Source organism: Enoplosus armatus, chromosome 3, assembly GCF_043641665.1.
Source record: "Enoplosus armatus isolate fEnoArm2 chromosome 3, fEnoArm2.hap1, whole genome shotgun sequence".
In the NCBI taxonomy this organism is placed as follows: domain Eukaryota; kingdom Metazoa; phylum Chordata; class Actinopteri; order Centrarchiformes; family Enoplosidae; genus Enoplosus; species Enoplosus armatus.
The window spans coordinates 17,941,114-18,047,121 of NC_092182.1; the positions used below are offsets into that span (position 1 = coordinate 17,941,114).

General features: G+C 40.8%; 3 protein-coding genes across 6 annotated transcripts; 1 reads left to right on the plus strand and 2 right to left on the minus strand.

The window, feature by feature from the left end:
* The first annotated feature begins 20,139 nt into the window (after nt 1–20,139).
* col2a1b (collagen, type II, alpha 1b) lies at nt 20,140–63,945 on the plus strand. Of its 2 annotated transcripts, XM_070902715.1 has the most exons (54): nt 20,140–20,233; nt 23,367–23,576; nt 25,107–25,123; nt 25,585–25,617; nt 26,790–26,822; nt 27,052–27,105; nt 28,461–28,562; nt 29,373–29,450; nt 31,671–31,715; nt 33,017–33,070; nt 34,680–34,733; nt 35,531–35,584; nt 36,131–36,184; nt 36,288–36,341; nt 36,616–36,660; nt 36,753–36,806; nt 37,119–37,163; nt 37,340–37,393; nt 40,309–40,407; nt 40,549–40,593; nt 40,836–40,934; nt 41,106–41,159; nt 41,538–41,645; nt 42,012–42,065; nt 43,760–43,858; nt 44,672–44,725; nt 45,805–45,903; nt 46,229–46,282; nt 46,701–46,754; nt 47,123–47,176; nt 47,372–47,425; nt 48,006–48,050; nt 48,137–48,235; nt 50,549–50,656; nt 50,764–50,817; nt 51,060–51,113; nt 51,217–51,270; nt 51,438–51,491; nt 52,607–52,714; nt 53,160–53,213; nt 53,322–53,375; nt 53,908–54,069; nt 56,332–56,439; nt 58,474–58,581; nt 58,874–58,927; nt 59,474–59,581; nt 59,877–59,930; nt 60,055–60,162; nt 60,520–60,573; nt 60,705–60,812; nt 61,453–61,741; nt 62,043–62,230; nt 62,558–62,800; nt 63,043–63,945. In XM_070902715.1, exons 1-54 carry the CDS (start codon nt 20,140–20,142, stop codon nt 63,187–63,189), a joined length of 4,476 nt encoding a protein of 1,491 aa, XP_070758816.1. In that variant the 3' UTR covers nt 63,190–63,945. The 2 variants fall into 2 exon arrangements, with proteins under 2 accessions (XP_070758816.1, XP_070758817.1); XM_070902716.1 differs by lacking the exon at nt 23,367–23,576.
* Nucleotides 63,946–68,054: 4,109 nt separating this feature from the next.
* On the minus strand, nt 68,055–68,912 carry LOC139283301 (leucine-rich repeat-containing protein 3-like). The gene has a single exon (XM_070903298.1). It carries the CDS (start codon nt 68,910–68,912, stop codon nt 68,055–68,057), a length of 858 nt encoding a protein of 285 aa, XP_070759399.1.
* A 5,720-nt stretch (nt 68,913–74,632) lies between these two features.
* myg1 (myg1 exonuclease) lies at nt 74,633–94,950 on the minus strand. Of its 3 annotated transcripts, none has more exons than XM_070902743.1 (8): nt 94,900–94,950; nt 94,621–94,775; nt 93,588–93,700; nt 88,178–88,337; nt 86,950–87,099; nt 84,593–84,715; nt 83,608–83,789; nt 74,633–75,184 (listed from the first exon to the last, which is right to left on the minus strand). In XM_070902743.1, the coding sequence occupies exons 2-8, from the start codon at nt 94,747–94,749 to the stop codon at nt 74,995–74,997; spliced, it is 1,047 nt and encodes a 348-aa protein (XP_070758844.1). In that variant the 5' UTR covers nt 94,750–94,775; nt 94,900–94,950; the 3' UTR covers nt 74,633–74,994. The 3 variants fall into 3 exon arrangements, with proteins under 3 accessions (XP_070758844.1, XP_070758843.1, XP_070758842.1); XM_070902742.1 differs by having other exon boundaries at nt 74,633–74,863; nt 74,992–75,184; nt 94,621–94,945; XM_070902741.1 differs by having other exon boundaries at nt 94,621–94,945.
* Between the last annotated feature and the right edge of the window lie 11,058 nt (nt 94,951–106,008).

The window sequence follows — 106,008 nt, forward strand, 5'->3', positions numbered from 1 at the left end:
AAAGCAGTAATGACCAACCAGGTCAATGTATGCTCTAATATATTTTAATGTGAAATTTGTCTACGTAGTAAAAGATTCCACCTTCTTTTATTACATCTGCAAAATGGAAACCATTTATATCCTCCACCAACTGATTTTTGAAACAGATTTTGAATATTTTACTTTTGTGTAATTTTTCTGCATGATCCAACACTGAATTGTAAATTTGGATTACACAAAACTGGACTACCAGTATTGACCTTACCTATCAGAAACTTTTAAATAGCCTTATTTCATGACATGTACGTATGTCAATGATGTGACTAACTTCATGAGTTGCCCAGTATTTCCATGTGTGAACTGGATAACATATAAAACCAATAATTACCCCTGGAATATCAGAATTACATTTAATGTAGCTATCATTTTGTTCTGTATCATTTCATAAGTCACATTTTTTGCTGGCTGTTATTTTTCACAGACCGAAACTTACCCCACAGTCAGAGTGGGCTCAAAAAACACCTTTAAACAGCCAACTGCAAAGTCCCAGTCTCCTTTTAGACCCCTGGAGCCTGCTCAGTGTGGGGGAGTCTGTAAACAAATCTGCCATCACCTCTCTCTCTCTCTCTCTCTCTCTCTCTCTCTCTCTCTCTCTCTCTCTCTGAGTCGCTCTCTGTCTCTCTCTCCACCTTCACATACCTGACCTTCTGTCTCCTCATCATCCTTCCTTCACCCATTACTTCCCCCGATTCCATATTTCCTCCCTTGCTTATCACCCTTACTCACTCCTGTAGTAATACAGCTCCTCCTTCTTTAATTTCACCAAAGACATCACACGTTATAGTTACCTCCTACATCTTGTTTCTCTCGCTTATCTGTCCCTCATCCACCTTCAGTTCTCGATGTGATCTCTTCCTTCAACCCTCTATTTCTTCATCTTAATCTGCGTCTTCCTCCTTTGCCCGGTATCCAGCTCTTATCCATTTGTTCCTGTGTCCTTTAGCTAAATATCTATTCTTACATGTCTTGCAGGTGGAGCTTTTCCTTGCAGAGGTATTAAGGTATCTTTTGGCAGGAACTAAAGGTAACAATACCACAATGTACAAATACTTCATTACAAGCAGAATGCCAGCAGAATGGCCCCTGTCAGTGTTATATGATTGTATGAAGTTGCATAGAATGGAAATTAGTGAAGTAATATACAAGTACCTAAAAACTATACTTAAGTACAGTAAGAAAATGTTCTTAGTTATACTTCTTGTTACCTCCTTTTCCTGTCTCTCTTCCTCCTCCATACCTCCCATTTCTAACCCTTTCACTCACCACCCACTGCTTGACTGACCCATCCCTACTTTTCCTTCTTCACTTCTCTTCTCAACCCCCTCCTCTTCTCCAGTCCTCCTCTTCTTATCCTCCCAAGATCTCAAACCACACTCTCCACCACTTTCTGTCTCCCTCTCTATCCTATTTGTCTTTGCTTAAGACCTCATGCATCATGTCTGCGTGAATATGCTTCCTGCCTTAACCTAAACCAACATCCATCTGTTGCTTATAATTTACAATATAACAACACAACTCTATTTCAAGCCATTCAAAGCATATAAATTATGGTTGACTCTTCGCATATTTGTGCCAGTGAGTATCAACAAACATGGCCATGACAGTCCTGGATGGTTCCATAGAAAAGCTTAGGGAATGATAAACCAACCAGCTAGTCTTCATCTTTCATCCAAGTTTTTCCTCTTGTAAAACTAAAAAATACTGTTTGAAAACACTTCCAAATAATCATAAATATGACCTTTCAGTCGCTTGTCCAAGTTTTCGAGTGTGGTGTCTTCTTCGCCTCATTATGAAGTTTGAGGGGCTCATTGCTGCCCCCTGAGGCTGGAGAGCGGAAACACAATATTACAGGGTTATTGCACATATCATCATCATCCAATTTCAGTTATTTGTATAGTTTAGAGGACTGATGGTCATCCTCAAACTTCCGAAACATTTTCAAAATTAAAAAATGTTTTTTTTCTTTGTCTACCAGGAAGTTTCTGCCTGTTAGGATGAAGTAAACTGATCTGCCTCCCCCTGCCTCTCTTCTTATTCTTCAAATCAATTCAATTAATCTCTCAAGTAGCAATTTGAGGTATGCCGATTTGCAAACACAAAAACAGTTCATTCACACACGTAAAAACTGTAAATTAAATTAAAAGAAAGACAAAAAGTTGACAGACACAAAGGTTAATGGCTGTGGCCAATCCACAGCTAATCAGCAGCACAAAGGCACATTATGTTCTTCTTCTTTCGTCTTCATTGTCATGTCTCTATATTCCCTATCCATTACCCATACCCAACTCTTCCTCCCTCTCCCCCCAAAACCCCCTCTTCCCTTCTCTTCTCCAAAGCCCTGCCATCTCTCAGCATTCCTCAGGTCCGCCACACAGAGTCCCATTGTGTCAGTGGGTTAGGGAGGGAGCACACAGTCCAACCCCTCACCATGTGCTGCCGCTGGACTCACCTTAGGAGACCACAAACTACTGTACAGCCCCTTCACACACACACACACACCGACACACACACCTTTCTGTCTCCATTTCCTCCCTCGTTCCATCATTCGCCTCATCTCCAATTCCACCATTCGTTCCCTTTTTCTTCCGCTCACACTTCCACTGCTTTTGGAAATTAGCCACCATCAACAGGCTTCACCCTCCTTTTTTTGAAACCAGTGTTTAGAACCAAACAGCCCTCCTCAAAAAGGCTATTGATGAGACTCTGAGGTTTCAAAGCAAGAGAGTGAGCAGACCCTGAGGAGGAGGAGGGATGGAAGGAAGGAGGGATGAAGGGGAGGTATAATTTTAGGGGGCCATGTTCTGCTGTATAAAACACTTGAGGTCCTAGAGTGAAGACCTCCACCCTGTCCTGCCACTCAACCCGGGTCGGTGGTTCTTTAAACAGCACAGAGGCGAAAATAGCCAAAAGAAGGAGGTTGATCCAGTTAAAGGCTGTATTGTAGAGAACCACAGTGGCCTGGCCCGCCACTCACCAACAAGGTTTCATTCAGTAACTTTGATGTGAAAATAGCAGTAGCTCTATCGTCATTTGTAAACCTTTCGAAATATCACATCTAATCCAGACTTCCGACATAGTTTAACTTGGACTAAAAGATATTTGTGTGCCTCTAAAAGTCCATTCATGCCTGTTGTTAAAAAATGACGGTAAAAAGCAGCTTTTTTTTGGCCACTTGGGGGCAGCAGAGAGAAGCTGTAAACACAACACTGACACACTATCACCTTCTAAAGTCGATAAGGTGAACTTATTAGCAAACAGTGGACACACATGTTTCTGACCACCTGATGAATCAAAGTCCAATATTAACTTTCTTTTTAGTCCCGTTTTGGTCTCCACCAACTCCTGAGGGAAATATCTGACTATTGTGCTGCTAAATGCTAAACTAAATTTCTTATATACACATTTAAATATAAATTAAAATTAAATATAGATTGTGGTGGTGATGATGGTAAGAAGATGATGACATTAATAAACATGGCATGACTAGGACAATGTAATTTTGAGCTGCGGCTGCATAAATACCAAAATAATAAGGAATATTTTAAAAAGAGAGGCACGATGGAGAGGAAGCCAAACAAAGGCTAAAATGCGAAAGGATAGCGGAATCAAAAGGGTGAATTTATGTTTTATGTGCAATATAGTGCAATATAGAGCGGAAGTTATGTTTAATCATTACTTTCTGACCCTTTCATCATTTTACTTACAGAATATCAGGCATATTCAAATCCCCTTAGAGTGACTACAAGGGAAAGTCTGTGCAAACTTTTTGTGGTGCAAGAATTGACCCATTTCACCAGCCTCAAGGTTAATGAGTTCAATTGGACCCATTTGAGAGATTATCACGTGTGACTCAGAAACATAATTCTGTAAGACTCTGAGGGTCCAGAAGGGCCAACAGTCTGAACAACAATGTTGTTTTCTTGCTACTAAAAAGCTTTATATGTGATATACATGGAGCCACTTGTTTCTGCGTAGATTTAAAGAGCATAGAGTTAGGCCTATGTTACTGCACTGCACTGCATTTCAGTCTCCAATTCAATGAAAAGGGCTATAATCTACAACATACTGTATGTAATCATAATGAATAGCTCCTGAACATCATATACGCAAAGACAAATGCCACCGACACACACACAAGTCGAGGCACAACGTCTAACTTCACACACATGCACACTTTGCGCACTCAGTCCGAGTCTGAGAGTTCAGCATTCCTGAGAGGCTTAGATGCCGGCTGAAAAGAATGAGCAGCCACACAGAGGGATCTCCTCACGAGATAGAGAGCCATGTGGCCTGCTTTCAGCCAGATTATAGAGTCGGCCAGAGCACTCACCGTGACTTGAGGAATGGTAGGACAGAGAGGAGAGAGAAATACACTAGTATCACTTTTCAAAACAGGATGATAAGTGTGTGCCGTTACAGTATGTTGTTATCATCATTTACTCCTGCAGTGTAACGCTTACTGTATTTTGTGCTGATTGTTTGAGATAAAGGGGAAAGTAGGAAAACACATTCTTATGAAGCACTTGCATGGTGTTTCGTTTTAGGCTCATGTCCCCACTAAGTATCTTCTTTTATTATCAATTGTAGTTCTCAAAAAACAAAATCAATAACTATTAACACTTCGCATAACAGACAGGGCTTCAGATTTCTGAAATTCTCCTTCTTTAACCCTTTAAAAAATTAAAACTTGCTCTCTCAGGACTCATTCATCACCCTCATAATGAGGTGGCTGGTTGTTTTCTGAGTATTGATATGTATGTAAAGAGATTAGTACCAGCGGAGAGGGTATTTGTATTAGCTGTAATTTTTAATGCTCATATTGAACCATTGATTTGAAAGTATCTTTGTTGCATGAATGATATTACATTGAATTTTCTAAGGTGCGATTTATCCACTGAAATAGTTGATGGCAGCTGATACCCAACATGTTTACAACAGACAGTTTAAACTTGATTTTCAGCTCAGTCGCCATCGGTGTGTGAATGTGTGAGTGAATGGGTGAATGAGACTTAGCTGTAAAGCGCTTTGGGAACCGAGAAGGTTGAAAAGCGCTACATAAGTGAGATCATTTACCATTTACCATTTATTTAGATGAAAAAGTGGTAACCATGACAACTGACTCTGATTGGTTGACACACCTATAAATCAAGGAAGCACACTGCAAAACATATTTATTTTCTTTGTGGAATAAAACAGCCACCAAGACAAAAATGACCACCAAAACACATATTAGAAGAAGTAAAAGTAGCTACTGAGATGCTGTAGAGGGAAGTTGTCCAATGACTTCATCAGTCTTTTCTTAGAGTCACCACGGGAGTGACCATCAGAGGAACTGCAGATTACTGTGATGTGCTTCTGCAGCCATGGTGGTTGCTTCTTGGACCACACATGGCAGCTTTAACATGTCCTTTGTCCCTACAGTGCAACCTGGGAGGCTGAATCTGCAATAATACCTATAAATTTGAAATAGTTATGAAAATATCATATCATGCTCTACTTTCAATAACTATATCCATTGCTTTCAAATTCAGCAATTCATTTCAAATTGTGCCACATTGAATGAATGTGTGTAAGCAAACAATTGTTCCATGTTGCAAGCACTTTATATGACATACAGTATATACCCCATTTACACCTGGCATTAAAATGCGTTCTGTATCAGGATATGGAAAAATGCATAAAGTATCTTTATGGCTTGCTGCCTCTTGCACCTATTTGCTGCCAAGTTCAATTGCACTTTTACAGGGAGAGCAGGAAAAAAGAAATACTGTTTCCATAAATTAGAAATTATTTCACTGTAAAACTTAACTTAACAATAACCCTGCTGGTGAATCCAGGGTTTAAGGTCTTTCAGTTAGCTAAGTTTGTTCATTAGCAGCATTATGCTAAATGTGTGCATGTCCTGTATGTGGGACCATGACTGTGCATTTTTCAGTGTTTCTTTGTACAGGCATCTGTCTTTGTATTTATATTTACATTTTTGTCAGTGTCACTGCAGGAAGTTTAGCATTTGACCCTGTGGTGACTCAGGGTCATTTTTACAGCCACCTCCTCTGTTCAGGTCTGAGTGATGACTATTGGTCGCCTGTCACTGCAAGCAATTAGTAACCATGGACGATGTGCTACAACGAGAGATAAAACAACCCAATCAACTGATGCACCGGGGGGATCCTTATTGGTTTAAGGCAACTATTTCAAATATCATTTTCAAAATACAGAATAATCTATGTTATAGTGAAAGAGATGGGAAACCTTTTTAGTGCTAAAATCTTAAATACGTCTATTAATCTTATTTTTAGCATATAAATCCATTTGAGACATAACATCAGAGGAAGAATTAAAAGTCAAAGTTAGAAATCTAGTGTTTGGTTCTTTAAAAGTGCTGGAGCCAAACATCCATCAATAGGGTTGACAGCATGATGTCAGCACTTCTCTGCAGAAACATAAAGTGTATAAGAGGACTGCACGGCTGGACTCACGTAACAAGAGTCCTTGTCCAAGAGGGCACGAAGCCGAGGAAAGAGCAGAGGATCTCATTCGAGTGTGAGGAATGTACATATTTGGGAACGGTCTGGTGTCTTGTATGTGTGAGTGTGTGTCTTTGTCTGTGTGCCACTACCTTCCTGTATGACTAAGCGTATGTTTGTGTATGTCTGTGTTTGTGAACGTGCACATGGATGCATGTGAGTGGGTGGGGGTCAGTAGCGTAGCATTGTCACAGTGCTGGCTCTTATTGATTCAGCTGGGGGCGAGAGAGTTGCAAATGTCAGACCTGCAACAGGCCAGTGTCCAAAAGGACTTCCACTTCAAAATTTACTGCAAGACTCCATCCTGCACAAACACCCTCTGTGGCACAGCTGGCAATGATGCCTGGTGATATTCTGTATGTGGTTAGTGTCTGTATATTGTCTTATATTGGTATCACAAGCTGCTTCATTAGAATTGCATATATGAGTATTGAGAACAACTACACATTGAAACTACACACAGGCATGTATCATACTGTAGTGATTGTATGTACAAGTGTATAGTAAACAGGTAAGTGTACTACAGAGGTCTGCAGTAACATTTTTTCAGTCCATGTTTAACACCTGAACTGATCTACAAACTGTTATAGCTTTGAGGATTTTTTTTTGCCATTTTTTTACTCATTGATCCCTTTTCCTTTGTCATGTCTCTTCAGACCTGCAGGGGCACAGCAGCTGAGCTGACAGCAGCAGACTGTTTGGTGCTTGAGCCGGAGTTTATTATTAAGAGAGTGATTCCAGATGGAAGCCAGGACGAGCTGAGGTGGGGAGATCCTTCACAGATTTTCAAGGGGCATGACAGCTCAGACTTGGAGAGCTGTGAAGCTCTGCTGCCCAGTAAGTTTTGGGTGGGTGTTAAGAAAGTGTGCAAGAAGGAAAGAAAAAAGGAGAGAAACAAATAGAAAGACGGGCAGAGACAAAGACTGAAAGAAAGAAGTGCCTGGAGAATAAACTAGAATTTGTTTACTGATCACAAAACCCTTTTGTCCCACAATAGGACAGAGAAACCACAACTCTTCTGTTTTTCATTAACACTCAAGGTTACCTTTTTTCTGTCTCTCTAACACAGTCCAGCTTGAGGCACCGGGAATCGGTTCATCTTTCCAGCACACAGGCACAGCGCTCAATGTGTCTTTGTTTTCCAGAGGAGTACTGTCCTCCTTCTTCTTGAAATGGGGGTCTGTTTCTTTTGGACAAACTCCCCATCAAATCCACCTCAAAGCTGTCATAGATGTAACTGCGCCAAGAATTTATCTATTGTCCACAACACCTTAAACAGGGAGGAGAAATATCCACTATTTACCCCCCCCCCCCCTCTCTCTCTTTCCTCCTGGATGTATGTCGATCCAATCATTCATGGTTTTTGGCCTGAAGCTGCAACCGTGGAGTTATATGTGGAACATTCCTCTTACAGCAGCAGACACTATTTGTCCTTTGATTATACAACCCAATTGTACGCCACAACACAGCTGAGGGTTAAAATAATTAAAATTCATCATTTTCAACAGCATTTCTATTGAATTTATATTGTTTTTTAGAGAAACTTTTACAAACATGCTATGGGTAGACTTTTCATATACTGTATTTAAAGGAATAATTAGTAGTTAGTTTGGGAAATACAGTTACTTGCATTCTTGCCAAGAGTTAGATGAGAAGATTGATACCACATCACGTCATGTCTGTGTGATAGATATCAAGCTATAGCCAGAAGCTGGTTAATATAGCTTAGCATAAAAACCAGAAACAGCTAATCTGGCTCTCTTCAAAGATAATAAAATCCACCAACCACCTATAAAGATCACAAATTCACAGGTTACTGTCACTGTGAGGTTGCCAGGCAACCAAGGGAGACCCCAGAAAGTTACTGTCCGGGTCACATAACTCCCTGTACATAACTGGCACGTAACTCCTGTGAAACCACCATTTGTGGTTTTTACTGGTTTTGTAAGTATTGAACAAACTAGATGTAACGTGTACATTTGTGACCTTTATAGGTGCTGGTAAGCAGATCTTTTTTTTACCTTTGGAAAGAGCCAGGCTAGCTGTTTCCCCCTGTTTCAAGTCTTATTGCTAAGCTAAGCTAACTGGCTGCTGGTGGTAGCTTCCTATTTATTGTACAAACGTGAGAAAGCAAATAAGTGGTTTCCCCAAAATGTCAAACTATCCCTTTAATGCCCACATTTTGCAGTCTCTGTTTTAGCTTTTTCTTCACTCGACTCAAATTCCTCGACTCAGTTCCTTTTCTTGCCAAAACTTAGTTTTTCATGTAAAACTGGCATGTACATGATTGCACCTTGAGCCAGAGACAAAGTTGTCACCACAACCGGCCCATTTAACAGGCCACTGAATGACTGGCATCGACTGAACACACACCCCCTGAAACGTAACTTCAAGGCTAAAAAGACAGGCGCCCTTTGACTTAATGGCATGTTTTCAGTCAAATGTCTGACATCTGAAGTGCTGGCATGCTTTAACCCCACTATTACCCCCACTAAAAAGGAGGCTCTGTGATTGGTGGATTACCCGACCTACTATAGGCTCTGCCGCATGACCCTATTATCAAAATATACAAGAATACTTGTCTCATTCAAAGGCTGGTGTACCAGTGGCTGTGGAGCTTTTTATAGACCCCTTGTTCAAATAAAGTTTGGTGAACACTGAAAAGAAAGTAGCCGTTTATATGTATATATATATGTGTGTGTGTATATGAGCTTGCATATGGGTGTGTGTGTGAGACAGAAAGAGAGGCAGATGAAGAGAGAGGGTGGGAGGACTGTCTGAATCTGTATGCTCTACTGTATGTTCACTGCAACTTGACACCAATTAATCTGACTGACAGCCTTATAATTATTACCAAATGTAGGTGTGGTAAGTTAAAGCTCGGGTCGCTGTGACTTCCTGTCATTTGATGGGTAGCTTTCTGGAGGTCTCACTTTGATATTTTTCTTTTTCATCACCGTAATTGAGAGCTTCAGAAAGATGCACAGCACTGAGATTTATCGAGAGTCCGGGGGTAAAATGTGACGCAGAAGAAGGATCCATACAGAAGATTACTCTGAGAGATTACTCCTTGATCCTGAGCGTCTTTGAATGACCCTGTCAAAATCACTGCAACCTGTCAAAGGTGTGGAGGTCCACCATCGGTCAGGGGAGCCCAGCTTGCTCAGGTCTGCTTGTGCAGCTGTTGCTCTGAAAAGGAGGGGAGGGACCAGGCCTGGTTTCTCCGGGGGTTCCTGAGGGCAAGAATGTGGACGGGAGAAAGGGAGCATGATCATAATGCTGAGTTCAGCACAAGACTGCAGCTGCTGTCTTTTCTGTGTCTACCTGGACACCGAACTTCAGACAAAAGAGCCGTAATGCTTAAAACCAAGCATCTGAAACAACAGAATCGAGGGTGTTGGTGGTGTCTGATCGTTTTTGTATTTTTGCATTTGGCCAGGTGTGCAGAGGTGTGAAAGTAGGCCAGGTTTGAACTTTTCTCTCAAGGTCTCCATTTTCAGTCTTCACACAACTACTTGCGTCTCTTTTCATGTGTACAACCGAGTGCAACACCAGGCATGCTAAAGACATGTAGTACGACCTAGTTCATTTCAAGCATACTCAACCACTAAAGTCACAGTGAAACAGAAATTATCTTTATCATTTGTAATGTGACGTATTTATGAGTGAAACCAAATATGTGGCAGGGTATAATTACAAGAGGGATTTAAATCAGATCCTTCAGTTTTGATTGGGTCGCTCAAAATAGCGAATACTGCTTGATACAGAGCTGTAGACATGGAGCTAAATCAGCAAAAATGATCAGGGAGAAGAAATCAAAAGATTAAAACGCAACCGCACTATTTTGGAAATGTAATCAACGTTTTTGCAACTGAGATCCAAACACACATTATTGTTCTGCTAGCAGATGCGACCCACAAGCAAACGGTCAAGGGGTTAGCTGTCACGCCAAGTCACATTTGATTGGATAATTGTATGTATGCATTCAAGTTCAAGAGGAGTAATGTTTTACAGGAAGATAAACTATGTAAATTTCATATGAAAACACTCAAAAGTGTAATAAGATTTGGCACACACAAGATAACTCAACAATTAAAACAGGGGCTCATATATCCGGTGTTATTTCTCTGTGTTAAAGAAGTAATGATCTCTGAGTTTAGTTTTTTCTGCAGTATTGCATTTTTGGTTGTATTGTATGATATTTAGCGTGCATTGATGTCTGTCTGTGTCTTTTCTGAAACCCCTAGGAGTCGCCAAAGTCCGAAATGCTCAAATCCTACATATAGGGGCTGACATAATAATAATAATCAACTCCCAGAGTGTTATCACATTATCCTTAAAAATCCTTCTGTACAAAGAACAACACAAACTACTTCTACTCAAAGTCAAATCTTTCTTCTCACCACCTTCAAGATTTCACCACCTGGTTTCATCCACAGGACCACTCAGCTCCCATAAATAGGGCTATTCATGTGCCTAACCTACACTGATCTACTGCAGGAAATGAGCTCCATACGTACAGGGCACAGAGAGCCCACAATACAGTGCCCCCTCACAAATATGGCCTCCAGTGTTTTCACTGTGTCATAACCATCAATTATGAGATGCATATCAAGCTGGACATGTTTTTGAAGTGTTAAACTGTGTTTCTTGTTAGACTGCCATAGTAAAATATCATCTGAACAATGCATAATAGGGGTAGAAGGCTGGATTCACTTGTGGACATGTTCTTTTTTGTATTTATGTTACTTTAATATAATTTTACAATCTAATTTTAGCTGGTAGTAAGACAACACTTGAGGACTTCATTCATTCAGTTAGTGGGTTTCTCAGAGAACAACATTCATGAATGTGTGATGTGTGATTCTTAGTACTGGATGGAAACAAAACTTATGTTGTTTGGACAGCAGGTTTGCATCTGACTCTGAGAACCTTTTCTAAAGTCTTATGATGACACAGTAACGGTATTTACGTGACTAAGGTTTTTCTCATCGAAGGGTGAAAAGCAGCGGTTCCCCCAAAGAAAAAACATCCATGAGGACAATAAATACGCTGCCAGCTTCTCTTTAAATCAGAGCGAGTGAATCACTCCCAGATGGATCTACATAGTTCACAACGAGGCAGTTTGTCACTCGCTCCTCCTTGTCTGTCTTTGCTCTGATTGTTTGTTTGGCCTTTTATATTGGGAGTTACACATCTTACTACAGCTGTCATTGATTAGCCTCTATATGTTCACAGCACAGTCATGCTCAAAGAGCTCCAGTGAGAGGTGACATTTGGATCTGCATGAAGGTCATTTGTAACTTTCCTGTCACTGTCCAAGCTATCACTGTCCAATAAAGGCAAAAATGCCCCAGAAAATATTAAAATAAATAAAATGTGCATGAACAAGCGTTGCCATCCACTACTGTTATATTATTATTAATATTAGGAGTTGGGCACAGATTAACAGCTGGTGGCACCAATTCTTGGTCAAACAAGTTGTTTGATAAACTGTATTTAAAGTCAAATTTATTTTACATCCAGGACGAAGGACAAGCAGAAGGAGAAAGGTAGCAGGCGGTTTACAGTTCAGCTAAGTGCCAGCTCGTGAGATGGATGCTGTTGGAAATCTCAAGAGGCCATGAAGACAGAGCAACTGTCAAGTAGTCTTTCAGCAACAAGTAACTTTGATACCATTCACCACAATGGTTCCTAAACACAGCATCCCACAAAAGATGTAGTAACCCCTTCAATCTGAAAAACCAGTGCAACTTCAGGACGATGCATCATTTTACTGTAGCCTTCATTATTTTCAATGCAAAATCCAAAATAAACCAATAGAGATCATTCAAGTGAGAAATTCTCATTAACATATAATTTTCCTTCCTAGCACATCAGTTATCTTTGGTCCATGGTATCACTTTTGCAGCAGGATACAATGTTCAGAGAACTTGCCGATGAAAAATAGAAAAATTTTGGATGTGTTTGAAATATTGAAAACAGCTAGCAGGAAACCTGACAGCCTTGCAGAAAGAAAAACCTTCCCAAATCCCAAAGCTGGGCCCGTTAGAGAGGTGGGAACACTGATCACACTGATAGACAAACCAGGCATACTCAGGGAAAGGGAGAAAGAGAGCAAGGAGAAAGGAAAAAAACGAGTGGAGCTGAAGAGAAATACACTCTGAGAAAAGAAAAATGAATCAAAGCTTCATGTTTCTCCTTCTGTTGAAAAGTATTTTTCTCATACCTGAGGTGTTTCCAATGTCTGCAAATCCAGACATAAGTAATGCTGCAAGTGCTTTTGTTCATGAGAATACTCATCTCGTTGCTCTTGGTTTCAGTATCTGACAGGATATCCTACTCTTTAATACTTCAAAAAATACTTTCTTTAAGAAATATGTGAAGCAGTTCAGTAATGTGTACGTCAGCATTCACAAATGCTCATGAAGTTTTTCCACCACCACCACCACCCCCTCCCTTCTCCCTCATCATCATCGCTCCTCTTAAACTCTCTCTCTCTCTCTCTCTCTCTCTCTCTCTCTCTCTCTCTCAAAAACACATGCCCGGACCACTGAAACCAAGCTCTTCCAGAGATTTGGACTATTTCAGAGCGCTCCCCACCCCCGACTCCTTGAAGAGATTTCCACAGATGCTGCCACATTCTAGTGCTTTCCTCTATTTTCCTCTCTTTTTCTGTCTTTCTAACTCATCTGCACTGATCATGTGGTCAAATCAATCTTTTTAAATTACATTTCCTCTCACTGTATTGGTTGTGTCTTATCAAAGCTTATACTTTAAATGAAGTAAAAGAAGATTTCCATGTTTTTTTTAAACTTGTGTTCACACTTTGGTGTTAATTCAAATAGTGAGGGCTTTGTGCGAGACGGTCATTGACTTATGCAAACATAAATTGGGCTGCGTTGTTGACTGATGTGCTCCAGGCCACACAGAGGGGTGTCTCTCAGTCTGAATCATCAGGTACACAGAGGTGGCCACTCAAACACACACATGTACATATGTCTGCATTCACACTCAATCAGGCACACACACACAAATAATATGATGAAACAGGAATGACATCTTGCCCCTCAACTCTCTATTGACACGTCTTTCTACCACCACATCTCAAACTGTTGGTTTGCTGTATAATTTCCTGTGTATTATGAGCGTCAGAGTCAGTAGTGCACTGTTGTGATAGTAGAGCACTTGTTCCTCTGTTGAAGAAAATTTAGACCTCCTTGACGTCTATAGGAGACATGATATTTAAGTCCTGTGATTTCTTGATCTGGGGAGAATATAACATTTTCAGCTACACACTAACATTCATATCAAAGCAGAAGAGAGATTTGAACATCCTGTGCAAAACAGAAAAACACTAAGAACACAGAGCAAAAGCACCACTGCTTACAAACACAATCAACCCATTTGCTTTTAAGTCCATAAGTCCATAAGTCTCATGGCGATGTTCGAAATCAATAAACCACAGTTTGTTTAATGGATACAGTTTATTTAGCCAAGATGGAAAACCATAAGACTGCTAGTTCCCAGCCCGTTTTTTATGCTTCATCAATAAACATCTAAGTTCATATGACAAGACTAGATTTTATTGCTGCTAATTGAGGGCTTCTAGCTGATTTAGACATGATGCAATTTGTGGTGCAACAACCAAAAGGTCTTAAGAAGTCATTGTAAGTCCAAAATGAGTGAGTTGAGGATAAGTGTGGTGATATGATTGTTATTGTCCACAAATCCCATAAAAAGACTAAAACCAGTGAATTGATCCTATCCTATCCTAAGTACTGTCTGTGTAGCTGAAGCTGATCTGTCCTATTCCTCTGTGCTGTAGAGCTCCCTTGTTGTTGAAAGGCTAGTTCAGTGAGCCACAGTGTTGCACTGGGTAATATGTCCCTTCATTATGATGAACACTGTAGTGTAACTTGAGTCAATCATACATACACCGTCCTCCTGCTGCTTTAACTACTCACTAGCGCCACAAATCTGCAGCTGAGAATAGTCCCAACAAATGCACCATTTACTCCTGTTGGAGAGTCTTTGCTAAAGACTACAGTTGCCAGCTATTTAAAAAAAATGAAACTAGCACTGCACTGCAAGTATTGCTATTATCGATTAATCTGCCAATAATTTTCTCGATTTACTATTAATCATTAGGACTATAACGGTCAGAAAATAGTGAAAAACATCATAATTGTTGTGTCACAATTTCCCAGATGTCCAGGAGTCCATATATATATAAGAATATAAGAAAACCAGCTTATATTTATGTGTGAGAGGCTGGAAGCAGTGAATTTAAATAAAGTTGCAGAATGAATAAAACCATACATTTGTGACAGATAAATAAAGATTTATGTCTGTAGTAGGACTGAGTGGGTTTGCCGCTGAGTACCACAGAAAGGTTAAGGAAGTTTCAAAGTATTTGTTGGTTTTGCTCTTGCCATGAGATTTGTTGACAATTAGTGTGTAGAATATTTCCAGCCTTAACATTTAACTAGACTACCATTGTTGAATTTTGGAGACTACTGAATGAAAACTAACAATGTGAGTAGTGTGAGGAGTAAAATCTGGCTATCCTCATTTAGCCCCAAAGGAGAAACCAGGCTACTGGAAGTAATGTTATTATGGCTATAGGTTGTCTGACAGTGCGTTCTTTCACATCCAGCCCAGCTGGTGATGTCATGGCTTTTGTTATTTCAGTGGCGATCTCACATGGCCTCAGTTAAAGCTCTTGATGCTGTGTGCACCTCTCTCTCTCCCTCTCTCTCTCTCTCTCTTCATCATCAATCTCCTTCCCACTTTAAGTGTCCCTCCCTCTCCTCCTTTTTCAGCTGTTTCCTCCCTCTCTCCTGCATTCCATCTCTCCCTCCCACCCACCTTACCTCTCTCTCCCTCATTTTCTATTTTTCTGCAACTTGCTCTGTCTACCCCCCCCCCCCCCCTTTCTTTTTTTCCCATACTCTCTGATTATCTTTCCAGACACATTTCATTCCTAAACAACTTCAGACCTATATTCGCAGACTCTTCCCATCATTTCTGCCTCTTCAGGGGGAATTGTAAGAGGCGCAGCAGGTTGAACTTCCTGCAGTTGTAATTTGTCAACGCATCATAAATAATACCAGCAATTGCAAATTATTGGAAGACGATCAGTGTTTATTAAAAGAAAACTTCTGAATATGGGGGGGGGGGGGGGGGGGGGGGATAAAACAATGACTTTTCCTGTCCTCATGTTGGCAGGAAAAAGTCCTTATCTCTGGGGTGCTTGCATGACACACATTTGATACGTCGCCTGCCAGTGTTTATTTTCTCATCCTCTCTGAAGCATCGGGGACTCTGTCACCCTTAACCCCTCACCCTGCTGGAGGGGGACACGTCTGTCAGTTCAGCACAGAGAAGCTTTGAAGAAGTATATGAAGATCCAGCTACAGGACGCTGCAGCACATCTCTTTTCCAGACATAATTGAGGTTTGCAGGTCTGAAACAAAGCAAAGTCTTGTCTTGACTCAGTGACAGCGAATCTTAATACTTAAACCATGCGTGCACTCTCACAGACATGGAGAGGAGAAATATCAAAACTCATAGACACAGGGTGTCATTTCTGAGGGAGTCGCCTTCAAAGAGTTCTCTTCAAAGACATTTGTGGGCTGCTTACTGGAAAGAGATCATACACACATACTGTAGGGCACAACACCTCTGCTCAACACACACCTCACAATATCTCCATACACCATGAAGTAGCAGATGCACTCATGTCAAGCAACACTGTTTCATTAGTTTCGCAACTTTTTCAGTCCACAAAGCACTGGCCGATGCAGCCAGACTGCCGGTTACTACCAGCAATAACAAAAAAAGAAACTACAGCTGATTTTAGGACTCCAGCCTATGAATAGATAATTGGTGGTTCATTGATCCAAAGTGTTTGATCCCTGGGTTGTGCAGGGTTTATGGGCACGCCACAAGATCACAAAATGAAAACAATTATAATATGCTTGCAACTTTACTTTACATGGTCGCGCTTTGTGCATAAAATGTCTGAAACTATGCAAAATTACAAGTCACACAATTGTCATGTCAGCTTGTAGAGGAGGCATTACATGAAAAATAAAACTTTGAGGCACAATGATGTAAATCAAACACATTTGCATGGTTTTAATAAGTGAATGAAAAGTAAAAGACCACAATTTAGTTTGACTCAGCTTCACTTTTGACCACATTTGACCCACATAGCTGAACTACAAGTGTATTCAAGGCCAAAATAAATCTATTCCACCACTTATTTTGTTTTGCTGAAACACGCAGACGTCTATTGGCAAGTGTCTGTGATTTACATGTTCGCAGGTGTTTACAACACGGTATTCCACTGATTAGCGATCAGTCATTACTCAACTTGAACCTGGACTCAATAAATGACCCCCACAAACAAACTAACATGCAGTATGATTCTCGGACCCACTAGACAACCACAGTTCTTCTTAGTCGGCTGAGCCGGTAGAGAATAGCACTAATGCTGCACACTCAGGACGCACCAGCTGCTCCTGTCTCCAATAAAGTGTGAGGGGATCAAAGGTCAAAGCTCACAGGGCACAACCTGCAGAAGGGTGAGGACCCTGCATAAATGATGCAACCAAACTGTCTCTTGCCATTTATATATAGCAAGAGTTGTAGCTACAGAGTGCGAGTGGCTCTTCATGGCATCTCCATGAGCACTCAGTTAGCTGCTGTGATTTATAACCTCAGCTACATGTGACAGGGTGAGAGCGGGGACAAGAGTGTCATTCCTGCACAAACTGTGGGCTCAGTCCAGAGGTCTGATGGGAAGATCAAGGCTGTTTGGTTTGGCCATGTGTTCCCTCCATGAACAAGACTGGTCCTGGAGAATTTCATATTAAAGAGAAAAGGGTGTTGCTGCTGCGGTCGAGTTTAATGATCAGTGGTGGAAAGTAACTAAGTACATTTACTCAAGTGTTGTACTTGAACCTGAAATTATTGATTTTTGGTCACTTGGGGGCAGCGGAGACAAGTTGTAATCACAACATTTCATCAACTTTTAAGTTGATATGGCGAACAGCTGCTCATTTACACATCCAGCAGATGTGGAGCAACATTATCATTTATTTGGAGTCGTGTTTCTGCCCACATGGTGAATGTAAATTCAATATTCACGCTCTTTTAGCTCTGTTTTTACTTTACGTGTTTGTACTTAACTTGTACTACCCTTTTTGACAGCTGTTACAAGCTACTTGCAGATTATGATTTTACAAGCAAAAACATATGAGCTTGTAAAATAAATAATGCATTGCATTAAACCAGTGATATCAATCCACTGAAACTGTAACACTTCTAACCAGTGAGCATCAATCACTCTCTCAGCACATCATGTTTTGCAGTGAACATGCAAACCCACTCCAAAGCTGATCTATCGTGTGATAGGCCATTGCACACATCAATTACAGCCAAGGTTTGTCAGCCAGTATTTGGACCAACAATATATAAGTTATATATAGAGTATTTACTCTGGCTTCACCAGCTGTATATATATCAAGTTTCATGAAGCCATCACTGTCAATGCATTATAGAAAGTTTTGTGTCCTGCTGGTCTTCAGCTGTCGCCATTCAAAATTGACACAGTAGTATTTAAAATGAGTATGAAACTGACAATTTAATAAAATAAAGTCCTTCTAATAAAAATCCCTGCCTCTAATTTTGCACAGTACCAATGAATGTATCACTGGATTAATAAACACACCCAACAACAATAAACCACATATAACCTCTTTTAGGGCTTGTTTGATTTTGATGACTGGATTATTAAATGCAGTGGGTGAGTGACCTTGACCTAAAGTCAAAAGCAGAGAACAACTCATTAAACAACCTATATCTGTCTTTTACCCCAGTTTGTTTAAACCTTTTCCTTCTCTCCCATTTTCAGCCAGTGAGACACAGAAATGTACAAAGTAGCAGCTACAAGGAGGAAGTTTCACGTCACTGTTGGAATCATTTGTCTGATCGAAAATCAGTGAGTGAGTAGGTGAGCGAGCTGCAGACAGTTTGAGAAACTTTCAATTCTGAAAGGCATATCCGATCTGACACCAGAGCCACAACAGAAGCCAGTTTCCACGGTAACGGAAGAAATACAGACAGCAGGACACACAGAAGGCATCTCTTCTGAAAAGAAGATGATACTGAGAGAAAACAGTTGCCCCCTCAACATTACTCCAGATGTTCGTCTCACCATGTCTTATCTTATCTATAAATCAGTGTTGCAAATGCAAAATGAACATAGGAACACAAATCATGGTTATTTAATGGATTCACCCCCATAAACAACTCCATTATGGCTGCAACTAACGTTTATTTTCATAACGATGTATCTGCAGATTATTTAATTGATTCACTGATGAATGGTTTAGTCTACAAAACGTCAAAAAGCAGTCAAAAATGTCCAAAACCAAAAGATATTTCATTGACTACTTTGACTAAACAAGCAGGAAATTCTCACATTTGAGAAGTTGGAAGCAGCAAATTTAATGGCTCAAACATTAAATTGATCGATTAATCGATTGAACGACGAATCGCTGCAGGATTTCATGAACTCTTGTGGCTCGTGGCTCAAAATGAGCAGATGAGCAAATAGAAGTTTGCTTACAAATGAACTGTTTCATATTGAGAGGCATTGATCACAGGTGTAGGAAGCATATCTTAGCTGTTTCACACCTTGACCACATGTTAATAAACTTACAGTAACTCTACATAAACTTTTATAAATGAATGGACAACTAAGTATGTAGTAATCACATAAACTAAAAATGTATTCAGATTATTATGGAGCTTCGAAACACATTTTGCATTATATCATGCAGCAAACCACTATGAGTAGTGAATGAACTGTTTGTTACAGTATTTAAACATACATTTAGATGCTTTTAAAACAGCTTTATTTTTTTTATTCTCTGTCTTATCCTTTTAGTGACTGTATGTATGTTGTAAAATACTGCAGTCTGGTGTTTTTCAGACCAACCCACAGAACTAGTCAGAATATAGTCAGAATATAAAACTACACAGGTCACGGGCTGATATGACCAAATAAAGAAGAGCCTTCAATTAACGTAACGAAGTGACTCTGACATCGCACTGCTTTCGATGAACAAGGCGGGGGAGAAAGGGGGAGGGCACCTAAGTTAGGGGGGAAAGTTTCAGTTTTTTTGGGTCAGTAGCAGCACGTGTGGAAAGGAGTGGTCTGGGACTGGAATAATGGAACCTGGGAGACAGAATGGGAGGGAAACGGGGCTCACATTTCAGCCTGACAGGGGGTAAGGGGCCGGACTGATATTTGGGAATATACGAAGATTCATTGAAGGCAACGGGGACATAAAACTACAGCGTCTGGCCCGAAGCGCTCGGTGCTGAGTTTCTGCTGCAGGTCCGGGTCCTGCCGCTGGATTCCCCCATCGGTTTTTTTGGGAAGAGTGAATTTCGAATGGTTTGGCTTTTGTAACCGGGGACACACACACTAAATACTGAGAGAAGCCTCCGCTCCCTTCTTTCTGCCATAAGGGCCCTGCATGTCTAATATTTAGACATGTTCAGCTTTATGGATTCCAGGACTGTACTGCTACTTGTAGCAACCCAAGTCTGTCTATTAGCCGTGGTGAGATGTCAGGAGGAGGACGACCGTAAGTGACCGGTTTTATTTCTCTAACAGAGTTGTGCATATAGAGAGCAGGTGTTCTTCCAAGTTTAGGTTCATCTTTAAGCACAGCAGCTGAACCTTGAGTAGTTTAGTGCTAGTTTTGGTGCTTGGAGTGATTTGGTTATTCCCTCGCACCTTTTACGCACAGAAAGTTCATGATTGTTTGGATACTCGCACGAGAAGTCGTCTGATTGATGATAGCTGTGGACCTTCTGTCTACTAAGAGAGCTGATCTTAGTGGATCTGCCAGGTGTGATAAAACTCACTACATCAGAGTTGTGGACGTGCGTAAAAGTGGTGCAATAGATGGAGAGATGTGGAAAGTTCACTCAAAATAACGCGCACGGAGCAGGAGCTGGTTGTTTTCTTGCTTCTGTGGAGTTACTACTTTAACTTCATTTCATGATTTTGTGTGTATCCATTGTCGTTGAAATTTACATTCTCAGATATAGTTTGGAAAGCAGAAATCATTACCCTACCTTACCCTACCTCCCCCATCTTTCTTAGGTTAAGCTGCCGGACACCTGTGGGTGCTTTAGGGGCCTTGACAGGCTCTCTTTTTAGCTGCAGATTCACTTAATATAGAGGGTGAAGGGGGGGGGGCAAAAAGTGAAAGGTGGTCTGGCTCAAGGGCCTGTGGTGAAAAGTGTTCACATTCCATTGCTGTCAGAGGGCATCCAGGCGAATCCTGGCTTGTTCAGGCGGAAAGGTGGACTAATACCCAAAAATTTGAAAAAGTGATTATTTTAATATTCACTCCGTTAAGAATCAAATGTCCCTTATGTTATTCTTCATACCTGCAGACTTTCTAGTGTCTCTGCAGTTTTTTTTTTTAAATACAATTGGAGTGGGATAGTTCCTCATCATTACTGATTTTAGTATCCACAAGAGACATTTGAGAGTGAAGGTACGCCAACAGATTGGGGCCAGAAATAATGTTCCATATGATTTCAGGGTTTCCATCTGCTTAAAAGATTACCCATAAGCTGTGACAGTCAGCCCAGAGAGAGACAGAGCCAAGGTGCAAGAGAGAGGTGATTGGAAAAATATAAGACAGGGGGACTTCATAATTTTAATTCTAAGAAGTGCAGTGTTCTCAGGATACATTAAGTCAAGCTCACCGAGCTTTTAAAGCAAAGAAAAGGTGTATTTTCTGAGAAGAAAGAGAAAAAAAGGGGAAAAACGCTCAACAGCCAAAGCAATTGGAAGTCTCAGGTTACATTTCAGAGAAATAGGCCCCTGGACATAATGCGAGCCCTTCTTTCCTCAGCATTTCTCTGGGAGACGCTGAAGTGGTAAAGAGGTCTGATTGTGACCTCAAGTCACTCAGAGGGGACGGGGATCGGTTCTTCAACTCTCAATCCAGAGGCCACCGGCTGACGAGGAGGCCATGACGCTAATCATAAGGGTGTAGAAGAGGGATTGAGGTCTGAAAGTTACTAAATACAGTGAACACAGAGTTGACTCCACAGTCCTCCAAGTACACCTGGGTTCACTTTACTATTTTCATTGTTCATTTTACTCCCCTGGAAAACAGTATGGCTGCCAGCACATGGGAGAGGAGACTTACAAATTATCCTCAGTGACGAAAAGCCAGCTTTCTATCAGCTCTCCACTGTACACAGGAGCCCTTGTCCCACAATGTCCCATATCAGGAGAATCTTTCATATTTGAGCCAATGAAAGGACAGGTGCATTACGTCCAGGCCTGTAAAACTAGAATGTCAAAACCGCAAGGTATGTGCATGAAAGCTGACCATTTTCTTTTCTCTGATGTGTTTGAATTGGCATCTGACACAGCCATGGCTTCCAGATGGGGTTTAAAATGTGCCCCATGTTTATACAAGGCGATAGTTTGTGAATTGCCCACTCTGTCCCGTTCCAGAAAGACCTCATTCATTGCTGCTGAGGTCCGTCAGGTTACCTAGACTTAAGCAGTGCTCAAAGGTAAATATAGCTACTGTACTTTCACACTCTCGGCAGTTCGTACCCTGTGGCCTCTTTGGTGCGTACACCTCTTTCACCTCCTCAGCGCAGGTTCAGTGGCTCTAATCAAGAGCATTTCTTTGGGCAACTGTTTGGCCAGGAATATGGCTGATTACTAAGTTCATTGTTACATTTTCTTGAGTGGGGTAATTTAGAGCAAGTACAGTACCTGTATTGAAACATGCCCCACCTCCATCACGTTCAGCTATGCTCTCTTTGCAAAGCTGTGGTCTGAAAAAGCATTTTTCATTTAGTGAATGCAAAGTCTGTCTGTAAATGAGGGTGTCTCCCGCAATGTAAACTGGCCCTATATTTAACTTGTTGAGGAATTTAGGCACATGATCTCCAGCTCCTGTGAAGTTCTTGGAGGTTTCCCTGCAGGTGCTGCTCAGCTTCACTGTGATTCTGTGATGTTACACTGCCACCCTGTGGCTACTGGAGAGGTTGCATGCTGTTGTGTTAAATCTGTAACTGGACTGGAAGTGTTGGTTATTGATGAATAGAGAGATGGCACAAGACTTTTTGTGTTTTTTAAGATTACTTTTGGGACATTTCCGCCTTTATTTGATAGCATGTAGTCGAGAGGCAGACAGAAAATGTGGGGGAAGAGAGGCGGGTGACTTGAGTTTACGTAGACTGTAGCTGCAGCGATGAGTCAGTTAATCGATTAGTCAATCGACAAAAGCTTGATTGATTAATCAAGAAAATAATGAAGCCCTAACATAGACGCTCCTAAGATTTTTTTATTTGTAGAAATGGTTTTGATGAGGAGAAATCTACATTAATTGGTTTGTCATCCACTAGAAAGAGGTCAATGACAACAGTTCAAGTCCCTCCCTTGCGATCTGCCCTGCTGAGCAAGACAGTTAATCCTAACCAGCTCAATGAAATATCAAATTCAGTTCTTATTAAGAGGAACATGTTTTGGGGTTATTTGTTTAGTTTAGGTCTAACACTTTGGAGTACCTGTTAATGCACTGCACGTGTGTTTTCCCACCTCAACAAAACATGATTTAGTTTGCTTTATATCTCAACACATTGCAGTGACTGCTTTTCATACCTGATGCATAATCTCCTTTTTCCTCCCACCATCTACCTGCCCCGGGTCTCTTGTGTGTCCCTGACACACAGAGGAGGATGTTTTTAGCTGTGTACAAGATGGACAGCGCTATAGCGACAAGGACGTATGGAAACCAGAGCCTTGTCGCATCTGTGTGTGTGACACTGGAACCGTCCTGTGTGATGAAATTGTCTGCGAGGAGCTAAAAGACTGCCCCAAACCTGAAATCCCATTCGGAGAGTGTTGCCCCATCTGCGCAGCTGACCAGGCTCCACCCATTGGTCGTAATTTATTTATCTCACACCTCTCATAAATAAATTACTCTACAACATCATGTTGTTTATTTTGGGGAGAAAATGACTTGATTTTGGTATAAATCAAAGGTTGGCCAGGTGCAGTTTAACCTCTCTCTCTTTAATGTATTAAATCAGGACTGCACTATATGTCGACATTTGATTTGAATACAGTTTTCTGTCCCCAAAGCAAACAAATGATAAGAAATAATCGGCAACAGTGACACATCTGACCAGATTTCAGCTAAATGCTACCTCAACGTCATTTTTCCATAGCTGGCTCACCTTGGCCCCATCTTGTTTGAATACTCTCTCCTTCCCTGAGTATCATGAAAACATGTGGGAGTCATTAAGGAAATACCTCAGTCAAGCAGACACGGCCTCGCATTTCTACTCTATATCCCTCTCTGAGGATTTCTGCAGATCTGATGGCAAGAAAAACTGTGACGCTCTATTGAGACTTTCTGAAGGAGCAATTCACCACGTTTGAAACTGCCAGTGCCTCCTGATAAACAAGGACCTTGTTGGTCAGCTTTGGAAATATAAACAAAGTCAGTTGAGGAGCATGAGTGAAATCAGAAGTGTCACTGTTTGCAATGCATGCTTGTGGATTAAAATGCTTTGTAAAAATACTGATCTTCCATTCACAGCAAAATTAAGTGCTTATAAGACATATGTAACATGTACAGCACCATTTTAAGTCATCAACCACCTACAAATAGGGTTGGCTATCAAACCTCAATAATTTGTCATACTGACTGAAATATGTCCAGACCACCGACTATCAAGTACTAATCTTGCTTACTTACTTTTTTGATCCGATAGTTCCTGATTTAAATCAAAATTCTGATGATTTTAGACTATTTTATGGAGGCAAATGTCTTGTGCAGCTATTTGTATTTTGACAACATTTAACGTTTGAGAAGTTTGGCTTCTTTTTTAAAATGAAAATAGTGTTTTGTAGAAAAACATTGTTTTAATCTCTATGAGAAAGGTATCAATAAATGTACTGTTTTGGTATCAGTATTTAAAAGTAGGTGTATCTACACTAGCATTGAATTTGACTTCTCTACAATATCCAGCCCTACCTAAAGAAATATGCAAACTCATCATTAATCAATAATGCAACTTAACAATGCTTATTAGAAATGCTTTGAAATATAAAAATGGCACACATCAGATTTAATGTTCTGAGAGATTTACACAGGCTATTCCAGTCCTTTTGCTTTCCATCACTCCCTTTTACCTGCAGCTTCTTTGCTTCTGCTTTGAGCTTTTAAGATGGTGATTCAACCAACACTTTTTCAATCCTGATGGGCTCTTTGGGTACCACGAATATTATTTGGTGGTGGTCTTCAGAGTAGTTTAATTTAGGAAACTTCAATTGGCCATCAGCGTGTGCAGTATAGACTCTGGGTTTCTGTGAAATACTGTATAACCCTCATGGACTGTTTGTGTGGAATCTATTCGCTAACTGTGATCTGTTTCTCTCCTCTCATCCGCTTGACCACATAACAGGTGTACCTGGTGCTAAGGTGAGACAATGTAGGATATTAAGATGCTTTGAGTGTGTGTGGATATGTCTGCTGTATGTGATCATGGTGCTGTGTGTGTGTGTGTGTGTGTGTGTGTGAAATTAAGCTCTCCAGGACCTGCAATTAAATGTGTATCTATCCCAGACTGGTATCAGTGCTGCAGGACCTGTACTTTATGGATTTAGATGAAACTTTGATGTGAAAAATCTTTGCCAGGTGGATGGTAGTTATTTCCTCCTCGACACTGTGAGCCATATTTATGTGCCTAATGATAACTGAAGGGGATACTTATTGACAACATTTTGCTGTTGACCAATTTCCTCAAAAGTGCTTTCAGATGGTCTGTTAGGGGCAGGATGATAAAATGTTAGTGAGAAAAGACAAATAACTGAAAACATATTTATAATCTTTTTGTTGTTCTAATCCCAATGCTTTTTTATGTTTTATCTTTTCAACATCAGGGTCAGAAAGGTGAACCCGGAGACATTACCGATGTAAGTTGACACCACACTGCAAAAAAAGTTTCCTTTGAAAATGTTCATTTGTAAAATATTTTGAAACACTTACAACCCCTTATTGGTAGCCAGTGGTGCAGGAAATATTCAGATACTTTACTTAAGTAAAGCAATATTAGCAATACTGTACACCATTACAAGTAAAAGTCCTGCATTGAAAATTACACTTAAGTAAAAGTATTATTAGCAAAATGTACTTAAAGTATCAAAAGCAAAAGTACTTATTCCAAACAATGGACCCTGTGTCATTCTATTAAATATATAATTAGATTATTACTACTGATGCATTAATGTGTAAGTAGCATGTTACTGTTAATTTGAACTATTTTAAATACTGTTACACACACCAGCACATCATATTTTATAAGCTCATCATATGTTCTGTATGTAAAATCTCAAGCTGCAAAGTACCCAGTAACGAAAGCTGTCAAATAAATGTAGTGGAGTAGAAGTGTCAAGTAGTACTGATGTACAATACTTAGTTAGTAAATTAGTAAATGTACTTAGTTACTTTCCACCATTGTTGGTAGAATATTATCTCTGGCTGTGGACGTGTGCAATAATAGTTTTTAATAATTAGAGAAATAAGTCAAATAACTTAAATGTAACCTCCAGGCTAAGAGAGAAAGAAGGAGTGAGTCAGAGAGAGAGGAGGGAGGTCTGTTAGCCCACTCATCAGGGAGACAGCCGAGCACAATAAGGCCTCCATACAATCCTCCATAAAGATCCTCAGAGAGAAACAGAGAGAGAGTAAACTCCCTCCTCCTGCTGCTGCTGCTGCTGCAGTGCTGCACCTGGAAATGCTTTACCCCTCCGAGGGAATACAAGTTCATGGCAGGAAATAAGAAGGCATTGTTTATTGTTTATTCTCATAATGCTTTGCCCGAAGAGATTAGCAATTAACAAGCCAGCTTTGATGGGAGAATGATAATGCCCCCCGAGTGCAAGGAGACCTAAACCTCACGTGTGCAAATACATCTGGTAAATGTAAGCTTTAGTAGTGGGCCTGTAAATAAAGAGTATTCACTTTGTGCACTCCAACATGCCTTCATGTGCTACATTTACATAACTATTAAATGTTAAAGGTGACATCATATAAAAGATAACTGACATCTTATCTTTGCTCCATTTTCTTCCCTTCGCTTGCCCAGGTTGTAGGACCAAGAGGACCAAGTGGCCCAATGGTATGCACCAATTTCTGCATTTCCTTTGTTCTTTGAGAGCCTTTACAAATTGATTTATGTACAGAGAATTCCAGAAAGAAAGAGACTGCATTCAGAGTAACTACATAGGTATTAAATTTGATTGCCAGTTGCAGTGACAGGAAATGGAAACTGATCTGACATAACAGTAGCAGAGCTCCCAAGCTGTTTCCTGAAGTTACTGACTACTTCTCTGTCTCCCGTTCACCAGGGCCCATCAGGAGAGCAAGGACCCCGTGGAGCAAGAGGAGATAAAGGAGAGAAGGTCAGTTTGAGAAAAAAATATTTTCATTTTCACGCCAAAAACTAGAACACACCACGCAGTATGTCCTATTGAACCTGATAGCTTTAGGTCTTTGGGGTGGGGGTAAGGTGGGTGGATGGGGTCTCTGCTATAGCTTGCAGGTTTGCAGAATGGTAGCCTTTCATTGAGCCGCTCAGTCTAAGCCGTCATGTGTCGTTTCCATTAGGCCGTGTGGTCTGCTAAGGTCTGGGTTGTTTAACAGATGTGGGCCTGTCAGAGACTCGTAGTGTGAACCTCTGCTTCTCTCTGAGGCCTCAGTCAGTCAGTGTGGGAAATCAGTGTCGCCGCATGGGCCAGGCTTTGATCACTGCATTAATGGAACAACACTTGGATGTGATAATGGCTGCAGGCGAGGAGTTTATGTCGTGTAGACATCTTGTTTATGCAGATTTAAGCACAAGGTGGATTTAGTTTTGGCTAGCAGAGGTTACGCAGCCTGTTAGCTGTTCAACACATTCTTTGTTCAGGATCCCCTTCAGGGTAATTTGTCACTACATGCACAGAGGTATGCCAGGTAACCTGATTTAGTCTGATAAATCATCAGCATGCTCTGCAACCTCTAAGATCTGTATTGTGTTTTGAATTGCATATTTGGCAAAGGTGTAAGTATTAAAGCTCTTCTTTTAACCTTTAAACAGTTTGGTTCAGTTCAACAAGCCAAAAACCAGCCGGTCAGGTGCAGTCGAGTTCCCTCATGTAGACTGTCAGTGCAGTTTGGAGAAGGCTCAACTGAGCATTAGGCTTCTGTCAACAGTATCTGACAAATGTAGTCCAGCGGCGCATCGTCTGCCAGCAGCTGTGTAATGATTTATCCAAAGTACCACCGAGCTCAAATATTGGCACAAAGGCCTGAAATTAATCATTGGTGACTTGTAACGATTATTATCTAACACTTTCCTGTACACATATATGCTTAGAAAGCCCATAGCATTTGACTTGATGTGTTCATAGTTAATTAAAACATTAAAACAGATGATTTTCACTGATAAATGTCATATATGTGGATATGTAACCTGCATTCACATTTCATATAAAATCGGTGTTCTTAGTTGTCAAAAAGCACATTGCAGATAGAAAAATATAATAAATATATCGTTTTTTGTACTATTTTCTCACATTTTATGGAGCAAATGATATACAGATCAGAGTTATTCTTAAGAGGTTGCATCATTTGGTCATTTCAGTTTACAAATAAGAATCAGAACATTTGGTATGAGCCACTGCAAATGACAAGTACACACTACGACCTAACTTCAGGTCACATTCTTCTCCTTTTAATAGCTTTTATTTATTTTAATATTTTCTATCTATTCCAGGGAAGCACTGGTCCCCGCGGCAGAGATGGTGAGCCTGGCACCCCCGGAAACCCCGGCCCCCCTGGACCTCCAGGACCTAATGGACCCCCTGGCCTTGGTGGAGTAAGTATCCCATGACAAGTAGGGGGTTAGCATTCACTGCAGACACAGGAAGCTGACAGGTTGAACACTGATGCAAGGCCAAGAATGGCTTCACTCTGACTGGGTGGAATAAGCAGAGAGAATGGTCAAAAGGAGGAAGGAAAGAATCCAAGAGCACAAAAGATGTGGGAAATTGCTGGCGCTGGGGGGAGGCAGAGAGACAACAGCAAGTAGATATAGAGAGAGAGAATAGATCAAATGCCTCTCATTCTTTGTAGGAGAAAAGGGAGGGAGGAGGTGGATTGAGGGGAGGGGAGGTGGAAGGGCAGGAGGCAGTATGATAGACTTGGAGAGGGGAAGGGAAGGAGCTTTTTTAGGGGGTTGGGGGGGAAACAAGGAGACTCTTTGTGAAGGCGAGAGAGATGAAAACTGTTCACATGCCCTCTGTCTCTCCTCTGTCTGCATCAGGATTCACATAATGAGCTCTGCTGCTGACAATCTATTAAAAGCTGATCCTCTCTCCTGCCAAAATGACACAGCATCCTCCAAACTCGGCACATCAGTGACAACACATTTGGCTTCCAAGATGAATACTTGGATTTTGCGTCACAGGCGCTGAAACATCGCCAAAACTCACTTTTAAAGCAATTTGAAGCATTCCTTTTAGTCTATTCCAACCAGATGTGTTACCCTGCATTCAGTGTGACACCTCCTCTTTTCAATTCAGCAGATGACCTCGAAAGCTTTTCACTGAGGTGTCACAAATGTAGACCTAAACAATCTTTGTTTATCTTGAAATCTTAATGCTCTCCTTTCTTTTGCCTTTTCCAGAACTTTGCTGCTCAGATGGCCGGTGGTTTTGACGAGAAGGCTGGCGGTGCACAGATGGGTGTGATGCAAGGACCAATGGTGAGCGAGCGATGATGAGGCCTGCTGCCACTTCCATGTTCTTCTTCTTTTTTTTTTTTTTACAGTCGGCTGGTTATGAATCTGCTTGGATGCTCCAGTGTTGGAGGGGTCAGGAGCAAGGAGAAATTATTAGGCAGACTGTTTTTCCACCTGAAGACCCGGATCTGCCTTTCTGTAGTGTCTTTGAATGAAACTCTACCCTTCCCAACCAGTTCCAGTGGTGTTTCTTTGTGGCTGATCCTGCACTTTTACCGTTCTGGAGGGGCACAAACATCTTCCTTACAAGAACCACAGACGCATCACATGGTTATCAAATATGAAAACTACAAGATGGACACATCATCATCATCATCATCATCGTTCTTCACCAGGAGAGGAGATACCCATGTAGGATTTAAAATAATCAAGGATGGGAAACAAGGAAGACTAATGATTCAAGACTAATCCCAGCGATTTGTAGCATCACCTATGCTTTTTCCCCCTCCTTTGTTTATGTTTTTGGGAAAAAATTAAGAAAAAAAAAGTGAGCGCTCTCCCCCAGTGTTGGAGAAAAGAAAGTTCTGTGTCCTGATGGAAAATAAACGCCTCACATGGAGTACAGAAGGGTCATTTTATAAATTGAGGAAACAGCCATTGATCGCCATTATATATTTCAAGCCCATGAAAAACCACTGCTGCCATCGGTTAGCTGGCATGGCAGCTTGCCTGAGATGGAGTGAGGAGCACACTGGGAGCTATTTTGGTTTAGAGAGCTTGGCAGTGTCTCAACCCAGCAGAGGTTTGTGACGCCAGGGGGGAGGTGGGGGCGGCTGGAGTCGATCAGCTCCCCGCAGTTAGCAGCAGTCTGTGTGGCTTCACTCCCACTGACTGTCCTTCCACATGTCTGTCTGAGAGCTCGCCACAATACTGGGTCCTTTTTGAAGCCAGCCCACGTTTACTTTGGCCTGCAGTGAAAGAACAGACTGAACCGATGTCAAGCTTATAACCCCTCATACACCTACTCAGAACCCCAAACTCATATCCGTGCACCTACATACCAAACACTCAAACAACGCTCTTACAGAAACGTATGCACACACACACGTCACAGCACACATGTCCCTCAAACACACATTCGAAAGTCCTGACGATATAGAGCCCCATTGATAAGTTTATACCCACTGTGGTGAAGGCTTCCCACACCCACTGAAAGGTGACTTTCATTGGCTTCTGAGGACCACTGTGCCGTGCTGTGACGTTTTCTTTGGCTGCCTCCCTGATTTTTAAAGCATAACCATGATGCTAAAATGTGGGTTTATAAAAGCAAGCCTACTGAAAGGAATATGTTTTCATCCAAGAGGAAAGCTGTCACAACTAATTTGAATCAAGGCTTTTTTTTTCCCCCTGAAGAACTTTAAAACTTTATCGACACTCTTACGGTCCCATCGTTCCTTGTACAGCTGATTTTCTCTGTGTATGTGTGTGTGCGTGTGTGTGTGTAAGATAAAGAGGCAGACAGAGAAAGCAAAAAGCAACGGGGATTTGGCTCATCACCTCCACAGAATGTGATTTTCTCTCGCTGAGCAGTGATGCGTGAAGTTGAAGTAGAAATTACTTTGGCGTGTGACTCCAACCAGAAGCTCTCGCGGAGCAGATTAAGATTCAGTCCGAGAGAAGAACTCTCACCTCCTGTTTTGAAGCCTGAAACATCTTAGGGATGAAAAAATATCTCTCAAAACCAAACAGCTGAGTATTATGTTGTTTTTCATTCCATGTCAAAGCGTATGAAGTCATGCAGAGTTCAAACACTCCTCTGAAGAGTACAGCACTACCACTGGTGACCTTTGAACTATAGAAACACACAGCAGGTGGGAAAAAGAGCTGAGAGAAGAAGAAGGGGGGAGTCTGACAGTGAAAAGAGAAGGATTGAGAGCAAGAGAAAGTCTAAATGCCGCTGAGGAATTTCAAACGATTTATGGATTTGACAAGTAGAGCCGTTGAGTTTTGTGTAGCTTTAGGCCAAAGCAGGTGATTTTTTTTTATTTTTATAGCTTCTGACAGAATTCAAGTGGACAAAAACTAGTCCTTTCCCCTTAACGCCCACACTCAAAATGTAAAAGAAAATAATTGTGCAGTAGTGTGTTTTATGTGTTTGTGTAGCTTAACCGGTGTGTATTATAAGGCTGTGATTATATGTCCTTGGTCTGACATTGTGTCTCTTCTCTCTTTTCTTCCCCTCAGGGCCCTATGGGTCCCAGAGGACCACCTGGCCCCACCGGATCACCTGTAAGTACCTCCTGCATGCCCCACAAGCCGGGCGCACCTGTCGACAAGATCCTGTGTTCGGTCACAGACAGGATACTCGTGGCTAAATCTCATAATTGATCTTCGGCTTGATGCCGCGTACATATGCCACATTGTCTACAGACTGTATTTAGTGACAATAATGACCCCAAAATGACCAGTGACTTTGCAATCTCCAAGGCTGACAGATAAATGTTTACGCACAGCCCCCTTTTAACTGCGAGTGTGTGCTGTTTCAAGAGGAAGGTGGCACAAGGAGAATACTTTGGTCTCACAGCTGCAGGCTCCGGGGCTTTTTCCTATGCCATAACCCGGGCATACTGCAGAACACCTGACAATTTACCTTTCACAGAGCCTGCTGGGCTTACACCTCCTGGCACACACACACACACACACACACACACACACACACGCACACACACACACACACACACACACACACACACACACACACACACACACACACATACATACATACAAACAAACAAACCCCGCCTTCTTCTGCTCTTTCCCGCAACCAAGCTCAACCTGTAGCCCGTTCAGCCCTCCCAGCCTCCTGAGTAAAGCTATTAAGTTGTAGGCAACGCCAGCTAACTTGCCTCAACTTGATGCTTTAATCACCCTGAGCCCACATTCAGAGAGACGTATTTTCCCCTTGGATACCTTTGACTGCTTTTAGATAGGATTCACACAGGGTCGACTTTCTCAGAAGGAATTACATGGCACTTCTAGGGAAGTAGTGTGATTTTGAGTAGCTGCAGTTTGTAATGTAGACAGACACAGAGATATAGTGTACTACAAAGGCGTAGTTTTGTAATAGTTGTCCATAACCAGTTACATAAGTTACATTACCAGTGTATGTAAGTGTTGTCACACAATAACAGTTTCCATTACGAGTAAGATTTATGGCTGCAACTAATGATTTATTTTTATTATCAGTTGCTCTGATGGTCTATAAAATATCAGAAACTAATAAAAATGCCCATCATGATTTCCTACAGCTTAAGATAACATATTCAAATTACAGTACAAAACCCAAAGATTTTGATTTTACTATCATAGAAGATGAAGAAAAACCACAAATAATAATAGTATTTTCGCTTAAACAAATGACTTAAATGGTAATTCACTTATCAAAATAGTTGTTTAATATTCATCTGTCTATAAACTAATTGATTAATAGACTATTTGTTTAAGCTCTAGAAAGATTGCAGTAATTGTATTCTAATTTAGCCTAAGAAAGTGTCTTCTCAAACAGCCTGTCTCCTCTTTCTTCATCCCAGGGCCCACAAGGTTTCCAAGGCAACCCAGGAGAGGCTGGTGAGCCCGGACAATCTGTAAGTATCCCACAGAGAACTAATCCTTCTCCCAGTCCACGCTACGTGGTTTATTATAAATATTTGCTCTATCGCTTATAAACCTTCTCTCCTTTTTTATCTTCTTCTTTTCTTTTTCAACTTGCTAGTTTCTCACAACAGTGAGGCACAACTAGACTATAAAACCATGTTATATACATTCCTCACTTCTTCACTTCATCCGCTGCTCCTTCACTGTAGCTGTACTACATTTCCATAAACGTTTTCTGACACTTTCTAACCTTTCATTGCTCACCACTTGCTTCTGTATGCGTCCCTATTTGACCAGCCAACATTTACAGTGTCTCCCACCTAAAATCTCTCTCTCACAATTTTCTTTACCCATCTTCTCACTGACAGCTTCCAGTGTTTGTTGTATCTCTCCTGCCCCGTTATATTTCTGTTCCCTACCTCTCAAATAACCTCTCTCAGACAGAAGACCCTACCCCTTTCCAATCGTTTCCATTTTCTGTTCTTCTTACAAATCCCACTTTTAGTTTTCTCCCTCCTTGCTGCCCTAGCTCTGCCCCCTCTCTACCCTCACTTACCCCTCCTGTAGTTTCCACCCTGACTTACCCCGAACGAAATTTCCAGAGATCAGACTACCCGCCCTCCCCTGTCCTTCCCGCTCCCTCAGCAGGTAGACAATGCAGGGTCTCCTCGCTGCTGTGTTAATCTGCTCCTGTGGAGTTCAGATGTGCAGCCTCAGAGGTGCCTCCTCTTTTAAAAGTGTTCCAGCACATCATTATATGAGATTAAAATCAAGCCTCCTTTCAGAAAATATCTTGACAGTTGTAGAAAGGTCACAGTGTTGGCCAAGTGTTTGTGAAGACCAGAGATAATTTTAGCCTTTGAAATCACAAAGATTTTTAACGCTGGTGTTTTCCATCAGAGCAGAAAACATATTAATATAACATCCCTTCTGTTGTTGCAGGTCAGTTTTTTATTCAACATTAGCAATTAGCAAAAGCTTTTTTGTCTCTAGTTCGTTGCTAAGTCAAGACAGACTAACACAGAGAAAAAGTGAGAGAAAGGTCATTTAGATGGAAAAATAGTGACAGAACCAAAAGACATCACCACGCATGAAAAGCTGAGACAGAAACTGGCAGACAGAAAGAGAGAAAGATGAAAACATCTGAACTTCGTACAAAGGATTTTGGACAAGGATATTGAAGTATTTGTTCCATCTTTTCGGCCTAATCTTGCCTACAAATCAAGCTGATTCTGATCTCTTCTCATTGAAAAATACTGTCATCGAGAATCGTAATATTGCCATCATTGTTTAGGAGGGTAATTCCTTTTATGTGCTTTTATACAAAGAGAAACTCCCATTAATTATAAAGCAATGTGTTTCAGATCAGCAAGATATCATTTTGATTGATGTGAGCCATAACTGCCAAAACAGCTTTTGATTAATGTAGTAATAAACACATAACACTGACTTATACAGTTCAAATGGTAATTACAGTGTATGTGGTTCATTTGGCATCTGTGGAAGAGAACACAGACCCAGAGTCTGTGTGATGTTGCCCTCTGTTGGTTATGAATGGAAACTGTGTCTCACCTTTGCTTGTTTTCGCCTCACTAATAGGGCCCCATGGGTCCCCGTGGCCCCCCTGGACCTTCTGGAAAACCTGGAGATGATGTAAGTGTGTCTGTCACTACTTTATAAAACTTAAAAAATTATAATATAATTATAAGACTGATACATGAAGTGAAGTTTAGTTAGTATCCTCCACCTATTCTGGGTTTACTCTGTAAAATATCTGTCTCTGTTGACCCCATGACACATAATGTTTACATGACACATTTCTTATTTGTTTTATGGTATTATTATAGTGTAAATCACAGTGGCTCCATTATAAATTGCTTTTATGTGTCTCTGTTTACTCCTCATGTTGAATTTTTACAAACTCAACTATTCTAGTTTACTGCTCAGCATCTTGTCGGTCTTTCAGAGCCATATCTACAGGGTCTGATATTTTTTAGTTTGGTATTATTACTGCTATACTTCCATAGAAAATGCGTGGTTTAAAAAAATACTGTCTATACTGTTTCACAAATCAACAGCCCATGGACTTTGCAATTCTAGTTAAGCTAACACAGCAGCTATGACAGTACTATGAGACATTACTGCCATACATTAAGACTCCTACCATATTCAATTATATATTGCTTACCAGACTGTAACAGTCAGTCAGAGATAGAAACAACCTGACAAGTTACTAGTGTCTTTAGCAGTTGTTGTGACCCAACACATCAAAATGTAATTTCCATTTTTAGCCACATGATGGCAGCTTAATTGACATATCACAATGTGTCCACTAGGAGTGCTCACTCTCACATCAACTACATCAAATATACAGTATTTTAATAGTAATTTATGAATTCACACATTTTTAAGAAAACATTTACATAACTGTTCCTCTGTTTCTGTTTTAGGGCGAGGCTGGCAAACCTGGCAAATCAGGTGAGCGTGGACCTTCTGGACCTCAGGTGAGATTTCTCTGACACTCTGACTCACTGTGGGGAGTCTTACTTTATATACTATAGATAATATATTGAGAGAAATTAGTTTCTAATACAAGCTCACAGGTTGAAACAGATTCGTGGCCTATAAATACACTAATTGAAAAGGGTATACTCTAATGGACTTCACATCCAGTTATAATGATGCTGTCACTTCAGAAGAACATAATGAACTCAAATCTCCAGTGTGTTTTTACATTTCACTTCACATTGATTATACAGTAAAGCAGCTCTCACCATAGCTTACGGTAATGATGGATTACTGTACAGAGCATTTCTGAGTGTTCAAATCTGTAAAATTACTTTAATACTGTGAGTTTCAAATGGAGTCATTTATGATCTCAAGACGAGAATCAGACCATTTTTTGTTTGGATTTCAATAGATAAAACTCCCAATGGTTCCCAACCAGAGGAGGAAATCTTGATAGCAACATTATTTTAAACTCTCAGCTTCATCTTCTTTCTCTCTACTGTATATTTATCTCCTGCATCATCTCTCCTCTTGCATCAAAGGGAGCTCGTGGATTCCCAGGAACTCCTGGCCTGCCTGGCATCAAGGGACACAGAGTGAGTGTGTTTGTTGTCTATTAATGATTTCCAGGAAAATTAGGTGGTTATTTGCGTTCTTATTGCAATATTTTCCTAACTGTCTCTCTGCTCTTTCATTTAGGGTTATCCAGGTCTTGATGGTTCAAAGGGAGAGACTGGAGCTGTTGGGTCTAAGGTAGGATTTTATTCTGTGTGAACCTGCTGTGTTCCAGTTAATTACGGCACCACTTCACTGTTTGTTTATGTCTCTCTGTGTTGACTGTGGTGACCCAAAATATCAGTAACAAATCAGTATGACGTGATTTTTCACTGATAGTTAATTGGCGAATATTCCATCAAATGTAAACTGTATATAGACTCCAGGAAGAGTAGTTCAAATGAACCATTGACTGTCTTTATTTACGGTTTTCTTGCCATACTAACAGCTAAATATATGTTCCCATCTTCAGGGTGAGGCTGGTGCTCCCGGAGAGAATGGCGCTCCTGGACCGATGGTGAGTAATTCTGGAAATCACAACAACACGTGAAAAAAAAAAAATTATAATGGTAAACTGATTGTTTCTTGTCCTCTTCCTAACCCACACAGGGACCTCGCGGTTTGCCTGGTGAGAGAGGCCGTCCTGGACCCAGTGGAGCTGCTGTGAGTGTCATCTTTCTATCTAAAACTTAACACCTGATTCACAACACATGGATTAGATGTTTCACTTTGCTTTATTAGTGTCTACTACAGAGTTGCAATGTACTGTAATTCAAAGGTGTGTCTCTTGATGGCTCTTGGTAATAATTGCACTGTAATTCAGAGGAGTTAACCTCAGCTTATCAGGTGTAATCTCTTACTGCTCTGCACCAGTTTCTTGATTTGAATAGTTTGTGAAAAGTAGTTCCATTATTAATCAAAAAATGAGGACCAAAGATTTTGATGCCACGTGTTGATAATGTATTGTTTATTCAGGGAGCACGTGGAAATGATGGTTTGCCCGGTCCTGCTGGTCCCCCAGTAAGTATAATTTTTTTAATCATTTAGTTTGAGTTGATTTAGTAAGAAATACTGTGTGTGAAATCCATCCCCACTTCTCCACACACAACCCCCTCTGCAATAAGACAGTAGTCTCTACACCTGTACACCTGGATGTGTGAAACAGCTGAGCTGACAGACTGCCTTTTCCTCTGTAGGGTCCCGTCGGTCCTTCTGGAGCTCCAGGCTTCCCTGGCTCTCCTGGTTCAAAGGTAAGTCAAAAGTTACCTAAAATAGTACCCCAACTTCCTCTTCATCTTCACCTTTGTTGTGTTTATTCTGTGAGTGAGAGTGAGTAATTTTGTCTGTCCCTTCCTTTCTATGAGAAAACTAGTCAGCATAATTGAACTTCCGCCCCCTCTTACTTTGGACTTTTCTCTACAAAAACAAAAAGATGTATATGGATATAACCGGTGCAAAAACGTGGGTTTTGTGATTTCTGTGTAGTTAGAATGAGATATTCTTGAATCAAAACAAGAAGTTTCAGAAAATGGCGGCACACAGCTCAGGGAGGATGTAGTGGGGACAAGTTGAAATGCTTTAGTGAAATTGGAGACGGCTGCTCTGTATTGAAAAGTGCTTTCAGCCTCCATCTGTGTGGAAAATTAGGGAGGAGGGGGTTTAAAAGTGTTATTCTCCCTCTCCCACTCCCTCCGACTGTCTTTTTCTTCTTTTCTCTCTCTGCTTTGCATCTGATTTATTCCTCCTGCACAGCAGACAGGCTCAGCTCTGTGCTCGAGGGCCCAGCGCTGGTGGTTTTGCTTTCTTTTCTCGAGCCCCTTGATAGCTTGGGAAATCTTTCAGGAATTACAAGTGGAGTGTCGCTTTACAAAACCCAGGAGTTTCCCTTGAAGTAATCAAGGCAAACTAGGCTCAAGATGTGAAAATGTGTGTCTGTGTGTGTGTTTATATATCGTATCAAATTACTTCCATAAACATTTGATGTTTGTCTGTAGGAGAGTCTGTGGACCTGTGTGTGGATGTGTGTTTTGGTGCGACTTTATAATATTCTAGGAAGTGTCCCATGGCGAGGAATGTTAAAAATCTCATGTTACGTTATTGTGCTGTACCTTCAGGAGCTCATGAAATGCAGCCCCGTTTTAGTCTTTTCCTCTTTGAGCCGTATGAGCAAAGCTTTGCAGTTCAAACTGAGCCAAGACTAACACAATAAAAAGCTAGACAGACAGAAACAACACAATTAACTGAACCTCAACTGTATAAACCGAGCTCCTGAGCTAAAAAGATCTAATTGAGACAAGACAGCCAAGCTATCACCTCTAAGATGCTGAGAATTTTATAACTTTGGCAGATGTTCCTCCTTTTGTCCCGCTTTTCACTTTAGTTACAGAGCCAGTCAAATATTGGCCTCGACAGTGAGCTTAGGGAAAAGAAAAATTCAACACACTATTTTCTCTGATACTTACAAACTCTATTATGTCATGGTATTGAGTCTGCAAAGTCTACAGACCTGCACCAATAGCAAAGGAATTCCATTCACCAACATGCTGAAAAAGCTGAACACCAGTGTGGTAAAATCTCTGGCTAGCGTCCATAGTTCCTGTGAATGGTGGCCCAGGTCCTATTTTTATCCTGAACCAGGAGGTCTGCAAAACGTTATGCACCTGGCTTTGGATAGCACACTTTGTAACAGCAGTGAAAATACAGTCACTAGATGATTTTGTTCATTCAAATGCTATAAGCTTTAAACTCTCATTTCAGTGGTGGTTTGTTTTCTGTTTGAGCCTGATAATGTGTGTGTCTATTAATTCATTTTAGTCAGCCAACTCAGATTTATTGTGTGTAAATAGTCTCATCACTTAGTGAATCGGACCTAAACCCAGCTTTTCATCTGATATTCATCAGCAGGCTAAAATGCAGATAATTATCAACTTGCAAGTTAAAATCATCATTTCTTATTATGAAATGCAGCAGATGACAAAACATTAGAGGTTGGCAATGAGTGCAGCAGCATAAAACATAGAACAGCACAATTTATATGTAATTAGTGTATGAAGAATAATAAACAAGATGTCACATAAATACTTTAATTTGAGTTGAAAAATGTCTCTGAATATGAAGTGTGTGAAGAAAATGATTATGTGGCTGTTCATATTATGTATGAGAAGAGCCATGTAGTTTCCCATCAAGCCACTATTACAGGGGAATAATTATGTGAATAAATGGCCTGTGTGCAAGACAACAGCTACAAGGAGAAACATGCCACAAAACCAATTCAGCCCACAACTCATAATAATAATAATCAAACATATTTAATCACTATGTCAACTAACAGCATGACAGTTTCACAATGCACAACCAAAATATAAATGAGCTCAGACACCACAAGGAATAAACTCACTATTAATTCCAAATAACGCAAGATCAGAAATCAGCAGCCAGCAGCAGAAGTCGAGCAATGATCTGCAGCCATAAGCACGCAAACTCTGACGAAACAGAGCCAGCAGACATCCACTCCTGACTTGCTGTACAATGTCAGCAGAAACAGCAAATAACGTTACTTAGCAGAGTTGCAGCGTCCCCAAGCCGTCAAAACTAATTTTCAGGTAACACCGGTGTTTTGTCCAAGTTTGTTTCCCTGTCGATATGTGTTTCCCCTTACCTTAACCTGCTTGAAGTGGCATTTGATGCAGATAGCAAATGTGAGGATGTTGAATAAAGTCGTGGTCGCAACAGGAAGCAATGTCTTGTCTCAGTAGTTTGTATTTCCCCATTATAGATCCTGGATCTTACTAAGAACTTTGTTATTTGCAGTATGAAAGACATTTTCATATTTTATGATATTGACACCCTTGCAGCGCACTACTTTCTGTTTTTATCAGATGAGTGCCTCTTTCATGTTTTACGCATTTGTTTTTAAAATAGTGATTTTCAAGTTATTTAGCTGTTTTCTTACTTAATTTTTAACAGAAAAAGCTAATCGCTTGAAATACATATTTGCAATGCCTTAGTGTGTTTCTACTTTTATGGTTGTGTTTTGTATCTTACCAGATTTAACTGTTGCATGTTTGAGTTCTGGTCGAATCTCATCTCCTCTTCTTTCCTAATACATGGCCCATTGGCTAAGAGTCTAAATCTAAATCTCTCTTCTTTCTGTGTTGCTAACCAGGGAGAAGCTGGTCCTACTGGTGCTCGCGGACCTGAGGGTGCTCAGGGACCCCGTGGAGAGTCTGGCACTCCTGGATCACCCGGACCGTCTGGCGCTTCTGTAAGTGATGTATTGTAATTAATTGTAATTGTAATTAAAATTGTAGATTAGAGCAATCATTCACACAGGACAATAACTGAATCAGGGCCAGTTTGTGATTACTGCTGTGCATTCACTTGCTTTGTCTCTTTTTCTCTACAGGGAAACCCTGGTACTGATGGTATCCCCGGATCCAAAGGATCAGCTGTAAGTTTAAAACTCTTATTTGTCTGTATTTCAAACTGCCACCTTACTATTGTAAGTGCAGGTGATGACTTTGTAGTTCGTAGTAGCCACTCTTTTATACCAGCTTAGCAACAATGGGCCAGTGTCTTCTTATTTACATTCAGCAAAGGAGAATTCACTTTGAAAGTTACACTGAAATGTTATTCGCTTAAGATTCAGATGGATGATTGAGTGACGTCATGTATTTCTATCTTTCTCTGTAGGGTGCTCCTGGTATCGCTGGTGCCCCTGGTTTCCCTGGACCTCGTGGGCCTCCCGGGCCTCAGGGAGCAACTGGACCTCTTGGGCCAAAAGGAACATCTGTATGTGCTCATTGAGTCATTCATTAACCAGAGTTGTGTTGCTTGGAAACCTTTTAGGTCCAAGTTTATTACCAGTTGCAATGTATATTTGCTGTTCATTTCATGCTCCAAATAACAACAACCTGTCTTTCTGTTTGTCTGTCTCTCTGTCTATCTGTTACTATTGTTTAGGGAGACCCCGGTATTCCAGGGTTCAAGGGAGAGGCTGGACCCAAAGGAGAAATTGTGAGTTTTCTTTTCTTTTCTTTGACTTGTCCCTGTATTCCCTAATTGTTCACCTATTCAACTAAATCCAAACATTGATATCTACTGTGAACATAGTGTCTAGCCAAATAATAAACGTGGATAATCTCTTCTAAGATCAAGTAAATTTGAAATCAGCAAAATCTAGATACTTCAAATTATCTGAGTGTATGCAGTACTTCTGAAGGTTTCTCATGTAGTCTGAGAAATACAAAACATATGAACCCAAAGTAATGAGCTTCTTTTCCTGGTGATGAAACAGTTTTCCTCAGTCAATAGTTGCATGTGCAATCGTTACAATAGTTCATTTATATTTAATTTCTTTCTTCCTGTGATAACATGTTCTGATGTGTTCTCCAGGGACCAGTTGGTCTTCAGGGAGCTCCTGGCCCACTAGGAGAAGAGGGCAAGAGAGGACCCAGGGGTGAGTCTGGTGCTGCTGGACCACTCGGACCTCCTGGAGAGAGAGTGAGTACCATCAAATGGCTTGAAAACAATTATTTTACAGCCTGGCAACATTGTCTTTATTTGTAGATTCGTAGATCAAAGGTTGTCAAATATGTATATGTTACAGATCTTTTAATATACACATGTGATAACATTTTGTCCCACAAACTTAGTATTTAAAAGTTCTCATTGCTGTTGAATCAGTGATGATTTAGAGTGTATATTGCACATTTGGAGATAATATTGGTTAGAGTATAAGTAATTCAATCAAATTCAACTTTTCCTCATTTTGTTGGTCACCACCTGGGACCACCAGTGACATTCAGTGACTTAAATATTGTTGTTATATTGATCATAATCTGTTTTTTGTGTGTGTTTTCTGTGTAGGGAGCCCCCGGTAACCGTGGTTTCCCCGGTCAAGACGGTCTGGCTGGTCCCAAGGTGAGTATCACCACATTTACACTCTTTCCTGAGAAATGGTTTTATTATTGCTGTAGGAACAGAAAATCTGCACTGAAAGAGAAAATGAACATGGATGCTTTCAGAGGACACAGATCTGACAGAGGAAGGAAGAGATAAGGAAATGTATGCAGCTGATGCGTCAATAGTCACGGGTGTAAATCTGTGAAACTGCCAATTAACGTATTCCATCTGTTGCATATTGCATTTGGAAATTGCTCTTAACAATGACCAATATTCTCACTGGGTTTCTGTTTGTTTTTGACTGCTGCAGTGAGAAAATAACATTTCTAAATCACCTAATCACAATGTTACTGTACTGTAGATATTGTAGGATTTGTACTGCTTAGAAATTACACCACCATGAATTGTAATTCAATTTCACTCAGTTTGACCTTCAAATCCAACCACGGAAAGATAAGGTTCTCCTATTCTAGTAACTATAGTGTTATCAGAATAAATCTGCCGCACATAAGTGTAAGTCTCTGCAGAGAGTCAGCACTCTTTGGGCTTCAAATGAATCCACTTCCACACAACTTAAGGCCCTAAGGATGGTGTGCAGAATCGGGTGGGACTTTTCTTTTGTCTGTTGCAGTTGATCCAGTGAATGTGACTAACCCACCATTTTCACAGAAACTGAGCAAAATGCCCCTGAAACTGAATATTTCCACCTTTAGGCTGCCTCCTCACATCCGCTCTCTAGAATAAAAGTCATAAAGCTCAAACTTTGATTAATCTATAACCAAAATTGTTATTTTTATGTGTTTGATCAATGCAAAACATTTATACTTGTTTTGTTGTTGGTTATAATGTCAACAACATAGAACAAATGTCTTTCAGAGGCATTTAATTTGTAAAGACAAACACCAAAGGTTTCTCATTTTCATAGCTGTAGCTTTAATTGATCTGTGTACAGATATTTAGCATTTAAAAGCGCAAAACTGAGTTGGAGTTCTGTCTTTTAGCTATATCTATCTTATGGGAATTACTAAAGAGCACGAGTCATTATTCATATCTGACCACGCTGTGGTCAGGTCAAATGAAAAAATAAGTGAATGAAGCACTTAACATCATTTGGCAAAAGATTCACTGAGCCTTTGTTTGACTCTTTAATTTCTCACCTCATCAACTCATAGTAATTCTTAAATCAAGCGAAACGGCAGAAAGTGGCGTACTGTTTTGATATTGTGTATTTGATGAGGCGTGTAATAAGTGAAGTGCCTCTTCAAGGTTCACACTGAAATCAGATCAGCACCCTCACTGACGAGTTAATGAAGTACATAATAAATCATATTTCCAGGGAAAAGAGTGAAATTCATCCTGTTTCTTCATCACTTCATCTGAAGCTCATCCACAGGCAGCAGTGATGCATGTACCTCCACCAGGTGGCCACAAGATGGCAGCATAGCTCAAAAACCCATCATGCACTAGTGACCTACATGTCCCATATTGGCAAAGCCAGCAACTCATTTAACATTATCTTCCCCGCACAATTTCATTTATACCAAGATGAATCTGTCAGACTTTAATCTTCTCATCTCCAGCAGGTCAATGAAACTCTTCACACTGTTAAAAAGGAAACTTATTTCCCCTGGGGTTTGAGAATTGAAGTGTCGCCCTCCTTAGTGATTAACTGAGTGACCGACCCCTGTTTTATCTTCTCTCTCCTCGCACAGGGAGCCCCTGGTGAGCGTGGACCCTCTGGTGCCAGTGGTCCCAAGGGTGCCAATGGTGACCCCGGCCGTCCTGGAGAGTCTGGTCTGCCTGGTGCCAGAGTAAGCACTCTTATCTATAATACCACAGTTCTGAATGCTGGTGACATATAGAAATGTGCTTTAAAACACACAGAAATAAGGAAAGAATCAGTTATTTTTTGATTGATTCCAATGTATCTTTGCATTTTACATAGACTAATGGCTTTATTACCTTGTGTAATTATTATATAGGTCATTGTCAATACAATACATACAATGTCAGATCTCATTAGAAGATTGTACGCTGTTATTGAGGATAATACGTTTGTGGTAATATTTAACAAATTATTATCTAGCTGAAGATCTGGGCCAGTCCTCATTGTTGTTGTATTTTAATTTGCAGCTGACCACACTGTTGCTGACCTGTGAAAACCATGTGCCTCCAAAAAGTCAATTTTTCATGAGTGCAAGGCTGTTTCAAGAAAAGCAATGCATTTGTTGTAGATGGGTTTTTCAATGGTTAATAAAGTAAGAAAATGTTCTCAACTTATAAAGGAACACTTAAAGAGGTGTTCCATTGATTTAGTTGCTGAGATAACCCTGAGATTTATACAGAAGACATTATACAGCTGTTTTCACAAGGTGTGTAGTACTCCTCATGAGGAATAAACTGACCTTCATGTGTAAAATCAGTGGAGTTACCCTTTAAAATTCACAGTCACCAATTTTTGGAGATACCTGGTTTTCAAAACAAGTGGTTGTTAATATTTGTGTAAAAAAGCACCTCTTTAGAGGTGTAAATTCAGTTTCCCATAGTGCCATATGTTCCCACCTTTCCTGCTTAGAGATGTGTGATGACTCATCTGGATTTCGGCTGTGTTTCTTCTTTCACAGGGTCTGACTGGACGCCCCGGTGACGCTGGTCCTCAAGGCAAAGTTGGACCCTCTGTAAGTGCACTTTTTTCCTGTTGTAATGTGGTTATCGTGTCTTCAACAAATTGCACAGCATGTATCCTCACTCCGCATGAGGGGCTTGTGTGTGTGTGTGTGTTATTTTTTATATCAAATGTGGAACAAGCAGGAAGAGATTTTAATTTTAACAAATATGCCCTCATCACATAATGACTCATAAGTGGTTTCATCAAATTGAACTGCTGTAGATTTATCCACCCATTATCCACCAGGCTCATCCCCAGTGATGTTTGTGTTTCAAATAGACTTTTAACGATGACAAAGTCTCACACACTGTAGCTTGACAGGCTCTGTTGTTTTCGGTCTAATCCATTTTCTTAACTGAAAGACCTATGAAAGTGTTAACACCAAAACTCTCTTACTGAAACCTCCTTAAACTGAATTATTTCCTCCTCTTGTTAGTGCAAACCCACATTGTTTGGTAAACTTCAAACACTTGTGAAAAGTAGTGCTGCACTATAATTACACATTTTTGCCTATTTTAATGTTTTTATGTTGGCTATAATACACTAATTATAGACGTTTTCTGTTCAGGGACGATGTTTCATTCAAGCATTATGGTTTACTGACAGATTAAGCAGTTGTTTCATGTTTTGACAGACTGACTAAAAGACTGGCGTAGTTATTTCTTCGTTTCCTGAGTTTCCTAGTTTACCCATGAGGTGTTTATTCATTTATTTAAGAGCAATGAAAATTTCAACTGTTGCATATCCTTTGGCCATCCTGGATCTCTCAGTTAGACGCCACTACAATTCTGACCAGATCCTCTGAGCAATTACTCCTCTCCATTTCACATCACCAGTCAAAATCCAAGTGTGATTTAGCATTCACCAATTTTCCATTTCTCACAAATGTTGGAACAGTTTACCCGACTAATTTTTTACAACTGCTTTTTACTTTTCATATATGTTATCAGGACTACATGACTGCTTATACTGTGTACTTCTTAGATTATCGATTTGTTTTTTGAATTTCCTCTGTAAAGCATTTTGGTCATCATTTGCAGTTTTTAATTGTGCTCTATAAATAAATTAAACTTGACTTAAATTGACTAGGGAGCTGCTGGTGAGGACGGCCGCCCAGGACCCCCCGGCCCACAGGGAGCCCGTGGACAGCCTGGTGTCATGGGATTCCCCGGACCCAAAGGAGCAACTGTGAGTAATTATATAAAAAAAAATTTAATATGAATGCGTTCACCAAGCTAAAGACGTTATCTATATATGAAAAAATGTTTCAGCATAATGTATTTTGGGCCAATAGAACTTGTTTTGTTGTCTTTGTTGTTTTATTTGTCCTCTCTAAAAATAAGTCCTTGAATCAAGAATAGAAACTGCGCACGTTCACCTGGAGTACTGCGGACTAATTTCATGACATTTGATGTGCACCATCACATGCATCCTCTCTGCTCTCAAAATAGATGCTGGAAAATCTGCCGCGGCCCTCTGACTAACCGCTGCATTTTGTTTCTTTTGTGATTAGGGTGAGGGTGGCAAGTCTGGTGAGAAAGGACTGGGTGGAGCTCCTGGTCTGAGAGTAAGTAATCCACCGTTCACAGTTATTCGTTATGTTTGGGCTCTTTAGCCGATATCACCATGTTTCCATTTCGTGACATTTTAAAATCACCTGAAAGGATTGATACAATTAAAAGGAAACACTATTTAAAAACTATTTAAAAAAAATACGTTAATAAGTTGCTGCTGAGGTAGCATAGACTGTGTTTTCAGACTCTGAAAGTTCATGATTATTATAAGGTTGAAAGTATTAAACAGATTAAATTTAACCTTTTTTCAGTACCTTGTTTTGTAATCTCTGGCTTCTGTGACTCAGCATTGATCTACTGTTATTTCTGTAGTTCAGCCTCCACATGAGAAGCTCAATTATAGCTATCAGATGTCTATCTAGTTAATAGCATCACCTTTGGCTTACTCCCTCTCTTCCTTCCTCTCCTCAGGGTCTGCCTGGCAAAGATGGAGAAACCGGCCCTGCTGGACCCCCCGGCCCTTCCGTACGTATCTCCATCTCCCCCATCCAACTCCATATAGCTTCAACACTGATATTATCTTCCCCTTTTCTCAGTCTGCACTTAGAAGCAAACCCTCGGTATCTCCATTTCCCAGAAAAAATAAGTCCTTGACACAAATGTCTGGACATCACTGACTCACAGACTTTTGTCTCGTTTTGAAATTTGAGTTTCAGTGGGCCTGTTTAACCTGAAATGATCCCTATGTTGTTTAGTGATATCAGAGTTGCATAAATTGCAAATGTAGCAACATTTTCCCTCCATCTTAAACATCAAAGTCATGTGTTAAATTCCTGACATTTAGTTTTTGATAGAAGTTGATCGTGATTGTGGATTATGAATTTTCTGTTTAGGGCCCTGCTGGAGAGAGAGGAGAGCAAGGACAGCCTGGTCCCTCAGGTTTCCAGGTGAGACTGTCTGCTCAAACCTTTACCTTGAGATGCCTGTTAAAGTTTATGTATGAAAGCAGCTGTGTCTCTAATTGTAAGTGTGATAGTAACCTACATGTGCTGATTTATTGCTGTACATGATTTTGTTTTAATTTTTGTTCCTTTCTGACTCTGTGTTTCTTTACATCATTTCTGTGTGTCTCCTCTGCTCAGGGTCTACCTGGACCTCCTGGCCCCCCTGGTGAGGGAGGCAAACCTGGAGATCAGGTGAGTACACTTTTTTTGGTGAAATATAGCTTTTAAAGTCACATAAACTGAGTGGAAACACTAGCATTGCTCTGTCAAAGAGATCCTAAAAGGATCACTGGAGGATTACTGACAGCATTAGTATTTTTGTACTTAACTGTTGACAGGGCATTGCTGTAAAAGGACAGGTCACAAGTTACCCTTTAGAAATAAAGGTTAAATCTGTGTCCTAAAACAATGAACTCTCAGGATACCTGCAATGTTGTTCCGTACTGTAAAAGCGTCTTGCTATTAAATAGCCGTTATTTATTTTCACAGTCATCTTACCGTTCATATAATTTCTATAATTCACAGTATCACTGTGAATGGAAAAGTGTAGCATTGAGATGTTGTTAACCAGGTCCATGTTCTCTTTAATATAAGTTTTTATACTTAATACACCCTGTAAATATCTTGCTCTCACTAATAGTTCTGACTGAGCTTGGCCACTGCTGTAACCCAACCTAAACTAAATCTATCAGTAGTGTTAGTAGTTCTAGTTGTAGTAGTTCCTCTTTTCAAACATACTTGCCTTAATTGCTGATCCTGCGTGTCTTTTCAGGGAGTTCCTGGAGAGGCAGGAGCTGCTGGTGCTACTGGACCCAGAGTAAGTTGACAGTCAGTATTTCACTTCACTACTGTTTGACTGATTGTCAGACATGCCGCTGATTGTCGCTGTGTCACTGTCACCAGGGGGAGCGCGGTTTCCCCGGAGAGAGAGGAGCTGCCGGCTCTCAGGGTCTGCAGGGACCTCGAGGTCTGCCTGGAACTCCTGGAACTGACGGACCCAAGGTGAGTCCAATATTTGGTCTAAAACCAAGAAGAGACAGATTTTCGCCTGAGCTGTACTCACTCCACTGGCAAATATGCTTCTGTGGTACTACTGCCAGTTTTCTGATACGTTCTTATCACATACAGCAGCAGCAACACATTAATGTGAGCATGAGATTAAATAATTATCACCTCAGGTGTTTGTGAGTTGAGCTGCATTGACAACATTCAGTTTTTCCCCCCATAAATTGTTTATTGGAGGTGGTTAACCCCCCAGATCTTGACACATCTCATGATCAGTTTAGTTAGTAGGTGACAGTCTAATGGCAGCCTGCGTGGCATTTGCTTTATGTAATAGCACCTCTACTCAGTTTTCCTGAAGGTAGACGTCGTATTTTATAAAAGTGTATTAATTTTGGGGTGCCCTGGTGGCAGCGGATGCCAACCCTGTTCAGGGGTCACAGGATAAATCTGAGGGGTCACAGGATGATTAGGTGGAGACCAGAGAAATATATTTCTGCTACGTAAAGTTACGTTTAGTTTTTCAGCCTTACATCAAGGCACATTGTGAATTATTGAAAACTTACCACTCTTATGTTGAACTGGTCACAACCAGTGGACATATGCAGCATGTGACAAGTAGACATTGCAAGCCACTGTCCTAGGGGTTAGGGCGCCGACCATGAACTAAAATGTCCCCGGATCGATTCTGGCCGGGGAACTCTGCTGCATGTCGCTCCCCATCTCTCATTTCCTGTCATCTCTCTACTGTTCAAATCCCTGATAAAGGTACACAAATGCTCCCCAAAATACTATAAAGAAAGGGTGTCTTTTTTCTCTCAATTGTTTTAATAAGGAAATAATGATAGACATACATATATAAGTGAACATATATACCCAGTCATATATATATATAAACCTGCACAGTCATACATACAGTATGTAAATGTTTTTATTTGTGGAGACAGTCTTTTTTTCAGGCGAGGTGACTCGCCTCCCTTAAAAACACTGTAGAAACCCTGTATATTTATCATTTGAATAGAGGACTGCATTATTACCATAATATGGATAAAAGACTCTTTGCCTGCATTCAATTCCTACATTTAATTAATTCATTTAAAATGTATGTATCTTAAAGACAAATAAGATCTTCTCTACATTCCCAAACAACTGGTATCGCAGCGTATTTCCAATCAAGCTTCAGTAGACAGTCACTTGCTTATCAGCCTTCAACAATTCCAGCCACTGCAGTATTTTTTAACAACAGTAGAAGAAGAGCTCAAAGCGGCTGCAGTTCTCACTTCTGGTTTGTTATCTGGTCAGATTTTAATCCCAGTTCACGGGTTTTCTTCCCTTAAGGTCAGACAGGAGCGGATAGAGAGGATGAGGATTATAGAGCTGACATGAGTGTGAGTGGGATGGTGATGGAGCAGACAGTTTGTGGAGGGTGAAGCTTGATTCTGAGGAAGATGCCGAACGATTTATCGCAAGAAATAAATTGTACATAAGCCCCCTTCGGTAAAAATACAGTTTGAATGTATTCGCGAGCCAATGTGGAGGCTGTGCGAGCCCTGTGGTTACAGCTTAATGACTGCAGATAGGCAGCAGAGTTGGTGTTTTGTGCGTGTGATCTCCAGTCTGAGGCTGCAGTAGAAAGCGCTGCTGATAAGCCTGACAACGTTTGACCAGGAGTGGGCCCAGTGGAGCCACTTAAAGAAAAAAAATCAAACTCTGCATTTCTCCTTCATTATCTTGGCTTTGATATGTGGAATTTACATTTTGTTATGATAAAACTCCATTTCTACATAAAAAACAGATTTAAAGGTGCACCTACAATCAAAAGGAACATGTGGAAGTAGAGATATTTTTTATGTCTAACATGATCGACTAATTGTTTTTTTCTTGAATTAATTAGATTTGGTCAGTAAAAATTTTATTTTAATCCAGCAAGGCCAATAATACTGAACCTTTCGGCGCGTTACAGTCCTTTTATTCAGTCTTTGAATCCTCTGAACCTTGAACAGAATGCACTGAGACAGAGATGATCGTGGGTCTCTTTTGTCTTCTGACTCTGTGACAGCTGCACTTTTATGTTTCTGACACATGTACAAATAAACACAAAGTCTTGACAAAAGCATGACAATAGAACATACTCACAAAAGTCTCGGCTGTGGATAAGAACTGCTGTGTTTCGACAGAGAGTGTGGCACCTTCACACGTCTGCAGCAGGTGCTTATACACGGTTATTCAGTATACAATGACCCTGTCTGTTTTTCTAGACCCAGTTGCTGGCCCTACATAACATCCTCTTCATTTATTTCTGCTCCATGATAGGGAGCCATTGGACCTGCTGGTGCCTCCGGAGCTCAGGGACCCCCCGGCCTGCAGGGTATGCCTGGAGAGAGAGGATCTGCTGGTATTCCTGGACCCAAAGGAGACAGAGTAAGCCATGCTCGGAACAAAGTGTTAATATTTATACTCATGTAGAAGTTTTATGCCTATACCCCTGTCAGGTGACTGACTGTATTTATTTTTTTTTATCCCCATAGGGTGACCTTGGAGAGAAAGGACCTGAAGGTGCTTCTGGTAAAGACGGTGCTAGAGTGAGTGATTGTCATCCATTTTATTTTTCATGAATGATATTCAGTTCGTATTGAATGTGGCAGAAGCTCCACTCATGTCTTGCATCGCAAATCCTTGAAATTTAGTTTGTAAGTTAAAATCCTTACAAACGGGAGTATTAATTAAATTTTTTCAGGCCCGATTTCAAAACAAAATGTTAATTTTGTTCAGATCATTCAAACTTTTGCAAGTCTTTAAACTCTTTTGCTGTTTCCTGTCACAGGGTCTCACTGGTCCCATTGGTCCTCCTGGTCCTGGTGGTCCCAACGGCGAGAAGGTGAGTGTTATATCATTTGATTGTTATAAAGTTATAGGAAAGTTATCTCTATGATATGTTGTCTGATTGTCTGATTATTTGTATTATTATTGTTTTCTCATAGGGTGAATCTGGTCCTGCTGGTCCTTCTGGAGCTCCTGGTACCCGCGGTGCTCCTGTAAGTGTCACAGTTTAACCAGAATCAATTCTTGAAGATTAAAGATGATACGTATAAAATCGTAGCTGTCTATGCTGAAGTTGAAGTTTGGAAGCTCTTCAATTTTTAACCAATTAGGCAGCCTGAACTAACCTCTGAGTTTCTGCCTCTCTTCCTTCCTCTTTCAGGGTGACAGGGGTGAGACTGGACCTCCTGGGCCTGCTGGATTTGCTGGACCCCCTGTAAGTAACAAATAACAACACTGACCAGTTCCTGGAGTCATGTTCAAACATATCAGACAAACATATTGACCTAAAAATACAAAAAGTTGCAAAAACTAGTAACACAAAGTTAATTAGAAAAATATTAATCGCAGCTATTAGCAACTCAATGAAACAGATAACCTCAACACCTTGATGATAATCAAACCAAGTTGTAATCAAAATGTGGCTTTTATTCTCTAAATAAAAACCTCACCTTGTGTTTTGTTACCTGGAAAACTAGACGCCAGTTTTAATCAAATCTCTTTTCTATTATTACAATCTGGAAACACTTGGATATCTAATTGTCTGTAACGCTGTTTTAGACCTTTGTGACTCATTGTTTATCTTGACATATGTGTTGCCTCTTCAGTGTATGATTCTGTGGAGAGAAATTAGTGTGTAGACAGTCGGAAGTCTTCGTATCACTCATCCATTTAGTTCCTCCCAAAGACTCCAGGCAGACATCAAATAAATGTTTTTAATAAGCTGCATCCTTCCAAAAGGATTTTCATCAATATTTTTGTGACAACACAATTTGTCATAAGTTTTTTTTTCTCTAGGTTTCACTTTGATTAGTTATTGAATTTACGTCAGGATGAATAACACTACAAGGTGTCTGAATCATTTTTAGTTCACAGCTCACAGACTGTAACATCACAGCTTATCACCACACAGACTGAAAATAGACACTGATGCCACATAAAACATCAGCAACTCTTTTTGAAATCCAGGTTCACGCCTCTAGACTTTTAATTGCTGTTGAAGCAGTCACAAAGTCAACTAAGTTTTGTGAGAGAGAAGAAAAGTGGGTTAGGGTTACGCTGGATCCTACATTTCCCATAATGCAACTCACGCCCTCTGCCTGGTAAATGCTCCAAACTCTAGTTTATAACTTGCTGTTATAAATTTGTAGTCTTCAGACATCATACCATTTATGTGTAAAATTGGTGAAGTGCCCCTTTAACCACATTTATTTTAGAGAACCAAGAAGCAGCGTCCTCAATCTTAAATAAATCACTCATTCACAAATATATAATACATTTGTTGTGTTAACACATTTCATTCATTCAACTGTTTGTGTCTTTTTCTTTCAGGGTGCTGATGGCCAGCCTGGAATCAAGGGAGAGCAGGGAGAATCTGGACAGAAGGGTGACGCTGGTGCCCCTGGACCCCAAGGACCCTCTGGTGCCCCCGGACCTGCGGTGGGTGTCTCTCAAAACTTTTTTACTGAACTAAACAGTATTTTTTTCTGGCTTTGCCTCAGCCCTAATTAATGAAAGGTTCTACCTAAACCTCGGATGTTGACAGCCTAGTGACGTTGTCTTTTCAATAATCAAAAACATTATTCAACAGCTAAGACACACGCTGATTGAGACTGTCTTTTTACGAGAAGAGAAAAATGTTATCTCTGCACAAATCAGCAGAAAATTGTTTTTTCTCTGTCGAGCGTTTGCGGTGGAGTCGAGTCAGAATGAAAGCTGTCCTTGTCACTGATTGTGCCACATGAGGCAGAATAAAAACTAGCTGAGGCAAACAGATCCGAACAACATTTCAAAGTGACTCAAAGAGTTTTAGATGAGTTTATGTTGTCATTTATAAAACATAGAATAAATCAGACAGTAATGTTCAGGATGTTTTCTGTTCCAGGGTCCTACAGGTGTTTCTGGACCTAAAGGTGCTCGTGGTGCTCAGGGACCTCCTGTAAGTGAATTAATTTAAAATGTTAAATTGTTTTACTTGTCTCGCAGTCGCACATGTAGAAACCATCATTTTATTAGCTCATTTTCTAACTTAATCTTTCTCTTTCAGGGTGCCACTGGTTTCCCTGGAGCTGCTGGCCGAGTTGGACCTCCTGGTCCCAATGTAAGTTCACAACCACACCCAACTGTCCATAACCATAAAATAGATATAGGCACTGATAATGTTATATATTTTCAAATTGTTTGACTGTTACTTTCGCAGTCTGCCATATTTTTCATATTTTCATATTTTCAGTCTCCAAATATGAAATTCGGTATGGGAAAGATTTATGTTGTATAAGGATGCAGGTGCAGCAGAACAGATACAGGAATGTTTTCTAAATGCCACCTGACTTATTGTCACCTAGGAAGCCTTTTTAATTTGCACCTGTGAAGTATTTACTCTTACTGTTTCAGCACCCACACACTGCCAAAACAGTCTGTCTGACACAGTGGGAGTTGTTGGAGGTTGTTAAGAATATTTTTACAGACTTGCTAAAAGGAAGTGCAATATATTGTGAAAAACAAGTCTGATCCTGTAAGACTGTTAAAATGAGATATGTGTTATTAAACCTATTTAAAGATGCACAGACACCCGGGATGTGGGCATGTATATGGGTGATTGTACACCAAAGAGTCTTGTGTTCATGTTCTAGGGTAATCCTGGACCTTCTGGTCCTGCCGGCCCTCCTGGTAAAGATGGACCCAAGGGTGTGAGGGGAGATGGTGGACCCCCAGGCAGACAGGGTGATGCTGGACTCCGCGGTCCTGCTGGGGCTCCTGGAGAGAAAGGAGATGCTGGAGAGGATGGTCCCCCTGTGAGTTCTTCATACTTCATATCATATTCCTCCTTATAACACTTTGGGCTTATACATAATATGTAACTTTGACTTTGTGACGCTTGAAATACCACTCCAGTCCCTCTAGCACCCACATATTTAGCCACTCTCTCTTTCTGTCCGCCATCAAGGTGAACACAAGTGTCCATTATAGAAAAAAGAAAATTATTAAATGTGTTTGTTTTCTACAGTCCTGTCGACTTTTACGTAGTTCTGTTGGCCCAAAGAGCCAATTTCATCAGTAATGGACAGCCACCGAGGACACTCTCCGTTAATACACAGAGCTGTCAGTGTCCATCACTGACCGTAATAGCAGACCAAGACATATGACAGCACAGGGCAGCACAAGCTCGGTGACAGACTGATGACAGGACCTCAGGCTTTCACCTTGCCTGCACTCAGCGCTACACACACACACACACACACACACCCGTCACACATGACGACGAGCGCTGTCAAGATAATGACATATCACAGATGATTGCATACTCAAACATGATGCTAGCTGCTGTGTCCAGACCCATCCCACCCATAGATTACATATATGAAATCTTGAACCATGTATCAACACACCAAAGTCTTTGTCACCTGAATGCTGTGTCTCAGGTGTCGCTTAGAGCCAGGTGTTTATTGTGAGGATGGGTTACTGTTGCACCGCGGGACCTGTGGCAGAGTGGACTGTGGTGGTGGGGATGAAGTAGACCAGAGGGGTGATGAAGAGATCGACGTTGATCTGTGCTGCTGCAAATGACATAAAAGATATATATCAAGCAAAGAAACAGAAATGAAAGAACAGAGCACAAATAAAACAAAACCATAAAGATGGCCAGCTTTGGACTCAATAACTATAACACTTGGTGACTTAAAGGAGTCTCGGCTGGTTGGCTGGCAAACTCAGTGTGATGACAAAACTCCAGGAAGTCACTGCTCCCGACTAAGAAACAGTCTGGCACATAACCCCCCTTAAAACCATAAACAATAGTTTTTACACTTCGGCTTTTGTACAAATAAAATAAGTGGAATATAACATGTTAATCATTGAGCTTTAGAAGAGCTGGTAGAATCAGAATCAGAATCAGAAACTGTTTATTGCCGAGTAACATACATTACAAGGAATTTGCCGTGGTCTGAAGGTGCTATTGTTTTGACAACAAATATGTAGGATATAAAAGGTAAAATAAGAATAAAAATAAAGATAAGATAAGATAAATAACAAACAGTACAGTGACCAAAATAAAGTAAAGTGTCCAGATAAAGTGTCCAGTAGGGGGTGGGTGCGTTAATCAGAATCAGAATCAGAATCAGAATCAGAATCAGAATCAGAAACTGTTTATTGCCAAGTAACATACATTACAAGGAATTTGCTGTGGTCTGAAGGTGCTATTGTTTTGATAACAAATAAGTAGAATATAAAAGCTAAAATAAGAATAAGAATAAAAATAAAAATAAAAAATAAGATAAGATAAATAACAACAGTGCAGTGACCAGAATAAAGTAAAGTGTCCAGATAAGTGTCCAGTAGGGGGTGGGTGCGTTAATGTAACGCAGTGGGGACAGGGGTGATGTACGTTAATATAACGTATAGCTTGTGTTTGTGTTCTGGGGGGGGGGGGGGGGGGGGTCAGTGAGAGTTTGTCAGGTATGTAACGCAGGGGGGACAGGGGTGATGTACGTTAATATAACGTATAACTTGTGTTTGTGTTTGTGTTTGGGGGGGTCAATGTAAGTTTGTCAGGTTGATTGGTAGGTGAATTTTGTTACCTTTTGACAGAACCAGGCTAGCTGTCTCCCCCTGTTTACAATTATTTCAATTATGCTAAGCTAAGATTGTACCATATTTATTGTACTGAGGTGAGAGTGGCATCGATTCATTTTTATCTAACTGTTGAACAGAAAGTAAGCTAAAAAATGAATTTGGATGTGAAAAGGACAGAATGTCTGACTCTTAATCTAAAGGAATAAAAATAAACTATCCTTATCAAAAATGTCTTTTTATGTTATGTGCTTCTAAATATACTGTATTGTTAACAAATTATTTAAACTCTTAAATGTTAATATCAGAATTGGCCTCAAAAACCCACAATCATTCATGGTATAGTTGAATACTGTCTCTGTAATTCAAAGATTATTTTATACATGAAAAAATAAAGAAAACACAAGCATAATTAATACCAGATGATTTGACTGCTTATACATTAATCACACATTAATTGTGTTTGCCACCTCTTTCTTCCCTCTCAGGGTCCCCTGGGTCCTTCAGGTCCTCAGGGTTTGGGTGGTCAGCGTGGTATCGTCGGTCTGCCTGGACAGCGTGGTGAGAGAGGTTTCCCTGGTCTGCCTGGACCTTCTGTAAGTAACATACTGTTTTCCTTACGGCTGCAACTTAGTTATTTTCATCAGCGTTTAATCTGTCTTTTGTTTTGTTTTTTATGAATTATTTAGTCTATAAATGTCAGAAAATAGTGAGAAATGCCAGTTACAATGTCCCAGAGCCCGAGACGGCATCTTTAAATAGCTTGTTTTGTAGAATTGTATAACATATTCAATTCACAATAATACAGCTGAAGTCTATTAATCAATACAATATTGACCCAACAGCCTGCATCCACCCAACTGATCAAATATTAATCAGCAATTATTTTGATAATAAATGAATCATGTAAGGTAAAAGTGATACATTTCCTGTAATAACGCCAAACATTCCCAAGTTTCAGCTTCTTAATCGAGTGTATTTGCTGCTTTTCTTTGACTTATACGAGGTGCCGTGCATTGCTGACCCTTTACGGATCAAACAGTTGACCAATTAATCCAGAAAATAATTGGCAGATTAATTGATACTGAAAATAATAGTTGCATCCCAACACAATAATATATGACATAGTAAAAATGGAGAAGGACTATGACTCTTACTGCAATGTTTATTGGTTGGATTACTAAACATTGGATGGTCATTGCAGTATGAGGTGTTTCTCTTTCACTGCTGCAAGTGACGTACTGTCTGTTAAGCTTAAATAACAAAAGCAGCTGTTAACTTGATAAATATTCATGAACCTGCCCTCAGTGTTTTGTCACTCAGTACAGGAGAAAGTAGAAAAGCCACAGACTGGCTGTGGACTGTCATTCTGCTGTGGCCTAATTGGATCACAGTCAAATCACATGAGCCAGGACTTTTCTCCTGGTGAACTGATTCCATTTGATGTTCAGCGTGACATGTGACAGGAAAGCTCCCCTGCTCGACAGCTCACACTATTTGATACGTGACATGAGCCATGTCCCCTACGTACAGCATCTCAGTGGGCACGTCCTCACCATTAATTATTCACCAGTACGCATGAAAGGGACGCCAAGAAAGAAGCGGTGATGCCAGGCTCACCCAGGAATGTTTCAAGCAGAGAATATGCTTTTGATATCAGAAGTGAAGTTTGAACTGCAGGTACAGTTCATGTGACCTTCTGCGGTTTTCTTCAAGTTTGGTCCCTTTGAAGGCAGCAGGCACTCAGAGTTAGAATATGTACCAATCCCAGTGTTTCTGGATGGAGGCAATATTTTGTGCCATGTTCTTTATCCATTCAAACACATGAAAAAATAAATTCAGTTTTCAAAAAGTATGAGGATAAAGCAATCAGTTTTTAGGTCACTCATTGTCATCTGGCTTGGTCGAAAGTAAATCAACAGTTCAAGTGGGCTGTGTAATAGATAACTAACAGTATTCTCCTTTTCAGCACCTGACTGGATAAACACACCTTTTCCAAGGCTGTGATTTGTCTTTACTTCCAATTTTCTAACATGGCGGCTGTTCCGGATACTTCTCCAAAACTACTGACAAAAAACAGTTTCTAAATGAATTTGAGGAGATTAAATCACGGGGCATCATGGGCATTTTATATCATCATAGATTGGCCTATTGGTATATATGGATGTGGTATGCATTTTTTGATGCACCTAATCTAAATGCTGTCCATTTAAATACATTTGTGTTTTGGAGCCATTGCTCTTTTCATCGATGTTATCCAAAACTATTGACCAAAACCTTTCTAAATATATTTGAGGGGATTAATAGGCTTTTAGAGTTTTAATAGCTGTTAACAAGGTTTGCGACGTCTATGGAGGCGGTAATCATGTTGCCATCTAAACGTAGACTGGCTGTGCAACAAAGAAGCGCTTTGTCATTGTGAGAAAAACCTCTGACGTGGATTTAGCCCATCAGATTTTCAAGATTGTAGTTACATGCGTGATTTACTGGGATGTTAGACTGAATGTAATTACAGTAGAGTGAGTATGTACCAGTGGATGAATTACATGATGAGTTGTATCTTCGGGTAATTCATGATGTCTTATAATTAACAGTTTAGTAATGAGTCTTCTTCTCTTCTCTCCTCTCAGGGTGAGCCCGGAAAGCAGGGAGCTCCTGGTGGCGGCGGAGACCGCGGACCCCCTGGACCTGTTGGTCCACCTGGACTCACTGGACCTGCAGGAGAGCCTGGCAGAGAGGTCAGAGAATGGGCAACACACAACATGTGTGTGTTTGCATTCATATCTGCCACATTATATTTAGCCCAGTTCATGTCCCATGACTGAAATGACAGAATCTTGTTCTAGAGGCCAAGTTGATTAAAATGCACTGCTATTTGCGTCATGTATACATTAGCATTGTGTTTACAGCCTGTTATTAATGCGCTTTGTTGGAGCCGGGTTCATTATGCAGCTGATCAGTATTCAACAGGACATCTGGCTTGGTGGAGGTGGAAGCTATTAACGCTTAAATTATTCTGTCATCTGACAGGGTAACCCCGGATCTGATGGACCTCCCGGTAGAGATGGTGCTACTGGAATCAAGGTGAGAAAAACACAATCACGCAACATAAGATACACTTAGTCCAAACCTCTGTGTTGTAAGATGCTGCTGTAATTACAAATTGCTGAAGCTGTTCTGTGTTGAACAGCCTTAACAGTCCGTTTTCAAATACGCTTTTGCTCAGGGTAGAGATTTTGCTCTTACTCTTCTTGATATGTTGCAAACGTCATTAAAATTTGAATTGCAACAGGAATAAATTGAACATACTGTGACAACACCATCTAATTCAAATAATGTAAACCTGCCGTATAGAGGGTTTACATTCACTGCATTACTCATAAATATAAATCTTATTTTATATGTATATTATACATCTGCATTCATACACAGTGATTATGTGCACAGGGGATATGAACATCTTTATCAGCCCTTTGGTGTCTTATCTCAACATTTCTAGTGTTTTTCATCATCTCCAAGCGGTAAAAACTGCCATCTACTTTGACTCACATCTTTTGGTCGAGTGTGTAGTGTGTGCATAGCTTTTCTGACATGACTGACTTTTCTGCTGCTGTGCTCTCTGTGCTGCAGGGTGATCGTGGTAACACTGGTCCTGCTGGTGCTCCTGGTGCTCCAGGCGCTACTGGTGCTCCCGGCCCAGTTGGTCCCACCGGCAAACAGGGAGACCGAGGAGAGTCTGTGAGTGAAATTGTCTTAAAAACACATTGATGTTGTCTCTTTCCATGTTATTTCTAGGAGTGAAGTCTCTATACAGTGATACAGTATATGTTTGTGAAGACAACAAAGAAACAGTATATACACACACAACATGTTAACAGCCAGTTTAAAAAAGGAAATGATGGTAACAATCCACAGACATTTACAATTAATTTGAGCACATATTGATATTAACAGGTAATATGACTAAAGCAGTGCTCCAGTAATTTATGTTTCTACTGTACCGTCACCACCTTCTTTTGTTTTTCTTTCACAGGGTGCACAGGGACCTTCTGGACCACCAGGACCTGCTGGAGCCAGAGGAATGCCTGTACGTATCTTTCTGAACATTAACACACACACCTACACGCTCAGTTTTGAAAAAACAGAAAAACAAATATTTTGTGAAATTACAGTATGTTTTCCTAATTAAGCTGTTGTCCACTTGTTCTCAGGGACCTCAAGGACCCCGCGGTGACAAGGGTGAGAGTGGAGAGAGCGGTGAGAGAGGACAGAAGGGACACAGAGGCTTCACTGGTCTGCAGGGTCTGCCCGGACCTCCGGTAAGCGTCCAGACTGCATGTAAAATCTTTGTGTTACATAGGTCCGATTCATTTCTTATCATCATCCCTTCCTCACAAATAGTAGTAGTTGATCTGGGTTGCATTAATTGAATCAATTATATATTATTATTATTATATATTCTATATTAGAAATTATTGTTATATGCAGGAAAGTTGATATAATGATAAATAATTCTAATTCTATCGTCCCTACTGGTTTTCCATCATACTTTCATACTTGAAACATCTATTAAATTGCATTCTACGTGGTATTAAAAAGGTCTAAAACAGTTTTAAACTTAACTTGGTTAACCCTTCAGAAACCCTGATGTATGAATGTAATCATAATCTATTTAGGGTCAAGCTGGAGACCAGGGCGCCACTGGACCTGCTGGACCTTCTGGACAAAGAGTGAGTACTAGTGCTACCAAAATACTCAGTTGTAATAAAAAACGTGGAATATCACTTTTAATTCAAAGACTAATGAAATAAGTGTCTTTGGTGCTTAACATCAAGAGTTTTTCCTCCGTCTGTGTATATAGGGACCACCTGGACCCGTTGGCCCTGCTGGAAAGGATGGTGGAAACGGTATGCCAGGACCCATTGGACCCCCTGGACCTCGTGGTCGCAGTGGAGAGACCGGTCCCTCTGTGAGTAGAATTGCCTTTTAGCCAGCAAAACTGACTAGAATAATGTTTTTTGTGTCACAGTTGGTTCCATTGCTACATTGTGGACAAAATGTTACACTTGTGTTACTTGTACGTTACCAATTATGTGTTCAGGAATTGGAAAAGCCCTCAGAATTGGAAGAGATTAATTGTGTAAAATTCACACCACATAATAACATAATGAGTGTGTAAGTCATCCTGTCGCTGGGTGTGAAGTGAATGCAGTGGTGTCACCCGATTCATAGACCCATCCCATATGATGTGACCTCACTCATCATCGAGTCATCTTTATATTCAGTGTAACCATTTTTTATATTTCCTCTCTGTGGAAGGTCTTGAACATTTCACTCCTAAATAATCAAAGAAAAAGGCAAATCATTGTGAAGAAGAATTGATAAAAGTGAAGAAACATTTTCCAAAATTTGGGATTATTTGGCTAAAATCAAAACTTCAAAAAACCTACAAATGTGGCACAAGCGAAAAAATGCATTTTTCTTTCACTTTCTTGAAGTCATTATGTCAGTCTGGTCGATGTAGGGGTGGCAGGCACAGTTTTGTGTAAATGTTGTGTAGTGCCGAATAAAACCATAAATAAAATCCATCTTTCTTCTTTTCCTCTCAGGGTCCCGCCGGAAACCCCGGACCCCCTGGTCCTCCTGGCCCCCCTGGCCCTGGCATTGACATGTCTGCCTTCGCTGGTCTGGGTCAGACTGAAAAGTCCCCTGATCCTCTCAGGTACATGAGGGCCGACCAGGCATCCGGAAACCTCCGTCAGCACGATGCTGAGGTTGACGCCACGCTCAAATCTCTGAACAACCAGATTGAGAACATCCGCAGCCCAGAGGGATCCAGGAAGAACCCGGCTCGCACCTGCAGAGACCTGAAGCTCTGCCATCCTGACTGGAAGAGCGGTGAGTGACACCCAGTGGAATTGATGAAATTGGGGTGAGATGACGAAGTAGATGAAGAGAGAAGTTAGGGGACATTTTCGGTTGGTAGCTCATGTTTGGTAAAGTCAAGATTCAGGTTAAATATAGTTTGTGTGGTCTGTTAGTGTTTAGATGTGGCTGATTCTGAGTCTGTTTTTCATATATCAGAATTACACAATATTCCAATAACATTATACAATACATTTTCAATGATTATCAGCTTGTCATGCAGCAAGGTCTCACCCCTGAAGCTGATGTGTTTGGGGTTTTTGTTTCCCTGCAGGAGAGTACTGGATTGATCCCAATCAGGGCTGCACCGTCGATGCAATCAAGGTCTTCTGTAACATGGAGACAGGAGAGTCCTGCGTCCTCCCCAAGCCTTCCAGCATCCCTCGCAAGAACTGGTGGTCCAGCAAGAGCAAGGACCGCAAACACGTCTGGTTCGGAGAGACAATGAATGGAGGATTCCACGTAAGTGGCACCATGGTTTTCATCTTTCAACAATCAGTTGAGCTTAAACATACCCTCCTCTACTGTTAGTGCTGTAGTGTAATCACAGACTGGGATGAAATCAGCGAATGTATTGACTTTTATTTATTTATTTGATTCCTAAAATACCATTTTCAGCATGTAAAAAGAGTAACTTAATTCCCTCCTGAAAAAAATCTGGTAATTTCTCTAAAAAAACTGAAACCAAAACGATAAGCCTGACTCATCAGTTCAAATAATCAAAAAACATGCAAACAGCCATAATAACAGATATTAACCATTGTCCTGCTTACCTGCATCCCAATGCAGTTCAGCTATGGCGATGACACCCTGGCACCCAACACTGCTGCCATTCAGATGACTTTCCTGAGGCTGCTGTCCACCGAGGCTTCTCAAAACCTCACCTACCACTGTAAGAACAGCGTGGCCTACATGGACGCCTCAGCGGGCAACCTGAAGAAGGCCGTGCTGCTGCAGGGCTCCAACGACGTGGAGATCAGAGCCGAGGGCAACAGCCGCTTCACTTACAGCGTGATGGAGGACGGCTGCACGGTAAGACTGGACAGATGCAACACACAGTACAGTACACACAATATTTCATGTAAATATACATGCGTGTACTGAATCAGGTGCACATCAGAACATATATAATGAAGCTCAAAAGGATATTAAAATGGATACACGATTCAGTTCCCTTCATGATTCATGTTAAGCTCTGACTCTCTCATTCTGCCATTTTGGAGAAAGTCACAGGTCATTTAACAACCGTTGTGTTTTTTTCCCCCTCTGCACAGAAACACACGGGACAGTGGGGCAAGACAGTGATTGAATACAGATCGCAGAAGACCTCTCGTCTGCCCATCGTGGACATTGCCCCCATGGATATTGGTGGAGCAGACCAGGAGTTCGGAGTCGAAGTCGGGGCAGTCTGCTTCTTGTAAAGAACGAGGGATCAGTAAAAAAAGAGGAGAAAGAAGAAGTGGGAATTTGAGAAAAAAAATTAAACGAAAGAGGAGCACACTTCAGATAAAGGAGGAGAGAAAGAGTGAAAAAGAAAAATCAAGACACTTTTTTTAAATGGGACTTTTTTTCTAAGTAAAAAGTGCTTTTTCCAAGTCGAACTCCGTAGGATATCTGCACTGAATGGCACCAGCAACTGTCATCTGTGATTCATCCAGCATTGCCTGCAGTCAACTCGCCCACCCCCCTATGGACACCCAGGTTTCCCCAAAAAGCCCCCACTTAACCTTGGGTGAACAGCAACCCGCCCCACACACACACACACACACACACACACACACACACACCTACCCCATGCCATGAACAAGACGGGGGAAGTATGAGGAGAGTACGGGAACATACCAGGGAATTAGAGAGAGAAAAATGTGTTGGTGTTATTTATTTATTGTTTAGGTTTGGGTCCCAGGTGTGGTAGGACTGAGTTTGTTGCTAAGTAATAAAAAGCCCACTTACACATATTTAAAAAAGAAAAAAAAACCTTATCCACCATCATCCTCTTATACTTCCTCCTCTTTTCTAAATCACCCCCCATCACTCCTGTACCACATCCACCAGAGCATACATATCTCTTTGAAACCAAAAAAAATCTAGCTACATAGAAAGTGCAGGTGTTCCTATTTCTACCACCACAGTGTGTATCAAAACGTTACTGTGTACTATAATAAAAGTCAATGGTGCTATTGTTGTAAAACAGTCTGTATTTTTTAACAACCAAACACTCATTTGTAGTGACTTGTATATATGTGTATATATGTATATGTGTGTATACATATATATACAGTTTCTCAGAGAAATGTCCCCGCCTCGCCCCCCACCCTCCTGCTTCAGCCCCCGTATGTAAACAAACATGTCTACGATGGATATTTTACAATTAAGCCATGTCCAATTTGGAATTAATACTGAATTTAATTTTCTTTTTAGTTTTGTTTTGATATTTTAAAGCTACCTCACACTAAAAAAAAGACTTCAAAGGCCCTGAATCTCTGAACACAAAACCCCGTATTTTAGGTGAATATCAAGATGGCCAATATGTTTGAGAAGTTTGGTCATGAAAGCCCAGTCTGCTGCCCCCCCCACTCCCCTCCCCATTTGCTGTGACCTTTGACCCCCATCCCTCTCTACTTCCTCCCATCAGTCCCCTCACACACGGCATGCCCTCTGCCTCGGCGTACACACTCTCTCACACACACACACACACACACTGACACAGTTGTAGAGATTCAGGGTGTGTTTGACTTTGTTGCTCCAGTTCTACAGCCAGCGCAGAGGGCTCATTTGTGTGAGGTTGTGTATATTTCTTATTATTAATAATAGTATTATTATTAATAATAATAGCATTATTATATTATTATGATCATGACTTGTTTTTGTTACGTTTTAATTAATGTAAATTGGAAATAAAAGACAAAACCAAGTAACAGGCTGAAGTTGCTTTTTATTTATACCCTGTTTTGTTCTCCCCCGTGTTGAAATATCTGGGGCGATAGTTTTGACTCTTCCCCAAGGAAATTCCTTAAAAAACAAGAAAAGAAAAGTCACACCTAAACATTTCACTGTGCCCTGCTTCCACTGAGTGTCCAGATATATTTCCAGGGGGAGAAACACCTCAGATCTCAAGAAAAGGCAGTGGAGAGATGGATGAATGCGGGGCCATTTTGATTTTGTTGATGGTGATTTGTGAAAAAAACAAAGAAAGAAGGAGGTGGCGAAAGTTCATATAATGTACTTTTTTTAACTACATGTAAAATAGTTTTCAATCATTTCCTTTAGTTTTAACGCATGGTAGAGTAGAAATAGGAAACACTGCCAGCCACGATCAGCTCATTGTGAATTGATAATGTCTTCCTGTACTTCTGTTACTTCTCTTCATCCTCTTCAACCTACAGTAGCAATAAAAGGTAGAAGCATTTCTATGAACAAAGTAGAGCAACGTTTCTTTTATTTTTTATATATTTGTTGTTTGTTTTTTTTCTCCTAAAAATCACTTTTTGATCGATCATTTATTATTTGATGTAATGGTTCACGATCTATGACTGATGATCATTGTTTGAATAATTATCGGCATACAACCAGGAGAGAAAACAAAATCACTGGGACAGAAATATATCATCAATAAAAAAAAAAACCTACATAAAAAAACTACACACAGAGGGCATGCTTGTTTCTTGAGTTTTGAGTTATCAGCATCATTGTACCTTAACGAGCCAAAGGGGGTTTGTAGATTGTACTAATGGTAGAGATGCATTTGAGAAACTGAACTCTGGCACATCAACATCAGATGTTTGATTCATGACAGACAGGTAACATTCAGGAAATATCATGTAAAGTTACAGCAACGGTGCTTCACAAGTTTATCCACAGACAGTTTTTCTTTTGAAAGTCACACAACAAATATGGAACTCCTACTTCCAATCTTTTGGCCTGTGGTCTCCCAACCAAGACCAGGTTTTTACATGGACCAGTTATCATAACAATATCAAAATCGTTCTACTCAAAGAACTGATTCTAGTTCTAATTCACAGCATGTCTTCATCCTGAACAGCACACACTTCAAATGAGTCTTTCTCTGTAAAGTACACAGCGCACACACCACATTTAGCACGTTACAGTACACAGACAGTTGTCCTACTCTAGGTTTTGCCTCAGCTATTGCCACTTTTCCAAACCAGTTGTTAGATAAAATGGGGTACAGTGATGTTACATCTATGAACACTTAGAGGGTCGTAACTGTACACTTTAATCCGTCACAGATTAAAGACACATGAATAAGACTTAAGAGTCCACAGGCATGCTAGAGCTCTGACAATGACCATTAACCGACTTAGTTTAGCGTGTTAGCATGCTAATATTTGCTAATTAGCACTGAACACAAAATACAGTTGTGTCTGATGGGAATGTTATTCGTTTTGTAGATATTTAGTCTAAATCAAAACTAAAGTATCGGACAAATACTAATTTTGACCGAATAATGGGGCCAGAGGAAACATTAAGGAATCACCAAAATTATTACGGGGGTCTTTAATGTCTGCACCAAATTTCATCATAAACTATCCAATAGTTGTTGATCAACAGACCGACACATGGCGCATGGCTAAAAACATCTTCTTAAACCAGTAGTTCCCAACCTACGTGGCTTGTGATCAACGAAGTAATGGTTGCTTCTGACCCTCCTGTAATCTGTTGCAATATTTGATCAACCAAAGAGGGTTTTTTTTCCTTGTTTTGTTGAATATTTTTTAGTTAAATATAATTGAATAATAATAATTTGATCAAAAACATTAAAGGAAAAGTCTGAAAAAACAAATATTGTGTTTGCTTTAATATCCTGTTAATAATCACATTGAATTTGCAAGCTCTTGTTGGGGTCCGGACCCTCAGGTTGGGAACCACTGACCTATACACACATTAAAAGTAGCCGACTATCAAATTGAAAGAGGCGTTTTACAGTTTCTGTTTGTAACAGTGAAGAATGACAAATGCTCGTACATTAACCACACGACACACCCTTCCCTCAGAGAATAATGCTCCACAGGTTACTAATTGTGATTACAATGAACTGAAGTGAAATTAAAAAAGGTGGCTAATCCAGCCAGATTTTGTTTCATTTATGCAAAGCACTGATATTCAGTGCACCTATACAGTACACACGTCAGGAACGGCATTATCTTAACATTACAGGCGTTAAATGAACTAACTGAGAGAATAATTCCATTAATTATCAAAGTGTTTTCGTTATTTTTACAGTGGCATGAAGAAAAATCAATTATGACACAGCCTATATGGAAAATGGGAGACAGAACGATTTGTACACAGCAATCAGTGCAGAGAGGACTGAAAAGCAGGACTCAAGAGATTAATTAAAGCCAAACTAACAGCATCTCTCAGGATAAATGGCTATACTAATCTAATTCATAAAAACGATCCGCACCTAAATCTGGCTGAAATGTCTCTGTACCAGTTAGTGACAGCTGTATGTACACCAGGCTGTCCAGATATTTGAGAGCTGATTGCTGCAGCTTGGAGACGAAATAATTCACCTTCAGCTCTAATGGCTTCCTGAGAGTAAATTTAGACCAGCAGTTCTCCACTGGCACCGAAACATCTGGCTTAGCGGCCATGTATTGGGAAAGGCTTGAATATCATCCGTGCAAAATCAATGTTATCAAAGTAAATATGGCCGTAACAATGCACAAAAACACCACATTCGTACACACACACACGCACAAACGAAGCAAAAGCAATTAGATGAGGACACACATTTGAGTTTGCACACTCTCCTTTTTGACCTGATAAACACACTCCAGCTGATTAGTGCCTCTCAAGTGTTCATTAAGGGTCAGTTGGTCAAAGACGCCTAATTAGAGTTTAATAAGAGATAAAAGACCAGAGTGCATGGTGGGAGAAGAAAAGAGGGACTACAGAGGGAGACAGAAGGTTATAAAGTTCAAAGAATTTTCTCTCTTTTCATCCTTTCATCTCTCCTCACTTTCTTGTTTTTCAGTCTGCACTCTTTTCTCTCAGTGAACATGACAGAGTGAGTAAACAAACACTCACCTCTCATTTTTCATTGGGTTGAGACAAATGTTATAGGTAAAGAAATATCAAGAAAAACATGTTAATAACACATTATAAAGTAATGTTGCAGTCACAGAGCACAGCTGTAAAAGGCTCATTTCCTCTGGATCAGCACACAGTAACTCCACACAGCGCTTGGAAGTTTATCAGTCGCTCTCCATAAAAATGGGATTGGACTGTTATTCCATTTAAATTACTGGAGAGCAAGAGTTCAGAAACCAGTGCTTAGAGTGTCTGTCTCTGTGGGGGTCTTGCGTGGGCTGGGCAAACTCTTCAGGTACTCCAAATGCCTGCGGGCCTCGGCCTGGTTCTGCCTCACATAGTACACTACATACACAATGACCATGAAGAACCACACGAACATAGTCACCAGCATGGCTACATCAGTCGTTTTCCTCTGCAGGCTGCAGAAATTCACCCCAGAATCCAACAGTTTGACCAGCGGCTGACCGGCGTGCTCGCCCTGCGCCCCCGGGTCCTCCCACCTGCTCCCCTCGCCCAGCCCCCGCACAGAGCTCTCACAAACGATCCCATTCACCGTCTCGGGTTCCAGGTTCAGGGTCTCCATCAGCTCCTGGAGGGCGCAGTCACAGTGCCAGGGGTTGTGGTAGAGACGCGTCTTTGCTCGAGTGGAGCCAAACTCCTCCCTGCTGGCCTGCCTCAGCTGATTGTGTGAGAGATCCAGCAGGCGCAGCTCGGGGCCCAGATGCCGCAGAGCCCCCGAGGCGAGCGAGTCGATGCGGTTGTGGGACAGGTGCAGGTCCCGCAGGTGGACCAGGTCGCTGAAGGCACTCTCTGGGATGTTCCGGATGTAGTTGCGTTCCAGGTGGAGGGAGACGGTTTCCGGTGGGATCCCCTCTGGGATCTCCCGCAGCCCGGCGTCTGAGCACTGCACCGTGGCCGTGTCCCAGGCGCAGTGGCAGCTGTCCGGGCACTGGGGGGACGCTCGGCCCCACAGGGCCGCGAACAAGAGCGAGACGCACAGCCATGAATGAAGATCCACTCCTTTACCTTTTCGTCTTCCTCCACTGCTGCTGGGACATCTCTCCTCACAGCAGCCTGTGCACATCGCCTCACCATAGCCTCCTGACACACACCAGGTCCCGAGCAGACACACACCGGGAGAATCTGACAGACTGAAGATAAAAAAAAAAAAGTTTCAGTCTGGAAAAGATGCCTCTCCCTCTGTCTGTCTCTGTCTGTCTCTGTCTCTACAAACCCTTCAGACACATGTAATCAAAATGAACCCTGACGGGAGATTATGATGTTTAGGAGGAGGAGGAGAAAAAGGTCACCATCGACAATGAAATGAGCTTAAGCCGGTTTATCTGATGAATACAGCACGGAGAGACACTGTCATGTGAAAGTACCAAAACATGTAAGAGGACAACAACTTCTGTGCAAGAAAAACACCCCGTTATGCACAATAGTAATTGAAGTTTAAGTGATCTAATAAAAGGTCGAAACAACTCTTGTGTTTCTGCATTAAAAGAACACACATCGTTATGCATGATTATCCAAAAGTCCTCCCTCCCATTCCTCGCTGTTTCCTCACATTACACTCATCAATACATGTTCATCTCATTTATCCCTCTATCTACTTTCCCATGATGCCATAGCCCCCTTAATCATAATCCCTGGGTGGAGGGGGGGGGGGGGGGGGGGGGGCATTGTAGGGATGGAGGTTAGAAAGGGGGTAGGATCGATAGCCCAAGTATTGCCTGCTACACTATTAACAGCAAGAACATCAATCCTGCCTGTTGTCCCACAGTGTCAATAAGTGACAGAGCTGGAAAAGTAAATAAATAATCCAGCAGAAGTCTGGCTGTTAGCATCTGCTCACAACAGTCAGGAGGCAGAAGTATGGGCGAAACCACTGGAGAATACATTACATGTGTTATGTGTGTTAAGCTATTTTAGAGCCGCTCGGCCTCATCTGCCTTCTTGTCTGACTCTATTTTTAAAATCTACTTAATGTGGGTCTGTAAATGATGTCGTTTCAGTTTGTTCAGACAATCCAATCAGGCGTTTTTAGAACAGTTTCTTATTTGGACAGTATGATGTCCTTATTCCAAGCCACGGAATCACAATACACTCCTTGAATTAGATTAAAAGACCTCTTGAATGTCAAGCACTCTCTGCTTTCTCCCCCGTCTTTATAATAGAATCCAAACTGTCATGTGTCTCTATTCTCCCGCACAGATAAACATTAAAAGGCTTCAACCCCAGACTAACAGTGGCCTAGATTTGGTTGATATGCCTACAGGTGACTGTCTGACAGCCCTGTGATGTCTACAGAGAGGTCCGGTGTGTTTTATGAGTAGAGGTGAGGATTCAGTTCACCACTCATTAACACACTGAGTGTAGATGCACGCGAATCCCCAATTAACAAAAAGAATCATCTGCTGCACAATAATGAATGTGAATGTGAAAGGTTGAAAGACAGGGCTGCAGAGAGCCTTTCTAAGCAAATGCAGGTGGCACTGTGGTGCAGCTGATGGTTGCAGTTTGCAGTGACATAGTTTTAATATTCCTCCCCATTTCTTAATTAAAAGGCAACTTGAATTAAAATGCCGGGAGTGGATGTGATATTTTCTGAGCCGGAGTTCATCTCCAGTGTCACACCTTGATTTTATCAGATTAACCTGCGCCGAAGTCTCAATATTAACCGAGGAAATTTCATTTAGACTATAAATTACATTCATCTGGGTGAAACAGGTCAACTGGAAAATCCGAAGGCAACCAAAGCCAGATAACAGCTCTTTAGCTTCACACACACACACACACACACACACACACACGTGCTTTTTTATGCGTCGTTTTCTTCAACTTTTGAGTCATAAAAATGAAGTTTGTATAAAGAAAGCTTTCTTTCTCTTCGCCTCCTAAGGCTGCTATTACAAAGTTGATGCAAATGAAAAAGAGAAATCCGCGATTAAAGCCGACAATATGATCATTCATTAGATCCCCAGACACTTTATATTCATTTTCCATACGGACATTAATGGATATAAAGTATTCGCTTAAAAAAAAAAACAACTTACCTGTAAAATGGTTTCTTGCGGAGTTTGAGATCCAGAAAGCGGATAAGGATGCTTTCTAGACTCCGTTTGCAGTTTTTCTTCGTATTTTTCCTGTCGGCAGACTGGACATCTTCTTCGTCTTCTTCTTATCTTTCTTCTTCTTCAGCCTCGATCAATTTGAGAGGAGTTTTGAAGAGCATCAGCAGTGGATCCGTGGTTTGTCGCCTGCAGACGGCTTCATCACAGACTGCCTTAACAGAGGGTAGTTATAGCAACAAAGATGTGGGGCAAACTCTCTCTCTCTGTAGGTGTGTGTGTGTGTGTGTGTGTGTAAGAGACACGGACAAACATGGGAGTGCCATCATAAATCCTTCTTGTCTCCACTATAGATGGCATCAGTCCCGTGTTTCTGAGAAGACATCGGTTACCTTCATACCAGATGAATTACCTTTATTATCTATAGGTATAATTAGATTGTTTCATCCGTCTCTTCCTGCAAAAGTTAATTGAGTCGCAGGCAGGTAGGGACACAGGTGAAGAGACAGCCATTTTTATCATTTAAAAAAACCCCACTGTATATAAAACCTTTTTATACCTGAAATATGTAATGTCACCTGCAAATCCATGGGCTTGCAATAGGTGCTGGACTGTTTATAAAACTATTATTTTCCATTTGCAGTCGCCACAGTAAGGCAAACAGGACCACTGACCTACTGAAAACAACATTAAAAAGGGTGATACACCTCCTTCAACCACTAGTCTTTTTTTCCAGGCTTAGTACAGAGGTCAAGTAGAGAGAGAGACTACACACTATCACTGTGTAACTACACTGATACACCTATATGTCAAGTTAAAACTGAAGATGGATCTGAACATGTGGACGTGCAGTAGATAAAGTCTCTACATGCATTTACAAACATAGGAGAGGTTGGACACGAGGCAATCTTTCCATATACATAAGAACACGTGCAGAAAACATTCACAAATGACACATTCTGTATGTGGAAAATGTTATTCATGGTTCACCCTCAGGATGAGTGCCCTGCTCTCTCTTTGCTTTTCTACCATAAGCAGCAGGAATATCTGTGCATCTACAGAAGAGCCCTCGGGGGGGAAAGGACGGGTCTGACAGCCATGATGGCGCCTCGTATCCCAGCCTGTCCTGCTACCAGCAACCTGCGAAAAACCATGACATTTCCACTCCTGATAAATATAATACAGAATGCTTTTTTTCCTCCCCTCGCTTTACAGCTGAATTTTTGTGAATGTTTTGCCCTTGACGTGTGATTGTCTCCGTGGTTGCCAGAGACAGGACTGCGGACAAGCTCAGTTTTGTGGTTTTCCACATATAAAAGAAGACACAAAGGGGTGAATAATGAGAAAGCGCATGATGGCAGCGAGAAAAAAAATCAGAAAAACACACATTGTCTGTTTTTCAGGTCCCTGGGCTGAGAGTGAATGGCACTATGATGGGTGAAAAGTTCAATTTGCAGCAAGAAAACTAGAAAATAAAAAGAGTTGAGGCAGGTGGTCATGTGGTGGCTATTTGGGATGCTCTCAGAGGAAGCAGTTTTAAAAAGATGTGCATGCCTAAGAGCAGTTTGTTGATGACAACGTGAACTCGACTGGAAAACCTGACTTCAGCGAAGTGAAGCAGTTTGGCATCATCTGTTTGGTGTGGCTCTAGTCCTCCGAGGGGAAAAATGAATGAACCATACATACATTTGTAAACCGATAGAGGCAGTGGAAAAGATCTGACAGCCCAGTGGCAGAAATCTACTCATCCAAGACACAGAGTGCAGGCATGGTTATGGCTGTGCCTATTATCTGTGTGGTGAAAAGGAAGGACAAAGAATACAAAATGCATGTCCTGGCTGCACGTCGAGTACGCCCGATGGAGAGAGATAAAAAATAAAAATAAAAAGCAGTGGAGCATTTCTTGTAACTAGCCTGGTATTCTCTTGGGATTGAATCCAATAACAACAGGTCAGGCTGGGGGCAGGTGTTCTGCTGAGGCTCTCAGTAGCCATTTTTCCACAGTGTGGCCAACTGGGACTTGCCAGGGCTGGAGCCGTCTAAAAATGCTTACGACCGAGGGCCAACACAAAGGCTTGGTCTGTTGCTGTGTTGTTAGAAAGTACAGCACAGACGGAAAATCATCCCTGCTGACAAAACAAAATATTAAAAAAATGTTGCTTTGTAAGTAATTTGGGGGACAGGAAAGGACTTAGTGCTGGCAGGTTTGTCTGGTTCTGTAGGAGGGAAAACCAGAGCAGGGGCTAAACTAAATAGAAAAAAAAAAATGCAGGAAAAGGCTTTTGAGGAAGCTTTGAATTTTAAAATAGTCAGAGCGTCCTGTGATTTCCTGTGCACAGCAATCAGGCAAGTGCACTTGATCATGAATAAGCCTGAGATTGTGTATGGAAGGGCAAAGTGCTGGCTGGAAACTCAAATCAATACATATTATTTCCCCCTTTCGTTTTGATGTTGCTCCCAAAGTGTCTGCAATTACACCGCCATGGTGTATACACCTTTGGTGTCTCCTGCTTCGTTTAGTGGAGGTGTATGCTGGGAAAAAAAGGGGGGGGGTTATCTCCCAAAACAACATAGCACTGGTTGGCAGAGATTACAATATGAACCATGTGACTGTAAAAAGGCTGTCACAAATGTGTATAGATTGGATTGAGACCTTGGCTCAGGTCCAGCACAACAGAGTGCAGAGTAATAACACTAAAATGTGTGTGTGCGAGACAAAGGTAGTGTGGAAAATAAGATGCAGGAGTAAGAGTTCCTTTCTAAAGCTATTAAAAGTAGCCAATGAACTCTCAGCTAAAAGGGAAGCAGTTGAAAACTAAATATAGGAGTAGCTGATTACTGATTGCTAATTGATTTTTATTACGACCATGTATCATCTGTGTAAATTCTCTGACTTAAAGGCATCAAATGTTTGTATTTCTGAGCAGGACCCACTCGCAGCATTAAAAAAAGTATCTCTGTTTCAATTAAGAGAGAAACAAAGAAAGATGGTAAAAGGGTCTAGTCACTTAAGAATTAACCGTCTGCACCACTGAACACCACGAATGACAAATGAGGAAAAAGAAAAAAAAAAAAAAAGCAGAGCAACATTAAGAGCTGTAAATAACAACACATGAATTATTTGTTCACTGCTGTGGCATTTGCACAAACCCACTAACACTGATGGAAATGAAATGCACTGCAATGAAATTATAGAGCAATGTGTTGCGTAGGGCAAGAGCAGCAGAAGGGCAGCGCTGTGGAGAATGCAATAAGGAAGGAGTAACAGGTAGAGATACGGGTGGGGGGGGGGGGGGGGGGGGGGTCTGGAGTATTAATGAGAAAATTCAAGACACATCCCTCGACTTTATTACAGGGAAATTGACTGTGCGGCTCGTCCCACTGCCGATAACCTTGTCACAACACTGGCTGCCATAAGGAGCACCCTCTTTGTGGCGTTTGAAAATGTAATTTCTCAGAATTAATCAGGCCTCATTATTGACTCTTTGATCTTGGAGCCAGCGGAAGTAGCCCCTGCATCTCTTTGTAGTGCTACAGTTAATGTCAGCATGCTGGAAATGAAAGGATGAACCACTGTCCAGGTGTCTATATGAATCGACCCTTGGAAAGGTAAGACCGTGGTATTCACAGGCTTTGAAGATGCTGGAGTTGGTCGGTTAGAGCGTCTGCATCATAACCCCCGTGATAGTGAAAGAAAGGAGATATGAGCAGAATTGGAAAAACAATCGCTTTATTGCTGGATTTAACCTAATACCGAAATGTTTACAAAAAACCCCAGATTATAATCCAGTCTAGTCTTTTATTGCAAATGAACAACAAGACCTACATTTATGAGGACGGGCAGAGAGGAGAAGAGTAACATGAGTCAACATTACAATTCAGAGGGAGTGCCTGTGTTGGAATATAGGTATTTAGGGAACTGGTCCAAGGTTATTTGGCTGCCGTGTCCACACTCCCCATCCTGGCAAGGCAGAACAAAACAACATTAGCCCTGGCTAGGACAAACATGCTGCAAGCTAACATTTTAACCCTTGCTATCCTCTCTAAAGACCCCAAGAACAAAAGGTGCTGTTGGCTATCCCCTCTGACCCTTCAGCTGCTTCCGTTTGCAGGGGACTGGGCGGCGGCCTGCAGGGTCCTCCGGGCCATCTCCAGGGCTCCTTCCTGGTTCTTGTTCCCGCCAATAAAGCCTGCAGCGTGGACGAAGATGCAGTCCTTAATCCCACTGAGCTCCGACAGTGCTTCATCACGAACACCGCGCCACTCTTCTAGCAGGGACAGCCTGGGACAGGAAGACAGAAGGGCAAGTTGGCTTAGAGATGGACACCATGTGGTCAGCTGCTCACTTCCTGTTGACACATTGCCTTTGGAAAACACACTGTGCTGTACAAGTCTGCACAACCAGAAAAACAGGGATTATAAAACCAGTTCTGGACTGATGAATTTTGTCACCAAAATATCAATAAATTAACAGAATAAAGCTCCAACAATTACACAGTTGACAGAATATGAATCGGCAACTAAACTAACTTTCGTCTGAGTCACTTCTCAAGCAAAGAAACAAATATTTGCTGGTTGTCGCTTCTGTGATATGCATTTTGCACCATTTTCTATTTTCTAATAATTTAATTGAGAAAATAAACAGCAAATTAATCGATAATGAAAGTTATTGTTAGTTGCAGCACTAATGCGTCAAAAACAACATTTTCAAAAACGTGAATTAAATGCTGGTAATGATTTTCTTCATATATTTCAGCGAGCCTTTGCACAAAGACTTGGATTACGATTTTTTTCAGATTTCATGACCGGAAGCACTCGAGGTAACCTGCTGCCATCATAGGTGAACTGCAGTAACCCTCACACATGGCACAATTACAATCAGCCCCAGTAAATAGGCCAATAAAAGTCGGCTCTATTCTTCTCCAGTAATGTGGAAAATCACAAATCTGCACAGTAGTTGGAAAGCTGTACGATGGCAACCAATTCAACAGGCAATCTTACAAAGTGGGGAGAAGATTGGCTCTGCGAGGGTCTACGAGCTGACCTCAACAAAAGTGTCTGGAGGCAACATACAGAGGCTGAAAATTCATAAAAATGTAGAGCAGCTCATTTACCACCCGCATGCAGCATACACCTCTGTCTACAGCCTGACACATCGTTTAAAAAACATTACCAGCTCTGTTCAGTGTGTGTGTGTGTGTGTGTGTGTGAGAGAGAGCGAGAGAGAGAGAGAGAGTGCATGCGTGTCATTCTTGCCTTGATGGGGTTATTATCTCCATTATCTCAGGCCGATGTTCTCCTCAAAGTATTGATATATTTAGCAATGTTTCTGTCGGATTCTGATTTAATTCTGATTCATCACTTCATAGCTCACCTCTCGCCCTTCCACTACTTCTGAAATAGACTTTAAATGCCTGAAAAAACTGGCTAAAAGCTTCAGATTTCATTAAATAAATGTCATGCCAACCTCAGGCTCCTCTTCCTCTCTGCCACATGATGAATTATAGAACTGTACAGTCTGACTTGTCAGAAACAAAAGTGACACGGTTGTCAAACGCGGCTGCAGCTTGAAATGAGTAAAGTGTTTTCTCTTGTTCTCGATATTGAAGGGTTTATTTCTGAGACATACTGCTTCCCTTTGAATATTTAATGCTATTCTGTATAACATCTTCTTAAATTAGGGGCCTCACAAGTGCAAAACCATAATGCCAAGTGATTTACATGAAACTCGTAATTCCTCTCTAAGTCTGCTCTCCACGCCATTATCTCAAGCATACACGGCCTTATCCTTATTAAGACCGTCATAGGACAACCTGTGGAGGAAAGCATGGCAAACCCCCTAATCCCTGTTAAATGAATCAACCAATCGATAGCTCCACAGTATGGCTGGAAAACGAGCTCAAGAGGAAAGGTCAACAGGGCTGGTAATGAGGGAAGGAGTAGGAGGAGGATGACTGTTGTTATGACAGTTCAGGAAGCTCTGAGCCTCAAGATGACCGGTCTAAATATAAGCCCACAATTAGCACATTAGCTTCCCCCAAAGACCTTTACTATACCCTAACGAGACAGATACTGGGGATTAGTGCTTCACTAAAAAAAAATGTATATTACTCAAGATTAGATATATTGGAGATAAGGGGTCATTAAAATGTAAAATATCAGCTGCATGTGTTTAGTGGTATTGTAGAAACCTATAACCTTCTGTTCAGTCTTCCTCTCCAAGACGACAACAAGAGACACTTGTATATATGCAGAGGTGTTGGATCCTCCTGCAGCTTGCTGACTCATAATTCATGGACACCATCTCTGCGCTACAGATTTTACACACTTCACACTGTTTTTTTGTTTTTTTTCCTGTCAACATGGGCCATACCAGTGATTTAGCCAACTGATATCACTAGAAGGCCGAGGAGGGGGGAATAAAAACATGCATCATTCTGCACACAATTACATGGAATTATTTCAATTTCATCACTCTCTCACTACAATTTTTTATTTTTCCCCACATTATATTGACAATGGACAAATCATTTCAAACATTTTTCAAGCTCCATTTGAAGATAATTTGTCATTATTTTCTGACATTTTATTGGCCAAATGCTTCAGATAATAAAAAGATATTAAATGAATCTGTAAATAATCATTAATACAGAGGAACAGCAGATAACTGTGACAGCAGCCAGTGTGCTTTTCTTGAAATAGAGGTATATGTTCTGGCTCAGCTCATATTGCTGTCAACCTACAGTATTATCCTATACAGTACATCTCCACTCCCCCCTTCCTTCTCCCGGCTCACATTTCCTTAGTAATGTGATGCTGATAAAAATAGACCTTTTTTCCCCCCAGGTGCAGTGGCAGGGACACAGGTGATAACAACACCCCTTTCGCAGAGTCGGCACATGCCCACTGGGAGGAAGCAGGCCACCCAGAGAAAGAGCCATCTGGGGCTATGTTTTTTTTATCCATCCCACAAGCCATTGTTCTCATGTAGCTCCACACCAACTGCCATGTTTGCATTAAATCAAATCTTTGAAGTGCTCACAAGCAGGTGCACGTCTTTTTAGTTGAAAGCATTGCCGCCTGATGAGATTTTGCAGCGGAGTGGAAAAAAAGTCTAGCAGAGGGATGAGGCGAGGGAGGGGCGAAAGGTGTGAAAGGTGATGCAGTGAGATAGAGGAGAGGGTGGGAAGAGGGGGGAGAAATAGGATTAATGGGAATAGACCAAGACAGATGGGAAAAAAGGTGATGAAATGGAAGAGGGTGATTATAGGACAGAGACAGAAGTACTGTACATACGAGAGAGAGGCAGAAACGAAACACTAATGGGAGAGCCAAGAGCAAGGGGACCTCATGGAAAGGGGTGAAAATAGAGGGCATGTAACAGAGCAGCCACCGGTCAGATCAGGACTAAACCAAAAAGCTATTCCACCTTCTTTCTGTGTCTTTGGGCCACCGACAGTGGATCAATAATGAGACGTGTCAACCCCAGGGTAAAAGCATAAGGGCACATACTGTCAGAGGTAACAAGGCATTTAAAGAACATGGTGGCCAGGTGGACTAGTGACTTAGACCATCTGCAGCGATAGTGAGGTTTCAAGCCAAGCATGAGGCATATATGACATGTATCGTAAAGTCAATTTGATTTATACAGACCAAAATAACCAATTTATCTCACAGGACTTTACAATCTGTACAGTATATGACATCCTCTATCTTTAGACCCTCAATTCAAATAAATAAAATTTCACAACAAGACTAGCTCGAAACCTTGTTTATGGCTGGGCCCGTATATGGTCAATGTGATATATTGCTGCCAAATTGTTAAACGGATAGTCAGTGTTAGTAGCCTGCAATTGCCAGATCAATTCGCAAATGCAATTTAGTCTGGAACCTCTCAGTTCATTTTTGATTTCCAAGGCGCGTTACTGTTGCACGGGGGGTAAAGCGGGTTGGGGATTCGATCCCCAGCTCCCCCCCGTCATGTCGAATTGTCCTTGAGCAAGACACTGAATCCTAAGTTGCTCCCGATGGAGACCAGCACCTTGCATGGCAGCTCGGTCGCCATCGGTGTGTGAATGAGACTTAACAGTACAGCGCTTTCGGAGCCGTGAAGGTTGAAAAGTGCTATATAAGTGAGACCATTTAACTCTATTTATAAATATTCTAATTATCCATTAACTCCCCCTGCTTTTACATTCTTTTCTATCTGTGGGATGTCTCAATTTTCTATGACTCACTTTGTATTGAGTGATTGCTATTTGGAGTGCTTTAACTGTGCACCTACTCCACCTCAGTCACACCTTGTATACAAGTTTAGCTAAGACTGGACAATCAGCTCCCAACCAGCTTTTTTTTTTTTCTTTCAAATAGTCAGAATGGCCATATTGGAGTTATAATCCTCATATTTTTCACAACAAAAACCATTCAATGTACCTCTTTATATTTTCATTGTTAGATTAAAATTGTACAAGGGATTCACAGGAAAAAACATATATAAACATATATATATATAAATATATATGTAATCATGCATTACTGTTTTTAATATCAGCCTCACCGTTTACTCTTCACTCTCCTAATGCTGTATCAGATTGGTTTTAATTACTGCTGAGGCAAACCCAACATTTCCTACTTCTGCTGGGTCTCAAAAAGCATTCAACTGGCAAAACATGGGGAGGCTTTTATTTTGAAGCAGCCACAGGAAATGCAATGTATTTGTCACCTAGGTTAGTACACAAAGTATAATACTGAGTAAGTTAGTGCGATAAGTTAAAGAGTTTCAGTGCATTGTTTGATAGAGGTTAGGCTAATTTTCAAGGATAAAAACAAGGAGTCTTAAGACTTAATTAACTTACATTTCATAATGGATTGTAGAACGTGTTAGCTCTTTCTACAAACAGAAAATGCCTTGAATCCAGCGAGAGGAAATAACATAGAAAATGTCACAGCTGTAAACAAAATGATCTTCTCTTTGACACTGGTTAAAGAAACTGTCTTTTATATAAACCATCAGATTTTCTATTAAATTCTCCCTTGGCACGGGGATGGAAATTGCTCTATAAAATTGAGAAATCCAGATGAGGGGTGGGGATAAATAAATAAAAAAAGACAATAATAATTACTCACCCACAAAAATTGTGATAGAAGGCTGCATGATTTGTCCTCCAGGGGAAATAACTAATAAGAGTGACGATGTCAGACAGTAATCCAGGATTTAATTTTATTTTGTGAAAAGGCCAATTTATCATTTGGTACAGAACCAAATGACCCTGAACTACTGCTGAACACATTACGTACAGACATTTTGCAGCTTATTTTAGTTTAGTTTATTTATTAGAACAATAATGAGGAAACAAAGACATTTGATAGGAAAGAGTAATTCATAGTGCAGGAGAGGAAGGAAGCCAAAGAGGCTTCAGTCCTCCCCTTATTTAAACAAATAAACATTGTAACTCAGTTGCAAACTCTGGTGTAGGCAACACTAGGGATAGGGTTTGACAGCATTTTATTATCATTATCATTTTGAATCCACTTATCAAATCTGAATCCTTTCGAATCCCTTATCGAATGTTATCAGATTTATCTTTCAACATTTGCAAGTAAGAAAAGGCTAAAATAACTACAACTCCAAAATGTCTAAACACCTTTTGTTTGCTGAGAAGACAGAAACACTTCAGTTTTTAGTGGCAGCTGAATTCATGGTCACAACCTGAAAATATGAAGATCACTGTAATATACGAAATGTTAATTAAACGTATCTGAGAGAAGAGTCGCACACTCTAATGGTGCCTGTCAAACTACAACAACACACAGTCCACTCACGGCCGTATAGTTCGTGTTACAGAATAATGAGTCTTCATTCACAAACAGTCTTTGGCCGAATAAAGACACCAGCTGCACAGAGCACATAACCAGAGAACATCAAAACTTTTCACGTTAGCCGTTACGAAATTAACTTTAATTAGCTACAGCTGCTCTAATGGCCGCCAGTGATGTCTGTTATCTTAACCAGTGACAATGGGATAACAATGAGAAGCCTGCTACCTTTGCTAATAAAACATTTGACAAGAGATTTGTTAGAGTCGTAGCCTCCAGGTATTTTTGCAGGCTGGGAAATCAGATCCAAAATGGAACTGGCTATCGGAGCCCATGCCTAGGCAATACAGTTCAACTGACTGCTTTGAAAAGCAACAAATCACTACTAATATTCTTCCACCTTGGTCACTGGTGCTTAAGTGCACAGAGTGAAGACTCACTGCTACCACTCTGAAATGCAGGGATCAGTATCAAACAGCACAAGTCATCAAACCTTGGAGCACGAGAATCAAATCCAGCATGAAAAAGATCAAGGAAGCAACACGGCTGCTTAAAAGACTTTCTGTACCAAATGTAAAATGAGACATTCTATGCAATAGCTAATGTTCAGTCAGTATCGGGTGAAAGACGAAACTGAAAATGTGTTTTACAGATTATAAAGATGTCAAGCATGACGCTGTAAAGCACTGACAAGAAAACACTACAACCGAGCAGCTAGAAAGACAAGTATCTACAGAAGATGCAGGATAAGCCTGGAGCATGTTTCCTCGGCCATACATTGATCATGTGTGCTGCATGCTGGGATTCAGGGCAGCAGTCAAACAACACACAAACTACAGGACTCCAGTGGGGATGCTGATGACGTTATTAGAGCAGCATTGCAGGTCGGAGCGCGAGAGGCTCCTCAGGTAAACAATGCCCCTCCAGAGGTAACGAACACAGACTTGAGGTGTTAATCATCTGACAAATTCACACAGAGGGTCTTTGTCTCGTTATCACTGTCATTATGTACAGAGCGACAAGACAAGATTACTAATATGATTTAATGAGCATGGATGAGGCATCTTTCGCTTAAGTGCCGGGCTTGAGGGTTTGAGGGACCTCATTATTGCTAAAAGATGCAGAAATGTTCCACAACAACAGCAACGTGCATAATAGTGCACCATGCATTTATATGTATGGCACACACGCTTTTCAAAGTGATTTAGAGCGCATAAGGCATAAAATGTATTAAAACTTTTAAAAGTAAACTACAATAAACTAACCTAAATTAGCATATCATGAAAGGAAGGAATATTCGTAAGAGTAATAGACAAACGAATAAAAGTAGTGCTGTTTCAGAAATAAACAGCCTAAATTTAGAATAAAAGTCACAAACACAAAAGGTCTGTAGCATAAATTTAAAACCATCTAGAGTTGGAGAAGAGCTCAGATGTTGAGGAAGTTTGTTCCAGATATCTGATGGGTAGAAACTAAATCCTGCTCCACCATGTTTTATAAGCAGACTCTCAGACAATCTCAGGCTTCTGAAGAATTGTGACACAGAAGCAGATAGTACATCTATTTTCGTCCATAATAAATTTAGCACTTCATAAACAAGTAATAGTATCTCCGTACTTTGACACACAGGTAGACAGGGCAGTGATCTGAGAACTGGAGTTGTGTGCTCCACTTTCTTAGTTTTACTAAGAACTCGACCAGCGGCGTTCTGAATGAGCCACAGCTGTCCAATACAATGCAGTGGTCCAGAGAGCCAAAAATAAACCCGTTATAGGGATGGTAATGTCGGACTGTCAGTGGGTCCACCACTTTGGTCTAGACTGATGTATCTTGACATCTACTTGATTGATTGGCACAACATTTTGTACAGACGTAGATGATTCCCAGATGAATCCCACTGAATTTGGTGATTCCATGACTTTTTCTTTAGTGCGTTGATATTTGGCCTTTCTTCTTTGGCAACAACAAAAACAATTGTTTAACTTAAGCACATTGGCACATCAAACCAGGGATTTGTTCAGTGCTCTTATTGAAAGAAGATTAAATGGTTCTGTAAACACTCAATGATGCAGATGTGCAACTGAGTGGCCTAAATCGTATTCATATTACAAGTAGACAATGGTGCATAGTCAATTAAAGAGACTCTGTTGTTCAATAGAGCATGAATCACACATTCATTTAAATTCACCTCATAAAAAGCCTGGAGTATATTTAAGTAAGTAGCTGTAATAAAAGCACCTGTCAAATTGCCAAACCAGCATGTACTGTATATCAGGCTTGCTCTATTTGGAGAAGAGGGTGTAATATTATAACATATATAATATAACATTGGAGAAACAAAAAGGGAAAGTAGACTGAGAGTGGAAGGGCATGGAGAAAGGGCCCAGGTGTCTCTGTTGAGGTGTTGGGAGTGTTTACATCCTTTCAACTCCTTAGAGAGCAATGTGAGACTGCCTTAACTAAAGGATCATCCTCATCGTACAAACAAGTATTTGTATCCAAGCAGGAGTTAGTCTCTCGCCAGATGATATGTCAACCCTCCGTGAGTAGTTGTCAAATGGTCCGATAAGCATGAAAGTTAAAATTGTACATCATGGTTCGTCTCCGACACCAGAGCTCAACTCAATTCAATACGTCTGGGAGACTCTGGAGCCGTGCCTGTCAGTGTGTTTTTAAAAAAATCCTGTCTGGGAGAATTTCCTGTGTGTGAGCCCGTGTGACAACATCCCTGCGAGTTCTGCATGTTTGATTTCTGCCAAGGTAACTCATGTGAGGTTCTCCCACCGCACGAGAGATCACAAGATGCACCTCACGAAGCAGAAATGGCATTTAAATAACCTTTAAGAAACTAATATAGAAACTAAAAATAGACTTTGGGTGAAGTCGTACCTGTTCTGGAAGGTGTTGAGCCCAGCGGGGACACACTGGACCCTCCACTGTCCATTCTGGTCGGGGTAAAGGACAAACTTAATGGGCGTCTCCACCTGGAGGTCCTTCTCCAGGGCAAACAGATGCTCCTTCCAGGGACACCCACCCTGGGAGAACAACACCACCTCTCCGCTGGGATCTACCTGGAAACAAGAGACACAGAAAATTGTGTGTTACTAATGTGCAAGATTAAGAAAAGACACAGAGGGGAGCTTTAGTAGAAAGGCAACAATTGCACTTTTCTTTGTAATTTAGGATTTCTTAGAAAATAGGGACAAAGAGAAAAGATGAATCAAACAATTGCTTGGTCTTTACTTCTTTATAATCAAGTTTCTCAACATCATTATACATAATAGTTTAGTATGTAATCTAACTGGAGCTAAAATATGGAGCCTGAACAGTCTTCAAAAATACAATTTGCCATTGAAATTTTCTGAAAAAGGAAACACTGAAAAACTTGTGTTGGCACCAAAAAAAGATCCCACTAGAAAAAAATCAATATGGAAATCAGGCATACTCCCAAGATTGTAATTAAAAAGAACAAAAATTATATTAAATTAAACTTAACTTAATGTTTGTGAATGCATGGTAAAAAAAGAAAAAGACAATGGAAAGTTTTTCGATATCTTCTTCAGTCAATACAAGTTTTTCAATGCCAAATTGTATTTTCAATGCCTAAAAATAAAGACTCTGTTCGAACTGCATACCAAACTACAATTTCACAATTTATCTACCAATTCATCAAGAGCAACACAGAAACACAGGGTCAGGGTTTGCAGGAATCCCCCATCTACTACAGATAATGGATTCAACAATTATTTGGTGATTAGTATGTTCGGTATTATTTGCTGTATTACCAATACATTAATACTGTACATTACAACACACAAAAAAAATCTATATGAAAAAACCAAGTGCCAGGTTAATAGTGTTTACAAACTTGTACCTGATGCCTCTCCTTAACAGCTTCCTCCACCACCGCACGAGCCGGCAGCCAGGAGGACTTGTAGAACTCCAGACGGTCCAGGAACTCCTCCCCAACCAACTTCATAGCCTTTCTGAAACCCTCCTGGTAAAAACATGACAAAAACATGTGCACATATGGTATTTTCAAATGCGGTGTAAGAATGTGAGAGTAAGACTGTATCATATTATGAAGGCAGAATAATCTAGTGTTTGGACAATTGATTAGACTTTAGATTTCATTTTGATGAAGAAAAAAAAAAAAGAACTCAAAATCTGTTTCTAGTTCATGATCACTCACATCTTCCATCACTCCTACACCACCTCTGAAATCCATTACAGTTTGATGTCAAATACATTAGGTGAGACTGTGTGCCGGATAAAACGGGGGTGATACAGTCTTGAACAACCATCTCTACACTAATGCTTGCAGCCCTGCTTCATCAGCTTCCTGTCATGTCCTGCACAAACCCCAGCCTGACCTCACTCTCTCGTGAGCAGAAACTCAAAGAGAGCATGAGAAAAAAAAATACACGCACAAAGACGAAGCTATCACAAACACTCTCATACTCAGACACGCACAGTTTGTCAAGCACAAGTCTGATTGAGAGGGGTGCGGTGTCGCTGAATTTGAACAGTTGTGGATGGAGGAGATGAAAATCCATTAGGTTTTTCAATTATCACGAAGAGCCACTGTTGAGGGTTCACCAGATCAGTCTACCATCAAGTTGTCTGGCAAACATTTTTCAATACAAATCTTTCACACTTTCTGGTCTCTCAGAGCTGCCTTGCCTCATGATGTGAGTCAGCGGGGAAATTGGAGGAAAGTGTCAGTACAAGAATTATAATCATGTGAACTGAAATGTGAAAAAACAAATAGGCCAGTTACTCCACTGAGACGGCCCCAAGGATGGGGGGAAAAAAAATCGTTGGCATTGTCAACATATATGCAAAGCCAGGCTGCAGGTATCTCATGAGAGTCTGCATGAAAACAGGTGCCGTTTCCCTGCAGGCATTCCCCTCCTGCACTAATGAGGGAGAGCCACACTAGGTCATTTCTGGGCCTCTGTTGTTTCTGCATGGCTCTAAAAACCTCTGAACACAGCACTGCTTTGCACCTGTTGTGTTTACCACAACATTCTTAACCTATTTGTATTTTTGTTTCTCTACAGGTTTCCCATTGTGTGTGATTATCACATTAAATGATGTAGCCAAAAGTAATTTTTTATACTAGGGCCCTACTGTGGAACAGCCCTCTATTAGATATCAAGGTGTCAAAAACAAAAGGGAGTTCAGGGAGTTCAGGTCAGGGCATATCCATGATGCAAGGTGACAAGTTATTGAGTCATCAACTAGAAAGGTTCCCTGAGACATCAATTAGATATTGTTTTATTGTTGCACTACAGATGTAATTTGGGTTTTAAAGACTTTTTGTTGTTTTTTTACGTTCATGTGTTTTGTTACCGTCTGTCAATTTAGAGATCGGTCCATTGTCAGAAAAAGAATCAGCGACTACTTTGATAAATCAATTAAAGTCATTTTTCAAACAAAAATAGACACAGTTCCAACCTCTCAAATGTGAGGATTTGTTGCTCCCCATTGTCTTATGCAATAGTAACTCAATACCTTTAGGTGTTTCGACTGTTGGTTGGACCGAAAACTTTTTTTTGTTGCTGGATTCTGTGGGTCTAGAACAATCTATCCATATAAGCACCCATTTTGAATTTTGTCCAAATCAGTTTTCTTCTACAAATATTGAGCAATCGTCACCAAAGTGGTAGTGAACATCTCTGTCAAGTGTGAAGTTGATTGGATGAGCGGTTCTCGAGAATGCAGCATTTCCAGGAAGCCAAGCAATCAGCCTTCACTAGTACGTTTAAATGATGTTCACTTTTGAACCAAATTTAACTCGATTTTAGCCTAGATGGCTATGTGTATGATGTGGCTGTGCCATCTAAGCAAATATCCCCTCCATGGATGTTAAATGTATATTCTAATTTGAGAAGAGCAGAGGGAGAAGAGGACATAATGCCTGTTCATGTCCTGGGAATAATTTGGGTGCCAAGAAAGAATAATCCTAAAATCCAAACCCACCCTCGGAAATAGCCACAAGTTGAGGGCTTTTCCAAATGTCTAATTTCTTGTGAAGTAATTTGGTATTTAAATTAAAACTGCAAGATACAAAGACTATGTTCCATTCTAATAATCTTATATCAGACACTGAACCTCTATATGTGAGGACATTTGTTATAAACCTGATGTACAACAAATGCGCTGCATCAGACCAGTCTGTGTGCTAAGCGTGGTTATGCATTCATATTTGTGCACCCCCCCCCCCACCTCAGTGTCCTGACTCTTGCTGTTCCAGCGTGGGTTCAGGTGGCCGACACGTGCGCTCAGCGTGGTGGAGACGGAGTAGCGGGCCTCCCCGTCATACTGTGAAATGCCGTTGTCTACAGCATCCACCTCCTCCACAAAGTTCTCGTACAGCTGCAAGGAATTGAAAGAGACATGTGACCGCAGAGGTTATGAACCTGTAATGACACGGGAGTCAGATGTTTTATGTTTATGCTTGTTTTGAAAAGGAAGGATTAGCAGTAAACCATCCCCTTTTTAAGCTAGGGCAGTTAAGAAATGCAGGACTTTCAGGAGAGAGAAATGTACAGGGATTGCATTATCCTGATTGAAATCCATTTGCTCACAGTGTGTGGGCAGTTAGTGAAGGCTTAAGTGCACGGCTAGGTCATTAAACCAAAAGGAATAGACAAATAGCTGCTATTTTACGGTTCACTCACAAAACAAGATATAGAAGAGGAGCAGAGAAGTAGAGACACATTTAGTGCTGAAAAATCAACTCCTCAGTACATTGGAAGGTCAATCAAAGTCAAGATTTGACATTTTACAAGTGTCTTACAAGTGAAAACTAGAGTTTTGAGGCAAAAATAGAGGTTCAGTTCGTCTGAGCTGGCTAACCACGAGACATCCTAAAATAAATAAATCCCCAGTCATGAGTAAAGGGATTACTTGGGGCTTTAAACAAACTGACACATCAAAAGGCCAATGATAATTTTAGTTAATAGTGCTAATATTTATAGTGACCTCAGATTTGGCTGGCTTAATGTGCCTGGCCATTAAAGTGTTGTGTGTGCCGAGGCCTCCTGCTGGCCCAGCTGTCTAAAATGCTTTAAATATAACTGCAGTGTTCCTGGTTTGAATCTGGCAGAGGAACTGTCTCTCTCTGCTTTTATTTCTAATCACACTCTACTGCCAACTGTCTGATGAAGGCAAAATGCCATAAACTTAACTTAAACAATAAAGACAACGTGCACAGAGATAAGTGTCCTTTAATTCCATTGCAATTTATTTTACCAAAGTAACTGACGAGCTAGCTTTCCTCTTTACATCCCGATTCTTTTCTGTTTCTCTGTCTTCCAATCTCGTGAAGAAACAGTGTTTAGGCTCAATTCACCAGCCGAGGCGATGGAAAACATCTGTTTCCAATGGAGTGTAAAACACAATGGTTGCTAATCCACTGCCGGCTATAAATCCATTGTCTTTCTCCTCTCACCTTGTCAAAGAGCACCGCCAGCTGCCTGTCACCCTCCTTCAGCTGCGTCAGCTGGGCCAGCAGCTGACGACCAAAGTGTAGGTAGACCAGGCCGGCTGAGCTGAGCTTGGTCACCCATGGCTTCTCTGGACACAGGCTGTGGAAGCTCTCTGCAAAGGTCCTGAACAGAGGGAAGACATTCTGTTAGCTGACTGCAACAGCAACAGAAATGTCCTGTAAACACTTGTTTATGAAAAAACGTCTGTAATTCAATTCAATTTTATTTATATAGCGCCACATCACAACAAAAGTCATCTCATGACACTTTACAAATAGATTGATTGACTAGAGCGTGCATGTACGATGTTTTGAAACATATGATGGTCAATATATATACGCAGTTTCTCAGAATTAAACTAAATCACAGCTGTACCTTACAATTACTCATTATCTCCTAGTGAAAGGTGACGTCTACAAATGTCTTGTCAAACTAACAGTCCCTGTTTGTGATCATTATAATCATTTAGACATCCGCTTCACAGGTGTAAGGATTTGCTTGTTTTTCTGCTTCATAACATTACCAAGAAAAATAACACCAAGAAAAATGATGGATATTTTTTACTTCTTTTTCACATTTTATTAACCAAACCATTAATCGAGAAAATCTTCAACAAATGAATCGATAATAGAAATAATCAGAAACCTACTCCCATCATAACAAATTAGTAGTGGATAAATTACTAATAGTTTCTTCGCTTATTTAAGAATCTAATTAAAATCAAATGATGACCTGAAGTGATCAACTTGTCAGCTGAACATGCGTCATAGTAGTATTCTTGTATTGCAGACGTGTCTCCAAGATATAAAGGAAATAGAAATCAGCTTATATTGGTGCTAAAAGCTGAGAAACACTGCATGGTCTATAGGCACATGATATCCAACAGTCAATACTAAAGCCAAGGCTTTGGAGATTAAACATTAGTGTTCTGCTCATAAACAGATCATTCACATTTTTTCCAATAACTGGCCTCTTCAGCATCCAGATGTATGCTGCACATTACTGGATGTGTATCGGATATCAATAAAAAAGACTTCCACCCATAAATATTCTCTTCAGCTTCAGAGAGCTTTGAGTTTGCATTGACAGCAGAGAGAGAAAGCATGCTCCGGCGTGTTTGTAAGCGTGAGCACATAAATAAAAGCCACTGGAGGCCTCTCCTCAGCCACGTGCTGAGATGGGTGGGCTCCAGCACCCAGCCACTGCTGGTCATTTAATTCAGGCTTAATTAGGATGCTTGGGCTGCAGCACAGCGGAAAACAGACCGTCAAATGAATGAGTGACATGCTAGGGAAGCAGGGGGTAATCACAGCCATTAAAGGGCTAATTGGCCGAGCTGAGGCATTTCTATGTTGATTATCAGGAGATGAGAGTGAATGAGCGAGAGGAAAATGACAGAGTGAAACGTGGAATGGCTGAAGAATGCTTACCAAAGAGAAGTCATCAAACTGTTTGTGTTTACCACGCAGAACTAAATCAGTCAGTAAAGTAGAATATAAAACCAAGAGCTGGAAACATTTTGGCAAGAAATAAGTATTTCCAAGCATTGTTTAATAATATAATAATATAATTAATATACTACGATTGCCATACTGCACCAGCTGCACCACTTACTTAGCTCACTCTGTATCATTAGAAAGAATGGCTTTATTGCATACCATTTGACGTGTGTGCAATATTATGCTTCATGAATCTATTCCCTACTCAAAGCATCACAAGAAACTCAATGACTCAAGAAACTCAAGCACTTTATGAAAAGATTACTGGCCAGTAATTTCCCATCATTCGGAGCCCAGCAGTCCCTTAAAAAGAGGGGAAATTGCCTTCCGGAGAGACAGACACTGTATTAGAGCACAGCGTGGGCTTTTGTGAGCTTTCAAAGTCGACATTTTCGAAATAATGTGACACAAAAGGCCAATGTCAGTGTAGCTCTTCAACTTTAATTCCTTGCTGCTGTCATAATGACCTTGGTCGGTACTTCCTTCATTCAATGAAAACATTTTAGCCATCATCAAAGCTTTTCTGACTACTGAGGTTCCCCCTCTTGTTGTAAACAAGCAAAGGCTGAACCATTTAACAGTAACAGAACCCTTACTGTATCCTGCTAATTACTGACCCATCTCCAATCTACTTTTTCCCCTGTGGTTTACAAAGAAATTGTTCAGCCTAACAAACATATTACAACACAAAAAAATCCAAACTGGATTAACAACTCCCAATCTGGTTACTCTTGTACACCTGTGAGAAGCAGGTGGGGAACGCTCCTTTTTAATTCAGTTAGATCTCACTGTGACCTTTGATATTGTGGAGTAGACTAAATCGTTTTATAGGAGCGCATCAGAAACTGTAATGTCTCTGGCTCATAGCTGCTTTAACTGCTACCTTCCTGGGAAAATGATTTGATCATGGATGGCATTAAACATTTTGTATCACATTTAAAAAAAAACAATTATCAATGCCTGTATTAATTCTTACATTTATTGGGTACACGTGTCAAGTTACACCTACATAGAAAATGTAAATTATTGTTACAAATGATACGTATGTGTTGATCACCAACAGAAAACATATGCCAAATTAATTGTGGCCATGTTATTGTGCAGGAAAAGGGGAAGTCTGCTGCGTCCATGAATCCTTCTTTGCTGGTTTGCAACAGCACACAACCAGTGGAAGCAACACAAACTACGTCACAATACTAAGCAACATAAAAACGGTTTATTAAATCTAACAGATTTCTCAATTCATCACTGCGTCACTGTTGCAGAAACATATTTGCGTATTTTCTTACTTATGTTTCTTTGCTGAGAGGGAGCACTGAGTGCACTTCTAGTGGGAGCAACCATAAACTTAATCCCTGCCAGATCTAATCTGTTGTGCTTTATTAACCTTCAGTCAGCGTTTGGAGAACACTTCTCATGCCTCCACCTCTTGCAGCCATTTTCTTCCCTGCTTAAGAAACTTCTAAACAATTCAAAAGATAAAAGTTTTCCACATCTGCAGCAGTTTCTCATATTAGAAGTTGTCAAAAAAAAAATTTCTCTTTAAGCTTCAATTTAAGGGGAAATTATTTGTAATCATAGTCTATATTGCCTGTTCAAAGTTTGGATGAAAAACAAGCAAAGATCCTGTATAAATTGTTCTTGTTCTGTCTTTAAAGGAATAGTTCAACATTTTGGGAAATACCCAATTTGCTTTCTTGCTGGCCGAGAGTTAGAAGAGCAGATTGATATCATACTCTTATCTGTTTAACATGAAGCTGGAGCCAGCAGCCGGTTAGTTTAGCTTAGCATAAAGACTGGAAACAGCTAACCAGGCTCTGTCTGAAGGACAATTTCCCGTCTCACTAGGGGTTATGTGCAGGACTTTTTTTCTTGGCTGGGCGCAGTGACTTCATGGAGTCTCGCTAAAATGGCAAATTTTACACTTTGGTTTTTGTAAACATTAAACAAACAAGATATATTGTGTTAATTAGTGAACTTTAGAGGTGCTCGTAGGGAGAATGTGTTACCTTTAAGCTAGAGCAAGGCTAGCTGTTCCCCCCTGTCCAGTCTTTATGCTAAACTAAGCTTAGGCTGTTAGCTTCATATTAAACAGACAGATGAGAGTGGAATCAAAGTAAGCGTATTTCCCAAAATGTTGAACTACTCCTTTAATGGCTTAATTTTATGCTCTCATTTCACAATTCTTGCTGTGATGTATTGGTATTACTGTCAACTTCATCTGTACACCGACAAGTGCTATTGAAATGAGGACTAATTGTTCTTGTCTGATCCTTCTCCAACTTCCTCCAGCACCCTGGCCCACTTATATCAATCCCTGCCATCACAACCATCTTGCCCCCATCCGTGCATGTGAGTGACAGCCTCTCCTCTCCTGCGGCCCCTGACAGTGTCGTGGCAGCCTCTGTGCCTCGTGAACCAACAGCAGGGGGGCGTTCAATTGAAGGAGCACTAATTATCACTAACCACCTGCCAGGAAGAGAGCCCTGGCATATCTTTATCACCGTGGTCATAAAAGCGATCTCTGATTATCATCAGGACATTAAGCTGACAAGACATCTGCAATAGGCTGATTACTCAACGTGATGAGGCTTCGAGTGAATGCAATCATTCGGAAGGAACTTTGGCAGGAAATTTAGCAGAAAACATGGAGCCTGTTCCTTCATGATTCATGCAATTAGCGTGCTTCAATGAGGTCAGAGCAGAAGCCCCAGAGAAATCTATTTTCTCATCCTTGGACCCCAGATAATGAAAATGTGATCCTTCACAGTTTGTTTTCTGGAAAAGAACAAAAAGAGCAACAGGTTTGAACTCCAGTTTGATTTCCCAGTCTTGAGTTTAGGAAGCCATGACAGGGGGCAAGTAGAAGATGTGAACTTAAATCCAGGTCTTAAAGGCTAATGTGTGTATCAATACCCATTTGCTTTAGAATGAACACAGGATTGATTAATATTCCTGTTCCTTAATAGCAGTTACCGCCTTCATACATCTCGATTAGACGGCTGCAACTAAGGATTATATTCATTATCGATTAATCCACCGATTATTTTCTTGATTAAATGTTTTGTCTATAAAATGTCAGAAATGTGTGAAAGATGTCCCTTGTAATTTCCCAGTGACTACGGAGACGTCTTCAAATGTCTTTTTTTGTCTGACCAACAGTCCACAACCCAAAGTTATTAATAATAATATAAAACACAGAAAAGTAGCAAATCCTCACTAGGGAATGTTTGGCATTTTTGCTTGAAAATTGACTTCGACTAATTGTTTCAGTTCCAGCTGATGCAGATATATCTGCACTAGGCTAATATTGGACAATAATATCCCTAATAAAAACAAGACAATTTGTCTTTTTCAGAGAACAGCAAACACTATGACAGGAAAAGCCCAGGCGTAATTCATAACATTTATTATGGTGGCTGGCTCAAGGACATGGCTCACGGGCACATCTAAATTGAAGCCATTGTTAATAATATGAGTTACCCCTGTGCTTTGCAGCTGTGGCATGTCATGAATGAGACCTATTGTGCTATTTTTGGGAGTGTTTGGGCACCTTTTCCAAACACTAAAAAGAGCATCTGCCGTGCATTTCTTTTACACTCATATAAATGTTGAATAATTTGAGAAAAGAAAACTTGATACTTAGAACACCTTAAACCAACATTGATTCATATGTATATTACAATCTGTGTCTATGTAAAGAATATAATGTCACAATCTGATGATATCCATATTAAAATAAATCCAAAATATGATTACCATGACGGGTGATGTGTAATAAATATTCCTATATATTCCCCAGTCTTAGTTCATATATTCCAAACATCTATCAAAATCAAAAACTTAATGTAGTTCATCTCTGCCAAAGTTGTACCTCTGATGATGGTCGTAGCGATGCTTCTTTGGGTCAAACTCTCCTCCCACGTCTACAACAATGTCACACTCTGCCAGCTGTGACGGGTCCCTGGTCCGAATGATCTTGGCATCCTGTGCAATGAATAGAAAGTTTTGCAGATCTGCGATCATCTATCATCAAACATCTAACAGATTTTCGGGAAAGAAATGACATCTGGATTTTGTGTATAGGCCTCATTTAGGTTTTCTAAACCTTTTCAATCCAGCAAAATGCATTCAAACTAATTTTACAAAAGTCATTAACTATAACAAGAGTGTGGCCCTAACTGGACCCACTGGAGGCAGAACATTTTTCATGAATAATAAGCATGGTCAGTTTCTCACCATTTTATCACCTATTCCTATTGTGGTGTTTTAAGTTTAGTGGTGGGGTTACAGCTTGTTTTCATTATAGAGGTTGTGCCATTAGAGAGGCAAATACTACAACACACATTCATGCTAAATGGGTTAATTTCTTAACTGCTGTTACAATTTTGACTTTCAACATTAAGGGATGGGAAATGACTGCCACTTTGTTTTCTAACTATTCAGACAATAAGTTGCTTTAAAAACTAATTTCAACCCTATAGGAGAATGTAGGAACACGTGTATAGTGGTTGTAAGGTGTTGCTCTCGTTTTATGTTTATTTAACTGACCTTTTGCAATGGCATCTCCTCCTAAAATGTAAAACGTATGATTTTCCTAAGATTATTATAGGTCTTCGTCTTTCTGGGAGCTCCAACTATCTGTACAGCAGCACCCCCATATGGAGTGTTATAACATGACATTGGATCTGTTACAGAACAATAAAATATAAACTTCTCTAAAAGGTTAGCCAATGCAGACTGAAGAAACACCTTTAAAGTCCGGTTTTATCAACAGCGTTTAAATTAAAGTAGCAACGACACAGACTGTAACGTTACTTAAACAGCAGCAGTTTAGGGAACAATACAGGTACCGTTAAACCATCACCTCTCCATACCCTCTGTCCCAGGCAGCACACTGGCCCTACCTTGTACTCAGGTAGCTGACGGAGGAAGAAACAGGCCAGAACTTCGTCACAATGAAAGGTGCCATTGTGAGTTCCGATCTTTTTAACGGTCATGTTTTCACTGCGGGGTCTCTTCGGTTGACTTGACATGTATCGTGGATCTATGCGAGTAACGCCTACAGAGAGTAAACGACAGCAGTTAGCTCGTGAATTTAACTGCCGTAAAACACTGGCAGGTCTGCTTAAGTAAATTTGACACGTGCTTTTTAAATTAATTAAATGAAGTGCTATAATACGTACGCGCCACATTCAAACACGACTTTACACGAGACGCGCTGGTGGCGGACAGATTTGGCAGGCGGACCGGACATGGTACGACTGTTTTGTGAACCGGAGACACCCGGGGAATGGGTAAGTTTGTTTGTTTGTTTTATATATTTTTTGTTTAAATAAGCCCCTGTGGTAAGAATAACATAATTAAAATGAACAGAAGCAGGAAAGGTTATCTATGAAAGAGATTTTATGCAAAGTGGGCGCCACGCGTGTATCTCAATGCATTTTTATGCTAACAGAAATGCTGTGACAGCAGATGGCGCTGACGGCAGTGAAACAAACCTCTCAAATCCTCAAACATAGAGAGTTGTGGATGTTATATATTTTAACATGTCTACAGTATATACAATATTTTATTTTCAGTGTCTGTGTAATTGGCTTGTGTCGTTGGCTTGGTGTGGCTTACATTATAAATCTAGGAGGATTTATGCGTCTGCTCATAACTAACGTTACCTTTCTCATTTTCTTCTCTCTGTATTGAACCTTTAAATCAATCCATTTATGCTGGCAAATTTGAGTTACAACATTGGAATTAGGTTTGGGATAATTTAAGGAGGGTCAGACTCAGCTCTCACCCCCAACTCCCGTTCTCGCGGTACTACTTTCAAGGTTTATTGACAAGGCAATTAGCCAGATGGGACTCCTGTAGTAGTCAGGCTGAACAGAGGCACCACGTCTTCTCGGGGTTTTCTCGTGTGGAAAATTGTTCTTTCTTGATTTACAAACCCACCCACCAGTGGAAACCGAACAGTCCGGCGTGTCATTGTATTCAACAACACCGAGCCTGCAAAAGGTAGGCTTTTCTATTAGAATTATGATTGCAGAATCTGTTTCCTGCAGGGCATGATTCATCCCTCCGATGCTGGCAATCCTGTTCAGTGTGAACGCACTAGTCTGATATTATGTGCGCATATTGCACTGGCAATAACGCACAGACGGATGGTATGAGTTCTATGAATATAATTTCTGTCTTTCGGGACAATGGAGAGTCTTTCAAGGCCACAAGATTTGAATCAGTAAATCTAGTCGGAGAATATTTGGTGTGATGTAGGTTAAATATACAGCCAGGTGGCGCTGCAGGTCAATCATTCTGCAGATCTGCTCGGTCTTGATCGCTTATCACCCGCTCGCCAGGCACGTTGACAAGTCATTATTTCAACCTAATGAAATCGATAAATATTGATTTGAGGGGGGCTTCCATTTTCCTGAGAGGGTAGGGTCTAAGGTTTCTCTCGAAAAAGACGCCCACGGTTCAGTCTTCTTGTCTACTTGTTGTAATAACCCTTTTGCTCAAAACAAATCACCTCTATGTAGTTTTAAAAATATTTAGGCGGTTTGGAGTTTTTAAACAATGTGTCTGAGGGCCACAGTGCACTGCAGATGTTGTACCCCCTTTCAGTCTTGTATTGAGCCTTCAAAGCTCAAATTTTCCAATAGGGAGAGAAAGTCATTTACAGTCATTTACAGTTTCACTTGCTGAGAAAAAAACGTTTATTAAATCAATGTTTACGTCAAGAAATAACTCTATCGAGATAATGCCACTTTATTTTCAGTGTGTTTTAAAACAGTTTATTTAGGTCAGGAAACATACAGTTTGTTTTCAGTTGTTTCAAAATAATTAGGTTGTAAGATTAAAAACTAAAGTTATCTATATAACAATCTATTCCAACTTCCCACGATTTTCAACATTGTCATACTCCCATTCATAGTCACAAAATGAGTAAATACATGAGATACTTTTTGCATTTGCCATCAGGGCCTCAGAGCCCCTGATCAGCACCATGGACAGCTCACTGCACTGGAACAACAGGCTCAACTCGCCTGCTGATGTTGCACAATGGATGTTTCCTTTATGTTGGCAACTTGTTTTTGAGGCAACAATAGTCTTCTTCACTTGTCATTCATATCCTCACGTTCTAAATGTGCCATCACTTCCATCACAGTTTTGTAACAAATGATAATTGGCCTCTTTACTTCAGCTGAATTAATGACTCTTAATAAAGGTAATATGTGATCCAGTCAAGTGGGTAATTAGCATAACTCTGTATAATTGGTGACTGGTATTCCTCCAGAATACAAATTTTGGAAACAATGCCACTTATTATTCTGAATAAATTAGGCAAATGAGGAAAAGATCATCTCATCTCTAACAAGTTATGTGTTGACAGAACGTTGCTGGACATCTATAGCTGCCTAATAGAACAGAAGAAGAACAGTCAGAGACAGATATAGAGTTCAAGATAAATAACAGATTAACACGAGGGGTCACAAGAAAACAAAAACACTAACTTAAGACCATGATTGTGATGTATTGAGTACAAATAAAATATACAATAAAATCATAACAGAACAATGACACCCAGCAGGAATGAAGTACAACATAAATCACTCAAACAAAGATATAACAGTCTTCAAGAAGGCACCTAATTTACTAATAACTTAATTTATGTGACTGTAATGACACATTTAATTTAAACAGAGATGGATGGTTTAAATAATACTTTTCTTTGAGAATCACAAGTAGATAGTAGCTTTTTTATTTACTTATTCAGTCATTTTGAGGGGTCACAAGCCCCCCCCCCCCCCCCCAAATGACAAGCACTGGTTTAAATTGACAGACAATGAAAGAGAAAAAAAAAGAATCAGGAGATATCTGGTTTCTTTGGTTTTGCCTGGGCGGGGGTACCGTAGCTGACCCTTTTTCCCAAAAATCGAGTGAGTCATGGTCACAGGCAAACTGAAATAAACAAGCCTTGAAGATAAAATTCATCAGCCAGCCTCTTACATCGCTGACCAGCCAGCACTGTATCAGACAGCCCCCCCCCCCCCATTGGCTCGCCCCGAACCATGAGATACAGTTGTGGGTGGTGACCGAGAAAACGTCACTCCGCCTGTGATTCTCCCCACTGCTTCCAGTTTTACACGCAGCAATGATGGGAAATGAACCTTCCCCAGCTTTCCTTAAAAGGAAAGGCAAGGCAGCGTTCAATCAAAAAGTCAATTATTTGCTATAGGGCAAGTGTACGTCACATCCCCCTGGGTTATAACACTGCAGTGGATGCTTTGAACGGCAGAACGTTTGTTGTCTTGGCTGTGGATTGCAAATAGTAAACTGGAAATATGACAATAATGGTTTTGTGAGGAAACATTTGTATACACAATCTAAAAAATCATATATTCAAGTAATTTTCAAAGCTTCTCATTGCTCAAGTAGTGCATTCATTTCTCATCACTGGATGTTGATTATGTTAATGATTACACAAATTAGAGTGTTATTTGTTGTTATTAAAGGTTGATCAGTTGATATTATTATTATCATCATTATTTGTTATTTATTTATTTATTTAAAAGGATCCCCATTACATGATGCCAGTGGCACCAACTTCCTTCTTCCTGTGGTCCGAACTCCAGTACATCATATTCATCATATACATATACAAAATCACATTTGTTATGTTCATCACACAGGCACCTCTAATTGTGTTACATTAGGAAAGTTGTTGTTCATTATGACATGAATAATTCATAACCATAAGATGAACTTATTTCAGCCTCTGTTACTTCATCATTTATCACAGATACACTTTCATTGGAGCTACATGCTCTATCACAGTATTAGAGGAAATACTAGATGTATGTATTTTACAAATTAAGAGAAGCCATTAACATAATTAGTGATTTTACACATTGTGGTTGTCTCATTCTCAAGTGTGTTGGCTGTTGTAATAACTTTGCCTTTGTCAACCCGGAGGCTTCACAAACCTAATATTTTTTGTTTGTTAGTGTTCACATTTGTGCCTTTGAGGAAGTGTTGTCTCCCTTGTTCCGCACCCTGAAAGAAAAAGTTCATTAACATGAACTATTTCCCCACGACAGATCTAATGAGATACAAACTGACTCCCCTGCAGCCAAAAGAAAAGACCCTCGAAACAACAGCCCTAAAAATCGTCCGCATAATTATTAACACTTCCCCTGTAACAGCTGGTGAGCCTCTACACTCAGGGGCATTTGGGAAGTGTAGTTAATCCAATGATAATCTTGAGCATGGTTTACACATATTATCGCTTTAATTGCTACGTTTGCTATGCAATTATACCGTCACCAATTACATGGCTGTAGTTTACTAGCCTGTCTAAGCATTTGGTTCCCTCTAATAGATGCCCTTTATCAGCGCATGTGAGTGAAGCCACCAGGACATACACTAATGGATCTTCCATTGACATAATGAATTAATTATATGTTCAGAAGCAGAGTGGTGCAGGATAATTTTGAGCCAATGCTGCATAGTAGCCGATGTAGTGGAGAGAAATGGGAGATTCTAACACAAGAAAAGGGACAGTGGATTGAAGGTTTGAGGTGATGTAGCCGATGAAGGTGTAGAGAGAGGACTGTGAGTGAGGGAGTGCGTCCTCATGTGTGTCCATCCATTAGAATGCAGAGTGCGTCCTCCAGTGTGAGTCACCCACCCCACCTCCTCTCTTCCCCACCCACCTCACACCACCAGCAGCATCTAACTGCAGTCACCGCCTAATATTACGCTTCTGACTTCACACCGGCCAACTGAGGATTCTGTTTCTACGGCAACACGCCCCAGACTCCTCCCCCCGCTCGTCCCCACCACCCTCCCTCCTCTCCTTTGCCCCCCCTACCCCCTCCTTCCCGGCACAAACCACGTGACTTTCAGGAAGGCTTCTCCAACCTCCCCTTTATTGTCATTAACCCTCTCCTGACCGGACCGCTGCCAGAGGCTCTCCACAGCAGGCTGCCTGGCTGGCTTCTCGCCTCTCTGAGGTTTCAAAGGGAAATCAGACGCATCTATAATCTCCTAGGAAGATCAAAGCAGTGCTTGATCTAAATGTTGGATTTGCATATTTTAGAACACACCAGAATGAGTCAATATGGTTCTTAAGTTGTCTGGGACACTTCCTGTCAACAAGAGAGTGGTCTATAAAGTTTAAAGCAGCTACAGTCAATATTGTCATATTTATAATGGATCACATGACTACGTGTGTGAAAGGGTTTTTCTAGTAGTGATAAACCCACAACTCAATCACCCAACTCCCCCTTTCAGCTCATTGTTTGGATTTTCTGGCCCGCAAATTTACTGTTTTAGCTAAAAGAGCCAGATATTTCCCTCAGGAGTTGGTGGAGCTGATTAATCAGGTGACCAGAAACACACCTCCAAACGAATGCTAATATTGTACCATGTGTGCTGAATGTGGAATTAGGTAACTGTTTGCTAACACGTTCAACATGTCAACTTAAAAGATAATAATATGTCAGTTAATGTAACTTTAGGCAAATTTGGAGAAATTCGAAAATTGTTACGAAAAAATTCGTTTTCGGTCAGTTTTCTATCATGACGTCTTCTCTCCGCTCCTGAGTATGTGGTGCTGTAATGTAGGCAAGGTCAAACACTCATCCTTTATAGAGTTTCTAAATGGAAAGAGGAACCAAAGCGTCCGGCAGTGATCTCACCTGAATATTGCCTCATTGGCGCAACTGTTTCCTCAGCGTCCCTTTGGGAGATATGTTGGTCGTGTATGTGTGTGTGTGCACGTGCGTGAGCACATACGTCTGTGAATGGATGAACTCTATGAATGAAAACTCTCCTTCCTGAGCTGCAGACTGGAGGTGAGGTCATCTTGTTGAAATGGAGAATCCCCCACCCACCAACCCCCTTTACCCCACCCACCAATACTGGTTGGCGCCAATCTTAATGAATCCCATCAGTGGGCAAAATGGATGAAACGCACAGTGGCAACTTGACTGATGGCAATACTGTCCAATATCAGCTTCCCTCGACAGACAGGAAGGGACTCCATCGTGTGTGTTGACTCAGACACACAGAAGTACACACAAATATAGTCACACACTCACCTGTCTTCTTTCAGTGGAAATCGAAAAGAATGTCGCTGCTTTACTGTTGGTTTGCAGTTAATATGATGTTGAAGCAGAGAGCCAATTATCTTTTCTTCTTTTGTTCACGTTCCCTTTAGGAACAGAGTTGAGTGGATGTGATGATAGTCCACCTATTCAGCAGTGTGTGAGTGAAAGTGACAATGACTAACACAAGGGGCTCTCGATGAGGATCCATAAATAGGCTCTCCAAAGAGCCAGAAGCTGCCCTCCCCCTCATTCCCTACACCCAAACACACACACACACACACACACACACACACACACACGCACACACACACACACACACACACACACCTCTACCCCCTTCCCCCTTAACCGGACTGGGACAATCTGTGACCACTTGGCACCAGGCCTTTCACACTGTACACTCATAGTCAATGGCATTTATACACACACATGCCATTCCTCTCCTTCACTGCAGGCCTCTGTTAATTCCCTCCTACAGATTATGAGGCATGTTGCCAAACAATGCAGCATTTTACATCAGCCTGTGGTGGATACCACAGGGTCTTGCACAGTCATTCCTTTACTAGTCAGATAGATTAAAGCTTTACCGTTCTAATTGTGCACATTTTGTTAACATATTTTCTTAAATTACAAGATGATCTTTGCATGTATGCAGTGGGTATGTGACATGACAGGAGGATGTGCGTAGCTCATTCTGAATCCACGGTGTAATCTTTAAAAATCAATGGGAGTCCCACTGCATTTTTTTTTTTTTAAAAAGCTGTCGCTTTGTAGATTTTTTGTAGAAGTTTTTATCTGATGAGGAGTGATACCCTGCGGCGTTCATTCTGCGCTTGTGTCTGCTGGAGTAACAATAACAGAAGCAGAAGCTGTGTTGGTGGACATCAGAGGCAGCAGCTCAGACCCTCAGAGGACTGAACATCCCTGACGAGGAGCCGTCCTGCAACGACAAGCACCAATAAATAAATTATGAAGAAAGTTTTAAGAAAAAGATAGAAATAGAACAGAGGAAGTACTGCTTCATTCAGAACGCCTTAAGACAGAGTAGGGAGAGGAATTATAGATATGGACGGCATAAAATTGCAAGAATGATTAAAGCAGCTGGTTTTTGCCCACTATCTCTATTTCATGTGATATTAAAACCAACATTAAACATTCATAAACCACATTTTTGGGATCCTTGAATATTCATTTGGGAACTTGAAGATAATGGTCCATTAGATTGTAAAATTAAAACATAAGCATAGTCAAAAATAATTTTAGAGATGCAACAATTCTCCACCACTTCCCCTAATGGTTGTTAGAATGCGTAGTTAAACATTTAATTACTTGCATAAAACAGGTTTTTTATTATTTTGATGTTGCTCTCTGTTTCTCCTCAGTGGGTCTGAAAATATAGAGTCATAAAAAACCTCTTGTTATGGTGCTACTGTATCACTCCACCACTGAGAGAAACACAGTACAAAGTACTCTGCAAATCTTATTTTCATTTGGCGAGGCTTCAAGTGGAAACAGAAGGCAGAGTGACTCAAAAGATGAATAAATGAAAACAAAAGCAATACATTTTTCCTAACTGTATTTTCACTGGAAGTATCAAACTCTGCCAGTGCAATGATCTCATGAAGCTCTGCAGAGAGACGAAGAGGGGGAGGCTTTGGATACTTGTGTATTCGTGCAGGTTTCTCAGTCTCGCATGGTCGATCTGTGCACTAGTTAGGGTTTCCCCGCTGTCTACAAGCGGCGCGATGAGGTCATCGTTAGGGTTTAAGCAAGCTTAGTCTGGGAGATAAGGGCTGGATTTGGATTTAGCCCTCAAAAAGGGTCATGCAGCTACAACTATTTACACTGTCAGTAAATACACAGCTCAGACATGGGATGCCCAGCTGTTCCGCAAACTCACATCTTTCCTCTGTGTCAGCCAAATAGTTTGACTCCTGGAAGATTCTCCAGTGTTTACAGTGATTTCATGATCTCCCACTTGGCCTGCAGAGTTACACTGACGTCCACTCATCACGCAGGATTTCCCTGACTTGAATGCCTGTGAGATTTTCTTTTGTATTGTACACATGAGGCTCAACAAAACTTCTCTAGTGTTATACAGTACAGTTTGTGTTAGTGATTTATTTATGATTTTGTTGTGGGCATTTTTTGTGGGCTAGTTTTGTCTTGTAAGTCCATGTGGGCATGAGTTTTACACATGACACAATAATAACAAAAACTTAATTCATTCATGTATGATGGCAAGAATGCCCGGCCTGGGAAATAACACCAACTACATTAAAACAGGAACCCTTGAAAATGAGGATCTGGTGTATATTGCATGTATTATTTTCAAACACAAAACGAGATTTGTGTTGAAAGATGACAGTTGTTTGAATGAGTGTGATGTTTCGTTTCATTCAGGTTAATTGAAGTCGCTGAGGGAAACAAATCGCGCCTGGGGAAAGTCCCATTTAGGTTCCTGCGCTGTCCCACTCTCCCTCTCCTAGAGAAATGGGTCAGTAGAGATTGGAGTTGGTAATAATAAAAAACGACCTGCCGTCCTTCCTTCGTGTCCCCTCTGTGGCAGACTGCTCACAGATTATGCACCAATTACACTCGATACAGAGGGCATTAATAGGGTTTGAAGGGATTTACATGGTGCTGTCCAGTCAAATGCTGCATGCTTTGGGCATGACATCATTTTGATCACCTCACATACCGGCTGACCCCCCCCCTGCCTAAGAGTAGCCTCACACATAAACCCGTTTACCTGCGGTTGTCCCGTGTCTCACCGGACTGCGCTCGTCACAGCGCATTTCTTCTCTGATAGGAGGACACACCAACACTTGCCTCTCCCCTCCTCATCCCTCCCCTCCTCTCCTCTCTCTCCCCTCCTCGGTCGTGTTTACTATAGGTGAGATAGCCGTATAAATTCCTGAGTGTGCGCAGATCGCGTCCTCAAGAGGAGAAGGGAAAAAAGAGGAGGAGGCGCAGGAGCAGGAAAACAAGCGAACCGAGGGAGCGTATAGCTGTGTTTACTGCTCACTGGGATAAACGCAGGAGAAAACGCAGACTCCCAGTCATCCAGGGCGGAGAGACCTCACTGGATGCAGAAAGGAGGAGGAGGAGGAAGAAGCGTGGATGCTGATTGTACCGACAAACCCAGAAAGGGAGAATTACTAGGTGGTTGTTATTAGAATCGATCTTAAAGTGGAATAAGCGTTTGCACCAGCGATGGACTTCAGCTGTCGGCACTGAGGTACGTTTGTTTCACATTGGCAGCGTTCAGACGGCGTCATAAGCAGCGAGGAGAAGGCAGCTGGTCTTTAGCTGAGCTGATCCCTAAATAACGCATCCGGTCCTTTTATTATTCAAATATGAACTACAGTAGTGTGTTTGATAGTAACTTCAGTGTTGTCAGTGATGCTGCGCGGACGCACCTGGGGGATCTTAACCCGCAGGAGGTGCGAGGAGAAGCGATGATGCGCACAAGAAACCCCTCCGATGCTATCCACAATGCACTGGCCTGTAACAGACCGTAGCCTTCCTCCTGCAGCTCCCGCAGCTCCCGCAGCTGATACCTCCAAATAAATAAAGTGAGAGCCTGTGCAGGACTATTAGCAGACAGGATCAGTCGGATGTGAATGATGTGTGATTATTCCAGCTTTCAGACACCAGATGTGTCTCAGTGGTTTGGTTTCTCTCTGCAGAAAATTATAATGAGGATGATTTTTTTTCCCCCTACACTTCAGCTTCATGGTTGTGGTTTGGTTAATGAATCCTCCAGGCTGTGTCTGTCTTGTTTTTGGACTATTTATATGATTTCTTCCTTCCCATTTTATGAATTATAGATGGTTATATACAGATAAAGATATTAATCACACGGCACATTGGGCCTCCCACATCAGATGCCAGGCACATTACTTTTAGTGAGAGTAATTGTCGCGGCAGGATGGTCGATATAATAGTCTTAATAGCATGTAAATACATTTAGGCTGAGTAATTCTCAAATTGACCTTCAAACTGAGCAGGACAGCAAATGGAAGATACCCGAAATGCCCCTCACAGTGATAACCTGGAAAGACAACACATGTTGGTTTTGTTTTATATGCTGTACAACAACACGATGATGCTAGTACTGTTAAGGATTTTTGATTTGTATCATTATTTTGCAAAGCCAGTGAAACCTCTCACCTCTCAGTCTTGCCTGTCAGAGACGGCAGAGGAGGAGTGGATCGCTTCAATAAGGCTCCGACAAGAAATAATGCATTTTCATTCTCCACTGAGCGTGTATATGCTGTCGTCCTTGGAGGAATGACAAGCTTTGAAGAGGCTTGCAGAGTTCTCTCGTTATTATACAGCCATCATTTGATCTCATCCATTTTAATATACTGGTGATGTTTGCTCCAGTAGTAAATAACCAGCTGTGGCACCATTCTGCCTACAGAACATTGGTTTTGTTGATCATGAACATGCTACACCAAAAGCAATGCAATACTCAGTAATATTCAGAAGATGTAAGGAATTTACTGAAGTGAGGTACAGTGATGCTAAGGTTGTATATAAGGATATAAGGTTGTCAAGTTAGCCTAAGTGTGTGTGTGTGTGTGTGTGTGTGTGTGTGGGGGGGGGGGTCTCATATTATTTACTGCGCACTTCATCAAAGGTAGTGCTGAGCTGAGGCTTTCTCGTATTTATGGTCCAGACACGCTGCTTTTTTGTCCTTTATCCACACACCCTGAATCATGTTTCACATTCTAGTATTGATTTGATATCTTCAGAGATCAGACATCATGACTCATAAGTTAATGTCATTGCCCTGATCACCAGGCACATGTAGAGTGACAACCACTGCACTCTCATCTTCACCTAGATTTCATTTTACAATTTGCACCAGTGGTGCAGCAATAAATACATTGTTACCTCTGAGCTGTGAGAAATGTTAAAAACGATTAAACAATGTTTTGAATTATGATCATTGTTTTGTGATATTTCTCTTCTGTGCTGATGATGAACATCTTACTAAAACTGCATGTTTTTCACTCAATCTGTTGTGTGTACACTCTGAAATCTTACCCTTCACCACTGGCTCCTGCACAGTCCTTCTTTATAGAAAGCTGCAAAGCACTTCCTGGGTGATACAACAAAACAAAAAAATTGACTTGAACCAGAGGAGCATAGAAACTATGACTGTGCATTTCTTTG

Excerpts from the sequence above, each read along its gene's own strand:
- col2a1b (XM_070902715.1), top strand. The coding sequence starts at position 20,140 with ATGTTCAGCTTTATGGATTCCAGGACTGTACTGCTACTTGTAGCAACC. Across the intron at positions 34,734-35,530 it reads CTGGAAAACCTGGAGATGAT|GGCGAGGCTGGCAAACCTGG; the intron begins GTAAGTGTGTCT and ends TTTCTGTTTTAG. Across the intron at positions 40,408-40,548 it reads CCGGACCGTCTGGCGCTTCT|GGAAACCCTGGTACTGATGG; the intron begins GTAAGTGATGTA and ends TTTTCTCTACAG.
- LOC139283301 (XM_070903298.1), bottom strand. The coding sequence starts at position 68,912 with ATGTGCACAGGCTGCTGTGAGGAGAGATGTCCCAGCAGCAGTGGAGGA.
- myg1 (XM_070902742.1), bottom strand. The coding sequence starts at position 94,908 with ATGTGGCGCGTACGTATTATAGCACTTCATTTAATTAATTTAAAAAGC. Across the intron at positions 87,100-88,177 it reads TGGCGGTGCTCTTTGACAAG|CTGTACGAGAACTTTGTGGA; the intron begins GTGAGAGGAGAA and ends AATTCCTTGCAG. Across the intron at positions 75,185-83,607 it reads CTCAACACCTTCCAGAACAG|GCTGTCCCTGCTAGAAGAGT; the intron begins GTACGACTTCAC and ends TTCCTGTCCCAG.